The following is a 144,179-nucleotide window of genomic DNA, read 5'->3' as shown; positions in this document are numbered from 1 at the left end:
TATAATTATCGAGAAGTGCTTATTTTTCGCGATGTTAACAGTAAACGTTGTCTTATAGGTTACAATACACTAAATGATCGCTTCATGTAGGGCTGTACTCTCTAAAAAAATATCATAGTTGACAGGAAGGCATGTTTTACACTTTTTACCATTATTCGGGTGTTATCTTGCGGTGATAATGGTAGGGCATGAATAGGTGTTCACTACTGAATCCCTGAAATATGATACACGTGAAGACTATAGTAAACCATTGCACTAGAAAAGGTTACATTCCACTAAGAAACGGCCGAAAAAAAAAGTTGCAAAAACAGTCGATTTTGATTTGTGTCAAGTTCTTTCTTGCATTGTACATGACATATCTTTTTTATTGCATAAATCGATTCCGCTTAGAATGGCCTTTAAGAAAAGGTATGGTTATGGGGGTCTCTATGTGCAAAATGTTGCATTTATTTTCGCTCAAAGTTGTCGCATTTACATTGAATTATATAGGGAAATTATTTAGTGTATTATGACCTAAACGCAAAACCAGGCCTAGTCACAAAGGAAGCTGTATTTACAGAAAATCATCATTTTTTTAGTGGGATATGACGCGTTTTGGCAATTTCACGGAATAAATGCGTTTGTTTCACGAATTTAAGGAGCATCGTGAGTTTCTAAGAAGAAAATACGTTTTCAGAGGAAAATAAGAAAAAAAAACGTACAAAAACTCGTCTTGAGCATCTCAAATCGCAACAATTTGTAGCTGAAAGAGCTCATGAACACGTTTTAATAGTTGTTTACTTCTTTTTCTACATAGCTTGTAACAATATTCCAGTATTTTGAACCGATTGTAATTATTTAGGGTAATCGTGTTTACGCCTGAACGCCCGTTATAAATCAAAGCTCCGAACGCGAAAGCCACATGGCTTATCAGGCGTTATAATAAAATGCATTTTCAAGCATTTCTACGTGAAAGATCGGTCTGAAAATTGGCATGCACATAGAAAATAGGTTTATAATTATCGAGAAGTGCTTATTTTTCGCGATGTTAACAGTAAACGTTGTCTTATAGGTTACAATACACTAAATGATCGCTTCATGTAGGGCTGTACTCTCTAAAAAAATATCATAGTTGACAGGAAGGCATGTTTTACACTTTTTACCATTATTCGGGTGTTATCTTGCGGTGATAATGGTAGGGCATGAATAGGTGTTCACTACTGAATCCCTGAAATATGATACACGTGAAGACTATCGTAAACCATTGCACTAGAAAAGGTTACATTCCACTAAGAAACGGCCGAAAAAAAAAGTTGCAAAAACAGTCGATTTTGATTTGTGTCAAGTTCTTTCTTGCATTGTACATGACATATCTTTTTATTGCATAAATCGATTCCGCTTAGAATGGCCTTTAAGAAAAGGTATGGTTATGGGGGTCTCTATGTGCAAAATGTTGCATTTATTTTCGCTCAAAGTTGTCGCATTTACATTGAATTATATAGGGAAATTATTTAGTGTATTATGACCTAAACGCAAAACCAGGCCTAGTCACAAAGGAGCTGTATTTACAGAAAATCATCATTTTTTTAGTGGGATATGACGCGTTTTGGCAAATTTCACGGAATAAATGCGTTTGTTTCACGAATTTAAGGAGCATCGTGAGTTTCTAAGAAGAAAATACGTTTTCAGAGGAAAATAAGAAAAAAAAACGTACAAAAACTCGTCTTGAGCATCTCAAATCGCAACAATTTGTACTGAAAGAGCTCATGAACACGTTTTAATAGTTGTTTACTTCTTTTTCTACATAGCTTGTAACAATATTCCAGTATTTTGACCGATTGTAATTATTTAGGGTAATCGTTTTACGCCTGAACGCCCGTTATAAATCAAAGCTCCGAACGCGAAAGCCACATGGCTTATCAGGCGTTATAATAAAATGCATTTTCAAGCATTTCTACGTGAAAGATCGGTCTGAAAATTTGCATGCACATAGAAAATAGGTTTATAATTATCGAGAAGTGCTTATTTTTCGCGATGTTAACAGTAAACGTTGTCTTAACGCAAAAACCAGGCCTAGTCACAAAGAAGATGTATTTACAGAAAATCATCATTTTTTTAGTGCGATATGACGCGTTTTGGCAAATTTCACGGAATAAATGCGTTTGTTTCACGAATTTAAGGAGCATCGTGAGTTTTTAAGAAGAAAATACGTTTTCAGAGGAAAATAAGAAAAAAAACGTACAAAAACTCGTCTTGAGCATCTCAAATCGCAACAATTTGTGCTGAAAGAGCTCGTGAACACGTTTTAATAGTTGTTTACTTCTTTTTCTACATAGCTTGTAACAATATTCCAGTATTTTAACCGATTGTAATTATTTAGGGTAATCGTTTTACGCCTGAAACGCCCGTTATAAATCAAAGCTCCGAACGCGAAAGCCACATGGCTTATCAGGCGTTATAATAAAATGCATTTTTCAAGCATTTCTACGTGAAAGATCGGTCTGAAAATTTGCATGCACATAGAAAATAGGTTTATAATTATCGAGAAGTGCTTATTTTTCGCGATGTTAACAGTAAACGTTGTCTTATAGGTTACAATACACTAAATGATCGCTTCATGTAGGGCTGTACTCTCTAAAAAAATATCATAGTTGACAGGAAGGCATGTTTTACACTTTTTACCATTATTCGGGTGTTATCTTGCGGTGATAATGGTAGGGCATGAATAGGTGTTCACTACTGAATCCCTGAAATATGATAAACGTGAAGACTATAGTAAACCATTGCACTAGAAAAGGTTACATTCCACTAAGAAACGGCCGAAAAAAAAAGTTGCAAAAACAAGTCGATTTTGATTTGTGTCAAGTTCTTTCTTGCATTGTACATGACATATCTTTTTTATTGCATAAATCGATTCCGCTTAGAATGGCCTTTAAGAAAAGGTATGGTTATGGGGGTCTCTATGTGCAAAATGTTGCATTTATTTTCGCTCAAAGTTGTCGCATTTACATTGAATTATATAGGGAAATTATTTAGTGTATTATGACCTAAACGCAAAACCAGGCCTAGTCACAAAGAAGATGTATTTACAGAAAATCATCATTTTTTTAGTGCGATATGACGCGTTTTGGCAAATTTCACGGAATAAATGCGTTGTTTCACGAATTTAAGGAGCATCGTGAGTTTTTAAGAAGAAAATACGTTTTCAGAGGAAAATAAGAAAAAAAACGTACAAAAACTCGTCTTGAGCATCTCAAATCGCAACAATTTGTGCTGAAAGAGCTCGTGAACACGTTTTAATAGTTGTTTACTTCTTTTTCTACATAGCTTGTAACAATATTCCAGTATTTTAACCGATTGTAATTATTTAGGGTAATCGTTTTACGCCTGAACGCCCGTTATAAATCAAAGCTCCGAACGCGAAAGCCACATGGCTTATCAGGCGTTATAATAAAATGCATTTTCAAGCATTTCTACGTGAAAGATCGGTCTGAAAATTTGCATGCACATAGAAAATAGGTTTATAATTATCGAGAAGTGCTTATTTTTCGCGATGTTAACAGTAAACGTTGTCTTATACGCAAAACCAGGCCTAGTCACAAGAAGATGTATTTACAGAAAATCATCATTTTTTGTGCGATATGACGCGTTTTGGCAAATTTCACGGAATAAATGCGTTTGTTTCACGATTTAAGGAGCATCGTGAGTTTTTAAGAAGAAAATACGTTTTCAGAGGAAAATAGAAAAAAAAACGTACAAAAACTCGTCTTGAGCATCTCAAATCGCAACAATTTGTGCTGAAAGAGCTCGTGAACACGTTTAAATAGTTGTTTACTTCTTTTTCTACATAGCTTGTAACAATATTCCAGTATTTTAACCGATTTGTAATTATTTAGGGTATCGTTTTACGCCTGAACGCCCGTTATAATCAAAGCTCCGAACGCGAAAGCCACATGGCTTATCAGGCGTTATAATAAATGCATTTTCAAGCATTCTACGTGAAAGATCGGTCTGAAAATTTGCCATGCACATAGAAAATAGGTTTATAATTATCGAGAAGTGCTTATTTTCGCGATGTTACACAGTAAACGTTGTCTTAACGGCAACAACCAGGCCTAGTCACAAAGAAGATGTATTTACAGAAATCATCATTTTTTTAGTGCGATATGACGCGTTTTTGGCAAATTTCACGGAATAAACTGCGTTTGTTTCACGAATTTAAGGAGCATCGTGAGTTTTTAAGAAGAAATACGTTTTCAGAGGAAAATAAGAAAAAAACGTACAAAAACTCGTCTTGAGCATCTCAAATCGCAACAATTTGTGCTGAAAGAGCTCGTGAACACGTTTTAATAGTTGTTTACTTCTTTTTCTACATAGCTTGTAACAATATTCCAGTATTTTTAACCGATTGTAATATTTAGGGTAATCGTTTTACGCCTGAACGCCCGTTATAAATCAAAGCTCCGAACGCGAAAGCCACATGGCTTATCAGGCGTTATAATAAAATGCATTTTCAAGCATTTCTACGTGAAAGATCGGTCTGAAAATTTGCATGCACATAGAAAATAGGTTTATAATTATCGAGAAGTGCTTATTTTTCGCGATGTTAACAGTAAACGTTGTCTTATAGGTTACAATACACTAAATGATCGCTTCATGTAGGGCTGTACTCTCTAAAAAAATATCATAGTTGACAGGAAGGCATGTTTTACACTTTTTACCATTATTCGGGTGTTATCTTGCGGTGATAATGGTAGGGCATGAATAGGTGTTCACTACTGAATCCCTGAAATATGATAAACGTGAAGACTATAGTAAACCATTGCACTAGAAAAGGTTACATTCCACTAAGAAACGGCCGAAAAAAAAAGTTGCAAAAACAATCGATTTTGATTTGTGTCAAGTTCTTTCTTGCATTGTACATGACATATCTTTTTTATTGCATAAATCGATTCCGCTTAGAATGGCCTTTAAGAAAAGGTATGGTTATGGGGGTCTCTATGTGCAAAATGTTGCATTTATTTTCGCTCAAAGTTGTCGCATTTACATTGAATTATATAGGGAAATTATTTAGTGTATTATGACCTAAACGCAAAACCAGGCCTAGTCACAAAGAAGATGTATTTACAGAAAATCATCATTTTTTTAGTGCGATATGACGCGTTTTGGCAAATTTCACGGAATAAATGCGTTTGTTTCACGAATTTAAGGAGCAGCATCGTGAGTTTTAAGAAGAAAATACGTTTTCAGAGGAAAATAAGAAAAAAAACGTACAAAAACTCGTCTTGAGCATCTCAAATCGCAACAATTTGTGCTGAAAGAGCTCGTGAACACGTTTTAATAGTTGTTTACTTCTTTTTCTACATAGCTTGTAACAATATTCCAGTATTTTACCGATTGTAATTATTTAGGGTAATCGTTTTACGCCTGAACGCCCGTTATAAATCAAAGCTCCGAACGCGAAAGCCACATGGCTTATCAGGCGTTATAATAAAATGCATTTTCAAGCATTTCTACGTGAAAGATCGGTCTGAAAATTTGCATGCACATAGAAAATAGGTTTATAATTATCGAGAAGTGCTTATTTTTCGCGATGTTAACAGTAAACGTTGTCTTATACGCAAAACCAGGCCTAGTCACAAAGAAGATGTATTTACAGAAAATCATCATTTTTTTAGTGCGATATGACGCGTTTTGGCAAATTTCACGGAATAAATGCGTTTGTTTCACGAATTTAAGGAGCATCGTGAGTTTTTAAGAAGAAAATACGTTTTCAGAGGAAAATAAGAAAAAAAACGTACAAAAACTCGTCTTGAGCATCTCAAATCGCAACAATTTGTGCTGAAAGAGCTCGTGAACACGTTTTAATAGTTGTTTACTTCTTTTTCTACATAGCTTGTAACAATATTCCAGTATTTTAACCGATTGTAATTATTTAGGGTAATCGTTTTACGCCTGAACGCCCGTTATAAATCAAAGCTCCGAACGCGAAAGCCACATGGCTTATCAGGCGTTATAATAAAATGCATTTTCAAGCATTTCTACGTGAAAGATCGGTCTGAAAATTTGCATGCACATAGAAAATAGGTTTATAATTATCGAGAAGTGCTTATTTTTCGCGATGTTAACAGTAAACGTTGTCTTATAGGTTACAATACACTAAATGATCGCTTCATGTAGGGCTGTACTCTCTAAAAAAATATCATAGTTGACAGGAAGGCATGTTTTACACTTTTTACCATTATTCGGGTGTTATCTTGCGGTGATAATGGTAGGGCATGAATAGGTGTTCACTACTGAATCCCTGAAATATGATAAACGTGAAGACTATAGTAAACCATTGCACTAGAAAAGGTTACATTCCACTAAGAAACGGCCGAAAAAAAAAGTTGCAAAAACAATCGATTTTGATTTGTGTCAAGTTCTTTCTTGCATTGTACATGACATATCTTTTTTATTGCATAAATCGATTCCGCTTAGAATGGCCTTTAAGAAAAGGTATGGTTTATGGGGGTCTCTATGTGCAAAATGTTGCATTTATTTTCGCTCAAAGTTGTCGCATTTACATTGAATTATATAGGGAAATTATTTAGTGTATTATGACCTAAACGCAAAACCAGGCCTAGTCACAAAGAAGATGTATTTACAGAAAATCATCATTTTTTTAGTGCGATATGACGCGTTTTGGGCAAATTTCACGGAATAAATGCGTTTGTTTCACGAATTTAAGGAGCATCGTGAGTTTTTAAGAAGAAAATACGTTTTCAGAGGAAAATAAGAAAAAAAACGTACAAAAACTCGTCTTGAGCATCTCAAATCGCAACAATTTGTGCTGAAAGAGCTCGTGAACACGTTTTAATAGTTGTTTACTTCTTTTTCTACATAGCTTGTAACAATATTCCAGTATTTTAACCGATTGTAATTATTTAGGGTAATCGTTTTACGCCTGAACGCCCGTTATAAATCAAAGCTCCGAACGCGAAAGCCACATGGCTTATCAGGCGTTATAATAAAATGCATTTTCAAGCATTTCTACGTGAAAGATCGGTCTGAAAATTTGCATGCACATAGAAAATAGGTTTATAATTATCGAGAAGTGCTTATTTTTCGCGATGTTAACAGTAAACGTTGTCTTAACGCAAAAACCAGGCCTAGTCACAAAGAAGATGTATTTACAGAAAATCATCATTTTTTTTAGTGCGATATGACGCGTTTTGGCAAATTTCACGGAATAAATGCGTTTGTTTCACGAATTTAAGGAGCATCGTGAGTTTTTAAGAAGAAAATACGTTTTCAGAGGAAAATAAGAAAAAAAACGTACAAAAACTCGTCTTGAGCATCTCAAATCGCAACAATTTGTGCTGAAAGAGCTCGTGAACACGTTTTAATAGTTGTTTACTTCTTTTTCTACATAGCTTGTAACAATATTCCAGTATTTTAACCGATTGTAATTATTTAGGGTAATCGTTTTACGCCTGAACGCCCGTTATAAATCAAAGCTCCGAACGCGAAAGCCACATGGCTTATCAGGCGTTATAATAAAATGCATTTTCAAGCATTTCTACGTGAAAGATCGGTCTGAAAATTTGCATGCACATAGAAAATAGGTTTATAATTATCGAGAAGTGCTTATTTTTCGCGATGTTAACAGTAAACGTTGTCTTATAGGTTACAATACACTAAATGATCGCTTCATGTAGGGCTGTACTCTCTAAAAAAATATCATAGTTGACAGGAAGGCATGTTTTACACTTTTTACCATTATTCGGGTGTTATCTTGCGGTGATAATGGTAGGGCATGAATAGGTGTTCACTACTGAATCCCTGAAATATGATAAACGTGAAGACTATAGTAAACCATTGCACTAGAAAAGGTTACATTCCACTAAGAAACGGCCGAAAAAAAAAGTTGCAAAAACAATCGATTTTGATTTGTGTCAAGTTCTTTCTTGCATTGTACATGACATATCTTTTTTATTGCATAAATCGATTCCGCTTAGAATGGCCTTTAAGAAAAGGTATGGTTATGGGGGTCTCTATGTGCAAAATGTTGCATTTATTTTCGCTCAAAGTTGTCGCATTTACATTGAATTATATAGGGAAATTATTTAGTGTATTATGACCTAAACGCAAAACCAGGCCTAGTCACAAAGAAGATGTATTTACAGAAAATCATCATTTTTTTAGTGCGATATGACGCGTTTTTGGCAAATTTCACGGAATAAATGCGTTTGTTTCACGAATTTAAGGAGCATCGTGAGTTTTTAAGAAGAAAATAACGTTTTCAGAGGAAAATAAGAAAAAAAACGTACAAAAAACTCGTCTTGAGCATCTCAAATCGCAACAATTTGTGCTGAAAGAGCTCGTGAACACGTTTTAATAGTTGTTTACTTCTTTTTCTACATAGCTTGTAACAATTATTCCAGTATTTTAACCGATTGTAATTATTTAGGGTAATCGTTTTACGCCTGAACGCCCGTTATAAATCAAAGCTCCGAACGCGAAAGCCACATGGCTTATCAGGCGTTATAATAAAATGCATTTTCAAGCATTTCTACGTGAAAGATCGGTCTGAAAATTTGCATGCACATAGAAAATAGGTTTATAATTATCGAGAAGTGCTTATTTTTCGCGATGTTAACAGTAAACGTTGTCTTATACGCAAAACCAGGCCTAGTCACAAAGAAGATGTATTTACAGAAAATCATCATTTTTTTAGTGCGATATGACGCGTTTTGGCAAATTTCACGGAATAAATGCGTTTGTTTCACGAATTTAAGGAGCATCGTGAGTTTTTAAGAAGAAAATACGTTTTCAGAGGAAAATAAGAAAAAAAACGTACAAAACTCGTCTTGAGCATCTCAAATCGCAACAATTTGTGCTGAAAGAGCTCGTGAACACGTTTTAATAGTTGTTTACTTCTTTTTCTACATAGCTTGTAACAATATTCCAGTATTTTAACCGATTGTAATTATTTAGGGTAATCGTTTTACGCCTGAACGCCCGTTATAAATCAAAGCTCCGAACGCGAAAGCCACATGGCTTATCAGGCGTTATAATAAAATGCATTTTCAAGCATTTCTACGTGAAAGATCGGTCTGAAAATTTGCATGCACATAGAAAATAGGTTTATAATTATCGAGAAGTGCTTATTTTTCGCGATGTTAACAGTAAACGTTGTCTTATAGGTTACAATACACTAAATGATCGCTTCATGTAGGGCTGTACTCTCTAAAAAAATATCATAGTTGACAGGAAGGCATGTTTTACACTTTTTACCATTATTCGGGTGTTATCTTGCGGTGATAATGGTAGGGCATGAATAGGTGTTCACTACTGAATCCCTGAAATATGATAAACGTGAAGACTATAGTAAACCATTGCACTAGAAAAGGTTACATTCCACTAAGAAACGGCCGAAAAAAAAAGTTGCAAAAACAATCGATTTTGATTTGTGTCAAGTTCTTTCTTGCATTGTACATGACATATCTTTTTATTGCATAAATCGATTCCGCTTAGAATGGCCTTTAAGAAAAGGTATGGTTATGGGGGTCTCTATGTGCAAAATGTTGCATTTATTTTCGCTCAAAGTTGTCGCATTTACATTGAATTATATAGGGAAATTATTTAGTGTATTATGACCTAAACGCAAAACCAGGCCTAGTCACAAAGAAGATGTATTTACAGAAAATCATCATTTTTTTAGTGCGATATGACGCGTTTTGGCAAATTTCACGGAATAAATGCGTTTGTTTCACGAATTTAAGGAGCATCGTGAGTTTTTAAGAAGAAAATACGTTTTCAGAGGAAAATAAGAAAAAAAAACGTACAAAAACTCGTCTTGAGCATCTCAAATCGCAACAATTTGTGCTGAAAGAGCTCGTGAACACGTTTTAATAGTTGTTTACTTCTTTTTCTACATAGCTTGTAACAATATTCCAGTATTTTAACCGATTGTAATTATTTAGGGTAATCGTTTTACGCCTGAACGCCCGTTATAAATCAAAGCTCCGAACGCGAAAGCCACATGGCTTATCAGGCGTTATAATAAAATGCATTTCAAGCATTTCTACGTGAAAGATCGGTCTGAAAATTTGCATGCACATAGAAAATAGGTTTATAATTATCGAGAAGTGCTTATTTTTCGCGATGTTAACAGTAAACGTTGTCTATACGCAAAACCAGGCCTAGTCACAAAGAAGATGTATTTACAGAAAATCATCATTTTTTTAGTGCGATATGACGCGTTTTGGCAAATTTCACGGAATAAATGCGTTTGTTTCACGAATTTAAGGAAGCATCGTGAGTTTTTAAGAAGAAATAATACGTTTTCAGAGGAAAATAAGAAAAAAAACGTACAAAAACTCGTCTTGAGCATCTCAAATCGCAACAATTTGTGCTGAAAGAGCTCGTGAACACGTTTTAATAGTTGTTTACTTCTTTTTTCTACATAGCTTGTAACAATATTCCAGTATTTTAACCGATTGTAATTATTTAGGGTAATCGTTTTACGCCTGAACGCCCGTTATAAATCAAAGCTCCGAACGCGAAAGCCACATGGCTTATCAGGCGTTATAATAAAATGCATTTTCAAGCATTTCTACGTGAAAGATCGGTCTGAAAATTTGCATGCACATAGAAAATAGGTTTATAATTATCGAGAAGTGCTTATTTTTCGCGATGTTAACAGTAAACGTTGTCTTCGCAAAACCAGGCCTAGTCACAAAGAAGATGTATTTACAGAAAATCATCATTTTTTTAGTGCGATATGACGCGTTTTGGCAAATTTCACGGAATAAATGCGTTTGTTTCACGAATTTAAGGAGCATCGTGAGTTTTTAAGAAGAAAATACGTTTTCAGAGGAAAATAAGAAAAAAACGTACAAAAACTCGTCTTGAGCATCTCAAATCGCAACAATTTGTGCTGAAAGAGCTCGTGAACACGTTTTAATAGTTGTTTACTTCTTTTTCTACATAGCTTGTAACAATATGCCAGTATTTTAACCGATTGTAATTATTTAGGGTAATCGTTTTACGCCTGAACGCCCGTTATAAATCAAAGCTCCGAACGCGAAAGCCACATGGCTTATCAGGCGTTATAGTAAAATTGCACTAGAAAAGCATTCTTGAAAAAAAAGTTGCAAAAACAATCGGATTTGTGAAGTTCGCATGTACATGAATATTTATGGGCTTAGAATGGTTTAAGAAAATATGGTTACTATGTGCCATTTATTTTCGCAAAGTTGTTTACATTGAATTAAAGGGTAGTGTCTTAAACGCAAAACCAGGCCTAGTCACAAAGAAGATGTATTTACAGAAAATCATCATTTTTTTAGTGCGATATGACGCGTTTTGGCAAATTTCACGGAATAAATGCGTTTGTTTCACGAATTTAAGGAGCATCGTGAGTTTTTAAGAAGAAAATACGTTTTCAGAGGAAAATAAAAAAAAACGTACAAAAACTCGTCTTGAGCATCTCAAATCGCAACAATTTGTGCTGAAAGAGCTCGTGAACACGTTTTAATAGTTGTTTACTTCTTTTTCTACATAGCTTGTAACAATATTCCAGTATTTTAACCGATTGTAATTATTTAGGGTAATCGTTTTACGCCTGAACGCCCGTTATAAATCAAAGCTCCGAACGCGAAAGCCACATGGCTTATCAGGCGTTATAATAAAATGCATTTTCAAGCATTTCTACGTGAAAGATCGGTCTGAAAATTTGCCATGCACATAGAAAATAGGTTTATAATTATCGAGAAGTGCTTATTTTTCGCGATGTTAACAGGTAAACGTTGTCTATAACGCAAAACCAGGCCTAGTCACAAAGAAGATGTATTTACAGAAAATCATCATTTTTTTAGTGCGATATGACGCGTTTTGGCAAATTTCACGGAATAAATGCGTTTGTTTCACGAATTTAAGGAGCATCGTGAGTTTTTAAGAAGAAAATACGTTTTCAGAGGAAAATAAGAAAAAAACGTACAAAAACTCGTCTTGAGCATCTCAAATCGCAACAATTTGTGCTGAAAGAGCTCGTGAACACGTTTTAATAGTTGTTTACTTCTTTTTCTACATAGCTTTGTAACAATATTCCAGTATTTTAACCGATTGTAATTATTTAGGGTAATCGTTTTACGCCTGAACGCCCGTTATAAATCAAAGCTCCGAACGCGAAAGCCACATGGCTTATCAGGCGTTATAATAAAATGCATTTTCAAGCATTTCTACGTGAAAGATCGGTCTGAAAATTTGCATGCACATAGAAAATAGGTTTATAATTATCGAGAAGTGCTTATTTTTCGCGATGTTAACAGTAAACGTTGTCTTATAAACGCAAAACCAGGCCTAGTCACAAAGAAGATGTATTTACAGAAAATCATCATTTTTTTTAGTGCGATATGACGCGTTTTGGCAAATTTCACGGAATAAATGCGTTTGTTTCACGAATTTAAGGAGCATCGTGAGTTTTTAAGAAGAAAATACGTTTTCAGAGGAAAATAAGAAAAAAAACGTACAAAAACTCGTCTCTTGAGCATCTCAAATCGCAACAATTTGTGCTGTGAAAGAGCTCGTGAACACGTTTTAATAGTTGTTTACTTCTTTTTCTACATAGCTTGTAACAATATTCCAGTATTTTTAACCGATTGTAATATTTAGGGTAATCGTTTTACGCCTGAACGCCCGTTATAAATCAAAGCTCCGAACGCGAAAGCCACATGGCTTATCAGGCGTTATAATAAAATGCATTTTCAAGCATTTCTACGTGAAGATCGGTCTGAAAATTTGCATGCACATAGAAAATAGGTTTATAATTATCGAGAAGTGCTTATTTTTCGCGATGTTAACAGTAAACGTTGTCTTATAGGTTACAATACACTAAATGATCGCTTCATGTAGGGCTCTTGTACTCTCTAAAAAAATATCATAGTTGACAGGAAGGCATGTTTACACTTTTTACCATTATTCGGGTGTTATCTTGCGGTGATAATGGTAGGGCATGGAATAGGTTTTCACTACTGAATCCCTGAAATATGATAAACGTGAGACTATAGTAAACCATGCACTAGAAAAGGTTACATTCCACTAAGAAACGGCCGAAAAAAAGTTGCAAAAACAATCGATTTTGATTTGTTGTCAAGTCTTTCTTGCATTGTACATGACATATCTTTTTATTGCATAAATCGATTCCGCTTAGGAATGGCCTTTAAGAAAAGGTATGGTTATTGGGGGTCTCTAGTGCAAATGTTGCATTTATTTTCGCTCAAGTTGTCGCATTACATTGAATTATATAGGGAAATTATTTAGTGTATTATGACCTAAACGCAAACCAGGCCTAGTCACAAAGAAGATGTATTACAGAAAATCATCATTTTTAGTGCGATATGACGCGTTTGGGCAAATTTCACGGAATAAATGCGTTTGTTCACGAATTAAGGAGGCATCGTGAGTTTTTTAAGAAGAAATACGTTTTCAGAGGAAAATAAGAAAAAAAACGTACAAAAACTCGTCTTGAGCATCTTAAATCGCAACAATTTGTGCTGAAAGAGCTCGTGAACACGTTTTAATAGTTGTTTACTTCTTTTTCTACATAGCTTGTAACAATATTCCAGTATTTTAACCGATTGTAATATTTAGGGTTATCGTTTTACGCCTGAACGCCCGTTATAAATCAAAGCTCCGAACGCGAAAGCACATGGCTTATCAGGCGTTATAATAAAATGCATTTTCAAGCATTTCTACGTGAAAGATCGGTCTGAAAATTTGCATGCACATAGAAAATAGGTTTATAATTAACGAGAAGTGCTTATTTTTCGCGATGGTTAACAGTAAACGTTGTCTTATAGGTTACAATACACTAAATGATCGCTTCATGTAGGGCTGTACTCTCTAAAAAATATCATAGTTGACAGGAAGGCATGTTTTACACTTTTTACCATTATTCGGGTGTTATCTTGCGGTGATAATGGTAGGGCATGAATAGGTGTTCACTACTGAATCCCTGAAATATGATAACGTGAAGACTATAGTAACCATTGCACTAGAAAAAGGTTACATTCCACTAAGAAACGGCCGAAAAAAAAGTTGCAAAAACCAATCGATTTTGATTTGTGTCAAGTTCTTTCTTGCATTGTTACATGACATATCTTTTTTATTGCATAAATCGATTCCGCTTAGAATGGCCTTTAAGAAAAGGTATGGTTATGGGGGTCTCTAGTGCAAAATGTGCATTTATTTTCGCTCAAAGTTGTCGCATTTACATTGAATTATATAGGGAAATTATTTAGTGTATTATGACCTAAACGCAAAACCAGGCCTAGTCACAAAGAAGATGTATTTACAGAAAATCATCATTTTTTTAGTGCGATATGACGCTGTTTGGCAAATTTCACGGAATAAATGCGTTTGTTTCACGAATTTAAGGAGCATCGTGAGTTTTAAGAAGAAAATACGTTTTCAGAGGAAAATAAGAAAAAAAACGTACAAAAACTCGTCTTGAGCATCTCAAATCGCAACAATTTGTGCTGAAAGAGCTCGTGAACACGTTTTAATAGTTGTTTACTTCTTTTTCTACATAGCTTGTAACAATATGCCAGTATTTTAACCGATTGTAATTATTTAGGGTAATCGTTTTACGCCTGAACGCCCGTTATAAATCAAAGCTCCGAACGCGAAAGCCACATGGCTTATCAGGCGTTATAATAAAATGCATTTTCAAGCATTTCTACGTGAAAGATCGGTCTGAAATTTGCATGCACATAGAAAATAGGTTTATAATTATCGAGAAGTGCTTATTTTTCGCGATGTTAACAGTAAACGTTGTCTTAAACGCAAAACCAGGCCTAGTCACAAAGAAGATGTATTTACAGAAAATCATCATTTTTTTTTTGTGCGATATGACGCGTTTTGGCAAATTTCACGGAAATAAATGCGTTTGTTTCACGAATTTTAAGGAGCATCGTGAGTTTTTAAGAAGGAAAATACGTTTTCAGAGGAAAATAAGAAAAAAAACGTACAAAAACTCGTCTTGAGCATCTCAAATCGCAACAATTTGTGCTGAAAGAGCTCGTGAACACGTTTTAATAGTTGTTTACTTCTTTTTCTACATAGCTTGTAACAATATTCCAGTATTTTAACCGATTGTAATTATTTAGGGTAATCGTTTTACGCCTGAACGCCCGTTATAAATCAAAGCTCCGAACGCGAAAGCCACATGGCTTATCAGGCGTTATAATAAAATGCATTTTCAAGCATTTCTTCGTGAAAGATCGGTCTGAAAATTTGCATGCACATAGAAAATAGGTTTATAATTATCGAGAAGTGCTTATTTTTCGCGATGTTAACAGTAAACGTTTGTCTTATAAACGCAAAACCAGGCCTAGTCACAAAGAAGATGTATTTACAGAAAATCATCATTTTTTTTAGTGCGATATGACGCGTTTTGGCAAATTTCACGGAATAAATGCGTTTGTTTCACGAATTTAAGGAGCATCGTGAGTTTTTAAGAAGAAAATACGTTTTCAGAGGAAAATAAGAAAAAAACGTACAAAAACTCGTCTTGAGCATCTCAAATCGCAACAATTTGTGCTGAAAGAGCTCGTGAACACGTTTTAATAGTTGTTTACTTCTTTTTCTACATAGCTTGTAACAATATTCCAGTATTTTAACCGATTGTAATTATTTAGGGTAATCGTTTTACGCCTGAACGCCCGTTATAAATCAAAGCTCCGAACGCGAAAGCCACATGGCTTATCAGGCGTTATAATAAAATGCATTTTCAAGCATTTCTACGTGAAAGATCGGTCTGAAAATTTGCATGCACATAGAAATAGGTTTATAATTATCGAGAAGTGCTTATTTTTCGCGATGTTAACAGTAAACGTTGTCTTAACGCAAACCAGGCCTAGTCACAAAGAAGATGTATTTACAGAAAATCATCATTTTTTTTAGTGCGATATGACGCGTTTTGGCAAATTTCACGGAATAAATGCGTTTGTTTCACGAATTTAGGAGCATCGTGAGTTTTTAAGAAGAAAATACGTTTTCAGAGGAAAATAAGAAAAAAAAACGTACAAAAAACTCGTCTTGAGCATCTCAATCGCAACAATTTGTGCTGAAAGAGCTCGTGAACACGTTTTAATAGTTGTTTACTTCTTTTTCTACCATAGCTTGTAACAATATTCCAGTATTTTAACCGATTGTAATTATTTAGGGTAATCGTTTTACGCCTGAACGCCCGTTATAAATCAAAGCTCCGAACGCGAAAGCCACATGGCTTATCAGGCGTTATAATAAAATGCATTTTCAAGCATTTCTACGTGAAAGATCGGTCTGAAAATTTGCATGCACATAGAAAATAGGTTTATAATTATCGAGAAGTGCTTATTTTTCGCGATGTTAACAGTAAACGTTGTCATATAGGTACAATACACTAAATGATCGCTTCATGTAGGGCTGTACTCTCTAAAAAAATATCATAGTTGACAGGAAGGCATGTTTTACACTTTTTACCATTATTCGGGTGTTATCTTGCGGTGATAATGGTAGGGCATGAATAGGTGTTCACTACTGAATCCCTGAAATATGATAAACGTGAAGACTATAGTAAACCATTGCACTAGAAAAGGTTACATTCCACTAAGAAACGGCCGAAAAAAAAGTTGCAAAAACAATCGATTTTGATTTGTGTCAAGTTCTTTCTTGCATTGTACATGACATATCTTTTTTATTGCATAAATCGATTCCGCTTAGAATGGCCTTTAAGAAAAGGTATGGTTATGGGGGTCTCTATGTGCAAAATGTTGCATTTATTTTCGCTCAAAGTTGTCGCATTTACATTGAATTATATAGGGAAATTATTTAGTGTATTATGACCTAAACGCAAAACCAGGCCTAGTCACAAAGAAGATGTATTTACAGAAAATCATCATTTTTTTAGTGCGATATGACGCGTTTTGGCAAATTTCACGGAATAAATGCGTTTGTTTCACGAATTTAAGGAGCATCGTGAGTTTTTAAGAAGAAAATACGTTTTCAGAGGAAAATAAGAAAAAAAACGTACAAAAACTCGTCTTGAGCATCTCAAATCGCAACAATTTGTGCTGAAAGAGCTCGTGAACACGTTTTAATAGTTGTTTACTTCTTTTTCTACATAGCTTGTAACAATATTCCAGTATTTTAACCGATTGTATTATTTAGGGTAATCGTTTTACGCCTGAACGCCCGTTATAAATCAAAGCTCCGAACGCGAAAGCCACATGGCTTATCAGGCGTTATAATAAATGCATTTTCAAGCATTTCTACGTGAAAGATCGGTCTGAAAATTTGCATGCACATAGAAAATAGGTTTATAATTATCGAGAAGTGCTTATTTTTCGCGATGTTAACAGTAAACGTTGTCTTATACGCAAAACCAGGCCTAGTCACAAAGAAGATGTATTTACAGAAAATCATCATTTTTTTTAGTGCGATATGACGCGTTTTGGCAAATTTCACGGAATAAATGCGTTTGTTTCACGAATTTAAGGAGCATCGTGAGTTTTTAAGAAGAAAAATACGTTTTCAGAGGAAATAAGAAAAAAAAACGTACAAAAACTCGTCTTGAGCATCTCAAATCGCAACAATTTGTGCTGAAAGAGCTCGTGAACACGTTTTAATAGTTGTTTACTTCTTTTTCTACATAGCTTGTAACAATATTCCAGTATTTTAACCGATTGTAATTATTTAGGGTAATCGTTTTACGCCTGAACGCCCGTTATAAATCAAAGCTCCGAACGCGAAGCCACATGGCTTATCAGGGCGTTATAATAAAATGCATTTTCAAGCATTTCTACGTGAAAGATCGGTCTGAAAATTTGCATGCACATAGAAAATAGGTTTTATAATTATCGAGAAGTGCTTATTTTTCGCGATGTAACAGTAAACGTTGTCATATAGGTTACAATACACTAAATGATCGCTTCATGTAGGGCTGTACTCTCTAAAAAAATATCATAGTTGACAGGAAGGCATGTTTTACACTTTTTACCATTATTCGGGTGTTATCTTGCGGTGATAATGGTAGGGCATGAATAGGTGTTCACTACTGAATCCCTGAAATATGATAAACGTGAAGACTATAGTAAACCATTGCACTTGAAAAGGTTACATTCCACTAAGAAACGGCCCCGAAAAAAAAGTTGCAAAAACAATCGATTTTGATTTGTGTCAAGTTCTTTCTTGCATTGTACATGACATATCTTTTTTATTGCATAAATCGATTCCGCTTAGAATGGCCTTTAAGAAAAGGTATGGTTATGGGGGTCTCTATGTGCAAAATGTTGCATTTATTTTCGCTCAAAGTTGTCGCATTTACATTGAATTATATAGGGAAATTATTTAGTGTATTATGACCTAAACGCAAAACCAGGCCTAGTCACAAAGAAGATGTATTTACAGAAAATCATCATTTTTTTAGTGCGATATGACGCGTTTTTGGCAAATTTCACGGAATAAATGCGTTTGTTTCACGAATTTAAGGAGCATCGTGAGTTTTAAGAAGAAAATACGTTTTCAGAGGAAAATAAGAAAAAAAACGTACAAAAACTCGTCTTGAGCATCTCAAATCGCAACAATTTGTGCTGAAAGAGCTCGTGAACACGTTTTAATAGTTGTTTACTTCTTTTTCTACATAGCTTGTAACAATATGCCAGTATTTTAAACCGATTGTAATTATTTAGGGTAATCGTTTTACGCCTGAACGCCCGTTATAAATCAAAGCTCCGAACGCGAAAGCCACATGGCTTATCAGGCGTTATAATAAAATGCATTTTCAAGCATTTCTACGTGAAAGATCGGTCTGAAAATTTGCATGCACATAGAAATAGGTTTATAATTATCGAGAAGTGCTATTTTTCGCGATGTTAACAGTAAACGTTGTCTTAAACGCAAAACCAGGCCTAGTCACAAAGAAGATGTATTTACAGAAAATCATCATTTTTTTTTGTGCGATATGACGCGTTTTGGCAAATTTCACGGAATAAATGCGTTTGTTTCACGAATTTAAGGAGCATCGTGAGTTTTTAAGAAGAAAATACGTTTTCAGAGGAAAATAAGAAAAAAAACGTACAAAAACTCGTCTTGAGCATCTCAAATCGCAACAATTTGTGCTGAAAGAGCTCGTGAACACGTTTTAATAGTTGTTTACTTCTTTTTCTACATAGCTTGTAACAATATTCCAGTATTTTAACCGATTGTAATTATTTAGGGTAATCGTTTTTACGCCTGAACGCCCGTTATAAATCAAAGCTCCGAACGCGGAAAGCCACATGGCTTATCAGGCGTTATAATAAAATGCATTTTCAAGCATTTCTTACGTGAAAGATCGGTCTGAAAATTTGCATGCACATAGAAAATAGGTTTATAATTATCGAGAAGTGCTTATTTTTCGCGATGTTAACAGTAAACGTTGTCTTATAACGCAAAACCAGGCCTAGTCACAAAGAAGATGTATTTACAGAAATCATCATTTTTTTAGTGCGATATGACGCGTTTTGGCAAATTTCACGGAATAAATGCGTTTGTTTCACGAATTTAAGGAGCATCGTGAGTTTTTAAGAAGAAAATACGTTTTCAGAGGAAAATAAGAAAAAAAACGTACAAAAACTCGTCTTGAGCATCTCAAATCGCAACAATTTGTGCTGAAAGAGCTCGTGAACACGTTTTAATAGTTGTTTACTTCTTTTTCTACATAGCTTGTAACAATATTCCAGTATTTTAACCGATTGTAATTATTTAGGGTAATCGTTTTACGCCTGAACGCCCGTTATAAATCAAAGCTCCGAACGCGAAAGCCACATGGCTTATCAGGCGTTATAATAAAATGCATTTTCAAGCATTTCTACGTGAAAGATCGGTCTGAAAATTTGCATGCACATAGAAAATAGGTTTATAATTATCGAGAAGTGCTTATTTTTCGCGATGTTAACAGTAAACGTTGTCTTAAACGCAAAACCAGGCCTAGTCACAAAGAAGATGTATTTACAGAAAATCATCATTTTTTTAGTGCGATATGACGCGTTTGGCAAATTTCACGGAATAAATGCGTTTGTTTCACGAATTTAAGGAGCATCGTGAGTTTTTAAGAAGAAAATACGTTTTCAGAGGAAAATAAGAAAAAAAAAACGTACAAAAACTCGTCTTGAGCATCTTAAATCGCAACAATTTGTGCTGAAAGAGCTCGTGAACACGTTTTAATAGTTGTTTACTTCTTTTTCTACATAGCTTGTAACAATATTCCAGTATTTTAACCGATTGTAATTATTTAGGGTTATCGTTTTACGCCTGAACGCCCGTTATAAATCAAAGCTCCGAACGCGAAAGCCACATGGCTTATCAGGCGTTATAATAAAATGCATTTTCAAGCATTTCTACGTGAAAGATCGGTCTGAAAATTTGCATGCACATAGAAAATAGGTTTATAATTATCGAGAAGTGCTTATTTTTCGCGATGTTAACAGTAAACGTTGTCTTATAGGTTACAATACACTAAATGATCGCTTCATGTAGGGCTGTACTCTCTAAAAAAATATCATAGTTGACAGGAAGGCATGTTTTACACTTTTTTACCATTATTCGGGTGTTATCTTGCGGTGATAATGGTAGGGCATGAATAGGTGTTCACTACTGAATCCCTGAAATATGATAAACGTGAAGACTATAGTAAACCATTGCACTAGAAAAGGTTACATTCCACTAAGAAACGGCCGAAAAAAATAGTTGCAAAAACAATCGATTTTGATTTGTGTCAAGTTCTTTCTTGCATTGTACATGACATATCTGTTTTATTGCATAAATCGATTCCGCTTAGAATGGCCTTTAAGAAAAGGTATGGTTATGGGGGTCTCTATGTGCAAAATGTTGCATTTATTTTCGCTCAAAGTTGTCGCATTTACATTGAATTATATAGGGAAATTATTTAGTGTATTATGACCTAAACGCAAAACCAGGCCTAGTCACAAAGAAGATGTATTTACAGAAAATCATCATTTTTTTAGTGCGATATGACGCGTTTTGGCAAATTTCACGGAATAAATGCGTTTGTTTCACGAATTTAAGGAAGCATCGTGAGTTTTTAAGAAGAAAATACGTTTTCAGAGGAAAATAAGAAAAAAAACGTACAAAAACTCGTCTTGAGCATCTCAAATCGCAACAATTTGTGCTGAAAGAGCTCGTGAACACGTTTTAATAGTTGTTTACTTCTTTTTCTACATAGCTTGTAACAATATGCCAGTATTTTAACCGATTGTAATTATTTAGGGTAATCGTTTTACGCCTGAACGCCCGTTATAAATCAAAGCTCCGAACGCGAAAGCCACATGGCTTATCAGGCGTTATAATTAAAATGCATTTTCAAGCATTTCTACGTGAAAGATCGGTCTGAAAATTTGCATGCACATAGAAAATAGGTTTATAATTATCGAGAAGTGCTTATTTTTCGCGATTGTTAACAGTAAACGTTTGTCTTAAACGCAAAACCAGGCCTAGTCACAAAGAAGATGTATTTACAGAAAATCATCATTTTTTTTTTTGTGCGATATGACGCGTTTTGGCAAATTTCACGGAATAAATGCGTTTGTTTCACGAATTTAAGGAGCATCGTGAGTTTTTTAAGAAGAAAATACGTTTTCAGAGGAAAATAAGAAAAAAAAACGTACAAAAACTCGTCTTGAGCATCTCAAATCGCAACAATTTGTGCTGAAAGAGCTCGTGAACACGTTTTAATAGTTGTTTACTTCTTTTTCTACATAGCTTGTAACAATATTCCAGTATTTTAACCGATTGTAATTATTTAGGGTAATCGTTTTACGCCCTGAACGCCCGTTATAAATCAAAGCTCCGAACGCGAAAGCCACATGGCTTATCAGGCGTTATAATAAAATGCATTTTCAAGCATTTCTACGTGAAAGATCGGTCTGAAAATTTGCATGCACATAGAAAATAGGTTTATAATTATCGAGAAGTGCTTATTTTTCGCGATGTTAACAGTAAACGTTTGTCTTATAAACGCAAAACCAGGCCTAGTCACAAAGAAGATGTATTTACAGAAAATCATCATTTTTTTTAGTGCGATATGACGCGTTTTGGCAAATTTCACGGAATAAATGCGTTTTGTTTCACGAATTTAAGGAGCATCGTGAGTTTTTAAGAAGAAAATACGTTTTTCAGAGGAAATAAGAAAAAAAACGTACAAAAACTCGTCTTGAGCATCTCAAATCGCAACAATTTGTGCTGAAAGAGCTCGTGAACACGTTTTAATAGTTGTTTACTTCTTTTTCTACATAGCTTGTAACAATATTCCAGTATTTTAACCGATTGTAATTATTTAGGGTAATCGTTTTACGCCTGAACGCCCGTTATAAATCAAAGCTCCGAACGCGAAAGCCACATGGCTTATCAGGCGTTATAATAAAATGCATTTTCAAGCATTTCTACGTGAAAGATCGGTCTGAAAATTTGCATGCACATAGAAAATAGGTTTATAATTATCGAGAAGTGCTTATTTTTCGCGATGTTAACAGTAAACGTTGTCTTATACGCAAAACCAGGCCTAGTCACAAAGAAGATGTATTTACAGAAAATCATCATTTTTTTAGTGCGATATGACGCGTTTTGGCAAATTTCACGGAATAAATGCGTTTGTTTCACGAATTTAAGGAGCATCGTGAGTTTTTAAGAAGAAAATACGTTTTCAGAGGAAAATAAGAAAAAAAAAGTACAAAAAACTCGTCTTGAGCATCTCAAATCGCAACAATTTGTGCTGAAAGAGCTCGTGAACACGTTTTAATAGTTGTTTACTTCTTTTTCTACATAGCTTGTAACAATATTCCAGTATTTTAACCGATTGTAATTATTTAGGGTAATCGTTTTACGCCTGAACGCCCGTTATAAATCAAAGCTCCGAACGCGAAAGCCACATGGCTTATCAGGCGTTATAATAAAATGCATTTTCAAGCATTTCTACGTGAAAGATCGGTCTGAAAATTTGCATGCACATAGAAAATAGGTTTATAATTATCGAGAAGTGCTTATTTTTCGCGATGTTAACAGTAAACGTTGTCTTATAGGTTACAATACACTAAATGATCGCTTCATGTAGGGCTGTACTCTCTAAAAAAATATCATAGTTGACAGGAAGGCATGTTTTACACTTTTTACCATTATTCGGGTGTTATTTTGCGGTGATAATGGTAGGGCATGAATAGGTGTTCACTACGGAATCCCTGAAAAATGATAAACGTGAAGACTATAGTAAACCATTGCACTAGAAAAGGTTACATTCCACTAAGAAACGGCCGAAAAAAAAAGTTGCAAAAACAATCGATTTTGATTTTTGTCAAGTTCTTTCTTGCATTGTACATGACATATCTTTTTTATTGCATAAATCGATTCCGCTTAGAATGGCCTTTAAGAAAAGGTATGGTTATGGGGGTCTCTATGTGCAAAATGTTGCATTTATTTTCGCTCAAAGTTGTCGCATTTACATTGAATTATATAGGGAAATTATTTAGTGTATTATGACCTAAACGCAAAACCAGGCCTAGTCACAAAGAAGATGTATTTACAGAAAATCATCATTTTTTTTAGTGCGATATGACGCGTTTTGGCAAATTTCACGGAATAAATGCGTTTGTTTCACGAATTTAAGGAGCATCGTGAGTTTTTAAGAAGAAAATACGTTTTCAGAGGAAAATAAGAAAAAAAACGTACAAAAACTCGTCTTGAGCATCTTAAATCGCAACAATTTGTGCTGAAAGAGCTCGTGAACACGTTTTAATAGTTGTTTACTTCTTTTTCTACATAGCTTGTAACAATATTCCAGTATTTTAACCGATTGTAATTATTTAGGGTTATCGTTTTACGCCTGAACGCCCGTTATAAATCAAAGCTCCGAACGCGAAAGCCACATGGCTTATCAGGCGTTATAATAAAATGCATTTTCAAGCATTTCTACGTGAAAGATCGGTCTGAAAATTTGCATGCACATAGAAAATAGGTTTATAATTAACGAGAAGTGCTTATTTTTCGCGATGTTAACAGTAAACGTTGTCTTATAGGTTACAATACACTAAATGATCGCTTCATGTAGGGCTGTACTCTCTAAAAAAATATCATAGTTGACAGGAAGGCATGTTTTACACTTTTTACCATTATTCGGGTGTTATCTTGCGGTGATAATGGTAGGGCATGAATAGGTGTTCACTACTGAATCCCTGAAATATGATAAACGTGAAGACTATAGTAAACCATTGCACTAGAAAAGGTTACATTCCACTAAGAAACGGCCCGAAAAAAAAAGTTGCAAAAACAATCGATTTTGATTTGTGTCAAGTTCTTTCTTGCATTGTACATGACATATCTTTTTTATTGCATAAATCGATTCCGCTTAGAATGGCCTTTAAGAAAAGGTATGGTTATGGGGGTCTCTATGTGCAAAATGTTGCATTTATTTTCGCTCAAAGTTGTCGCATTTACATTGAATTATATAGGGAAATTATTTAGTGTATTATGACCTAAACGCAAAACCAGGCCTAGTCACAAAGAAGATGTATTTACAGAAAATCATCATTTTTTAGTGCGATATGACGCGTTTTGGCAAATTTCACGGAATAAATGCGTTTGTTTCACGAATTTAAGGAGCATCGTGAGTTTTTTAAGAAGAAAATACGTTTTTCAGAGGAAAATAAGAAAAAAAACGTACAAAAACTCGTCTTGAGCATCTCAAATCGCAACAATTTGTGCTGAAGAGCTCGTGAACACGTTTTAATAGTTGTTTACTTCTTTTTCTACATAGCTTGTAACAATATGCCAGTATTTTAACCGATTGTAATTATTTAGGGTAATCGTTTTACGCCTGAACGCCCCGTTATAAATCAAAGCTCCGAACGCGAAAGCCACATGGCTTATCAGGCGTTATAATAAAATGCATTTTCAAGCATTTCTACGTGAAAGATCGGTCTGAAAATTTGCATGCACATAGAAAATAGGTTTATAATTATCGAGAAGTGCTTATTTTTCGCGATGTTAACAGTAAACGTTTGTCTTAAACGCAAAACCAGGCCTAGTCACAAAGAAGATGTATTTACAGAAAATCATCATTTTTTTTTTGTGCGATATGACGCGTTTTGGCAAATTTCACGGAATAAATGCGTTTGTTCACGAATTTAAGGAGCATCGTGAGTTTTTAAGAAGAAAATACGTTTTCAGAGGAAAATAAGAAAAAAAACGTACAAAAACTCGTCTTGAGCATCTCAAATCGCAACAATTTGTGCTGAAAGAGCTCGTGAACACGTTTTAATAGTTGTTTACTTCTTTTTTCTACATAGCTTGTAACAATATTCCAGTATTTTAACCGATTGTAATTATTTAGGGTAATCGTTTTACGCCTGAACGCCCGTTATAAATCAAAGCTCCGAACGCGAAAGCCACATGGCTTATCAGGCGTTATAATAAAATGCATTTTCAAGCATTTCTTCGTGAAAGATCGGTCTGAAAATTTGCATGCACATAGAAAATAGGTTTATAATTATCGAGAAGTGCTTATTTTTCGCGATGTTAACAGTAAACGTTTGTCTTATAAACGCAAAACCAGGCCTAGTCACAAAGAAGATGTATTTACAGAAAATCATCATTTTTTTAGTGCGATATGACGCGTTTTGGCAAATTTCACGGAATAAATGCGTTTGTTTCACGAATTTAAGGAGCATCGTGAGTTTTTAAGAAGGAAAATACGTTTTTCAGAGGAAAATAAGAAAAAAAACGTACAAAACTCGTCTTGAGCATCTCAAATCGCAACAATTTGTGCTGAAAGAGCTCGTGAACACGTTTTAATAGTTGTTTACTTCTTTTTCTACATAGCTTGTAACAATATTCCAGTATTTTAACCGATTGTAATTATTTAGGGTAATCGTTTTACGCCTGAACGCCCGTTATAAATCAAAGCTCCGAACGCGAAGCCACATGGCTTATCAGGCGTTATAATAAAATGCATTTTCAAGCATTCTACGTGAAAGATCGGTCTGAAAATTTGCATGCACATAGAAAATAGGTTTATAATTATCGAGAAGTGCTTATTTTTCGCGATGTTAACAGTAAACGTTGTCTTATACGCAAACCAGGCCTAGTCACAAAGAAGATGTATTTACAGAAAATCATCATTTTTTTAGTGCGATATGACGCGTTTTGGCAAATTTCACGGAATAAATGCGTTTGTTTCACGAATTTAAGGAGCATCGTGAGTTTTTAAGAAGAAAATACGTTTTCAGAGGAAAATAAGAAAAAAAAAGTACAAAAACTCGTCTTGAGCATCTCAAATCGCAACAATTTGTGCTGAAAGAGCTCGTGAACACGTTTTAATAGTTGTTTACTTCTTTTTCTACATAGCTTGTAACAATATTCCAGTATTTTAACCGATTGTAATTATTTAGGGTAATCGTTTTACGCCTGAACGCCCGTTATAAATCAAGCTCCGAACGCGAAAGCCACATGGCTTATCAGGCGTTATAATAAAATGCATTTTCAAGCATTTCTACGTGAAAGATCGGTCTGAAAATTTGCATGCACATAGAAAATAGGTTTATAATTATCGAGAAGTGCTTTATTTTTCGCGATGTTAACAGTAAACGTTGTCTTATAGGTTACAATACACTAAATGATCGCTTCATGTAGGGCTGTACTCTCTAAAAAAATATCATAGTTGACAGGAAGGCATGTTTTACACTTTTTACCATTATTCGGGTGTTATCTTGCGGTGATAATGGTAGGGCATGAATAGGTGTTCACTACGGAATCCCTGAAAAATGATAAACGTGAAGACTATAGTAAACCATTGCACTAGAAAAGGTTACATTCCACTAAGAAACGGCCGAAAAAAAAAGTTGCAAAAACAATCGATTTTGATTTTTGTCAAGTTCTTTCTTGCATTGTACATGACATATCTTTTTTATTGCATAAATCGATTCCGCTTAGAATGGCCTTTAAGAAAAGGTATGGTTATGGGGGTCTCTATGTGCAAAATGTTGCATTTATTTTCGCTCAAAGTTGTCGCATTTACATTGAATTATATAGGGAAATTATTTAGTGTATTATGACCTAAACGCAAAACCAGGCCTAGTCACAAAGAAGATGTATTTACAGAAATCATCATTTTTTTAGTGCGATATGACGCGTTTTGGCAAATTTCACGGAATAAATGCGTTTGTTTCACGAATTTAAGGAGCATCGTGAGTTTTTAAGAAGAAAATACGTTTTCAGAGGAAAATAAGGAAAAAAAACGTACAAAAACTCGTCTTGAGCATCTTAAATCGCAACAATTTGTGCTGAAAGAGCTCGTGAACACGTTTTAATAGTTGTTTACTTCTTTTTCTACATAGCTTGTAACAATATTCCAGTATTTTAACCGATTGTAATATTTAGGGTTATCGTTTACGCCTGAACGCCCGTTATAAATCAAAGCTCCGAACGCGAAAGCCACATGGCTTATCAGGCGTTATAATAAAATGCATTTTCAAGCATTTCTACGTGAAAGATCGGTCTGAAAATTTGCAATGCACATAGAAAATAGGTTTATAATTAACGAGAAGTGCTTATTTTTCGCGATGTTAACAGTAAACGTTGTCTTATAGGTTACAATACACTAAATGATCGCTTCATGTAGGGCTTTGTACTCTCTAAAAAAATATCATAGTTGACAGGAAGGCATGTTTTACACTTTTTACCATTATTCGGGTGTTATCTTGCGGTGATAATGGTAGGGCATGAATAGGTGTTCACTACTGAATCCCTGAAATATGATAAACGTGAAGACTATAGTAAACCATTGCACTAGAAAAGGTTACATTCCACTAAGAAACGGCCGAAAAAAAAAGTTGCAAAAACAATCGATTTTGATTTGTGTCAAGTTCTTTCTTGCATTGTACATGACATATCTTTTTTATTGCATAAATCGATTCCGCTTAGAATGGCCTTTAAGAAAAGGTATGGTTATGGGGGTCTCTATGTGCAAAATGTTGCATTTATTTTCGCTCAAAGTTGTCGCATTTACATTGAATTATATAGGGAAATTATTTAGTGTATTATGACCTAAACGCAAAACCAGGCCTAGTCACAAAGAAGATGTATTTACAGAAAATCATCATTTTTTTAGTGCGATATGACGCGTTTTGGCAAATTTCACGGAATAAATGCGTTTGTTTCACGAATTTAAGGAAGCATCGTGAGTTTTTTAAGAAGAAGAAAATACGTTTTCAGAGGAAAATAAGAAAAAAACGTACAAAAACTCGTCTTGAGCATCTCAAATCGCAACAATTTGTGCTGAAAGAGCTCGTGAACACGTTTTTAATAGTTGTTTTACTTCTTTTTCTACATAGCTTGTAACAATATGCCAGTATTTTAACCGATTGTAATTATTTAGGGTAATCGTTTTACGCCTGAACGCCCGTTATAAATCAAAGCTCCGAACGCGAAAGCCACATGGCTTATCAGGCGTTATAATAAAATGCATTTTCAAGCATTTCTACGTGAAAGATCGGTCTGAAAATTTGCATGCACATAGAAAATAGGTTTATAATTATCGAGAAGTGCTTATTTTTCGCGATGTTAACAGTAAACGTTGTCTTAAACGCAAAACCAGGCCTAGTCACAAAGAAGATGTATTTACAGAAAATCATCATTTTTTTTTGTGCGATATGACGCGTTTTGGCAAATTTCACGGAATAAATGCGTTTTGTTTCACGAATTTAAGGAGCATCGTGAGTTTTTAAGAAGAAAATACGTTTTCAGAGGAAAATAAGAAAAAAAACGTACAAAAACTCGTCTTGAGCATCTCAAATCGCAACAATTTGTGCTGAAAGAGCTCGTGAACACGTTTTAATAGTTGTTTACTTCTTTTTCTACATAGCTTGTAACAATATTCCAGTATTTTAACCGATTGTAATTATTTAGGGTAATCGTTTTACGCCTGAACGCCCGTTATAAATCAAAGCTCCGAACGCGAAAGCCACATGGCTTATCAGGCGTTATAATAAAATGCATTTTCAAGCATTTCTTCGTGAAAGATCGGTCTGAAATTTGCATGCACATAGAAAATAGGTTTATAATTATCGAGAAGTGCTTATTTTTCGCGATGTTAACAGTAAACGTTGTCTTATAAACGCAAAACCAGGCCTAGTCACAAAGAAGATGTATTTACAGAAAATCATCATTTTTTTAGTGCGATATGACGCGTTTTGGCAAATTTCACGGAATAAATGCGTTTGTTTCACGAATTTAAGGAGCATCGTGAGTTTTTAAGAAGAAAATACGTTTTTCAGAGGAAAATAAGAAAAAAAACGTACAAAAACTCGTCTTGAGCATCTCAAATCGCAACAATTTGTGCTGAAAGAGCTCGTGAACACGTTTTAATAGTTGTTTACTTCTTTTTCTACATAGCTTGTAACAATATTCCAGTATTTTAACCGATTGTAATTATTTAGGGTAATCGTTTTACGCCTGAACGCCCGTTATAAATCAAAGCTCCGAACGCGAAAGCCACATGGCTTATCAGGCGTTATAATCAAATGCATTTTCAAGCATTTCTACGTGAAAGATCGGTCTGAAAATTTGCATGCACATAGAAAATAGGTTTATAATTATCGAGAAGTGCTTATTTTTCGCGATGTTAACAGTAAACGTTGTCTTATACGCAAAACCAGGCCTAGTCACAAAGAAGATGTATTTACAGAAAATCATCATTTTTTTAGTGCGATATGACGCGTTTTGGCAAATTTCACGGAATAAATGCGTTTGTTTCACGAATTTAAGGAGCATCGTGAGTTTTTAAGAAGAAAATACGTTTTCAGAGGAAAATAAGAAAAAAAACGTACAAAAACTCGTCTTGAGCATCTCAAATCGCAACAATTTGTGCTGAAAGAGCTCGTGAACACGTTTTAATAGTTGTTTACTTCTTTTTCTACATAGCTTGTAACAATATTCCAGTATTTTAACCGATTGTAATTATTTAGGGTAATCGTTTTACGCCTGAACGCCCGTTATAAATCAAAGCTCCGAACGCGAAAGCCACATGGCTTATCAGGCGTTATAATAAAATGCATTTTCAAGCATTTCTACGTGAAAGATCGGTCTGAAAATTTGCATGCACATAGAAAATAGGTTTATAATTATCGAGAAGTGCTTATTTTTCGCGATGTTAACAGTAAACGTTGTCATTATAGGTTACAATACACTAAATGATCGCTTCATGTAGGGCTTGTACTCTCTAAAAAAATATCATAGTTGACAGGAAGGCATGTTTTACACTTTTTACCATTATTCGGGTGTTATCTTGCGGTGATAATGGTAGGGCATGAATAGGTGTTCACTACTGAATCCCTGAAATATGATAAACGTGAAGACTATAGTAAACCATTGCACTAGAAAAGGTTACATTCCACTAAGAAACGGCCGAAAAAAAAGTTGCAAAAACAATCGATTTTGATTTGTGTCAAGTTCTTTCTTGCATTGTACATGACATATCTTTTTTATTGCATAAATCGATTCCGCTTAGAATGGCCTTTAAGAAAGGTATGGTTATGGGGGTCTCTATGTGCAAAATGTTGCATTTATTTTCGCTCAAAGTTGTCGCATTACATTGAATTATATAGGGAAATTATTTAGTGTATTATGACCTAAACGCAAAACCAGGCCTAGTCACAAAGAAGATGTATTTACAGAAAATCATCATTTTTTTAGTGCGATATGACGCGTTTTGGCAAATTTCACGGAATAAATGCGTTTGTTTCACGAATTTAAGGAGCATCGTGAGTTTTTAAGAAGAAAATACGTTTTCAGAGGAAAATAAGAAAAAAAACGTACAAAAACTCGTCTTGAGCATCTCAAATCGCAACAATTTGTGCTGAAAGAGCTCGTGAACACGTTTTAATAGTTGTTTACTTCTTTTTCTACATAGCTTGTAACAATATGCCAGTATTTTAACCGATTGTAATTATTTAGGGTAATCGTTTTACGCCTGAACGCCCGTTATAAATCAAAGCTCCGAACGCGAAAGCCACATGGCTTATCAGGCGTTATAATAAAATGCATTTTCAAGCATTTCTACGTGAAAGATCGGTCTGAAAATTTGCATGCACATAGAAAATAGGTTTATAATTATCGAGAAGTGCTTATTTTTCGCGATGTTAACAGTAAACGTTGTCTTAAACGCAAAACCAGGCCTAGTCACAAAGAAGATGTATTTACAGAAAATCATCATTTTTTTTTGTGCGATATGACGCGTTTTGGCAAATTTCACGGAAATAAATGCGTTTGTTTCACGAATTTAAGGAGCATCGTGAGTTTTTAAGAAGAAAAATACGTTTTCAGAGGAAAATAAGAAAAAAAACGTACAAAAACTCGTCTTGAGCATCTCAAATCGCAACAATTTGTGCTGAAAGAGCTCGTGAACACGTTTTAATAGTTGTTTACTTCTTTTTCTACATAGCTTGTAACAATATTCCAGTATTTTAACCGATTGTAATTATTTAGGGTAATCGTTTTACGCCTGAACGCCCGTTATAAATCAAAGCTCCGAACGCGAAAGCCACATGGCTTATCAGGCGTTATAATAAAATGCATTTTCAAGCATTTCTACGTGAAAGATCGGTCTGAAAATTTGCATGCACATAGAAAATAGGTTTATAATTATCGAGAAGTGCTTATTTTTCGCGATGTTAACAGTAAACGTTGTCTTATAAACGCAAAACCAGGCCTAGTCACAAAGAAGATGTATTTACAGAAAATCATCATTTTTTTTAGTGCGATATGACGCGTTTTGGCAAATTTCACGGAATAAATGCGTTTGTTTCACGAATTTAAGGAGCATCGTGAGTTTTTAAGAAGAAAAATACGTTTTCAGAGGAAAATAAGAAAAAAACGTACAAAAACTCGTCTTGAGCATCTCAAATCGCAACAATTTGTGCTGAAAGAGCTCGTGAACACGTTTTAATAGTTGTTTACTTCTTTTTCTACATAGCTTGTAACAATATTCCAGTATTTTAACCGATTGTAATTATTTAGGGTAATCGTTTTACGCCTGAACGCCCGTTATAAATCAAAGCTCCGAACGCGAAAGCCACATGGCTTATCAGGCGTTATAATAAAATGCATTTTCAAGCATTTCTACGTGAAAGATCGGTCTGAAAATTTGCATGCACATAGAAAATAGGTTTATAATTATCGAGAAGTGCTTATTTTTCGCGATGTTAACAGTAAACGTTGTCTTATACGCAAAACCAGGCCTAGTCACAAGAAGATGTATTTACAGAAAATCATCATTTTTTTAGTGCGATATGACGCGTTTTGGCAAATTTCACGGAATAAATGCGTTTGTTTCACGAATTTAAGGAGCATCGTGAGTTTTTAAGAAGAAAATACGTTTTCAGAGGAAAATAAGAAAAAAAACGTACAAAAACTCGTCTTGAGCATCTCAAATCGCAACAATTTGTGCTGAAAGAGCTCGTGAACACGTTTTAATAGTTGTTTACTTCTTTTTCTACATAGCTTGTAACAATATTCCAGTATTTTAACCGATTGTAATTATTTAGGGTAATCGTTTTACGCCTGAACGCCCGTTATAAATCAAAGCTCCGAACGCGAAAGCCACATGGCTTATCAGGCGTTATAATAAAATGCATTTTCAAGCATTTCTACGTGAAAGATCGGTCTGAAAATTTGCATGCACATAGAAAATAGGTTTATAATTATCGAGAAGTGCTTATTTTTCGCGATGTTAACAGTAAACGTTGTCTTATAGGTTACAATACACTAAATGATCGCTTCATGTAGGGCTGTACTCTCTAAAAAAATATCATAGTTGACAGGAAGGCATGTTTTACACTTTTTACCATTATTCGGGTGTTATCTTGCGGTGATAATGGTAGGGCATGAATAGGTGTTCACTACGGAATCCCTGAAATATGATAAACGTGAAGACTATAGTAAACCATTGCACTAGAAAAGGTTACATTCCACTAAGAAACGGCCGAAAAAAAAGTTGCAAAAACAATCGATTTTGATTTTTGTCAAGTTCTTTCTTGCATTGTACATGACATATCTTTTTTATTGCATAAATCGATTCCGCTTAGAATGGCCTTTAAGAAAAGGTATGGTTATGGGGGTCTCTATGTGCAAAATGTTGCATTTATTTTCGCTCAAAGTTGTCGCATTTACATTGAATTATATAGGGAAATTATTTAGTGTATTATGACCTAAACGCAAAACCAGGCCTAGTCACAAAGAAGATGTATTTACAGAAAATCATCATTTTTTTAGTGCGATATGACGCGTTTTGGCAAATTTCACGGAATAAATGCGTTTGTTTCACGAATTTAAGGAGCATCGTGAGTTTTTAAGAAGAAAATACGTTTTCAGAGGAAAATAAGAAAAAAAACGTACAAAAACTCGTCTTGAGCATCTTAAATCGCAACAATTTGTGCTGAAAGAGCTCGTGAACACGTTTTAATAGTTGTTTACTTCTTTTTCTACATAGCTTGTAACAATATTCCAGTATTTTAACCGATTGTAATTATTTAGGGTTATCGTTTTACGCCTGAACGCCCGTTATAAATCAAAGCTCCGAACGCGAAAGCCACATGGCTTATCAGGCGTTATAATAAAATGCATTTTCAAGCATTTCTACGTGAAAGATCGGTCTGAAAATTTGCATGCACATAGAAAATAGGTTTATAATTAATCGAGAAGTGCTTATTTTTCGCGATGTTAACAGTAAACGTTGTCCTTATAGGTTACAATACACTAAATGATCGCTTCATGTAGGGCTGTACTCTCTAAAAAAATATCATAGTTGACAGGAAGGCATGTTTTACACTTTTTACCATTATTCGGGTGTTATCTTGCGGTGATAATGGTAGGGCATGAATAGGTGTTCACTACTGAATCCCTGAAATATGATAAACGTGAAGACTATAGTAAACCATTGCACTAGAAAAGGTTACATTCCACTAAGAAACGGCCGAAAAAAAAAGTTGCAAAAACAATCGATTTTGATTTGTGTCAAGTTCTTTCTTGCATTGTACATGACATATCTTTTTTATTGCATAAATCGATTCCGCTTAGAATGGCCTTTAAGAAAAGGTATGGTTATGGGGGTCTCTATGTGCAAAATGTTGCATTTATTTTCGCTCAAAGTTGTCGCATTTACATTGAATTATATAGGGAAATTATTTAGTGTATTATGACCTAAACGCAAAACCAGGCCTAGTCACAAAGAAGATGTATTTACAGAAAATCATCATTTTTTTAGTGCGATATGACGCGTTTTGGCAAATTTCACGGAATAAATGCGTTTGTTTCACGAATTTAAGGAGCATCGTGAGTTTTTAAGAAGAAAATACGTTTTCAGAGGAAAATAAGAAAAAAAACGTACAAAAACTCGTCTTGAGCATCTCAAATCGCAACAATTTGTGCTGAAAGAGCTCGTGAACACGTTTTAATAGTTGTTTACTTCTTTTTCTACATAGCTTGTAACAATATGCCAGTATTTTAACCGATTGTAATTATTTAGGGTAATCGTTTTACGCCTGAACGCCCGTTATAAATCAAAGCTCCGAACGCGAAAGCCACATGGCTTATCAGGCGTTATAATAAAATGCATTTTCAAGCATTTCTACGTGAAAGATCGGTCTGAAAATTTGCATGCACATAGAAAATAGGTTTATAATTATCGAGAAGTGCTTATTTTTCGCGATGTTAACAGTAAACGTTGTCTTAAACGCAAAACCAGGCCTAGTCACAAAGAAGATGTATTTACAGAAAATCATCATTTTTTTTTGTGCGATATGACGCGTTTTGGCAAATTTCACGGAATAAATGCGTTTGTTTCACGAATTTAAGGAGCATCGTGAGTTTTTAAGAAGAAAATACGTTTTCAGAGGAAAATAAGAAAAAAAACGTACAAAAACTCGTCTTGAGCATCTCAAATCGCAACAATTTGTGCTGAAAGAGCTCGTGAACACGTTTTAATAGTTGTTTACTTCTTTTTCTACATAGCTTGTAACAATATTCCAGTATTTTAACCGATTGTAATTATTTAGGGTAATCGTTTTACGCCTGAACGCCCGTTATAAATCAAAGCTCCGAACGCGAAAGCCACATGGCTTATCAGGCGTTATAATAAAATGCATTTTCAAGCATTTCTTACGTGAAAGATCGGTCTGAAAATTTGCATGCACATAGAAAATAGGTTTATAATTATCGAGAAGTGCTTATTTTTCGCGATGTTAACAGTAAACGTTGTCTTATAAACGCAAAACCAGGCCTAGTCACAAAGAAGATGTATTTACAGAAAATCATCATTTTTTTAGTGCGATATGACGCGTTTTGGCAAATTTCACGGAATAAATGCGTTTGTTTCACGAATTTAAGGAGCATCGTGAGTTTTTAAGAAGAAAATACGTTTTCAGAGGAAAATAAGAAAAAAAACGTACAAAAACTCGTCTTGAGCATCTCAAATCGCAACAATTTGTGCTGAAAGAGCTCGTGAACACGTTTTAATAGTTGTTTACTTCTTTTTCTACATAGCTTGTAACAATATTCCAGTATTTTAACCGATTGTAATTATTTAGGGTAATCGTTTTACGCCTGAACGCCCGTTATAAATCAAAGCTCCGAACGCGAAAGCCACATGGCTTATCAGGCGTTATAATAAAATGCATTTTCAAGCATTTCTACGTGAAAGATCGGTCTGAAAATTTGCATGCACATAGAAAATAGGTTTATAATTATCGAGAAGTGCTTATTTTTCGCGATGTTAACAGTAAACGTTGTCTTATACGCAAAACCAGGCCTAGTCACAAAGAAGATGTATTTACAGAAAATCATCATTTTGTTAGTGCGATATGACGCGTTTTGGCAAATTTCACGGAATAAATGCGTTTGTTTCACGAATTTAAGGAGCATCGTGAGTTTTTAAGAAGAAAATACGTTTTCAGAGGAAAATAAGAAAAAAAACGTACAAAAACTCGTCTTGAGCATCTCAAATCGCAACAATTTGTGCTGAAAGAGCTCGTGAACACGTTTTAATAGTTGTTTACTTCTTTTTCTACATAGCTTGTAACAATATTCCAGTATTTTAACCGATTGTAATTATTTAGGGTAATCGTTTTACGCCTGAACGCCCGTTATAAATCAAAGCTCCGAACGCGAAAGCCACATGGCTTATCAGGCGTTATAATAAAATGCATTTTCAAGCATTTCTACGTGAAAGATCGGTCTGAAAATTTGCATGCACATAGAAAATAGGTTTATAATTATCGAGAAGTGCTTATTTTTCGCGATGTTAACAGTAAACGTTGTCATATAGGTTACAATACACTAAATGATCGCTTCATGTAGGGCTGTACTCTCTAAAAAAATATCATAGTTGACAGGAAGGCATGTTTTACACTTTTTACCATTATTCGGGTGTTATCTTGCGGTGATAATGGTAGGGCATGAATAGGTGTTCACTACTGAATCCCTGAAATATGATAAACGTGAAGACTATAGTAAACCATTGCACTAGAAAAGGTTACATTCCACTAAGAAACGGCCGAAAAAAAAGTTGCAAAAACAATCGATTTTGATTTTGTGTCAAGTTCTTTCTTGCATTGTACATGACATATCTTTTTTATTGCATAAATCGATTCCGCTTAGAATGGCCTTTAAGAAAAGGTATGGTTATGGGGGTCTCTATGTGCAAAATGTTGCATTTATTTTCGCTCAAAGTTTGTCGCATTTACATTGAATTATATAGGGAAATTATTTAGTGTATTATGACCTAAACGCAAAACCAGGCCTAGTCACAAAGAAGATGTATTTACAGAAAATCATCATTTTTTTAGTGCGATATGACGCGTTTTGGCAAATTTCACGGAATAAATGCGTTTGTTTCACGAATTTAAGGAGCATCGTGAGTTTTTAAGAAGAAAATACGTTTTCAGAGGAAAATAAGAAAAAAAACGTACAAAAACTCGTCTTGAGCATCTCAAATCGCAACAATTTGTGCTGAAAGAGCTCGTGAACACGTTTTAATAGTTGTTTACTTCTTTTTCTACATAGCTTGTAACAATATGCCAGTATTTTAACCGATTGTAATTATTTAGGGTAATCGTTTTACGCCTGAACGCCCGTTATAAATCAAAGCTCCGAACGCGAAAGCCACATGGCTTATCAGGCGTTATAATAAAATGCATTTTCAAGCATTTCTACGTGAAAGATCGGTCTGAAAATTTGCATGCACATAGAAAATAGGTTTATAATTATCGAGAAGTGCTTATTTTTCGCGATGTTAACAGTAAACGTTGTCTTAAACGCAAAACCAGGCCTAGTCACAAAGAAGATGTATTTACAGAAAATCATCATTTTTTTTTGTGCGATATGACGCGTTTTGGCAAATTTCACGGAATAAATGCGTTTGTTTCACGAATTTAAGGAGCATCGTGAGTTTTTAAGAAGAAAATACGTTTTCAGAGGAAAATAAGAAAAAAAACGTACAAAAACTCGTCTTGAGCATCTCAAATCGCAACAATTTGTGCTGAAAGAGCTCGTGAACACGTTTTAATAGTTGTTTACTTCTTTTTCTACATAGCTTGTAACAATATTCCAGTATTTTAACCGATTGTAATTATTTAGGGTAATCGTTTTACGCCTGAACGCCCGTTATAAATCAAAGCTCCGAACGCGAAAGCCACATGGCTTATCAGGCGTTATAATAAAATGCATTTTCAAGCATTTCTACGTGAAAGATCGGTCTGAAAATTTGCATGCACATAGAAAATAGGTTTATAATTATCGAGAAGTGCTTATTTTTCGCGATGTTAACAGTAAACGTTGTCTTAAACGCAAAACCAGGCCTAGTCACAAAGAAGATGTATTTACAGAAAATCATCATTTTTTTAGTGCGATATGACGCGTTTTGGCAAATTTCACGGAATAAATGCGTTTGTTTCACGAATTTAAGGAGCATCGTGAGTTTTTAAGAAGAAAATACGTTTTCAGAGGAAAATAAGAAAAAAAACGTACAAAAACTCGTCTTGAGCATCTCAAATCGCAACAATTTGTGCTGAAAGAGCTCGTGAACACGTTTTAATAGTTGTTTACTTCTTTTTCTACATAGCTTGTAACAATATTCCAGTATTTTAACCGATTGTAATTATTTAGGGTATCGTTTTACGCCTGAACGCCCGTTATAAATCAAAGCTCCGAACGCGAAAGCCACATGGCTTATCAGGCGTTATAATAAAATGCATTTTCAAGCATTTCTACGTGAAAGATCGGTCTGAAAATTTGCATGCACATAGAAAATAGGTTTATAATTATCGAGAAGTGCTTATTTTTCGCGATGTTAACAGTAAACGTTGTCTTATAGGTTACAATACACTAAATGATCGCTTCATGTAGGGCTGTACTCTCTAAAAAAATATCATAGTTGACAGGAAGGCATGTTTTACACTTTTTACCATTATTCGGGTGTTATCTTGCGGTGATAATGGTAGGGCATGAATAGGTGTTCACTACTGAATCCCTGAAATATGATAAACGTGAAGACTATAGTAAACCATTGCACTAGAAAAGGTTACATTCCACTAAGAAACGGCCGAAAAAAAAGTTGCAAAAACAATCGATTTTGATTTGTGTCAAGTTCTTTCTTGCATTGTACATGACATATCTTTTTTATTGCATAAATCGATTCCGCTTAGAATGGCCTTTAAGAAAAGGTATGGTTATGGGGGTCTCTATGTGCAAAATGTTGCATTTATTTTCGCTCAAAGTTGTCGCATTTACATTGAATTATATAGGGAAATTATTTAGTGTATTATGACCTAAACGCAAAACCAGGCCTAGTCACAAAGAAGATGTATTTACAGAAAATCATCATTTTTTTAGTGCGATATGACGCGTTTTGGCAAATTTCACGGAATAAATGCGTTTGTTTCACGAATTTAAGGAGCATCGTGAGTTTTTAAGAAGAAGAAATACGTTTTTGAGAGGAAAATAAGAAAAAAAACGTACAAAAACTCGTCTTGAGCATCTCAAATCGCAACAATTTGTGCTGAAAGAGCTCGTGAACACGTTTTAATAGTTGTTTACTTCTTTTTCTACATAGCTTGTAACAATATGCCAGTATTTTAACCGATTGTAATTATTTAGGGTAATCGTTTTACGCCTGAACGCCCGTTATAAATCAAAGCTCCGAACGCGAAAGCCACATGGCTTATCAGGCGTTATAATAAAATGCATTTTCAAGCATTTCTACGTGAAAGATCGGTCTGAAAATTTGCATGCACATAGAAAATAGGTTTATAATTATCGAGAAGTGCTTATTTTTCGCGATGTTAACAGTAAACGTTGTCTTAAACGCAAAACCAGGCCTAGTCACAAAGAAGATGTATTTACAGAAAATCATCATTTTTTTTTGTGCGATATGACGCGTTTTGGCAAATTTCACGGAATAAATGCGTTTGTTTCACGAATTTAAGGAGCATCGTGAGTTTTTAAGAAGAAAATACGTTTTCAGAGGAAAATAAGAAAAAAAACGTACAAAAACTCGTCTTGAGCATCTCAAATCGCAACAATTTGTGCTGAAAGAGCTCGTGAACACGTTTTTAATAGTTGTTTACTTCTTTTTCTACATAGCTTGTAACAATATTCCAGTATTTTAACCGATTGTAATTATTTAGGGTAATCGTTTTACGCCTGAACGCCCGTTATAAATCAAAGCTCCGAACGCGAAAGCCACATGGCTTATCAGGCGTTATAATAAAATGCATTTTCAAGCATTTCTTCGTGAAAGATCGGTCTGAAAATTTGCATGCACATAGAAAATAGGTTTATAATTATCGAGAAGTGCTTATTTTTCGCGATGTTAACAGTAAACGTTGTCTTATAAACGCAAAACCAGGCCTAGTCACAAAGAAGATGTATTTACAGAAAATCATCATTTTTTTAGTGCGATATGACGCGTTTTGGCAAATTTCACGGAATAAATGCGTTTGTTTCACGAATTTAAGGAGCATCGTGAGTTTTTTAAGAAGAAAATACGTTTTCAGAGGAAAATAAGAAAAAAAACGTACAAAAACTCGTCTTGAGCATCTCAAATCGCAACAATTTGTGCTGAAAGAGCTCGTGAACACGTTTTAATAGTTGTTTACTTCTTTTTCTACATAGCTTGTAACAATATTCCAGTATTTTAACCGATTGTAATTATTTAGGGTAATCGTTTTTACGCCTGAACGCCCGTTATAAATCAAAGCTCCGAACGCGAAAGCCACATGGCTTATCAGGCGTTATAATAAAATGCATTTTCAAGCATTTCTACGTGAAAGATCGGTCTGAAAATTTGCATGCACATAGAAAATAGGTTTATAATTATCGAGAAGTGCTTATTTTTCGCGATGTTAACAGTAAACGTTGTCTTATACGCAAAACCAGGCCTAGTCACAAAGAAGATGTATTTACAGAAAATCATCATTTTTTTAGTGCGATATGACGCGTTTTGGCAAATTTCACGGAATAAATGCGTTTGTTTCACGAATTTAAGGAGCATCGTGAGTTTTTAAGAAGAAAATACGTTTTCAGAGGAAAATAAGAAAAAAAACGTACAAAAACTCGTCTTGAGCATCTCAAATCGCAACAATTTGTGCTGAAAGAGCTCGTGAACACGTTTTAATAGTTGTTTACTTCTTTTTCTACATAGCTTGTAACAATATTCCAGTATTTTAACCGATTGTAATTATTTAGGGTAATCGTTTTACGCCTGAACGCCCGTTATAAATCAAAGCTCCGAACGCGAAAGCCACATGGCTTATCAGGCGTTATAATAAAATGCATTTTCAAGCATTTCTACGTGAAAGATCGGTCTGAAAATTTGCATGCACATAGAAAATAGGTTTATAATTATCGAGAAGTGCTTATTTTTCGCGATGTTAACAGTAAACGTTGTCATATAGGTTACAATACACTAAATGATCGCTTCATGTAGGGCTGTACTCTCTAAAAAAATATCATAGTTGACAGGAAGGCATGTTTTACACTTTTTACCATTATTCGGGTGTTATCTTGCGGTGATAATGGTAGGGCATGAATAGGTGTTCACTACTGAATCCCTGAAATATGATAAACGTGAAGACTATAGTAAACCATTGCACTTGAAAAGGTTACATTCCACTAAGAAACGGCCGAAAAAAAAAGTTGCAAAAACAATCGATTTTGATTTGTGTCAAGTTCTTTCTTGCATTGTACATGACATATCTTTTTTATTGCATAAATCGATTCCGCTTAGAATGGCCTTTAAGAAAAGGTATGGTTATGGGGGTCTCTATGTGCAAAATGTTGCATTTATTTTCGCTCAAAGTTGTCGCATTTACATTGAATTATATAGGGAAATTATTTAGTGTATTATGACCTAAACGCAAAACCAGGCCTAGTCACAAAGAAGATGTATTTACAGAAAATCATCATTTTTTTAGTGCGATATGACGCGTTTTGGCAAATTTCACGGAATAAATGCGTTTGTTTCACGAATTTAAGGAGCATCGTGAGTTTTTTAAGAAGAAAATACGTTTTCAGAGGAAAATAAGAAAAAAAACGTACAAAAACTCGTCTTGAGCATCTCAAATCGCAACAATTTGTGCTGAAAGAGCTCGTGAACACGTTTTAATAGTTGTTTACTTCTTTTTCTACATAGCTTGTAACAATATGCCAGTATTTTAACCGATTGTAATTATTTAGGGTAATCGTTTTACGCCTGAACGCCCGTTATAAATCAAAGCTCCGAACGCGAAAGCCACATGGCTTATCAGGCGTTATAATAAAATGCATTTTCAAGCATTTCTACGTGAAAGATCGGTCTGAAAATTTGCATGCACATAGGAAATAGGTTTATAATTATCGAGAAGTGCTTATTTTTCGCGATGTTAACAGTAAACGTTGTCTTAAACGCAAAACCAGGCCTAGTCACAAAGAAGATGTATTTACAGAAAATCATCATTTTTTTTTGTGCGATATGACGCCGTTTTGGCAAATTTCACGGAATAAATGCGTTTGTTTCACGAATTTAAGGAGCATCGTGAGTTTTTAAGAAGAAAATACGTTTTCAGAGGAAAATAAGAAAAAAAACGTACAAAAACTCGTCTTGAGCATCTCAAATCGCAACAATTTGTGCTGAAAGAGCTCGTGAACACGTTTTAATAGTTGTTTACTTCTTTTTCTACATAGCTTGTAACAATATTCCAGTATTTTAACCGATTGTAATTATTTAGGGTAATCGTTTTACGCCTGAACGCCCGTTATAAATCAAAGCTCCGAACGCGAAAGCCACATGGCTTATCAGGCGTTATAATAAAATGCATTTTCAAGCATTTCTACGTGAAAGATCGGTCTGAAAATTTGCATGCACATAGAAAATAGGTTTATAATTATCGAGAAGTGCTTATTTTTCGCGATGTTAACAGTAAACGTTGTCTTATAAACGCAAAACCAGGCCTAGTCACAAAGAAGATGTATTTACAGAAAATCATCATTTTTTTAGTGCGATATGACGCGTTTTGGCAAATTTCACGGAATAAATGCGTTTGTTTCACGAATTTAAGGAGCATCGTGAGTTTTTAAGAAGAAAATACGTTTTTCAGAGGAAAATAAGAAAAAAAACGTACAAAAACTCGTCTTGAGCATCTCAAATCGCAACAATTTGTGCTGAAAGAGCTCGTGAACACGTTTTAATAGTTGTTTACTTCTTTTTCTACATAGCTTGTAACAATATTCCAGTATTTTAACCGATTGTAATTATTTAGGGTAATCGTTTTACGCCTGAACGCCCGTTATAAATCAAAGCTCCGAACGCGAAAGCCACATGGCTTTTCAGGCGTTATAATAAAATGCATTTTCAAGCATTTCTACGTGAAAGATCGGTCTGAAAATTTGCATGCACATAGAAAATAGGTTTATAATTATCGAGAAGTGCTTATTTTTCGCGATGTTAACAGTAAACGTTGTCTTATAGGTTACAATACACTAAATGATCGCTTCATGTAGGGCTGTACTCTCTAAAAAAATATCATAGTTGACAGGAAGGCATGTTTTACACTTTTTACCATTATTCGGGTGTTATCTTGCGGTGATAATGGTAGGGCATGGATAGGTGTTCACTACTGAATCCCTGAAATATGATAAACGTGAAGACTATAGTAAACCATTGCACTAGAAAAGGTTACATTCCACTAAGAAACGGCCGAAAAAAAAAAGTTGCAAAAACAATCGATTTTGATTTGTGTCAAGTTCTTTCTTGCATTGTACATGACATATCTTTTTTATTGCATAAATCGATTCCGCTTAGAATGGCCTTTAAGAAAAGGTATGGTTATGGGGGTCTCTATGTGCAAAATGTTGCATTTATTTTCGCTCAAAGTTGTCGCATTTACATTGAATTATATAGGGAAATTATTTAGTGTATTATGACCTAAACAAAGGGGCAATTAAACACTGGGTTAAAAATGCTGAAACAAAGAGTGTCAAAATTGGTGTGAACAATTAAATAAATAAAAACATTTACATTTATCAAGAGGATTTAGTTAATCTGTAACAAGGTAAGTTTTTACAGACAAATAGGTTCAAATCAGTTTTTATATGTTGATTACATAAAATCAATCAATTTGTTGTTTGTTTTCGTCCTTATTTGTGTTCGTTCATTGGATTTAATTTAATCTGAAAGAATTTAAATATCTGAGTATTTTTTGTTCTTCAAAAGGGTCGCGAATATGATTGTAACCGTATCACGATGCGGTTCATCAAATGCAAACAATAGCAGAATGGCCGCAGTTTTGACGGCCAAAATTCGAGCATGCGCAAACGTGACGTCATTATCGGAATCCCCAAAACCTCCTATTAAATGTGCTGTAATTGGTGTTTGAAATGTCTTTTGACTGTTATAAATGGTTAGATTGCAATTCGAACGCCCAATATGACCAGAAAATTAAAATATTTTGACTAAATAAAATACCCGTATAAATAACATACGTGATGTTGGAAAAATGATCCAACCAAATGGCCAATGTTCGAGTACGGCGACATTCATATCTTTCTCATTGAGACACTAGGTAAATAAGTTTATTCTCTAATAATGGGAGTATCATTGTAGATTTTGATGTAATTAATATTGTCGTTCTTTTAGAATTCATTCATATTCGTACATTGTATATTTTTTCTATGTCAATTCATAATAATAACGTGAAGCTGGAAAATTAGTAGGAAATTCTGGTACACCTACTGAAAGCCTAAGTTGTGTTAGGCCTAAATTAAAATTAAGTTTGTGTGCTCTTTACCGACCGACCCACTTTTTACCCCCCGACCAAAAACATTTATTGCGATTTCTGAAAAAGTATTTTTTTATTTTTGTTTTTTCGCCGATCATAAAAGAGCCGACTTCAATATTTATTCGTGCACGTTATCCCTGTCCATTCTTATCGCCCCTGACCGATCTATGTCGCTGCGATGGTTGGAATTTCATATGCCCCTATAGGCGCAATTAATTTCCTTCTATATTACATATAAAATAGTTGATGTTCGATATCAATTTTTACCATGATCAAGCAATGACCCACTATATCAGCATACATCATTGGAAAGATAATTGCATAATCTTTTGAAAAAAATGCATGCCATCAAATTCTATGAGTTGTAACTCAAAATATTCACCTTAGAATAGGCACAACAGTTTTGACACATGTGGAGGCGACCATTTTTACTCAAATAGTATGACCTACTTTCAAAGCCGGGAACCATCAACAGAAAAAGTAGAGCACAAAAATGGCTCTTTTTCTTATTGATTACAAATATACCTTCAAATTAATACCAAAACGTACCATTTGCATTCTATTTTACAAATCCTAGGCAGCATTCACTGAACGATGTGTGCTATATATCAAATTGACTGCATGTAACCCTGTAAACAGGAGTTCCGGTTTGGGGTTATGTGACCTATAGACAATCCCAGAATCGATAAATTTACCGCCGCCATATTGGCTATTACGTCACCCGCTACTAAAAACGGTACTGATGAATTAGGCAGATTACAACGTTATCATAGTGTACACCCGCTTTATTCCAATAAACTGTACTTAAAGACCGAGGATGGCTTTTTTATTGAATAGTACATAGCTTTGTTTGTCAAAACAGTTACCATTTCGTTATTAATATTTCCCTTGTGTCATTTTAAAGGTAATATACACATCTATAGCCGAAATGAAGTTTGTGTTTCTAAAATTGGTCCGGAAATATTTATTAGCGGAACTCTGTAAGATTTCAGTTATAGTTTTGTTTTTTAATTAAAATTATGTATCTAGTTTAGTCTAAAACTAAAGTGGTTTTTAGCAATCTTTTATTTAAAAATCGCTCTCAAGCTAATACAAAAATATCTAGCCGGAAATGAATTTTGTGATTTTAAATGAACAAGTACTGGAGTTATTCGTTTGCAAAACTGTGTAAGATGTCAGGACATGTCACACTTTTTTAATTGAAAAGGACATATCAGCTTTTGTCTATAACTTTCTTATATTATTATTAAATTAACGTTTTACATGTAAAATCAAAGTTTATTGCCTGAAATAAACGTTGTTTGTGCTGTTCTCAATATTTATTTAACTGATTTCATTATTTATTAAATTTTCTTAATAACATCTTAATTCACGATTGAAATGTTCAACATGAAAAATAATGAGCCTTAAATAAACTTAAATAGTTCCAATTTTGTTCTCTAGATGTCTGTTAACGTATGTCTTTATTAAATTTTCGTAATACGGTCTTAATTTACGATTAAAAAATAAAAACACGAAAAAAATAAGTGATTTATTTCTTCGTTAATTACGGATTATTAATGACAGCAACATAAATCTCTTGTAAAACCCTATCAGCGATAAAGGCGCGAACGAATTCGCCAAATGGAAGGCGATGTTCCAAGTGTGGATTAAAAGCGTTTATGGGTTTGCCCGTGAAACCACATGTCTGCACATGTGTAGATACCGTAATTGACCAGTCGCCAAATTATCGATCGCTCCGCCCACATAGTCACGTGGTCTAGTGATTAGAAAACTCCGACAAGCAGATCGCAATTATAGCGGATTACGTGAGGGAAATTCTATATTTGTTATGATGTATTATGCTCTTTTCTATAATATAAATTATTAAAGCCGCACACTAAACTAAACTGCTTGGTAAAACGTTAATACAATCATAAATACTTTAGAGAGAAATGGCGTAATCAAATTAAATGAGATAACGGCAGACTGACTATCAGAAACGTTTCTTATACATATTATATAGGGAGTTGATGAAAAATCCGTTGTAAAAATGAGCATTTATTTCATATTGATTTTGAACTTGTATTCAACCGTCTGACAGTGAACCCGGTGGCTATTCATATATAATTTTGAAAATATTTTTATTAAATGCAAATGACGTATCCATTTCATGATGGTTTTTTTGTTTATTAAAAATGTTTGGATCTTTGTTTTATTGTGTTATTTTTAAAAAGACACCGATTTTTTTATTTAGATATAAATTAAATTTTGATTGTAACCATAATTTAAAGGGGCCTTTTCACAGATTTTGGCATTTTTTAACTTATTCATTAAATGCTTTATATCGATAAATGTAAACATTGGATCGTAAAAGCTCCAGTAAAAAATCAAGAATAAAATTAAAAAAAGAAAAAGAACATTGCCCGGACCAGGTTTCGAACCAGTGACCCCTGGAGTCCTGCCCAGAGTCCTGAAGTAAAAACGCTGTAGCCTACTGAGCTATTCCGCCGAGTACATATACTTGAAGTATTTTATACCTTATATAAGCAATCTTCGTAGTTCCACAAAATTTAACGACAAAAACAGAACTCTCCAAATTATTCAATCGTTTCGCGTTGCAACGCTTTATAATTTTCAGGTTTTAAAATCGTCAAAAGATGCATATAAAGGCTATATTAGACCATGGTAAATGTTCAGTATTACTGTTTTCTCACAAATATCATAACTAAAACGAAAATTTGCGAATCTGAAACAACTTTTTTCAATTTTGTCAATTTACCAAAGCGTGAAAAGATCCCTTTAATACAGGCCTAATTTCGTGGTTTCATTAACAGATAGTCTAATATGCATTTTATTTCATTTATGTTTAATGCGAACCTGTTACATTTCACTATCAAAAAAATGAAATGTTGGTATTACGGTGCTGTTCACGAACATTCGAATTGAATACATTTTGCATATTATGCATTTGCTTATTTATAACAATATTGCCCTTATATGTTAATTGCAATTTTCACATTTCTTCTTGTAGCAATATATGTTGTATTAGAAATGTTGTTGTTGTATTATAAGCCGTACATTTTAAACTTGATATCGCTTTAAGCTGGCTAAGCCGCGTTGAAATCACCTTTTTGTTGTTTTTACATTAGTTAAAACAATATTTAAGTTAACAATTTATAATGATTTCCCTTGTTTATGATCCACAGAAAATAAATATATAATTGGAAATCATTTAAGTAATTAAATAGTTTTCTTTTCTTGTGTACAGTACCTAACAATGCCTAAATGTTCCTTCATTCTGAGATCCACGCAACATACTGTTATTTATTAATCATCGACAATTACGCTGAGATTAATAAGCACGTGTGGCAATTATTATGTTGCCCAAACTGCTTAATAATATTGTGCATCAAACGGTATAGTTCACGTTTTATAGAACACACACCTGGTGTGGTTAAACTATTTATTGTGTTTGTTTTCTCATAACTCGTTGATATGTTCAAGAAATAAGGATAAAATAATAACCTTTTATAAAGTATGTATAGCACCTACAATTTTGAATAATGATCGAACAGTAATGATCATGCATTTGATATAAAATCTGTGTAAACTCTTAAAAATTACGTCCATTCCATATGTACAACACGCTTTGTTTGTCGGACAAAATGGCGGCCAGATAAGCGTTGCTGAGGGGTGTGTGAAAAATCAATATCTGATTGACTGATCGAAAAATGTGGGCGGAGCGATCGATACTTTGGCGACTGGTCAATTACTTGCGCATTTTAAAATAGGTACATTAAATTCGGAAGACTTAAACCGAAATAAATAAACATGCTTTATTCTATGTGATATTATTGAAAATTATAACTGATTGTATATATTATTACGCATTTTATAAGCATTAAAAATATATTTAGCAAAGTTTATAATGTCTTTTTTATTAGCCGACTGCATTAGAATGTCAAATCTATTTAACGTTGGCCACCTTTAAAAATATGGTTTTAAATGTTCCTTTCTAATTTTTCTATATATAGGACAAACAAGTTAAAGTTGTTTTCTATGGCGTGTCCGTTGCAAAACTTACATTTTCTATTTTCGCATAGTATCTTATGATAACGACCGCTTTCGATTTCTAATTTATGTGACAAGTATGAGGCGAAACAATGCACCACCTCCGAGTTCCTGGCCAAGGTCGGTCAAGTGTACGGTGTTGTGCTGGAGTAATGCACATCTATATTTTATTATGTAGTTTAAATTATGTTGTATTTTGTCACGTTGACTGTGTATTCTATGTAATTTTTGTTGTAAATGTATTTTTTTGTAATTAAGAAAATAACAAAAGTTCTTACAGGTTTTACTCCATTTTGATTTAATAGAAAATAGAATTCATATGTTGAACAATATTATTATGTAATTGAAATTAATAGAAATTATGTATATTTTGTAAAAAAGAAAATAAAAAACTTCATTCATGTTTAATGTCGTTCTCCATTTTCAATTAATTGAAATTATGTATATTTTCTAATAAAGAAAATAAACAACTTCATACATGTTTTATGTCGTACTCAATTTTGATTTAATAAAAAAATAGCATTCACATGTTTAACAATATTATTATGTTATTATGTTTTATTTTGTCAGTGTGACTGTATATCGTCTGTAAATGTTTACTTGTAACTGTATATTTTGTTATATAAATTGTGTGACTGTGCCTGTACACTGACTGTATATGTCGTAAAAGTATATTTAAACATAAACAACAAATAAAGAAAATAATAAACTTCATACCTGTTTTATGACTTATTCCATATTGATTTGTGTGTATTTGTTTGTAAACACAATTTGAAACCTAAAATAACAATAATTGCTTTAAGGCCTTTTTGGTTCATTTTTTGGCCTTTTTGGTACGCTTTGGGGCCTTTTTGGTAAGGCCTTTTTGGTATTCGGCCTTTTTGGTATGCGGCCTTTTTGGTTTTCGGCCTTTCTGGACCTAAACCTTGTTTAGGTTACAATATACCAAAAGATTTCCTACACAAATTCAATGTAAAAGCAATAACTTCAACACAAAATAAAGTCAAACTTTTGCGCATAGAGACCCCCATAACCACACCTTTTCTTAAAGAGCATTCCAAGCCGCAATGATTTAGACAATAAAGGGGGGTCATGTGATTTGCAAGAAAGAACTCGATGCGAATCAGCGGTCACTGTTTTACAGCCATCAATTTACCGGGTTCGTACCAGTGGATTAGGGTTTCCCGCCATCTGTCAAAGTCTCATGTAGTCTTTAACCTTCAAGCAAATGAGTTAATTTCTGTTAAACATCAATGTTTTCCCTACCACATGCACAAAGAAACATTTTAAAATAAAGTCATGGCAAGTGCTCACACAGAAAATTGTGTCTTCTTATAAATGATGTTCAGGTTTTTAAAGAGTATAGCATTGCACTCCCAAAAGATTTAGTATATTGTAACCTTAGGTATACTGTAACCAAAATAACGGAATTTGCCGAGTAGATACGATTGCTAATATTCCAGAATGATCACGTGATCAATATGAAAAAAGTATTGACTATTGTTACATTCAGCACGGATTCTAGATTACAATAAACAAGATTATTGAGATATCTTTTTTTGAACACCGCGATAAAAATGCTCAAACCATGGACTCTAGAATACACGGATAAGAAACATGGCAACATTCTCAGAATCATCACTGCTATATGTGTAATCACCTAACAATTCGTCTAAAAATAATTTATATATTTGAGTTGAAGACGATGTACTGTTGTTTAAGTCTGAATAAACTATCTGTCTGCCTGTCTAAATCCAAGCCGTCATCGTCCCGGTGAAAAAATCTGATTTTCAATAGTTGGACATGATGCCCTGATGTCAAAATACGAAATGACCCGCGTAACACGGACCGTGATTTTCAAGAATCTTTAATAAATTGATAATTTAAGGTAAATAACATTTCAAATAATTATACATAATTACCTTGTTGATAATAAACAGCAAACGATGAATGTTTTTGACACCCATTTTATTTCAAGTATGCATGCAAAGCCGAATAATATCGAGAGGGTCCGCTATATACGCTGTTTCATCATAAATTTTACAACCTTTCTGTGTTATAAACAAGAGCTGAAATCGTTAATTTATTAAGATTCATTTATAATAAGCTTTATTGATATGTTTCGTGAACAAAATACTACAATATATTCCATAAAAAATATAATAAGATGGCAAAAGAAATTCAATGGCCGATTTCTAAACAAAAGCATAATCGCCAAGACCGTAGCATCAGTTCAGTGCGTTAGGAACGCGCGCTACATTTTCCCGCCTTCATTCCTTAATTACTTTGGTTTTTAAACAAAATTTTTTTCTATCGTATACAGAATTCTTTTCTCCTAAGCAAGATGTAATTTTTAAAACTGAACTCCAAATATAAACGCTACAAATTGGTATTAAGTACGAACATGTCAACCGTAAATCTAGATTCTAAAACTCCAAAACGGTATGATATTTGCAAAAGTTAAAGTTATAACTCGCCGGGCTGTCGAAATCAGAAGAAAAACTTAATATATATTGATATATCTGTTTACTGCGTAACGTAAGCTTTCTAATGATATATAATTTGTCAAAATCGGCCGAGAAATGAAACTATAATTTAACAAAAGACGTGAGTGGGTACATCAAAATGTATAACCTCGGCGCTTCGCTGTACGCTAATCGTAAAAGATCGATAGCCACGACACGTTAAAACGCGCGGTGGTAAAACATAAAATTTGTATTTCTTGTGTTTAACTCGCTATAAATCCATTAATAACAACAGGAATATACTAAAAGTTATATTTTTTTGAAAGAGGAATTAATAAGCAACAAGATAACGTATAAACCAATAAAATCGGATGAATAGTTTTTGCATAAGATTGAATTTACTAAAGTAAGGGTCAAATACTCGATTCATCTCCTGTCAATATACACTCCGTGCATTCAGGATATGAAAGGTATGTTCTGATTTTAAATCACTGGTAACACCATATTTGAAAACAACTGGTAAAATAGCTTGTTAATCATGTTGTTGACGTTTTTGTATAATATTTCATAGTTTATTTCGCAAATTTCATGACATAGCGTATAATTGTTTTTCTACTTTCGATTTAGGTTTGATTGTAATTTGTAATGACGAACTTCCCGAAGCGTATGCCGATGTTTTGATCGTGGAACTTAACATTTATTTATGATAATAGTTTGCCAGATGGTGTTGGTAACCTTGCTTGATTCAATTACCAACAGCGAAAGTCTTATAGTTCAGGAACTATTGCCTAAGAAAATAAATTTGTTTAAGCTAGCGCAAATGTAAGGTCATAACGGTCCAATTTCATAACGGCCCCTGTCGACTCAAGAAGTTGTTATGAAGGACCATGCTGTCCAAACATGCACTGATTTACACAAATCTATGAAGTAGTTGCCTTATTCTGATATACTTAACTAAGATGTTTTAAATATGTTAATAAACATAGCAATGTATGAAATGGAAAATAGCCCTTTTTACATTTATTAACTATGTACCAGTTTGGAGTGCTACGAGTTATAGCAAATTTTATTTAAAGTAGCCATTATATTTTTTATTTATGCCAATAGTCGTTCAAATTGATAATTTTGCTTACTTTTATGCTATAAATCTGTTTATTATTTTCAACTTTTTGTCCTTTATATGTAGTGTGATATGTTTTACAACATTATAATCTGTGTTTTTTTTTCCAGCATAATGCAGGGTTAACAATAATACAAACATGGCAGAGCATCTGCAAACCAAATTGCGTAAGTATAAGATTTTTTCACACATTCTTTTGAATTTAATTAAATAATAAACAATCCACGTTATACCGTATTAAGGATACATATTATTTAGCTCTTACATATAGCATGTGAATCCTTATTATCTGCCATATTGATGTATACACCGAATTTTTGTAAGTGAAAAGATTTCAAAAGATTTCAAAACACACATGCTTTATATGCCAATCTATAGTTAAATGTGTACTCTTTGACATAACAACAAACAATGCGTTTAAATCGGCAATGTTTTGACCCAATACTTACTAGAATTACATGTAGCTCCCCGAAGTAAGCTGTATCATGTACAATGCCTCTAATAGTACCAGTACTTTATTTGCTACTACGCGCATGAGCTTGTTTTGTTATAAATATTTTAACATTATTTCTTAAGTGAGATACGTTTGACACATTTGTTGATTATATTGATAAAACCTAAACACACACAAGTGTTTTTGGATTTAAATAATCAGAACATCAGTCTGGAGTAAACATGATCTACCGGTATTTTCCAATGGAAATACAGGGATTTCAATTGAAGCAGAATCTGATGCTTTTTTATGTTAGCCTTTTGCAATATTGTATCTTTTGACTACTCCAAATTATCGACCTTGCATTATTTCGATGCAAATATTACAATGAAACTAACACAAAATGTTTTTTTTTAAACACAAAGTGTTGTTTGGATGTGTACATTATTGTAATCACATGCACACAAATCAACATTCGTTTAGAGATTTACAAACACTCTTAAACAAAAGATCTACACTTAATTATTATGACCCTTGAAAATATATTCGACCCATGCAAATTTCTAGCATGGGATCATTTGACTTTTGGTTTCACTTCTTTATATTCAAAAGCTTTTGAAAACCCTGAATCCGGAAAATATAATAATGATCGTCGTAACGTTAATTTAGAAACAGCAAGTACATTACAACTTCTAAAAAAGTAACCATCCAACACTTCTTCATGGCTGTTTAAGTGGACTCGTTAAACTAACAATACAATGTGGAGGACCTGTACGATGAGGATAAGGATTACTGTCAGGGTTGTGTTGTGGATTATTTGATGTATAAACATATATTGAAACGCTTCATGAGTTGGGGTAGAACCAGTAAATGGATAGTCTGAATCAGAATTGAATCTTAAGTGCACCATTAAATTTAAAACTAAACAACCTGCAAGTATGGTTCTTACATGCATATCAATAAAAATGAATATACATATAGAAATGATCAGAGAATATTTTAATTTCATAGCTTTATGTGTTCATATTGGTATGACAGGTCCGTACTATAATCACCCATAACCACAGCCATAACCATCGTAAATACGGATTTTCGGTAGTTAATACAAAAAAATAAGAAGACGATCAAACATATTTGCAAATGTAGAACAAATATTTCATTCAAGTGGGACTGCATTATTTTGCCTTATTATGTAAATATTTGACAATAACCGCCATAGTGGTAAGCCTTATTAAGAAGACATAAACCAGGCAAGCTGATAAAAATGTATTAATATAGTGGCTGATTTCTGCTATATTGATCTGGTATACTTATTTTTCTTTCGTGTTGGGATGTGTCTGCCGACCGTCATCAAATCGGCCTACACACTGGGATTATATGACAGAGATTAGACACCGTGTTACAAAAACAACCACATTTTTGCTTACTCTATATTGTAGGTTGTTGGTTTCATTTCATACATTTAGCATTTGCACTGCTGCATAAAACTTTGTAACTAATGTTATATTGCATTCCGAGGCATTAATTAATTTCATAAATAAACACTATTTTACAGAATAGTTATAAAGCATCTAATGCCACAGATTAACTATTTGCATTTTTTAAAGGGGCCTATTCACGTTTGAATAAATTGACAAAATTGAAAAAAGTTAGTTCAGATTCGCGAATTTTCGTTTTAGTTATGATATTTGTGAGGAAACTGTAATACTGAACATTTACCATGCTCTAAAATAGCCATTATATGCATCTTTTGACGATTTAAAAACCCAAAAATTATAAAGCGTTGCAACGCGAAATGAATTAATTATTTGGAGAGTTCTGTTGTTGTCGCTATGTTTTGTGAAACTACGAGGATTGCTTATATGAAGTATAAAATACGCCTGACCTTGTATACGGAATGATGGCCGAGTGGTCTAAGTGGGAGACTTTACTCCAGGACTCAAGGGGTCAGTGGTTCGAGCCCTGCTGAGGGTTACCTTTTTTTCTTTTTTAAATTTTATTCTTCATTTTTTACTGGAGCTTTTTATATCCAATGTTAACATTTAACAACATAAAGCATTTAATGATTAACTTAATGATAAAATCTGTGAAAAGGCCCCTTTAAAAAAGATCAGACAATTTAAAGCACAACTGAAAAACCCTATATACCTAAATAAAGTTTTTCTTTGAATATTTAGAACTTTTGATATTATTGGACTGAAGCATGTCAAAATTGAGCCCCTTCAAAATCCTTGTAAAAACTGAATGGCTTTGTTGTTTCCATTTTCCTTCGTATGTTGTTTATTAAACTGAATCCCCGTCCAACCCTATTATCAAAATAATTCATTTGTGTGTGTGTGTGTGTGTGCGGTTTTGTACCAATTAACATCTAGTTGCATTGCTTTTATTTACTCAAAAAGAGATTTATTACAAAGTCAGTTACCTTATATATGTGTAACACACCAAGGTTATGTAGCCTTACACTTTCTCACTTTGTTCTCTTGTACTCACCACGGCGTCGGCATTAGCGTTAGCGTCGGCATTAGCGTCTGCGTCTGCGTGCAAATGTTAAAGTTTTCGCACTACCCCAAATATTTTCTTTGTCCCTTGACATATTGCTTTAATATTTTGCATACTTGTTCACCATCATGACCCCAACCTATAAACAAGAGCAGACAACTGTATCAACCATTTTGTTATGATTATGGCCCCTTTTCCACTTATAATATGCAGCAAATGTTAAAGTTTTCGTACTACCCCAAATATTTTCTTTGTCCCTTGCCATATTGCTTTCATATTTTGCATACTTGTTTACCATCATGACCCCAACCTATAAACAAGAGCAGACAACTGCATCGAGCATTTTGTCATAATTATGGCCCCTTTTACACTTATAGTATGCAGCAAATGTTAAAGTTTGCGTACTACCCCATCTATTTTCAATGTCCCTTGACATATTGCTTTCATGTTTTGCATACTTGTTAACCATCATGACCCCAACCTATAAACAAGAGCAGACAACTGTATCAAGCATTTTGACAGAATTATGGCCCCTTTTATACTTAGATAATTGAACATTTTGCTTAAATTGCCATAACTTCTTTATTTATGATCACATTTTATTATTACTTTGACAAAACAACCATTACCTGAATACCACAATGGATTCCACCCAAACAATACCCCACACCCCAACCCAGAATCCCTGCCCCCCCCAACCCCCCCAATTTTTTTTTTTAAACATCATCTATTAAATTACCACACCCCACATTATACTCCCCCCTCACCCCCCCTACCCCCCATACCCCCCCAACCTCCCCCCCCCCAATTTTTTTTTAAAACATCATCTTATAAATTACCACACCCCACATTATACCCCCCTCTCAACCCCTCTACCCCCAACCCCCCCCCCCCCCCAATTTTTTTTCTTTTCTTATTTTTGAAAGATCGTCTAATAAATTATTGAATATGAACAATTTCCCCATGATGGCTTACGTTATACTGTCAAGCACTCGAATAGTCGAGCGCGTTGTCCTCTGACAGCTCTTGTTAATGTTGAGTAGTCACATTGATTCCAATTATAAATTCCATGTTTTTGTGTGTGCCCTTTAGATGAGGAACAGTGTCGTCGTGCCCTTAACAGGGCGCACAAGAAGATTGCTTCAGAGATGGATCCGAATGTGGTTCTGGTTGCACTGAAGAAGTGTGGATTTCTCAAACAAGAGGAATATGATGAATTGATGGTATAAACCTAAAAAATTTCCTTATGAGCTTTTGTATTTAATATTTATAGCTCACCTTAGCAAGAAGTTCTCGACAAGCTTTTTGTATTGTGTACCTTCTTGCAGCGTAAGTCGTCCGCTGTTATTAGGCCATCCGAAATTATTTAGCTCATGCTAGAGTACCAGTAAATTAGTTTTAACCAATCTTATCCAAACCTGCTTAGGCCAAAAAAAAAAATAGTCTTGGTTCAGGGAACCCGACCGACCCTATTTTTTGCCCCCGACCCTAACGATTTTTTTGGTCCATGGAAAAAAATCTGATGGCGAAAATGCTAAAATCTCGTAAAATTTCATTGAAAACAGCCACCATTTAAATCTGGATTGGGTTTCTATATTTTTCTCTTTGTTTCAATGAAAGTGTTCGCAATTTGAACAGTGAACAAAAACCGGTCTGCACCTGTATACGAGACATCGCTTGACCTTATTGTTATTGAAGTGCGCATGCTAGCTGGCCAATCAACATTGAGCTCTCTTACACATCAAATGACGTTGTTGAATGAAATGTAAAAATGGGTGGAGCTATGGAGTAATATTCGGTCATTCATGCGCAGATACTGTGCACTTTGAATACACAGTTAATATTGTCGTCTGCAAACAAAATAGCGGCCGGTCGCAAATGTCGTATTATTAAAGATTAAAAATGAAAAGAAGCGTGACAATAATTTAATTATTTCCAAGCTGTCTATTGATCTGAATTTAAAAGTGATAATTAAATAATTAGTTCTATGTCGATGATGTTACAACTTTCTGCCAATTTCCGATCGAAATGAAAAGATGATAATTAATTAGTTTGTTTGTTTTACTCGCACACTATGCTAACTGACAGCAGCGTATTTTAATCAAATGAAAATGTGAAAAACACGCGCGGTTTAATTGTAATTAAAGTTTTGAATTTTTAACACATAGGAAGAGTCATTCATCTAGTCTACTATAAAAATGGAAGTAACCACTTTGTCTCTACAGTCGCTAACATGGCGTCTTTAACCTTAAAGAGTCATAACAAAAACAAAAAAAAATTAAAACACAAAACACTAGAGCATTCCAAGAGTCATGGAAACTTGACAACAATTGGCTTCGCTTTGATAATGAATCAAAATCAATGTACTGTGAGGCCCTTAGCCTGTACAAACCAATAGCAACATTCAAATTTATGTACACTGCTCACTTCCTGTGTGATGCGCTCAAACCCATTGCCATTTTATCAAAAAATGTACCAGAAGAAAGACTTGTGCTATTCTGAGGTTGCCCTTCTTTTGACAGCCACTATTCAGACTCTTGAGCACCTGTCGGAGACTAGGTCAGGTCTCATGATGAAAAAAATTCTGAAGGTCACACCCCAAACACCAGAGACTGATAAAGATGGCGTGTTCACTTTTGAATATGAAGGTCACACTATCACAGACAGACAAACAAAAAATGGTTGGCTCAAAGAAATTTTGGGCCAGCGCTAGCCCTGAAGAAGTGCATAAAGAGCTAGGAATATTGAATAATATACAACGACTAAATACCACATGTGCAATGTTAATCATTTGGTCAATGTTTAAACAATCATGGGTGCATTAACTGACCCTTTTTCACCCTGAAATCAGTCGACTGGTAAAAAAAAAAAAAAAAAAAAAAAAGAAAAAACCTACCTACCCTCCTACATTTTTCTGGCCATGTTCCCTGAACCAAGACTATTTTTTTTTTTGGCCTTAGTTTGTATATGATAATAACAATGTTGATTTTGTTATTGGGCCATTCAGATCAAAGAAGTAGAATAAGAATTATTTCTCATTTTCATTCAAATGAGGCAAACATATCCGTTTATGCTCACTGGAGCGCAAAGTTCTCATGTTGTGTTCAACCGTTGTCTTGCGTCCGTTGTCGTGCGGTTTGCGTAAAATTTTATCTCGTTTAAAGAGGTCATATTTTTCATCCAATCTTGATGGAACTGAATCAGAAAGTTTATCTAGACATTATCTATACCTTGTTCGGGGTCATGTGCATTCAAAAATAGGGTGAACAGGTCAAATATTTGAAAAACCTTGTAACCACTGCAGAGGCCACATGGGTTGCTGAATCTTGATGAAACTTTGTTAAAATGCTTTTTGGACAATATCTAGCCCCAATTTGAATATTGGTAACTTGCGTTTAAAGATTCATAACCACTCAAAATTAACGAATATTTCGTAAAATAAAGTTATCTCATAAACAGATCAGTGTTCCTTATAGCAGTAGCCAACATTTCAACGCTAGATGTGGTCTGGTAACATTGATTGAACGAGACACAAAATGCTAGAATTTATTTCTTGTGGGACAATATATTCCATTTGAATTTCCCGCGACGATATCCGAATATTTACGAGCACACGGACCTAATAGAAAGCGCAGGCGAGTGCGCTCCAAACTAAAGATAAAGATTGAAGATTTATAAACAGAGTTATGTTTTGCTTCATATACACTTTCATTTTTTGCACGACGATATCCGAATATTTACGAGCGAACCGACCTTATAGAAAGCACAGGCGAGTGCGCTCCAAACTAAAGATACAGATTGAAGAGCCATAAACAGAGTTATGTATTGCCCCACATACACTTTCATTTTTTCACGCTCCCTTTCATTTTTATGCCACCCTATATAGCAGTTGAACTGTCAGTCCGTCTGTCTGTCTGTCTGTCAGTCTGTGCGTCCGTCCAAAAACTTTTACATTGGCCATAACTTTTGCAATATTGAAGATAGCAACTTGATATTTGGCATGCATGTGTATCTCATGGAGATGCACATTTTGAGTGGTGAAAGGTTAAGGTCATTCTTCAAGGTTAAAGGTCATCAAACAAAATCCAAGGAAAGTAACAAGCTTTAAAGGGATATAATTTCTATTTTATATCATTTGGCAGGTACAGATCATTTTCACAAGGGAAGTAATATTTTATAATGGGATATAATAAATTTTTTTTTTAATTTAAAGCGGCGCAGTAGGGGGCATTATGTTTCTGACAAACACATCTCTTGTTTCTTGCTGAATCGCTAAGAGCAGGACGTCCACCCTTGAGCTTCACTGATTAATAACATACTGATTATTCATGAGAACTACGTCATGCTTCCGACGAAAACCTCAGAAAAACCTGTTTACCGCTATAGAGGCCACATTAATTAATAAATCTAAAACTTGGTCAAATTTCATACCTTGACAATATCTAGGTCAAGATTAAATCTGGACAATGTTGGTTAAAATCTAGGTCACTAGGTCACATCTTAGAAAAAATCTTGTTCCCTCGATTGAGGCCACATTTACGAATTAGTCTTGGTGAAAATTTGTCAGAATGTTTATCTTGATAATATGAAGGCCATCTTTGAATTCCAAAGCGTGAAAATAATTCCACACCCCAGCAGAAGTCTGTACAATGCTAGGCAATCAAATCATTTACCCAGATCTTTGCTTTGATCACTTTACCGGATCAACACTGAATAAGACTTAAATTATTTAGTGGAGGTGCAAATAAGAAAATAATTATTATTAGCTTGATAAAAACAAATATTTTATAAGGTAAAAACATGTGCAAACATCAAAGTGTAATGGATTGATTAATAATGGTTGTGGGTATTATTAATTATTTTTTAGGTGTAAACTATGACTGGTTGCGAAATTCTACAAGTGTTAGTTGAAAAATATTTGCAAAACATATTTGAATCAAATCAGTTCATCGTTTGAGTTACTTCTATAGAAACATTATTAAATCTTATTACATTCAAATGTTAGTTTGTTAACTTTTCTAAACACTGATTGTTGCATGATACTACAGCTATGCAAACTTTTTGTATGTCGTTCACATCCCTCATTTCCACTTAACGGTACATTTGTTAAATGGTTTATCTTTTTAGAACCTTCTTACCATACCAATGAAATGTCGCCTTCTAATCAGTAAGATCAGTCAGAGTGGTGTCAAGGCGTACTATGTTTTCAAGAAATGTCTCAGTGATACTAAACATGACAGCTTGGTTAAAGAGCTGGAGGAAAAAGAGAAAGAGCTGATATTCGAGAGTTCCAGATATGAATCATTGACAGATAAGCGACCGCGAGTGCAGAAGATTGAGGAGAATAAGCGTGCCAGTTCCCAAGGTAAGTTGCAGAGGAAATAATTGTACAAATACATGTATTCAATATTTTTCATACACTATTATGGATTTCAAATACAGTTGGCGCATGCAGTTGAAAGAAACTTGTTTATGCCCCCTTTTTAAAAAAAGGGGGTACATTGTTTTTGTCCTGTCTGTCTGTCATTCTGTCCAAAACTTTAACCTTACAGTAAAGTTTTGCAATAACTTTTGAAATATTGAACATAGCAACTTGATATTTGGAATGCATGTGTATCTGATGGAGCTGCACATTTGGAGTGGTGAAAGGTCAAGGTCAAGGTCATCCTTCAATGTCAAAGGTCCAAAAAAAATCAAAGCGGCGCATTAGGGGGCATTGTGTTTCTGACAAACACATCTCTTGTTCAGATCATGAGGCCGAGTGGGATGTTAAACCAAAGTCATCAAAGTTTTTTATTTCGTTCATCTATATAAGGCATGACATATAGGACATGTGTGAAATCATTTAATTTAACTCATTGCTTGGCAATCTCTTGTTAATCTTTTTGAAGACACATTAGATACATGCGAAAACTGTCCGAACCTGGATACTAATTTAAATTGATATTTGCTTTTTACCCATATTATTATAGAATCATGTGGTTTGCGTATTGTAATCTGTGTCCTCTTAATGAGTTTTCTAATATGAAAGGTAAAAACGCCTCATAATATTACAAAATCATACCTATGTCGTAAATATAGCTGGTTTTATTCATTAATTACAACTAGAACTTTGTCATTAGAATCTACAACTATACTTCAAAATTTAAACTACAGCCGTTTAACTGTGCCACTCCATGTTGTTTACTAACGGTGGCGGACATGTCAGAGCAATTTGATATTAACAGGAACAAAATAATTGCAAATTTAATGGTTTCAGCCGGCTTATTGTCAACATTGTCTTTCTTCAACAATCAGTATACATGTATTTTTCGATAATTGGTATTAATAATTTGAAAAGCTTGGCAAATATATATTGTATACATGTAGATAGAACACAATTAGCTCAGGTCTTTTATCTTTTATTGAACGGTTACAAAAAAGGAAAACAATATTTAGACAGCAACTGACCTGTTATAGGATAATGATACTGATTATCTAAGTATAATTGATCTTAATTAAATAAGGGCCGATTGGTTTAGGGGCAAAGGGTTAAGGGAACGAGTTTTTAAATTACTGTTAAGTCAAGTGTATGTGATGTATTTTGCGATAAATAGTTGTTTTTTGGTTCCCCAATGACTTCTAAGTGTGTGTAGCATTTTGCTACTGGCCACCAAGATCAAGAATTTCGGAATTGTTTAAATAATATAAATAAATTTGATTTAAAAAAAAAGAGTCAAATTATTTAATATGTCAAAGTCAAAATGTCTGTAAATTTGTTGTATTTCACTTTAAGGTCACCTGAAACAGGTTCAGTGTATAAATGCAAAAGGCTTGAGTTCGTAATACTAGTATTATGAAACATGAGAGTTTCGAGATGAACAGCAAAAAGCTACCGCCATCTAATTTCCTGACTGTAAAGTACTGTATTTGAGAATTTTGGAGTAAATATTTCTAATGCACCTGGACCAGTTCCAATGTGTAACCACTTCATAAAAGCTGCTTATTTTGCGTTTTGACTTTAACATGTTTTTTTTTTCTTCTCCATTCACAGAAGTGATTGATGCCTTAAATGACGGTGCACTAAACAGGTATTGGAACATTTATATTAAACTTTAATATAGCGTTTATATTGAAAATAGCCTAAAATAAATACAAATAAATGAATACTTTATAAATATAAACATGTCAAACCATTTTTATGGAGAAAGATGCTTGTGAGAATAAAGTTGATTGCTTTTTGTTTAAGTTGTTAAGTCCGTCATTTTGTGTCAATGTACGAATTTCTGTTTTTGTAATCAGCACTGAATTAACTGATATGAAGTGTGTTGTTTAACTTTTCTAAAATTAGATTTAGATATATTGTACTGTTTATTTATCAGCTACTATTATTCAGGAACTTGTTGAACATTTTTTAAAACTATGGAAACGTTCTTATTAAGAAATAGAAAACCTCTTTGAAGGCCCTATGGCAAAATAGTGACCAGCCAGGCAGCCCCAAAAAGTATATGGACCGAAGCGGAAGGCTGAGGTCCATATACTATTTGGGGCTGCCTGAGGGGTCACTATTCTGCCATTGGGCCTGAAGTGAGGTTTTCTATTTCTTATATTATACCGAACATTTTTGTGCAGTTAAATGTCAATAGAAATAAAAAATAAATAACACAATATAAATTCCATCAATATTTATCAGTTATTATTAATAATATGTACCGTATTATTGTTTGTGCGCGAGTTGTCTCCCTGCATAAGTTTGACATAGAGAAAATTCGCTTCTTTATACAAAATTCATATTTATTGTAAAGCATTTCATATATTGAGATACATTTTATATAGAGATAACTTCTTATATCACAGACAACATGTTGCATAACAATGATATCAAATATAGCTATTTTTTTTTTTTTAACATGTGATTAATAAAAAAAAACTCACACTCGTGACCTTGCAAACGAATCGTGACTATTAATAATAAGTACGGTATTATTGTTGTACGTGAGTTGTTTCCCTGCGAAATTTGGACACGGAAAAAATCGCTTCTTTATACGAAACTCATTTTTATTGTAAAAAATTTCACATATTGAGATCCATTTTAAATAAAAATATCTGTTTTTATTATAGACAACATGCTGCAAAACATTGATTACAAATATTGCATTTAATTTTTGTATTTTTTAATATGTGATTAATAATAAAGAACACACACACTTGTGACCTGCCAAACGAATCCTGCGTTTACCCTACGTATATAAAGCGAAAATCTCAGCGTTCGAAAACTTGCACAAATGTTACAATTAACCATTCTAGCGGGCACTATTACATGCGCGTGCATGTAATATTCCTTATATGGCTATATATAGCTATAGTAAAATCTTGTTAACACTCTAGAGTCCACATTTATAGTCCGATCTTCATGAAACTCGGTCAGAAGATTCATCCCAATAATATCTTGGACGAGTTAAAAAATGATGCCCGTTGGTTGAAAAACATGGCCACCATGGGGGCGGGGCATTTTTCCTTATTATAGTAAAACCTTGTTAACACTCTAGAGGTCTCATTCATTTTCCGATCAACATGAAACTTGGTCAGAAGATTTGTCCCAATGATATCTTGGATGAGTTCGAAAATGGTTTTGGTTGCTTTAATAACATGGCCAACAGGGGTGGGGCATTTTTCCTTATATGGATATATATGTCTTTAGTAAAACCTTGTTAACACTATAGAGAACACATTTATTTTCCAATCTTCATGAAATTTGGTCAGAAGATTGGTGTCAATGATATCTTGGTTGAGTTTAAAAATAATTATGTTTGCTTGAAAAAAATGGCTTCCAAGGGGCGGGGCATTTTTCCTTATATAGCTATTGTAAAATCTTGTTAACACTCTAGAGGCCACATTTACTGTCTGATCTTCATGAAACTTAGTCGGAAGATTCATCCCGATAATATCTTGGAAGAGTTAAACAATAATGCTGGTTGGTTGAAAAACATAGCTGCCAAGGGGGGGGGGGGCATTTTTCCTTATATGGCTTTAGTAAAATCTTGTTAACACTCTAGACTAGAGGCCACATTTATTTTCTGATCTTCATGAAAGTTGGTCAGAAGGTTTGTCCCAATAATATCTTGTTATCTCAGGTGAGTGACTTTGGGCCTTTCAGGCCCTCTTGTTTAAATCTTCATACAGTATATTGATGCAAAATCACACACATTTGTCAGATTTAGTCCTTTTGTTACAGTGATTGTTATATAGTACAAACAGTTATGTCAATGTCCTTGCATTTATATTGCTTGGTATCGAATATTGGGAAGCATGAATTAGTTAACTGATATTTATGTTTGAATCTTGTTCAAATCTCCAGTGCACAACCGCAACCAGCTTTGGGGAAAAGTGTGCTTCATAGATTATGTCGCGATGAAACAATTACCAAAATAATTAAGAAGGACCTTCACGACGGGCGACTCATCGAGCTGGACAAGGAGATAGTCGATGAGTTGAGACATCCGGATTACAGTGTTCTAAATACGGAACAGAGAGGAGCGTTTGGTACGGTATACATCTGTAAGTAAAATTTTATTAAGTAATCATTATAAGGGTTAGAATTTGCTTTTCAAGTATATATCTTTAAGAGTGGTTATATTATGGTTTTTATATCGTTCTTCAAGGATATTAATCAACTTGAAAATTTTACGCAGTTTAAGATCTTGCATTATTTATCATGTTTGAATTAAAATAAATACTCCATAAATTTTATTATCAGCCCATGTGAAAGGGATTGCATTTTCCCTTGCGTACCCGTATTATAATTATTATTTAATATACTTATAGTAAATATACTACGAGATTGGGATATTTTGCTAAAACATATGGTACGTCTTTCCATGTGTATGTATACCTGCTAGTAGGTCGAAGACATTCTAAACTTTTCAACGTGCATTAACAGACTTATTTCCTATGTCATCCATACTTGGCATAAAACTGCAAATTTAACCTTTGATTATTTAATAGACAAGATAAATATAATAAGAAATGGTAGGTAAAATGTTTATCTTTGTTTGGTAGTTACTGTAAATAACTTTTAACTTGTAAGAACAAAATAAACTTGCATCATGCAACAAACACAAATTAGGTCTTATATACACTCATGTTTGTCAATTAAAGTTTCAGTATAAAATTATTGATTCATTTAAATGTTTAAACTGGTTATCTCCTTAGCCAAAAAAAATGTTCCGGCATTTAACGTGAGAGTTGTCCTCAAGGAAATCAATCTGGAGAAGCAAGCTGGGAATCTAACGCAAAAATTGGGATCAATTACTAACGTAAATATTTTTAGCTCACCTGAGCACAACGTGCTCATGGTGAGCTTTTGTGATTGCCTTTTGTCCGTCGTCTGTTGTGGGGTGTCAACATTTGCCTTGTTAATTCTCTAGATTCCACATTCTTTTCTAATCTTCATGAAATTTGGTCAGTAGATTGGTCTCAATAATATCTAAGATGAGGTCAAAAATGGTTACGTTTGCTTGAAAAACATGGCTGCCAAAGGGCGGGGCTTTTTTCCTTATATGGCTATATATGGCTATAGAAAAATCTTGTTAACACTCTAGAGGCCACATTTATTGTCTGCTTTTCATGAAACTTGGTCAAAAGATGCATCCCAATAATATCTTGGACGAGTTCTAAAATGATTCCGGTTGGTTGAAAAGAATGGCCGCCAGGGGGCGGGGCATTTTTTCTAATATGGCTATAGTAAAACCTTGTTTACACTCTAGAGGCCACATTTATTTTCCAATCTTCATGAAACTTGCTCAGAAGATTTGTCCCACTGATATCTTGGATGATTTAAAAAAATGGTAACATTTGCTTGAAAAACATGGCTGCCAAGGGGTGGGGCATTTTTCCTTATATGGCTATATATGGCTATAGTAAAATCTTGTTAACACTCTAGAGGCCACATTTATTGTCCAATCTTCATGAAACTTGGTCAGAAGATTCATCCCAATAATATCAATATATGTGGACAATATCTATGCCAAATTGTAGTAAAATTAATATCAACACGTGAAAGCGTTTTCGCCACGTGAAATCGTAGAATAAATAACATTTAAACCACTGAACAAACACAATGTATGACCCAATTTTGATGAACCTTGTTCAGAATGTTAATACCGACAACATCTTAAGTTGGAATATGGTAAAAACTGGTCTCATTAATAAATAAGATCATGTGAAAAAGTAGAAAAATATTGTCACGCCGATAGAAAACTAGTTTGCCAGTTCCTATCTAAGACTTTACCAACTGTAGGAGTCATGTTTATTATTCCATGTTCATTTCGCTTGGCAGAATATGTTTAAATTTTTGTTAGTGTGTCTTTTTAGCTCATCTATTTTTTGAAAAAAAATTATGAGCTATTGTCATCACCTTGGCGTCGGCGTTGGCGTTGGCGTTGGCGTTGGCGTTGGCGTCGGCGTCCGGTTAAGTTTTGCGTTTAGGTCCACTTTTCTCAGAAAGTATCAATGCTATTGCATTCAAACTTGGTACACTTACTTACTATCATGAGGGGACTAGGCAGGCAAAGTTAGATAACTCTGGCGTGCATTTTGACAGAATTATGTGCCCTTTTTGTACTTAAAAAATTGCAAATTTTGGTTAAGTTTTGCGTTTAGTTCCACTTTTCTCAGTAAGTATCAATGCTATTGCATTCAAACTTGGTACACTTACTTACTATCATGAGGGGACTGGGCAGGCAAAGTTAGATAACTCTGGCATGCATTTTGACAGAATTATGTGCCCTTTTTATACTTAGAAAATTGACAATTTTGGTTAAGTTTTGTGTTTAGGTCCATTTTATTCCTTAAGCATCAAAGCTATTGCTTTCATACTTGCAACACTTACTAACTATCATAAGGGGACTGTGCAGGCAAAGTAATGTAACTCTGACTGGCATTTTGACAGAATTATGTGCCCTTTTTATACTTAGAAAATTGAAAATTTGATTAAGTTTTGTGTTTAGGTCCACTTTATTCCTACAGTATCAAAGCTATTGCTTTCATACTTGCAAGATTTATGAACTATCATAAGGGGACGGTGCAGGCAAAGTTATGTAACTCTGACTGGCATTTGGACGGAATTATGGGCCCTTTATACTTAGAAAATTGAAAATTTGGTTAAGATTTATGTTTTGGTCACTTTACCCCTAAAGTATCATAGATATTGCTTTCATACTTGGAACACTCACAAACTATCATAAGGGTACAGTAAAAGGACAAGTTGCATAACTCTGGTTGTCATTGTTACGGAATTATGGCCCTTTTTTGACTTAGTAACTTTTAATATATGGTTAAATTTTGTGTTTCGATCCACTCGAAGTATCAAGGCTATTGCTTTCAAACTTCAAATACTTACATGCTATCATGAGGTTACTGTACCTGGCAACTTGAATTTTACTTTGACCTTTGAATGACCTTGACTCTCAAGGTCAAATTATTAAATTTTGCTAAAATTGCCATAACTTCTTTATTTATGATTAGATTTGATTGATACTTTGATGAAACTACTCTTACCTGACATACCACAATAGACTTCACCCAAACCATCCCCCGTGCCCTCCCCCCCCCTCCCCCCCTCCCCCCCCCCCCCCTAATTTTTTTTTTTTTTTTTTTTTTTTATAAGATCATCTCACAAATGACCACCACACCCTCACACTATACCCCCACCCCACCCCCCCACCCCCCCCCCCAAATTTTTTTTTGATTTTTTTTTTTTTTTTTTTTTTTTTTTTAAGATCATCTCACAAATTATCACCACACCCTCACACTATACCCCCCCCCCCCCCGATTTTTTTTTTTTTTTTTTTTTTTTTCGCTTTTTTGGAAGATAATGTAATAAATGTCCACAACCCCACACTATACACCCCTCTTCACTCCACTCCTCCCTCCTTTGTGATTGAAAATGAGAGTCCCTTCACCTTTAAAAAGAAAATAGATGAGCGGTCTGCACCCGCAAGGCGGTGCTCTTGTTTAACATATTGTTATGACGCTAGTAAGAAAAGTTTGAATATTGGACAAATTTGATTTGAAATTTTATAAGGCCAACACGCTTGTGAACACTCTGTTTTCACTCTAAATTTTTTTTTTTACAAATATCAAAATATTTTGTTTTGCGTTTAAGCAAATCAAGATAAAAAACTTTGTACGGTGATCATCAAAGTGTTTTCCAAATACTAAACATTTATTTATAAATGTCGAGAGCGCATTGACCTCTCTATTATCTTCAATTAATTGTATATAAAGTGGATCACTATATATAACTTTTTGGCAAATAACGTGTTATGTTTTTTTTCAGGAAAAGATTGCGTCCCGTTTGATGCATTTTGGAATTGTACCTCTGCTAGCATATTACGATGACCACATGAATAAGTAAATTTCTTTTTTTAGAGAACAGTTATTAATGTAACTTATATGTTTTCCTCATGTACTTTTATAAATAAACATTTCTAGATTGTTAATGTATGACATAGAGGACACTTTTTTCGTTTAATCATTAATTGATAAAGTTCTGTCAGAATCTGGCCAATATCAAGGCCAAGCTCGACTCTGGGTCACATGCATACAAAAACTATATGACTTGGTCAATCTTAGAAACACCTTGTTACCACTATTGGGTGCACATGTATGACTCATCTTAATGACATTGGTAAGAATGTTTAGTTAGACAATATCTAGGCCACGATCAACTCTAGGTCATGTACCTCTAAAAACCGCTCACCAGTTGCAATTTATGAAAAACATTGTTACCTTTCTAGAGGCGACATTTATGACTCAATCTCAATGAAACTTGGTTTGAATATTTATTTTGACCAAGTTCAAATGTGATCATGAGCGTTCAAAAACTAGGACCTCCATTCAAATGTAATGTTTTTACCACTATAGAGTCCTTATTAATGACTTAATCTCGATATGTCCAATCTTTCTAACGTATGTCCAAAAACGAGGGCACCAAAACAACTCTGGTCTATGTAAGACAAAAAACTTAATTCCATTCTAGGCTAAGTTCGAATCTGGGCTAAATACGTCTTAACACATTATTAAGGCAATGTTTGAATTCGGGTCAAGTTAGGTCAAAAGCTAGAGCAGGTGAACAAGTCTTCAGCGCTAGATCTCCGGAAACTTAGGTTAGCGCTTGTGGGTCATCCCAGCTCTTATGTTACTTATTTCATTTAATTGTAAGTGTTACGTATTTTATGTTTTTTTTGTAGGAAGTACTATTTTGTATCACCATATTTCGAAAATGGCGACTTGTTTTATGCCATAAAAGATGACAATGAAAGATTATTAGAAAAGAGTGATATAAAAATGAATTGGGAAAAAAGATTGAAAATCATGTACCAGATCGCTTGCGCAGTTGACTATATGCACTCGGGTAATAAATTCAGGTAAGTGTTATATTTTGTATCTTGCAGCAAAAAGCGTATGTATAATTTTTCTCAAAAGTTTTGTATTATATTATTCACAGTAAACTGTGATACGTATCAACGTGTTATGCCGAGTACACTCAGTAAGCGTTTCTTAGAATAGCTGAAAATAATTGCAAAATGCGTTTGCAAACGCTCGTCCGAGTATTGCCTTGTAATCGTAAATGTAATATATGACGAAACCCCGAAATATATGTCATGTTTGGACATGTGTGGCTATTTGCCTAAAATCAAGGACCATTTAGAGATGATTTGAATGATCTGCTGATGGTACTGAAATTATTCGTTGTTAATATTTGAATGATGTATTTCAACATTGATTTTAATACGTTCAAGGAAGACAACAATAATGAGCCGAGTGTTTGGCCTTATTATGTTGTATAATTTTAACGATTGCCATAATGATTTTTTTACTAGAGGTGCAATATTACACATGGACATTAAATCCAACAACATTGTTCTGGATGCCAAGTTCAATGCGAGGTTGATAGACTTTGGACTGGCGAGAGAGTTGAAAGATGGGAATGAGAACTTAAAGACCGTCACTCCTGTAGGGACTCCTGGATACTATCCATTTTCTCAACACAATCTTCTCACGAAGCAGCACGATTATCACGCCTTCGGAGTTGGTAAATATTATATTGTCAACAAAATATATTGATTGCTTATACATATAATAACTTGTTAACAATACATATAGGTAAATTTGAAGCGTTGTGGGCTTTTGCCAGAATAGATAAGCTATTTATCCATAAGTTTTGATTGCTAAATAGCTATAATTATTTGTGGTACATAATGTTTTATGAAAAAACAAACGCCATTAACAAGTCATTTATGTTTAAACGACATATTTTCCTGAACGACATAATCGTTGATTGCACCTCTGCATTTTTTTCAGATTGTTCTTTAGTCTACTATATGTAGGTTTGCAGAGCTAAAATATATCACAAAAATCCTCTCTGTAACCGGAAGGATCAGTTGTTTACATTTGGTATACATATGTTACTACACTATATGTGTTCAAATCATGTCCATTGCTCAAATCTGCTTTCTCCTGAGGAATAACATGGGTGATAAAACGGTAGCCTTGTTTCATGAAAAAACTTTAAAAATCGTCTCTAAACCACACAGCTCAGGCGTTGACTATTTGGTGTAACATCGTATATGGTTCTTCTCTACGAAGTTTGTTCAAATATTCTATGCAATCACTAGTTGCAAGTTTGTTGTATTTAGCATGAAAGTTTAAACTTATAAAACTTATAAACTTATAAATAAATAAATAAATTATATATATTTGAAATGACAACATCCAGATTCGACCTGTGTGATATAATGTGATTAAAGACAGTTTAATAAACATGCCCACTTTTGAAACCATCACGCATACTTTCCAATTTGAATGATCTTAAGTCATGCCCACGTGGTAGGAACTATTTTTGCATTTTATCCCGTAAAAATAAAAAAACATCGATCTGGTTCAGAGGTTTGATAAATGAGGGACATTATTCTTAGATTAGTTCTTAGGACAAAATTTATCAAATACTATAAATATTTTCACATGCAAAATAGTACATTAAATAATAAGAAAATGTCATTTAAAAAACTGATGTGAATACAAGGTAAAAGTTCAGCAATCGACATCTTAACAGTTTGCTGTAATCAACATACAAATATGCATGTAAAAACGCATAATTGTTAGTCTTACGTTGGAATTCATTGGTTCATGAAAATCAATTGTGATAGTTAAAGATCAATCATTTTTGAGCTTGCAGTTTTGTTGTGTTGGCAATTTAAAAACAAATCTTGTACAGCACAAGTGTGATTACGATGTTGCTCGTGGAAATTAATTTCCAACAAGTTTTCAATATGTCTTTGTCATAGTTTGTGAATATTTTATGTAAAGGATAGATTTCGTCAATGCTTCTCAATGCCATAGTTATGTTTTAAGCTCACCTGAGCTCAACGTGCTACTGGAGAGCTATTGTGATCGCCTCTTTATGGTCATGCGTCGTGTGTAGTCCGTCGTCAGAATTAAGCTTGTTATCATACTACAGGCAACATTATATGTCCAATCTTCATGAAGTCACAGGTTTTTGCCAAATCTTCTCAAAACTTACTCAAAACGGGTATTCTTACGATATCAAAATGAGTTCAAAATAGGTCTGGTCTGAGGCAAAATATGGATACCACAAGATGTATTAGTTAAGCTTGTAAATTGGGGATAAGTTAAACCTTTTTATGTCCCCCACTATAGTAGTGGGGGACATATTGTTTTTGCCCTGTCTGTCTGTTGGTCTGTTGGTCCATTGGTCTGTCTGTCTGTTTGCGCCAACTTTAACATTTTGCAATAATTTTTGCTACATTGAAGATAGCAACTTCATATTTGGCATGCATGTGTATCTCATGAAGCTGCACATTTTGAGTGGTGAAAGGTCAAGGTCATCCTTCAAGGTCAGAGGTCAAATATATGTGGCCAAAATCGCTCATTTTATGAATACTTTTGCAATATTGAAGATAGCAACTTCATATTTGGCATGCATATGTATCTCATGAAGCTACACATTTTGAGTGGTGAAAGGTCAAGGTCAGAGGTCAAATATATGTGGCCAAAATCGCTTATTTTATGAATACTTTTGCAATATTAAAGATAGCAACTTGATATTTGGCATGCATGTGCATCTCATGGAGCTCCACATTTTGAGTGGTGAAAGGTCAAGGTCATCCTTCAAGGTCAGAGGTCAAATATATGTGGCCGAAATCGCTTATTTTATGTATACTTTTGCAATATTGAAGATAGCAACTTGATATTTAGCATGCATGTGTATCTCATGGAGCTGCACATTTTGAGTGGTGAAAGGTCAAGGTCAAGGTCATCCTTCACAAGGTCAAGGTCATCCTACAAGGTCAAACGTCATATAGGGGGACATTGTGTTTCACAAACACATCTTGTTTCACAGGTTGAATTTTCTTCTTCTGAAGTTAATTACAATAATCACAGAAATTATATGATAGAGTGATGTGAAAAATATTTGTGTGATGATGATGATGATGATTATGATCATGATGATCATGATGATGACCATGATTACATGTATTATTATTGGAATTTAATAATTTTTCACAATATGTTTTTCAAAGGGGTAAAGTGCATCCATAATTTAATGGAATATTTGTGTGATGATGATGATAATGATGATGATCATGATCATGATGATCATTATTATTATTCGAATTTGAGAATTTTTAACAATATGATTTTCAAAGGGGTAAAGTGCATCCATAATCAAATGGAAAACACACCACATGTCATGTTTCAATTTAATTTATATGTACCGGTTTATTATACTATCTATATGATATTCTATTGATTGTGAAAGTTTATTGATCTTTTCTGTAAATATTATTTTCAGTTCTACTCGAATTGATTACCGGTGTAGATCCTTCACAGGAACACGAAAACGAATGCTGGTTACCGTTAAGAAAATGGGACAAAGAGCTTGTTTTGGAAAAAAAGCTGGTTGAGTATTTGCATTTTTAGCTCATTGGAGTACGAAGTGTTAAAAGTGAGCTGAAGTGGTCAGTCACTGTCCAGCATCTGTGGTTGTTTCTCCAAATTTTCTTTTGTTGCAATTTGTGAGGCCATTTTTTACCTATTTTGATGAATCTGGATCAGAAAGTTAAAATTGACTATATTTCGGTCAAGTTCGAATGTTGATTAAGTGGAGTAAAATCTAGGTCATCGTTAAAAACCTTTCATAATTACTGAACCACTTGATTTCAGGTTAGTGCTTTAAGCTATAATGACCGCATTGTTGTTATCATTTTGCCGCCATAAAAATGTACTTATGTTTTATACTTGAACTGGTTAGCTTAATATATTCTGCGCCTTGACATGTGGTCCTGGCATTAACGCAGATACAAAGACCATATAAGTCCATTTACAAATAGGATATATTCTTCACATGGACTCTTAAGTTTAATTATGACCCGTATAATATAAACAAATGGCCACATAGTTAGACTGCTCTCTGCCTCCAATAGATAAAATCGGATCATTATTAGATGTGGTGATTATGCTTGGGACATTATATCACAACCTCGTTCGATGACCAGCCATATCGATTGAAGCACTTCTGAAGTATGGCTCTTGAATTGTAAAAAATGGACAAATACATGTAATACATTGCATGCATTCATACCCAAATACTTTAAATAATATCATTATGAAACTTTTTGACAATATATGCAGGCAAAACAATATAACAAATTTCTTTACCAACCTAAAGCACTTCTGACATATGGCCATGGAATAAAAAAAGGTAAAATTAACCATGTCCGCCCTTTTACTCAAACATTTGTATTTTAATCAGCATTTAACTTTGTCAATTTTGCTTAGCTTAAAATCTCGGCAAATAGCAATTAATAGTCTGATTTCCTTAAACACTGCTGAATTATAGCCTTTGAATATTCTCAAATGTGCCAAATTATTGTAGTTTCTGGGAAAAAGTTTAAATCGTAGTATAATAGAACTAAGTAAGATTTGTGAGCATGTAATCTCGACAAAGATCGATCACCACATCGCTTTAAACGCTTGCCGCTAAAAATGTGGCTAATTAGTGTTTTCCGCTCTATTACAAAAAAGGTATACCGGTAATCAATATATGATCAAACTTTGTTTGCAAACACATAAATATTCTCCAGCACCTCTGAACAATGGCCCTCGAATTAACCAAGTTGGCAAATTTAACATTGTTTGCTTGGTTATAGCTTTAATCATATTTTAATCACTTTTATGTTCTGTGCCAAATTTTTTTACAATAGACCATCACGTTCTTCACCACAAATCAACGAACCCATACCTTTAGCCATGCGTATTTTATAAAAAAAAACTACATCGTGTTCCAACATTGTTTTAATGTCAACCATCTGTAATTGTTCGTAGTGGGAAAAATATTGTTAAATGCATTAAAATCCTGTAAACAAGGTAGACTATGCAAAATTTGAAAAAGTTCACTGCCTAAATGGAAACAAACAAACGTTTCAGTATTTTTTTCAGGATTTTAACATTTTGCCTCTGGATTTGTTGTGGGCTCCTTTTGTTAGATGTACCAAATTTTATGATAGTTATTTCAAACTTTGTACACAAAGCATATTTTTTGTTGCATGTATACGTCCTTTGATTTCCGTCAATGTCAAGTCCATTCGGATCTAATAATTACTTTTAATAGTTACATCTTTTGTCCTAAATGGCAATGTAAGTAAGTATTTGCGGTATTTATTGATATAAACAATGTAATTTAATTGTATCGTTTAATACAGTTTCTCTTTTTGTACCCTGCCGAAGGTGAAGGGATAAATTTTACGGGTTGTCCGTCATTTCGTATGTCGCAAACTGTTTAGGACTTTGTCTCAAAATACAGATTTAGACATAAATTTTCATGGATGTAAAGCTATATATGAGGAGAAATACCTTACCAAAGAACCATAACCCTACACTTTGTTCGAGTTACTTCCCTTTGTTGCTTTTCAATGATGTCTGTCTGTCTTAAACTTTTCAGGGTAATATCTCAGAAACTATGAAAAATTTCAACAAACTTCTTAATGGGCTCATAGGTATAAATAAGGACAAGTGCCATGCACCAGAAACATACTCCTGCATTTTCTAAAATAAGAGTTATTGGCCTTTGCTGTGTTAGTATCATGTAACTTTTAAGGGCTATATAACATAATTATGCAATACACGATTTCAACGTGAAACTTTATTGGTGTATAACCATAACTTCACACTTTCTAAAATAAGAGTTATTGCCATTTGTTACAAAATTATGTACATTTATAGGACTCCCATCTCAAATACAATACAAGATTTCAACATGCAACTCCATGGGGGTAAAGATATCAATGAGGAGCATTGCAATGCATAAAACCAACAAAGCTACACTTATTCGGCGGGGGATATAAATACAACAAATTTGCTTGTTCTTGTAGGAAACAGTTTGGAATGTCCATGATGTTTTAGAAAAAGCTGTTGATATAGCGATCGAATGTATTAAGAGCATTGATACCTACAAATCTTCCGGGCTAACATCAACACAAATAGCAGAAAAACTAAAGGTATGATGTGCTGTTTTACTATTTATTGTCTTTTGTTCAATATAGCTCAGCATTGTAATATTTTTATATCACATTTATAATGCATGTCATTCGCTGGTCTTCTAGGGGCTACATTTATTGCATTATCCCTGTTAAACTAGGTCAGAACATTTTAATGCCCCCCTTTGAAGAAGAGGGGGTATATTGTTTTGCACGTCGGCCCGTCCGTCGGTCTGTCAGTATGTCCATCCACCAGATGGTTTCCGGATGATAACTCAAGAACGCTTAGGTCTAGGATCACGAAACTTCATAGGTACATTGATCATGGCTGGCAGATGACCCCTATTGATTTTCAGGTCACTAGGTCAATGGTCAAGGTCACAGTGACTCAAATAGTAAATGGTTTCCGGATGATAACTCAAGAATGCTTACGCTTAGGATCATGAAACTTCATAGGTAAATTGATCATGACTGGCAAATGACCCCTATTGATTTTCAGGTCACTAGGTCAAAGGTCAAGGTCACAGTGACTCGAAACAGTAAAATGGTTTCCGGATGATGACTCAAGAATGCTTACGCCTAGGATCATGAAACTTCATAGGTTCATTGATCATGACTGGCAGATGACCCCTATTGATTTTCAGGTCACTAGGTCAAAGGTCAAGGTCAAAGTGAATGAAAACAGTAAAATGGTTTCAGGATGATTACTCAAGAATGCTTACGCCTAGTATCATGAAACTTCATAGGTCCATTGATAATGACTGGCAGATGACCCCTATTGATTTTCAGGTCACTAGGTCAAAGGTCAAGGTCTCAGTGACTCAAAATTGTAAAATGGTTTCCGGATGATAACTCAAAAATGCGTACACCTAGGATCATGAAACTTCATAGGTATATTGATCATGATTGGCAGATGACCCCTATTGATTTTCAGGTCACTAGGTCAAAGGTCAAGGTCACAGTGACAAAAAACATATTCATACAATGGCTGCCTCTACAACTGACAGCCTATATGGGGGGCATGCATGTTTTACAAACAGCCCTTGTTAGCTCATCTATTTTTTGAAAAACAATTCTGAGCTATTGTCATGAACTGAGCGTCGGCGTCAATTTAAGTATTGTGTTTAGGTTCACTTTTCTCATAAAGTATCAAAGGTATTGCATTCAAACTTGGTACACTTACTAACTATCATGAGGGGACTGGCAGGCAAAGTTAGATAACTCTGGCTGGCATTTTGACAGAATTATGTACTTCCTAACTATCATGAGGGGACTGGCAGGCAAAGTAAGATAACACTGGCTGGCATTTTGACAGAATTATGTGCCCTTTTTATACTTAGAAAATTGAAAATTTGGTTAAGTTTTGTTGTGTTTAGGTATACTTTATTCCTAAAGTATCAAAGCTATTGCTTTCATACTTGCAACACTTACTATCATAAGGGGACTGTGCAGGCAAAGTTATGTAACTCTAACTGGCATTTTGACAGAATTATGGCCTCTTTTATACTTAGAATATTGAAAATTTGGTTAAGTTTTGTGTTTAGGCCACTTTATTCCAAAAGTATCAAAGTTATTGCTTTCATACTTGCAACACTTACTAACTATCATATTCAAAAGTATCAAAGCTATTGCTTTCATACTTGCAACACTTACTAACTATTATAAGGAGACTGTGCAGGCAAAGTTATGTAACTCTGACTGGCATTTTGACAGAATTATGGCCCCTTTTATACTTAGAAAATTGAAAATTTAGTTAAGTTTTGTGTTTAGGTCCACTTTATTCCTAAAGTGTCAAAGCTATTGCATTCACACTTGCAAAACATACTAACTATCATAAGGGGACTGTGCAGGCAAAGTCATGTAACTCTGACTGGCATTTTGACATAATTATGGCCCCTTTTATACTTAGATAATTGAACATTTGGTTAAGTTTTGTGTTTTGATCCATTTTACTCCTAAAGAATCATCACTATTGCTTTCAGACTTGGAAAACTCGCTAAGTATCGTAAGGGGACTGTACAGGGCAAGTTGCATAACTCTGTTTGGCATTTTAACAGAATTATGGCCCTTATTTGTCTTCAAAACTTGAATTTTTAATTAAATTTTGTGTTTAGATCCACTTTTCTTCTAAATTATCAATGCTATTGCTTTCAAACTTCAAATACTTTTTTACTATCATGAGAGAACTGTACTTTGCAAGTTGAATTTGACCTTGGCCTTTGAATGACCTTGACTCTCAAGGTCCAAATAAATTTTGCTTAAATTGCCACAACTTCTTCATTTATGATCAGATTTGATTCATACTTTGACAAAACAACACTTACCTTACATACCACAATGGACTCCACCCAAACCATCCCCCCCCCCCCAATTTTTGTTTTCCTTTTTTCCCTTTTTTTGAAATATAATCTAATAAATGACCAAACCCCACATTATATCCCCCTCTCCACCCCACTCCAACCCCCCACCCAAAAAGATTTTTTTTGAAACATGGTCAAATAAACCCACAAATATTTATTTTTGAAGGACGGTCCAACCATCCCACCCAAGCTATTGCTATCAAACTTGAAATAAAATCTTATTAGTTTTTGTTATGTCTTTACAAATGTTCAATAGATTGTGGAAAATATACCTGCACTCAGAATCGTCTATAAAGTACAACTTCTTTAAAACATAAGCGATCAATATGTTGCAAATATGGTCCTCTTCCACTTAGAATAAGACTATTTCACCTTGACCTTATTGAATATGAACAATTTCCCCATGATGGCTTACGTTATACTGTCAAGCACTCGAATAGCCGAGCGCGCTGTCTTCTGACAGCTCTTGTTTTGTTATCCGCTTATCATGCAACTTACTTATCATAACAAAAATATATAGAAATAGTTAAGTCCAGAAACATTATTGTAGTCTTTGATCTAAGACATATCGCCTATACAATACAAAACATTAAATTAAACATAAAATCATGTGGTCACCGATGTGAAACCTTCAATAAAAAGCATTTTGGGTTCATATCGGTTTAGGGATTCACAACTTTACCAAGCCCAGAATTAATCATATTAAAACATATATAATTCAAAGCATCGTAATTCAAATAAAAAACAATAATAGAGAATAATAATTCGATCTGATTTGTGTTTGAGAATCAATGAAATAATATTATTAAACCAAAATGTACATTTATATTGAAATCAATATTATAAAAAAAGTATCTGCAGCTGAATCACTGTTATGTAACAAGATTTCTGAAATCTGTGTACTCTATTGCAAATTCCGGAGCATCATAAAGCAACTCGGGTGGAAGAAGTAATAAAGGGTTAAAATGTCAGATTACGTAGCTAGAATGTGTATGCAAAATAATAATAGACCATATAATCCATATAATTTTCAGAACTGTTTCTTTGAGTCTCTGATAAGTTCCTTTAGGCCTTTGTTTGGTAGTGTCAAAGACAGGTGAAGCACAATATGCTGAATGTGAGTTATTGTGATCAACCTATGTCCGGCGTCAGTGCCCGTGCGTTGTGCGTGTTAACTTTTATCTCTTTACTTACACTGTATGAAACCTTGTGAGAATATTTATCTGGACGAAATATAGGTGGAGTTGGAATATGGATCACTTTCATACGAAAACGTCACCATGTTAAAAACCAGTTCACAAGTTAAAATCTTAGAAAACCATTGTAAACAAGGTGCCATATTTATGTCTCAATGTTGATGCAACATGGTGAAATGATTATCTTGACATTTTCTAGGCAGAATTCAATTCTGGGTCATGTTCGTTTAAAATTAAGTTACCATTCAAACTTATTTAGACCGTCTTACTAATCTTGTCATAAGCTTGAGTGTAAGATTGACGCAAAAGAAAGTTCAGACAACGTCGGTGAACACATTGTGCTACGTTAAAATTTAAACAATAATTAGTATTATAGAAATATAATTAATTTTATGTAATATTTATTTAAGCATTAACATATCTTTAATGTGTTATTTAAAACGGCATAACATAAAGAAGATAAACGCTCTGAACTGATTGTTCGTTTAGCATTCAGCAAAGTTGGCCCACAAATAGTATTATTATGTACTTTTTATTTTTAGCGCAAGTGCATAAAGAACTCGGCTTTGATATGGGAGGCCATACCGGGGGACAATTGTGAAATCTGTTTGGTTAACAATGCAATGGAAGGTATGTGAAATTAGAGTTATAAATGGAAAATTTAGAAAAGCATAGTTGTTTTTTAAGTGTCTGAATTATACTGGATTTGACTGTATTAATGTATTCCTTCGATTTTTTTAGCTCGTGCGTCGAAAAGCTAGATCTTCACTTCAAATCTTAAAAACATTTTTTACCAATAGTAAAGGCACACGTACTACTCATTTTTGAGGAAAGTTTATCAGCTTATTCATCTTCACAATATTAAGGCCATGTTCGAATCTGTGTTTCATTTGTCCTTAAACTGGGTCACCAGACCTCATCTAAGGAAACCCTTCATTCTTTTCAAGAAGCTACATTAGGACTCAATATTTATAAAACTTGGGCATAATGTTAAGCGTGACAATGTCTACGCCAACTTAAAATCTATGCCGTGTGTGTTAAAACACTAGGTCACTAGGTAAAACCTTGTATCCACACTAGAAGCATTATGTATGAATCAGTCTTGATAAAACTAGGTCATCAATTCAAATTTGAGAAAAAGAAACTATTTGTTTTACTTTAAAAGCCACATTTAGTACCCAAGATTGAGGAACTAGGTTAGAATTGTTACCTTCATACTATCAGTGTCTTGTTTGAATAAAGGTCGAATGGGCTCCAAATTCTTGGTAACCAGGTCAATTCATTAATAATTGATGTGCTTTTACCCCGAGTGATCGCTTTAGGGCCATCATAGCTGGCCCTTTTGTTTTAAATGTCTTGTCAATCTAGATGGAGCAAAATCATCTATGGAAATTTATCTATTAGATTAAGTGAATATGGTTCTTCTCTCATCAGAAGATGTCCTCCATAATATTTCATACACTTGTTTATTGAGTCATGTATCAGGTGTTTTGGAATTTTTGGGCTTTGCTTAAAAAAATACACAAATAGCTTAAATACTATTTGCGTTTTAGTTCTTTACTCATATCATATTTGAAAATTAAGATCTAAGTAAACGTGTATGTTAGTTTGCATTAGATGTTTTTCAGGTGGCCTTCTTTCAAATCATGTGACAATGCTCAAAAACAAAATCGTCTTTGTTTTCAAAATTTTAGTTAAGAAATATTATAGAAGTTTTAACCCTCTTGATTGTTTTATACATTTTTCTCAATCAAATTTGATCAAGTGATTGTGCTCTATTGCCCAAATTTGTAGAAACTCGGGTTAGCGACAAGTTTTTATTATATAGCTGTTTCAAATTATAAAAACATGCATGTTTTATCGATCCCTAAAATACAAGTTGACAGACATAAGTTATGTATTGTGCTATTTGCTATTTTTCCGATTCTAAGTTAATATTTAAGTCATAAGCATTTTAAAGACGGCATAATAGTAAGGTAAGACTTACCAAGCTCAAAGAGATTATTATTCTTATAAATTAATTTGTATAAGTACCTCTGTAGTCGTTTGATTATATAAGGCTTATTAAGCTAAATCCTTTATATTGGAAATGACATTTCATTTTCAGTTGGATTTGGCCCTGATTCAGGATGTAAACCTGAATGTACTAGAAGAATCCGTACGTGTTGTTCATGTATGAGGAACTCGTATATCAATCCAGTCCAGTGTCAATCATGTCGAAGTACAATCGAACCCTACTTCAGTATGTGCTGGTTTTTTAGTGTGCCTCCTGTAGGTGGTATTTTAGTAGTCGCACTGTCCGTCTATTTCGGGAGTTTTTTTCCATAAACTCTTTCAGATATGTACCTGAATACCAAGTTCGAGTTTCGTCCCCGTCCATTGATTTTAGGCAAAGTTACGGACCTTGCAGTTCTGACATGTTTTGCGTGTGTGTTTGTGGGGTAGGATGTACCTACTTGACTTACAGATGAAGTTAAAATTTCTTTCCGGTTGACTTTTTACGAAGTTACGAGCCTTGGCATTTAAAAAAAAATATACTTCTCCGAAACGCTGTCAGATACTGACGTTTGTTTTGGTGTCTGAGTCTACCTTCATGCCTTACAGATCAATTTGATTTCTGTTCCGATAAATTGATTTTTGAAGAAGGATTTCTTTCGGAAACTCTTTCAGATACTTACATCATGTTTGGTTTGTGTGTTTGTCTACATGACTTTCAGATCAATGCTGAGTTTTGTTCAAGTCCATTGATATTTGACAAATTATGAGCACTGGAATTGTGCACTAAAATAACGATTTCCCGGACTCTTTTCCTAAACACTTTAAAGTATTGATCTGATTTTGGAAGAATAGACAATATTTGAATTTGCTTCCGTGTTACCGATTTCAACAAAATCACAGAAAGTTTTGGGTTTTCGACTTACCCTGAACTTGGCAAAGTTTTTGTGTAAGTCATGTAAGTAGGCGTACACACCAATAATCAGGTCAATATCTGAAAGCATTGAGAGAAAAAAGGCCATGACAATTAAAATTTTAATTATTTATGCCCATGGCCCATTACTTAGTCAAATATCAGTGGACCGTAACTTTCTTATGATGTTTTCAATTGGGTAATAGTTGATGTTCGGTTTCACAGTGCAGTAGGGAAAATTTTGTATCACAAACACCGCTCTTGTTGACGGGTTTTTTTCTCCATTTTTCCCGAATTTTAAATCTCATTAAACCTTCACTAAATAAAATATTGTCATTACGTTTTAAGTAAATATAGAAAATTAACAGAAAAATCCTTGCCCTTGCATACATACTCAATTTTCCCTTCTCAAAAGATTGTGTTGGTGTAAAATAAAATCTATATTAGCTCACCTGAAAGTGATGTGCTCATGTTATATTATTATCCCCTGCCATAGGTGGAGGGATATTGTTTTGGCGTTGTCAGTCCGTTCGTCCGTCCGTCTTTCTGTCCGTCCAGAGCCATATCTTGGAAGTGCTTTGGCGGATTTCATTGAAATTTGGTATGAGTATATATATTGATAAGAGGATGATGTCCGCCAAATAGCATTGTACACGATCTGTTTATAACGGAGTTATGGCTTTTTGTTTCTTTAAAAAAATGCTATTTAATATAAGATTAGAGCTTTATCTCCATTAACATATGAGCCAGAGCCATGAAACGTGCCATAGTTGTTCTCAATCATCTGGGGGTGCTTCACATTCAACACCTATAATATAGTGGCTTAAGTCAAGGTCACACATTGAGGTCAAAGGTCACAAATTTGATGAACTATTGATTATTTAGTCATTCCTTTACTATGCATCAAAAAATTTTGTAATAACTGTCCACAATTGCTCTCCGTTATCTAGCTGAGTGTCAAATATAAGATCCAAGTTGCTAGGGTCATGGTCAAAGTCACACACAAATGTCAAAATCACACGTTTTAAATATGCCTTATTTGGTAAGGATTCTACCATACTAAAATGGATTCTCAAAATGTCCTGATGTAATTGTTCTCAATTATCAGGCAGTGCAAGACCTATGTGTTTTTTACTATAGTCAAGGTCACACATCAAAGGTCACACATTTGTAGATTTTTTAAATTTAGCCATTATTTTACTATTCATCAGTGGATTCTGTAATAATTCTTTTCCATCTTCTTCCTTGCTGTAAGTCATATGTAAGATTCATGCCTAGGGTTAAGGTCACGGTTCATGTCTAGGGTTAAGGTCAACGTCACACAATATACTTAATGTAAGGTCATACGATTCACATCAATCGTCAAGGTTACACAAATGCTTCATGTAAGGTTGTACTCAATGATTGATAATTAACCTAAAAAACTTATTCATGTTATTTCCACTTATGTCATGGCGGATTTTGTGTTTACTCTGCAACTTTAGTGTATATTAAGATTGAATGTTTTCGTGGAAAAGGCAAGACTTTTTAATTCACATAAATACATATTAAACGCTCTTTTGTCATGATACTATCAATGTTAATTGATTCATGAAAAATATACTATCTGCATTTTATTGTCTGCAAACCCATCACAGGTACAAATGAGTTTAATTGATAAAAGGTTCACAACCCTTCACTTATACCTTTTGTTTTAGTTCAACACCCATCCATAAACAAAATTTATTTGGTAGCAGGGTTTTTTACCTTATATAACTGACGCCAAATATCAGCGTCATCCCCCAGCAATCTAGGCTGTTTTTTTAGCTCACCTGAGCACAACGTGCTCATGGTGAGCTTTTGTGATCGCTTTTTGTCCATCGTGCGACGTGCGTCGTGCATTGTGCGGCGTCAACATTTGCCTTGTTAACTCTCTAGAGGCCACATTTATTGTCCAATCTTCATGAAAATTGGTCAGAAGATTGGTCTCAATGTTATCTTGGATGAGTTAGAAAATGTTAACGATTGCTTCAAAAACATGGCTGTTAAGGGGCGGGGCATTTTTCCTTATATGGCTATATATGGCTATAGTAAAATCTTGTTTACTCTCTAGAGGCCACATTTATTGTCCAATCTTCATGAAACTTGGTCAGAAGATTTATCCCAATAATATCTTGGAAGAGTTCGAAAATGATGCCAGTTGGTTGAAAAACATGGCCGCCAGGGGGCGGGGCATTTTTCCTTATATGGCTTTAGTAAAACCTTGTTAACACTCTAGAGGCCACTTTTATTGTCCAATCTTAATGAAATTTAGTCAGAAGATTGGTTTTAATGATATCTTGGATGAGTTCGAAAATGGTAACGTTGGCTTAAAAAACATGGCTGCCAAGGGGCGGGGCATTTTTCCTTATATGGCTATATATGGCTATAGTAAAATCTTGTTAACTCTCTAGAGGCCACATTTATTGTCCGATCTTCATGAAACTTGGTCAGAAGATTCATCCCAATAATATCTTGGACGAGTTCGAAAATGATGCTGGTTGGTTGAAAAACATGGCCGCCAGGGAGCGGGGCATTTTTTCTTATATGGCTATATTTGGCTTTGGTTAAATCTTGTTAACTCTCTAGAGGCCACATTAATTGTCCGATCTTCATGAAACTTGGTCAGAAGATTCATCCCAATAATATCTTGGACGAGTTCGAAAATGATGCCAGTTGGTTGAAAAACATGGCTGCCAGGGGCGGGGCATTTATCCTAATATGGGTATAGTAAAACCTTGTTAACACTCTAGAGGCCACATTTATTTTCCAATCTTCATGAAATTTGCTCAGAAGATTTGTCTCAATGATATCTTCGATGATTTAAAAAATGGTAACCTTTGCTTGAAAAACATGGCTGCCATGGGGCGGGGCATTTTTCCTAAAATGGCTATATATGGCTATAGTCAAATCTTTTTAACACTCTAGAGGCCACATTTATTGGTCAGAAGATTCATCCCAATAATATCTTGGAAGAGTTCGAAAATGATGCCATTTGCTTGAAAAACATGGCTGCCAGGGGGCAGGGCATTTTTCCTTATTCGGCTATAGTAAAACCTTGTCAACACTCTAGTTTGCTTGATTTTTATGAAACATGGTTAGAAGATTCATCCCAGTAATATCTTGAACGAGTTCGAAAATGATGCTGGTTGGTTGACAAACATGGCCGCCAGGGGCGGGGCATTTTTCCTTATATGGATATCGTAAAATCTTGTTAACATTCTATATGTCACATTTATTTTCCCATCTAAATGAAACTTGCTCAGATGATTTGTCCCAATGATATCTTGGATGAGTTCAAAATGGTAACCTTGGCTTGAAAAACATGGATCAAGGGGCAGGGCGTTTTTCCTTATATGGCTATATATGGCTGTAGTAAAACCTTGTTAACACTCTAGAGGGCACATTTATCGTTTGATGTTAATGAAACTTGGTTACCACATTCATCCCAATGCTATCTTGGATGAGTTCGAAAATGATGGTGGTTGGTTGAAAACATGGCCGCCAGGGGGTGTAGCATTTTTCCTTATATGGCTACAGTAAAACCTTGAAAACACTGTAGAGGCCATATTAACTTTCCGATCTTCATGAAACTTGCTCAGATGATTTGTCCCATTGATATTTTTGATGAGTTTGAAAATGATAACCTTTGCTTGTAAAACATGGCTGCCAAGGAGCGGGGCATTTTTCCTTATATGGCTATATTTATGGCTATACTAAAATCTTGTTAACACTCTTGAGGCCACATTTATTTTCTGTTCTTCATGAAACTTGGTCAGAAGATTTTTCCAAATGAAATCTTGAATGAGTTTAAAAATGGTAACCTTTGCTTGAAAAACATGGGTGCCAAGGGGCGGTGCATTTTCCTTATATGGCTATATTAAAATCTTGTTAACACTCTAGAGGCAACATTTATTGTCCAATCTTCATGAAACTTGGTCAGAAGATTCATCCCAATAATATCTTGGATGAGTTAAAAAATGGTGCCCTTTGGTTGAAGAACATGGCCGCCAGGGGGCGGGGCATTTTTCCTTATATGGCTGTATAAAAATCTTGTTAACACACTAGAGGGCACAACACTCTAGAGGTCACATTTTTAGCTCACCTGAGCACAACGTGCTCATGGTGAGCTTTTGTGATCGCCTTTTGTCCGTCGTCCGTCGTGCTACATGCGACATGCTATGGTTAGAAGATTCATCCCAATAATATCTTGGATGAGTTCGAAAATGATGCCGGTTGGTTGAAAAACATGGCCATGCGTTCATGGATGGCGTATTCTACATAATCCGGTTAATGCCATACTGAGTACGCCTGTTGATCTTTGAAGCCGACACGCGACAGTCAAAGCAACGCACAACGCACAATATGATGCTTGTTGTCATTAAATAATATCGCGAATCTTGTCGTGCGTCACTTTGATTGTCGTGTGTCGAATTCAAAAGGCTACAGGCAAAAATTTCTAATTTCAAGAGACATTAAATCGCACATATGTGTTGGTAAAATTGTCTTATGAAATGTAAATTAACCAGAAACATTGATCTATCAAGAAAATAACAGTCTTTGTTTAGCCCATTTAACTGTTTATGTAAGACTCTTAACATTTTCCCCCATTAAGGAAAAAACGCGCACAATTTTTTCCCCAAAGTGGAAAATCGCGCTTAAAATTTCCCCCACGTAAGGGCCAAAGGCCCCTTCCCCCACAATACCCCCCAAAAAATCAGGGTGGGGGATATCAATTCAATGAATTTGCTTGTTTTTATATATTCTTACATTTTACCTCACCATAGCTGAACGTGATCATAGGGATATTTTGTGATCACAATGTGTCTGCCTTTTCTCCCGTAATTAGATTTAAACATTTGAGGCCATATCGATTGCTTAATCATCAGAAAAATGTGTGGCATTTTTAGCTCACCTGATTGCTCAGGTGAGCTTTTGTGCTCAGGTGAACTTTGTAAAATGGTTGTCTTAATGATATCTTGGTTGAGTTCAAAAGTGGTTCCGATCTGTTGAAAAACATGGCCACTAGTGGGCGGGGCAGGTTTCCTTATTTGGCTATAGTGATACCTTGTAAACACTCTAGAAGTCACAATTTTTGCCCAATCATCATGAAAATTGGTCAAAACATTGGTTCAATTGATGTCTAGGGCAAGTTCGAAAATGGTTGAGATCGGTGAAAAAACATGGCCGCCAGTGGGCGGGGCATTTTTCTCTATATGTATATAGTGGCAGTTTTCCCTATTTGGCTATTGAGAAACCTTGTAAACACTCTAGAAGTCACAATTTATGCCCAATCATTATGAAAGTTGGTCAAAACATTGGTTTTATTGATATCTCGGACGAGTTTGAAAATGGTCGGGATCGGTGAAAAAACATGGCCGCCAGTGGGCGGGGCATTTTTCTCTATATGTATATAGTGAAAACATGTGAACACAGTAGAAGTCACATTTTTGGCCCAATTTTCATGAAATTTGCTCAGAACATTTGGTTCCTTGATACGAGAGTTGAGTTCAAAAATGGTTCCGGTCAGTTGAATATCATGGCTGCTGGGAGAGGGGCAGTTTTCTCATTATGCCCACCCTCCCCTTTCTAAGAAGAGGCGGTATATATTGTTTTGCTCATGTCGGTCCGTCCGTCCACCAGATGGTTTCTGGATGTTAACTCAAGAGCGCTTATGCCAAGGATCATGAAACTTCATAGGTACATTGATCATGACTCGCAGATGACCCCTATTGATTTTCAGGTCACTAGGTCAAAGGTCAAGGTCACCATGACCCAAAATAGTAAAATGGTTTCCGGATGATAACTAAAGAACTCTTATGCCTAGGATCATGAAACTTTATAGATACATTGATCATGACTAGCAGATGACCCCTATTGATTTTCAGGTCACTAGGTCAGAGGTCAAGGTCACAATGACCCAAAGCAGTAAAATGGTTTCTGGATGATAACTCAAGAATGCTTATGCCTAGGATCATGAAACTTCATAGATACATTGATAATGACTCGCAGATAACCCCTATTGATTTTCAGGTCACTAGGTCAAAGGTCAAGGTCATAATGGCCTGAAATAGTACAATGGTTTCCAGATGATAACTCAACAACGCTTAGGCTTAGGATCATGAAACTTCATAGGTACATTGATCATGACTCGCACATGACCCCTATTGATTTTCAGGTCACAATGTCAAAGGTCCAGGTCACGGTGACCCAAAATAGTAAAATGGTTTCCAGATGTTAACTCAAGAACGCTTATGCCTGGGATCATGAATCTTCATAGGTACATTGATCATGACTCGAAGATGACCCCTATTGATTTTCAGGTCACTATGTCAAAGGTCCAGGTCACGGTGACCCGAAATAGTAAAATGGTTTCCAGATGTTAACTCAAGAAAGCTTATGCCTGGGATCATGAAACTTCATTTGTACATTGATCATGACTTGAAGATGACCCCTATTGATTTTCAGGTCACTAGGTCTAAGGTCAAGGTCACGGTGACCTGAAATAGTAAAATGGTTTCTGGATGATAACTCAAGAATGCTTATGCCTAGGATCATGAAACTTCATAGGTACAATGATCATGACTCGCAGATGACCCCTATTGATTTTCAGGTCACTAGGTCAAAGGTCAAGGTCAGGGTGACCTGAAATAGTAAAATGGTTTCTGGATGATAACTCAAGAACGCTTATGCCTAGGTTCATGTAACTTCATAGGTATATTGATCATGACTCGCAGATGAACCCTATTGATTATCAGGTCACTAGGTCAAAGGTCCGGGTCACAGTGCCAAAAAACGTATTCGCACAATGGCTGTCAAGGTCACGGTGACTCAACTTAGAAAAATGGTTTCCGGATGATAACTCAAGAATGCTTACGCCTAGGATCATGAAACTTCATAATTACATTGATCATGACTCGCAGATGAAATAATGATGAAACTTGACCAGGATGTTTGTCTGGACAATATCTAGGTCAAGTTTGACATTAGGTAAAGATTGAATGAACCGACTCCTCTCAGGTGAGCGAACTAGGGCCATCTGGGCCCTCTTGTATAAAATTTATCCTAATGACATCTACGTCAGGTCTGAATCTGTGTCATGTGTGAAAACCCTAAGCCTCTTTTTCGATTTGAAGTAAAACCTTGACAAAGTAGAAGACACTATAATCACAATAAAATTTAGTTAGTTCCGTTTAGTTCAATTTCTGAACATAATTTGCAAATGATTTAGCTCCATTAAAAATATTCCTGTAAAGATGAGAAAGTTTCCGTTTTATAGATTTAGAAAAAGCTTTTAAATACTGCAGGTCAAGTCTCCCATTGTTCTGCATGCATAACGGTTGCTTTTGTTTCGTTAGGAAACTTGTGCACCAAAACGTGTTTTTATTTTTCTAAAGACAATGTCTGTAGTATAACGGGGTGAGAATATCCCCGTGTATGAAATATTGAGCAAGAATGTTCTGGAGCCATTTCACCTGGGAATTTTACGCTACAACAGAAACATGTTCATATATACAGGATAAACATACTTTATTTAATTTTTTATGAAAATTGTATAAATATGTATATATGTTTAGCAAACTTGAAAACACAATCCTAAACAGTATTTTTTCCTCAACCAAATGTCCAATTTAAAATAGTATTACTTAAAGAACCCTTCAGTTGTTGTCCCCATAAACAATAAATTGCTTTAAAAAAATAGATGCATAGAAAATCTAACCGGTATTTATATCATATTGGAAATGTGATGATTTAATTGGCTGGGCTGATTTTGTCCATTTTATGTTATTATATTTTATAATCATTCAACGTTTAAAATAATGCACTTCCTATAATATTTAAACATCTGATGTTGCATTTAATTCTGGGGAGCAACTAAGTGCTGTGCTGATCCTTTTAGAACTTGTTTTTATTTCTAGATTCCAAATGGGGTGCTGTTTTAGTAGCTGGGTATGATGAAAAGAATGGTGAAATTTTTGAAAAAGATATCATCAAATTTCGAGAAGTAATAACATCGAAGTTTCTGCCGGCAATGTGTTTGAAGTAAGTGTTATATATTGAAATAATTTTTACACCCACATAGAAGATTACCATTTTGATAATTCGGTCTGTCGGTAGGTTATATAGCATCCTAGTTACTTCCTCCGAAATCCTCTTTTTAATCCCACCAGTGCCACTTACCATCCCATATTTATATTCATTGGTGTAAGACCTTGGTAAAATATGATAATTAACAAAAATATATCAGTGATTGTTGACATTGGTAGTCTTCAAAATCGTTTGTTAGAATACAAAAACATTTGAATATTTCTTGCTACTTACCCGGTCTGTTTTCAGTTCAGAAAATGTGATAGATATTCTGGGAAAACAAGAGAGTCAATCCTTTGAAGAGCAATTGAATGAATCGTTTGAAAAGCTGCGCCAAAAGGATATTAAGACACTGCTTTTTGTTTATTCGGGACACCACAGCGAAGAGAGAGGTCTTGAGGTTAGAGGAAATGAGTGTTATACAATTGATAAACTTAGCAAGAAATTAGAAATTTGGAAAAAAAACAGCACATCCTTCGAAAAGCTGATAGTTATATTGGACTGTTGTTATGCGAAGAAACTGGATGCTATCAAATCTTTAAAGATGATTCAACTGAATGCAACTGGACAATATGCCGAAGCAGTTGCGAGCCGTGAAGAAGGAAGCAACTTCATACAGTATATTATACAGGTATTCACAGCAAGTGCTAATGGAGGAAAATGCAAGAATAATAAATGCGACTGTATGAGCAACCTCAATGAAGATTTTATTACTCTTGTCGATTTTCTCAGCTGTTTGGAGAAACATGTTAGAAATAAACATTTGAATGAAAAAGATGAATATGAAGAACCACATACAAATATGCAAGATATTGACACGAAGAATACTATATTAGCATATAACTACAACTTTACAGTCGAGATAAAGTTTTCTTTAGAGTGGTCTGGATTACCAAAGACAATATCGATGTTTCCAAAAGACTTGGAAAAATTTGAAGATCTGAAAAAACATTTAGCAGCTGAAGTTATAAGTGAGTTTGACCGCTTTTGTACCGCTTATGATTTAAAGGCGCGTTTTCTGTTTTCACATTAGCCACACACAAACTCACGCGTGCACGCACGCACTCACGCATGCAAACACACACACACACATATATATATAATATATCATATAAAATACAATGATGCTACTGTTTAATGTGTTAAAAGAAGTATAGATGGAAACGAATCCTGTAATCACATTCAAAAATAGTTGTTCTTTATTCAATTGTATTCCACTATTGCAATGATCCAATGACCGAACTTTAGAAGTTCGATAAATAGTTATAATCTTGTCGTCACACAATTCAAAAGACAATGAATTGCTATGCATTTTGAAATGCATTTAGAAGGATAAAACCACCATTATTCCAAAAATAAAATTTTGTTTCCATTAGGATTTTGATAATCATTTTAATTTTCGATAAAATTAGTTTTTAAATACAAAATACAAGCATGTCAGGTTTTTTTTCAGGACAAAACGGGACATTTAAACGTGAAATTTGACATTAAAGTCGGACACTTTGTTATTAAGGCATTTATATACATTTATAAACTAACCAGTCAAGTTTTGATTTAGAATTTACATAAAACTGCAAAAGGACTTCGTTTAAACCGTTTGTTTTGAAAAATAAACACGCAAATTTTATGCAAACACCTGCAGTCATGTCATCGCCGCATAAAGCATTGGCATAGTTATTGCTCAATAAAAGTAAATTACATATCAATGAGGCATTTACTATAGTATAAACGTTTTGCACTGCATATTTAAATATTATGTATCCATTACGCTAATTTTGAATCAATATTACCTATATTGCCGTTATTCCAATATTTGAATGATCCAATAACCGAACTTTACAATATCCGAAAAATAGTAATAATCTTGGTATTCACAAAATTCACAAGCGAGTGGATTTCTGTGCATTTTGTAATTCATTGATGAGTATATGGCAACCATTCTTCCAAATCAATAATTTTGTTTATATTTATGCCCCCCTTCGAAGAAGAGGGGGTATATTATTTTGCACATGTGGGTCCGTCGGTCGGTTGGTCAGTCCGTCCACCAGATGGTTTCTGGATGATAACTCAAGAACGCTTAGGCCTAGGATCATGAAACTTCATAGGTACATTGATAATGACTGGCAGATGACCCCTATTGATTTTCAGGTCAAAGGTCAAGGCCACAGTGACTCGAAATAGTAAAATGGTTTCCAGATGATAACTCAAGAATGCTTACGCCTAGGATCATGAAACTTCATAGGTACATTGATCATGACTGGCAGATGACCCCTATTGATTTTCAGGTCACTAGGTCAAAGGTCAAGGTCACAGTGACTCGAAACAGTAAAATGGTTTCAGGATGATAACTCAAGAACGCTTAGGCCTAGGATCATGAATCTTCATAGATACATTGATCATGACTGGCAGATGACCCCTATTGATTTGCAGGTCACTAGGTCAAAGGTCAAGGTCACAGTGACTCGAAATAGTAAAATGCTTTCCGGATGATAACTCAAGAATGCTTACGCCTAGGATCATGAAACTTCATAGGTACATTGATCATGACTGGCAGATGACCCCTATTGATTTTCTGGTCACTAGGTCGAAGGTCAAGGTCACAGTGACTTGAAACAGTAAAATGGTTTTCGGATGATTACTCAAGAATGCTTATGCAAACTTCATAGGTACATTGATCATGACTGGCAGATGACCCCTATTGATTTTCAGGTCACTAGGTCAAAGGTCAAGGTTACAGGGACTGTTAACAGTTAAATGGGTTCCGGATGATAACTCAAAAATGCTTATGCCTAGGAACATGGAACTTCATAGGAACATTGATCATGACTGGCAGATGACCCCCATAGATTTTCAGGTCACTATGTCAAAGGTCAAGGTCACAGTGACTCGAAACAGTAAAATGGTTTCCGGATGATAACTCAAGAATGCTTAGGCCTAGGATCATGAAACTTCATCGGAACATTGATCATTACTGGCAGATGACCCCTATTGATTTTCAGGTCACTAGGTCAAAGGTCAAGGTCACAGTGACTCGAAACAGTAAAATGGTTTCCAGATGATAACTCAAGAATGCTTATGCCTAGGATCATGAAACTTCATAGGTACATTGATCATGACTGGCTGATGACCCCTATTGATTTTCAGGTCACTAGGTCAAAGGTCAAGGTATAGTGACTCGAAATAGTAAAATGGTTTCCGGATTATAACTCAAGAATGCTTATGCCTAGGATCATGAAACTTCATAGGTACATTGATCATGACTGGCAGATGACCCCTATTAATTTTCAGGTCACTAGGTCAAAGGTCAAGGTCACAGTGACTTAAAACAGTCAAATGGTTTCCTGATGATAACTCAAGAATAATTTGGCCTAAAACCATGAAACTTCATAGGTACATAGATCATGACAGGCAGATAACCCCTATTTATTTTCAGGTAACTAGGTCAAAGGTCAAGGTTACAGTGTCAAAAAATGTATTCACACAATGGCTGCCATCTGACAGCCCATATAGTGGGCATGCATGTTTTACAAACAGCCCTTGTTGTTGGATAAAATCTGTTTCAATAACGCGAATTTTAAAATCGAAATTACCTCCGTACCACAGAAAAATGTTACACATAAAATGATAATGTTATCGTTCAGATCGGTCAGGATTTAAAGGATGACAAACTGCAAAGACCCTGCCAGTCGACAACATGCTTATTTAAGAGACCTATTATAATGAAAAGGTTATAGTGAGTGGGAGCGAGATGTAGTTGATGCCTTGACAAAAATTAGTGACTGCAGATAAGTGTGTTCCATTTACCGATTTGACACTTGGCTTGCGGGTGTTGTCATAACAATCAACCAAGGGATTAAAACGTTTAAGTTAAATGCTGTATCTTTGTAAATGCCATCGATTGTTGTCATTGATAGGGACAATCTGCATCTCGGCGGTACGCAAACTGACACTTGACTCGCCGAAAACACAGATATTTGTTCGTTCATTTTTGACAGTTGTTATCAAATTATTAACTAATACATTATATTCTTCTATACAAAACTTGAATGCGATTTCAAAGTTGTATCAACATCTTTTTTATGCAGAATATAGTTGCTTTTCTACAAATCATTTTGAACATTCGAATCGGAATTTCGGATTCGAATATTTGTTCCCATCCCAAGTTCACTGACTTAACAACCAATAAAGTGAACCAAGAGAAAAACACGATTTAAGCAAGTTAACATTCACTTTAACCATTCCATCATTTTGGAAGTAAAATGAACTATAACAAGTAGAGAAAAACACACCATGTGCACAATTTAATGTATAGCTTAAATGATCATGAAGTGCTCTGGGTTAGCTTATTTGGTCAGTCTTTGCCCGGCGTCGTGTGTCGTCGGATTTGCACGTGGTGTTAACTTTAATAAATCTTTTTTAAGGCATATTTCAAATGATTTTTAGCTCATCTATTTTTTGAAAAAAAATTATGAGCTATTGTCATCACCTTGGCGTCGGCGTCCGATTAAGTTTTGCATTTAGGTCCACTTTTTTCAGGAAGTATCAATGCTATTGCATTCAAACTTGGTACACTTACTAACTATCATGAGGGGACTGGGCAGGCAAAGTTAGATAACTCTGGCGTGCATTTTGACAGAATTATGTGCCCTTTTTATACTTAGAAAATTGAAAAATTTGGTTAAGTTTTGTGTTTAGGTCCATTTTATTCCTTAAGTATCAAAGCTATTGCTTTCATACTTGCAACACTTACTAACTATCATAAGGGGACTGTGCAGGCAAAGTAATGTAACTCTGACTGGCATTTTGACAGAATTATGTGCCCTTTTTATACTTAGAAAATTGAAAATTTGGTTAAGTTTTGTGTTTAGGTCCACTTTATTCCTACAGTATCAAAGCTATTGCTTTCATATTTGCAACACTTATTAACTATCATAAGGGGACTGTGCAGGCAAAGTAATGTAACTCTGACTGGCATTTGGACGGAATTATGGGCCCTTTATACTTAGAAAATTGAAAATTTGGTTAAGTTTTGTGTTTTGGTCCACTTTACCCCTAAATTATCATAGATATTGCTTTCATACTTAGAACACTCGCAAACTATCATAAGGGTACAGTAAAAGGACAAGTTGCATAACTCTGGATGTCATTTTTATGGAATTATGGCCCTTTTTTGACTTAGTAACTTTTAATATATGGTTAAATTTTGTGTTTCGATCCACTTTATTTCTTAAGTATCAAGGCTATTGCTTTCAAACTTCAAATACTTTTATGCTATCATGAGGTTACTGTACCTGGCAAGTTGAATTTTACCTTGACCTTTGAATGACCTTGACTCTCAAGGTCAAATTAATAAATTTTGCTAAAATTGCCATAACTTCTTTATTTATGATTAGATTTGATTGATACTTTGACAAAACTACTCTTACCTGTCATACCACAATTGACTCCACCCAAACCATCCCCCGTGCCCCCACCTCCCCCCCCCCCCCGCCAAAATGCCCCCCCCCCCCTAAGCGGGGCTTATGTCATGGTCCTGTGTCCGTCGTGTGTGCGTGCGTCCGTGTGTGCGTGTGTTAACTTTTTCTTTAAGCATCTTCTTCTCCTAAACTACTGGTCCATTTCTGATGAAATTTCTCAGGAATGTTCATGTGGTGAACCTCTTTCAAATTTGTTCAAATTTTGCCCCTGGGGTCAAATTTGATCCTGCCCCAGGGGGTCAAAAAATTGAAAATTTGCTTATATAAGGCCTATTTTGTGAAAACTTTAAAAATCTTCTTGTCCATAACCATTGGGCCTAGGGCTACCAAATTTAGTATGTAGTGACATCTTATAGTCCTCTAACAAGTTTGTTCAAATTATGCCCCTGGGGTCAAATTTTACACTGCCCCGGGGGGTAAAAAAATTGAAAATTTGCTTATATAAGGCTTATTTTGTGCAAACTTTAAAAATCTTCTTGTCCATAACCATCGTGCCTAGGGCTACCAAATTTGCTATGTAGTGACATCTTATAGTCCTCTACCAAGTTTGTTCAAATTATGCCCCTGGGGTCAAATTCGACCCTGCCCCAGGGGGTCAAAAAATTGAAAATTTGCTTATATAAGGCCTATTTTGTGCAAACTTTAAAAATCTTCTCGTTCATAACCATTGGGCCTAGGGCTACCAAATTTAGTATGTAGTGACATCTTATAGTCCTCAAACAAGTTTGTTCAAATGATGCCCCTGGGGTCAAATTTTACCCTGCCCCGGGGGGTAAAAAAATTGAAAATTTGCTTATATAAGGCTTATTTTGTGCAAACTTTAAAAATCTTCTTGTCCATAACCATCGTGCCTAGGGCTACCAAATTTGCTATGTAGTGACATCTTATAGTCCTCTATCAAGTTTGTTCAAATTGTGCCCCTGGGGTCAAATTTGACCCTGCCCCAGGGGGTCAAAAAATTGAAAATTTGCTTATATAAGGCCTATTTTGTGCAAACTTTAAAAATCTTCTTGTCCATAACCATTGGGCCTAGGGCTACCAAATTTAGTATGTAGTGACATCTTATAGTCCTCTAACAAGTTTGTTCAAATTATGCCCCTGGGGTCAAATTTGACCCTGCCCCGGGGGGTAAAAAAATTGAAAATTTGCTTATATAAGGCTTATTTTGTGCAAACTTTAAAAATCTTCTTGTCCATAACCATTGTGCCTAGGGCTACCAAATTTGCTATGTAGTGACATCTTACAGTCCTCTACCAAGTTTGTTCAAATTATGCCCCTGGGGTCAAATTTGACCCTGCCCCGGGGGGTCAAAAAATTGAAAATTTGCTTATATAAGGCTTATTTTGTGCAAACTTTAAAAATCTTCTTGTCCATAACCATTGGGCGTAGGGCTACCAAATTTAGTAAGTAGTGACATCTTATAGTCCTCTACCAAGTTTGTTCAAATTATGCCCCTGGGGTCAAATTTGACCCTGCCCAGGGGGTTAAAAAATTGAAAATTTGCTTATATAAGGCCTATTTTGTGCAAACTTTAAAAATCTTCTTGTCCATAACCATTGGGCCTAGGGCTACCAAATTTGCTATGTAGTGACTTCTTATAGTCCTCTACAAAGTTTGTTCAAATTATGCCCCTGGGGTCAAATTCGACCCTGCCCCGGGGGGTTAAAAAATTGAAAATTTGCTTATATAAGGCCTATTTTGTGCAAACTTTAAAAATCTTCTTGTCCATAACCATTGGGCCTAGGGCTACCAAATTTGCTATGTAGTGACTTCTGATAGTCCTCTACCAAGTTTGTTCAAATTATGCCCCTGGGGTCAAATTTGACCCTGCCCCGGGGGGGGGGGGTAAAAAAATTGAACATTTGCTTATATAAGGCCTATTTTGTGAAAACTTTAAAAATTAACTGTCCATAACCATCGGGCCAAGGGCTACCAAATTTGGTATGTAGTGACATCTTATAGTCCTCTTCCAAGTTTGTTTCAAATTATGCCCCTGGGGTCAAATTTGACCCTGCCTCGGGGGGTCAAAACATTGAAAATTTGCTTATATAAGGCCTATTTTGTGAAAACTTTAAAAATCTTCTTGTCCATAACCATTGGGCCTAGGGCTACCAAATTTGGTATATAGTGACATCTAATAGTCCTCTACCAAGTTTGTTCAAATTATGCACCTGTGGTCAAATTTGACCCTGCCCTGGGGGGTCAAAAAATCGAAAATTTGCTTGTATAAGGCCTATTTTGTGCAAACTTTAAAAATCTTCTTGTCCATAATCTTATGGCATAGGGCTACCAAATTTGGTATGTAATGACATCTTATAGTCCTCTACCAAGTTTGTTCAAATTAAGCCCCTGGAATCAAATTTGACCGTTCCCCAGGGGTCACAAAATTGAACATATGCTTATATTGGGCCCATTTTGTGCAAACTAAAAAAATTCTCTTGTCCATAACAATTAGGCCTATTTCTACCAAATTCGGTAGGTAGTGACATATAATAGTTCTCTACTTAGTTTGTTCAAATTATGCCCCTGGGAACAAATTTGACCTTGCCCCAGGGGTCACAAAAATGAACATATGCTTAAATAAGGCCTATTGTGTGCAAACTTTAAAAATCTTCTTGTTCTTAATTATAGAGCCTAGGGCTACTAAATTTGGTATGTAGTGATATCTAATAGTCCTCTACTAAATTTGTTCAAATTATTCCCCTGGGCTCAAATTTGACCCGGCCCCGGGGCTCACAAAACTGAACATATGACGTTTACCAGTGGAGATTACTGCGGCCGTTTGGCTGTGACCAACAACAACATCTTGAAAACATGAGATAAAACCCTGTCATTTAGTGCCATTTTAGGTCAGATGGTGACTGCTTACAAAGGCATTGAAGTAAGAACATGTGTTATGAATGTTTTTCTTACAAACTGAAAAAAGTCGGGTTTTATTTTTATATGTCGAAAGTGACCATATATCCGGATAAAAATATTTTGGATGACATGTTAATTTCATGTCTTTTTTGTAGTGTTTAAACCAGTTTAATAATATGTTATTGATTTTAAAAACACAACTTCCATGAACATAATTATTTCAAGAAAAGTCAATATATGATACTGCACGGTAAACTCAAACTTTGTATCCAAGAGGTGTTGAAATTAATGAAGTGCAATGTTCTTAACTATCGTATATGCTGCTTTTTAATCACTAATGATTCATTGTTCCATTTGTGAATCGTGACTCATGAATTGTGGATATGATTGTCAATTGCTCAACAATCCATATATATTTCTGACCATTTTATAATTTTCTTAATATAAGTTATGAATTGATCTTAGAAGTCAAATGTATTACTTAATTAAATACATTTATAAATATAAAGAAATAATCTTTAGATTATCATAATATTCTCAGGCCTGTTGGTCTTAGGGATGTGTGGGTTGATGAGCAATTTCTCCTTTTATCACAATGATTTCTACCCTATCTGATCATTTTCTTCATATTCCATTTTAATTTAATTGACGTCTGCAACCTCTTTCAAATTGGGAAGGTCCAAAATGTGTCGTTTGGTAAAGGGTTAAGGCATTTTGATTTTCATATGGGTCTTGTGAATCTGTTTCAAATCAAATGCGTAGATTTGATCTTCAGCATCTAAAAATATGTGACATAGAAAGAACGACAATATCTTTTGGAGAGATACCTACGTTATAAGCAAAGGACCTGTGCAACAATTCCCGGGCTTTTAAGTCTGTTAGTTAACACGGTAGTAACTTTTTCCATATATAAAATTGCTCACCCTTCCAACTTTAAACCCCCAGTGGGACTAGGGATAGAAAGAGAAAGTCACATACTTGAGTACATTTCAACCCATGCGCATTGCACGTTTTCTTCGCAAAGAAAAAACAGTGGAGCGATACAGGGCCATCATGGCCCTCTTGTTTTAAGATCATCTCACAAATGACCACCACACCCTCACACTATAACCCCCCACCCCCCCTAATTTTTTTTAAACGGTTAAAAAACACAACTATTTATTTTTATTATTTTATGTTTGTAATACCCTCCAACCATCGAAACCAAGAATCCCCCCCCGCCCCCCCCTCCCCCAACCCGAATCCCCCCCCTAATTTTTTTTTTTCTTTTTTTTTTTTTTTAAAGATCATCTCACAAATTACCAACACACCCTCACACTATACCCCCCCCCCACCTCACTCCCCCCCCACATTTTTTTTTTTTTTTTTTTTTTTAAGATCATCTCACAAATTACCACCACACCCTCACACTATTACCCCCCCCCCACCTCACCCCCCCCCCCAAATTTATTTTTTTTGAAACGGTTAAAAAACACAAATATTTATTTTTATTATTTTATGTTTGAAATACCGTCCAACCATCACACCAAAGAATCCCCCCCCCACCCCCCCCCTACCATACCCCCCCCCCCTCCCCGATTTTTTAGCATTTTTTTCGCATTTTTGGAACATAATGTAATAAATGTCCACACCCCCACACTATACACCCCTCTTCACTCCACCCCTCCCTCCTTTGTGATAAAAAATGAGAGTCCCTTCACCTTTAAAAAGAAAATAGATGAGCGGTCTGCACCCGCAAGGCGGTGCTCTTGTTTTAAGACACTTAGTCACACTGTTTACTTTGACAATTTCTCGCCTGAAATTGAGTCGTATCCATCCGAAAGTAGGTCGCCAGTTCAAATCTTTTTGAGGCATTATTTTCATGACTCAATCTTGATTGATCTTGGTGTGAATGTAAATCTTGACAACATCTACGGATGAGTACAAATCTAGATCCCATGCGTCTTTAAACTAGGTCACCATGTCGTATAGTTGAACAAAAATCGCATTAACACTTTAGAGGCCATATGTATATCTTAATCTTGATGAAATTTAGTCAGAATGTTCATAAGGACAAATATCTAAGCCAATTTAGAATCTTGATCATGTGCGTCTAAAAACTTAGTCACTAGGTCTGATTAAACTAACTGTGTTACCACTCTAAGGCAACATTTATGGCTGATGCTTCATAAAACCTGGTCAGAATGTTAATTCTAACAATATCTAGGTCGAGTTTGAATTTGTGTCACATCCATCGTAAAACTAGGTAACCAGGTAAAAAATTAGAAAAACCTTGCAACCACTTTAGGAGCCCACTTGAGAACTCAATCTAAATGCAACTTTGTCAGAATTGAGATGATCAGTGCCATGTTTAAATCTAGGTTAAGCTGGTTAAAACCTTTATCACTACGTTAATTGTGTCAATACTTAGAGTTCCGTAAACTTAGCTGAGTGCATAAGGGCCATCATAACCTGTTTTGTGTACCTAGTTTTGTTACGGTCTGCGTGCATCATGATATATAAGTTAATGTTTACGGGTTTATGCAACATAATATTTATCTTAATAGTCAGTACATTTCAATCGCGTTTATCAGGTCATGTTACATTCAAATACATGCGATATTGTATGTTGTCCTATTTTACAGAGCATGCTTTGAATATCAAAGCACAAGATGAACACCGAGATGAAATCCTAGATAGGATTGTCAAATTAATGGTACTTGAAATTGACACCGGACCAAAGGCCAAACATAGAGAAGAGATGAGCTTGAAGGAACAGATATTATCAGCATGGATTTCAAAGCGCCTTTTACGATGTACGGCCCGTCGTCTCACCAACATTGGACAAGGCAAACCTGCTGGCGAATTTTTTCAAGATGCTGGGTATCTTTTGTCTGCAGATCAAAAATGCAATCCAAAGGTTGGCTTTTCTTTATGACAGTGCATTAAACATAAATCAGTACTTATAAAATAAGTGCAACGTTTTATCATAATAAAATTGTCGTTTGATATTGTTTATCATATGTTGCAGAAACCGATGAGTAAACAAGAACTTAAAGATTACACAAAATTGCTACAATCGGAACGACACAAAAGAAACGAGTTGTGCACACAGTTTGTCAAAAATTTGGACAATTGGATAATATTCCAAACACATCAGGTAAATCTTTGTTGTCCTTTACATCTAGTTAGAAAATGTATCGAAGTTCAATAACTGCAAGTTACTGATTGCTTAAGCACCATCCAAGCACAATAGACACACAATCGGGCCAAGTGTTGTCAGGGTCATTTTAAATCACTAAAAGTTGATCGAGTGAATGACCCCAAACATTACACTTGATAAAGGTATTTACTTTTTATACATATAAACATTCATCACCGACCAGCCAAAAGTGGCCACATTATATAGGCTTCAAAAGCAAAATAACTTTAATCTCTCTAAAAAGAAACATGCCCGAGGGGATAACATCTAGTTATTCTTAATTAACATAATTATTATATTATATATATAATAAAAAATAATTAAATAAAAATTAACACCGTTATAATGCGTTTCACAATAAACCATCATGTGCATATAATCATAGTATGAACATACTTTTTAATGAGATATTTCATGGTCAGGTGGTATATTTATTACCTTAGTATCTCAAATGGCCTAAATTTAGTTCATTTAGGGAAACTATAAGTGACATATGACATATTTGCCTTCTAGATAATAATGCATGGTGAAATTTGAATGTTTAAAGAGACATACAACTTGGAAAAAAATTCATTTTGTTCTGGGTGTATTTTTAGCTCACCTGATTGCGGTGAGCTTTTGTGATCGGTCTATGTTCGTTGTCTGTCCGTCCGTCCACATTTGTTCGTAAACACTCTAGAAGCCACACTTTTGGTCCGATCTTCATGAAACTTGGTCAGAAGATTTGTCCCATTGAAACATCGATCGAGTTCCAAACTTGGTCATGCTGGGTTAAAAACTAGGTCACTAGGTCAAAAAAAGAAAAACCGTGTAAACAATAGAAGTCACGTTTAATGCCCAATTTTCATGTAGCTTTGTCAAAATGTTTGTCTTATTGATATGTTGGTTGAGTTCAAAAGTGGTTCCAGTCCGTTGAAAAACATGACCGCCAATGGGCAGGGCAGTTTTCCTTATTTGGCTATAGAGAAACAATGTAAACACTCTAGAGGCAACATTTCTTGTCCGATCTTTATGAAACTTGGTCAGAAGATTTGTCCCAATGATACCTTGATCGAGTTTGAAACTGGGTCATGCTGGGTCAAAAACTAGGTCACTAGGTCAAAAAAAGAAAAATCTTTTTAACACTGTAGAAGTAACATTTCATGCCCAATCTATAGGTAACTTTGTCAAAATGTTTGTCTTAATGATATGTTGGTTAAGTTAAAAAGTGATTCCAGTCCGTTGAAAAACATTGCCGCCAGTGGGCTGTTAAGATTTCCTTATTTGGCTATAGCGAAACCTTGTAAACACTCAAGATGTTACATTTCTTGTCCGATCTTCATGAAACTTGATCAGAAGATTTGTCCCAATGATACCTTGATCAAGTCCGAAACTGGGTTATGCTGGGTCAAAAACTAGGTCACTAGGTCAATAAAAGAAGAACCTTGTAAACACTGTAGAAGTCACATTTCATGCACAATCTTCATGTAACTTTGTTAAAATGTTTGTCTTAATGATATGTTGGTTGAGTTCAAAAGTGGTTCCGGTCCGTTGAAAAACATGGCCGCCAGTGGGTGGGGCAGTTTTCCTTATTTGGCTATAGAGAAAACTTGTTAACACTTTAGAAGTCACAATTTTTGCCCAATCGTCATGAAACTTGGTAAAAACATTGCTTTTATTGATGTCTCGGACGTGTTCGAAAATGGTCCAGATCGATGAAAAAACATGGCCGCCAGTGGACGGGGCAGTTTTCTCTATATGTATATCGTGAAAACATGTGAACACTCTAAAAGTCACATGTTTGGCCCAATTTTCATGAAATTTCACGGGTGTACTTTGTCCAGGGTTTTCCATGGAAATCCATGGAAAATATGAGGCTGGAGTATTCGGACTAAGTTTCCAGCCTTTTCCAGCGTCAATATTTAAAAAAAAAGGGTGGAAAATTGTCCATGGTATGTGGAAATAGCCTGGAATAGTTTCCATGGTTTTCCAGGCTCCCTGGAATAATTACCATGGAACAATTTCCAGGGTTTCCAGCCAGCATGGAATAAATACCGTCCGAATACTCCATGTATTCTGGAAAACCATGGATTTATTTCCAGGGTTTTCCAGATTACATGGAGTATTCGGACGGTATTTTTTCCATGCTGGCTGGAAAACCCTGGAAAATGTTCCAGGGTTTTTCTATGTTTAATATTCTATGGATGCCTGGTATAACATGGAAAATTGTCCAGCGTTTACCATGGTCACTAAATAGAAAAAGAAATTTCTGGTCTAAAAACAATATTCATGTATTAAATGAATACAATACTCACAGCTTAAGTCAATCATAATTTAAGGTTAGATTAAAACAAAACAAAAAATCAACATAATGCCTTAGTTTCTTCGATGTATTATTTTGTTCACAATTCATCAAAATATAAGATCAGATTACAAATTGTGTTACATTTATTTAACAAATTATTCAGATCAAACAAGTGTTGTTTAATACATGCTTACAAAGCCTCTAGGTCCATTATCATAAATCAGGCCCTTACATAACAGAACAGGCGCTACTTTAAAAGTTAAAAAGTATAAAGCAACCTTCACAACATGTATTCAAAGTAACAAAATACAAGCAAGTCAGGTAATATACAGTAACAATTCACGAACCCTGTACAAACGATATACAAGAAACAAAATGAAAAATTTAAGTTATTTTAGCTGCTTCATGTATGTCACAATATATGTAGCTGCCCATGAGCACAAGGATACTATTTTTATGTCCCCCACTATAGTAGTGGGGGACATATTGTTTTTGCCCTGTCTGTTGGCTGGTCTGTTGGTTGGTTGGTTGGTTTGCGCCAACTTTAATATTTTGCAATAACTTTTGCTATATTGAATATAGCAACTTGATATATGGCATGCATGTGTATCTCATGGAGCTGCACATTTTGAGTGGTGAAAGAACAAGGTCAAGGTCATCCTTCAAGTTCAGAGGTCAAATATATGTGGCCCAAATCGCTTATTTTATGAATTCTTTTGCAATATTGAAGATAGCAACTTGATATTTGGCATGCATGTGTAACTTATGGAGCTGCACATTTTGAGTGGTGAAAGGTCAAGGTCATCCTTCAAGGTCAGAGGTCAAATATATGTGGCCCAAATCGCTTATTTTATAGGTGAAAGGTCAAGGTCAAGGTCATCCTAGGTCAAATATATGGGTCAAAATTGCTCATGTAATGTAACTTCTGCAATATTGAAGCTAGCAATTTTATATTTGACATGCATGTGTATCTCATGGAGCTGCACATTTTGAGTGGTGAAGGGTCAAGGTTATCCTTCAAGGTCAAACGTCATATAGGGGTACATTGTGTTTCACAAACACATCTTGTTCTCAGCTACTTTCACTTTAATGCAATTTAGGTGCTTAATTTCATTAAAATACTTTTATATAATTTTATTGTTCAAAGAAATTCAGAACATAATGCATGTACATGTATTACTTTCCAAGTGACAATTTAAAATATAATTGCAAGTCTAAAACTTGTGTAGGCAGCTTAGTAAATTATAAGTACCCAGGTGGGATAAAATTACAGTTTTTAAAAACTTTTTTGTTAATTAGCTGGGCTTCAGTAGGTCGTGGATCTTTTATAGAACTTGTACTGATGTTAAACTGTACGGCTCCTGCATGATCTCTGAAAGAAAAACAAAGCAAACAATATTACAAGAAAGTCATAAGTTTTTTACATTCATCTGTAAAAGTAAATGTGCAGCAATCATATGATTGAATATCTATACTTCAATGCTCATTCATATTTTAATCTATTTTACATATTTCATATCACTGCTCAATTCGGTACATCTGGCTTTTTTGTATTTGAGCGAACATTTACGATCCTAAGTAGTTAGCAATTATTTCTTTTCCATTTACTGAAATTTATTCTCTTAAAGTTTGCAAGCGGGCTTTAATCTACTTGCAAACAGGCAACCACACAGGAAAACTGAGACTTTCAAGTGAATAAATTGTTGATTTAACTTATATTTTTATATGACTCTCTTTTATTTTGAAATTTATATTGTTGTTTTCTTAAATGCCCCAAAACGGGGTACACTAGCATGTATCTGGAAACTCAAACATATATAGGAATTTTATATTCAGATATTGCTATATGAAAGTTATGCTAATTTGCTAGTTCATATAAAAATAACCTGTAATTGAAACTAGACCAAAATATTGGATACCAAAAAGACAAAATACTTTCAGGTGGTTAACACTAAATTACTTATATGAGCCCGGGGCATAACAATATTTACCATGAATTTGTGGCCATGTTAGTCCTCTTGGTAAATGCGCCAAAAGAGCCGCTTTGCTGTCTTGGGTTATTTCCCTGCCAAACTCTGCAGTATCTTCCATCAACTGGTCAGCTACAGTTAAAGCACATATTGAAAATGTATATAGAAAATAATTCAAGTATTGTTTTAAATATTTAGTAAAATGGTCTTTAAATAATAACTTACAATGAAGTTAATACATCACAAAGCATAGCATAACACAATTTGTTGGTATGATTAGTACAAATTTATTATTGCTATAATTAGAATGATGTGTAATTCTATTGGTATGAAAATGCACAGTGAAACCTAAAAAACAATGCTATTGGTTTAATTAATTTATTTATAAACATTAACAGCATTAATGAGCATTGAGTTCTCATCATTCACAGCACATAACTCCCTTAGCCTCAGTTCCCTAGCCATGCATTATAAACTTTCGATACTACATTCAAGCTTATTAATATCTCCACATAGGACTTCCTTTATCAAGCTGCAAACTGCACTTAGTGAAAATGTGTGTGACAGCTGCTTTTAAACTTCTATATTTGCCATACTTTTACCTAAAATGTCACATAAAAAAGGTCGACAATGATGACATAAGAAGAATAAATTTAAAGGAATATTAAGAAATAATGAAAAGCACAAACCTTCAGTTGTTGTTCTATTCCTAGACAGACTTCTGAAACACTTGTATGCATCACTTTTTAACAACATTTCATGTCACTTTCCAAATGATATCCATACATTATTATTTTAAGAAATTCTTGTTAATGGAAAAACTCATTAACTCTACTGTTTGTGAAATTACATTAACTTCATTTTAACAACAAGTTTAACCTGCATATTTTCTACAATACGGCTTCTCCAGAATTTCAATCTAACAGGTAAACTTTCTGTATTTGAACTCAGCCAATCAGAAAAGGCTGTGATATTTTATAACCAATAGATTAGCCGCAGACATATCTGACTCACACACAGATAGTTTGTTAATTGCAAACCTGGACTGTAGTTAAATATTGAGTGTGTATACACCTTGAACAGGGTTAAGGAATTTAAACTTGTAGACATTGCTTTGAAAGTTACTACTATTACTTCTACTACTAGTACTACTACTACTACTTCTGCAAAACTACTACTACTATTACAACAGCCACAACAACAACAACAACTACTACTACTACTACTACTACTACTACTGCTACTACTACTACTACTACTGCTACTTCTACTACTACTACTACTTCTACTACTACTACTACTACTACTACTACTTCTACTACTACTACTACTACTACTACTACTGCTACTACTGCTACTACTACTACTACTGCTTCAACTACTACTACTGCTTCAACTACTACTATTACTACTGCTACTGCTGCTGCTACTGTTGCTGCTGCTACTACTCCTGCTGCTGCTGCTGCTGCTACTACTACTACTGCTGCTGCTACTACTACAACTCCTGCTGCAGCGACTACTACCACTACTGCTGCTGCTGCTACTGTTACTACTACTACTACTACTACCACTACTACTACTACTACTACTACTACTACTACTACTACTACTACTACTACTACTACTACTACTACTAGTACTTCAACTACTACTGCTACTACTACTGCTACTGATGCTGCTGATGCTGCTACTGCTACAACTGCTGCTGCTGCTACTTCTACTACTACTACTTCTACTACTACTACTTCTACTACTATAACTGCTGCTGCTGCTAATGCTACTTCCTTAATTACTACTACTACTGCTGCTACTAGTATTGTTATTATTATTTATACTACTATTGCTACCATTACTGCTACTATTCCTGTAAATGCTAAAACAACAACACAATAATAACTGCTACTACTGCTACTGTCACTTAAATTTGCACCAATAGTATAATTATCAGTAGTTTAACTGCTTGTACAACTTATACAACAACCACTTTTACTTCTACTCCTACAACATATTCTACTGCCAGCACCAGCATTACTACTTCTACTACTACTACTACTACTACTACTATTTCTGCCCAAACTATGCACATTGTTTTATGTTTTATTCATATGTTGTGTAAATTGTTGAACTCTGATTTACTTTGAAAAAATGTGTTGCATTTTTATAAGTTATTTTCTCCTCTTATAAAGTCTAAGTTTTTTCCAGGGTCAGCTAAAAATGTTAAGAGTCTTTTCCATGCTTAAACAATTCTATGTTCCACTTTCCATGCTATCTGGAAATATTTTCCATGGTTATCCAGCCTAAATCCAGCGTTTTCCATTCCTTTTCCATGCTTTTCCATCCAAGGCTGGAAAATGCTTGGAAAAAAAGTCCACGTTTCATGGACATTTCTAGAACAAAACCCTGGAAAACCCTGGAAACTGTTTCAAATTCCAGGGATTTCCATGGAATTCCATGTTATACCATGGATTTCCAGCCTAAGTTCCATGATTACCCTGGACAATGTACACCCGGGTTGGTCGTCGTTAAAAAACATAGTTGCCAGGGGTTGACGCCTTTTCCTTATATTTATCAAGTAAAAAAAGCTTGTGAACATTCTAGAAATCACAGGTTTTGCCCAATCATCATGAAACTTTGTGAAAACATTTGTTTTATTTATATCTTATATGAGTTCGAAAATGGTCTGGATCGGTTTAAAAACATGGCCGCCAGGGGTGGGGTGGGGCAGTTTTCCTTAGATGACTATAGAGAAACCTTGTGAACACTCTAGAAGTTACCTTTTGTGCCTAATGATCGTGAAAAGTAGTCAAGATATTGGTTTTATTGATATATCGGACAAGTTGGAAAATGGCTCAGACCAGTGAAAAATAACGCACTGTTTAGCTCACCTAATTGCTCAGGTGAGGTTTTAGGATCGGTCATCGTCCGTCCGTCCACATTTGGTTTGTAAACACTCTAGCATTCACATTTCTCAAGCATTTTATATCAAAGTTGCTTAGAAGCTAGATATATGATCACATGATCTCAGTCAAGTTTGATAATGAGCTTAATCGCATAATAAATGCCAGAATTATTGACACTAGAGGCCATAGTTTTGGTCCAATAATGATACTTGACCAGGATGTTTTTCTTGATGATATCTAGGCAAAGTTTGACATCGGGTCATGTGGAGTCAAAATCTTGGTCATGAGGTCCAAATCTTAGAAAAAACTTGTAAACACATGTATAGTTAGCATTACTTGCAAATGTTTGCATTGCAAAATACCTATGCAAATGGACAGTACTCAATCAGAATTAATGATATGCTCACACTGCAAAAGTAAACAGACGAGAACCAATGCTTTAGAGTACTGAATTTTCAACTAAGCAATGAACAAGGCCTTTTACAAAAAGGTGAGCGAACTATGTCCAACTTGGCCCTCTTGTTAAAATACTCTGCCTATTTTTTAGCATAATAATCACTTGCCATTACCTTTTCATTACTTGTGAAGGTATTGTTATCATGTTGACCTCTTTAACTATGTTCATGCATTACTTGAAAAAGTTTTATTTTTGACGATTGTTTAAATATCTAACGAAGTAAAAGTAAAATCCATGTCTATTATGCAAATATATTTTAGAAAAAATCAGTATAACTGCATATCGTGCATTCTCAGAAAACACACAGCTGATTGTCATTCTGCATGGAAGATTGTTATCTATATGACTAGAGCATATAGTTGTGTTCAATTTCTTGGTATCGACTCTTTATTATTCAAGGAAGACACAATTGAAGGATTTGTTGCCACTTGATTAATAATAATTTTGATGTGATACATCAACAACACCCGTTGATCAATACAAATTCAAGAGCAATATTAGCTGGTTAAACATTACCTTTTTTATTATGCCCCCCTTTGATTAAGAGGGGGTATATTGTTTTGCATATGTCGGTGTGTCCGTCGGTCCGTCCACCAGATGGTTTCCGGACGATAACTCAAGAACGCTTACGTCTAGGATCATGAAACTTCATAGGTACATTGATTATGACTGGCAGATGACCCCTATTGGTTTTCAGGTCACTAGGTAACAGTGACAGGTCAAGGTCACAGTGACTCGAAAGAGTAAAATGATTTCCGGATGATAACTCAAGAACGCTTACACCTGAGATCATGAAACTTAATAGGTACATTGAACATGACTTGCAGATGACCCCTATTGATTTTCAGGTCACTAGGCCAAAGGTCAAGGTCACAGTGAGTAGAAACAGTAAAATGGTTTCCGGATGATAACTCAAGAATGCTTACAAATAGGATCATGAAACTTCATAGGTACATTGATCATGACTGGCAGATGACCCTTATAATAATTGATTTTCAGGTCACTAGGTCAAAGGTCAAGGTCACAGTGACTCGAAACAGTAAAATGGTTTCCGGTTGATAACTTAAGAATGCTTACGCCTAGGATCATGAAACTTCTTAGGAACATTGATCATGACTGTCAGATGACCCCTATCGATTTTCAGGTCACTTGGTCAAAGGTCAAGGTCACAGTGACTCGCATAGTAAAATGGTTTCTGGATGATAACTCAAGAATGCTTAGGCCTAGGATCATGAAACTTCATAGGTACATTGATCATGAATGGCAGATGACCCCTATTGATTTTCAGGTCACTAGGTCAAAGGTCAAGGTCACAGTGACTCGAACATTAAAATGGTTTCCTGATGATAACTCAAGAATGCTTATGCCTAGGATCATGAAACTTCATAGGTACATTGATCATGACTGGCAGATGACCCATATTGATTTTCAGGTCACTAGGTCAAAGGTCAAGGTCAAAGTGACTCAAAATAGTAAAATGGTTTCCGGATGATAACTCAAGAATGCTTAGGCCTAGGATCATGAAACTTCATAGGTACATTGATCATGACTCGCAGATGACCCCTATTGATTTTCAGGTTACTGGTTCAAAGGTCAAGGTCACAGTGACTCAAAACAGTAAAATGGTTTCCTGATGATAACTCAAGAATGCTTAAGCCTAGAATCATTAAACTTCATACGTACATTTATCATGACTGGCAAATGACCCCTATTGATTTTCAGGTCACTAGGTCAAAGGTCAAGGTCAGTGACAAAAACCTTATTTACACAATGGCTGCCACTACAACTGACAGCCCATATGGGGGCATGCATGTTTTACAAACAGCCCTTGTTCGCCCTTTGTTGGCGGGCTATGTTTTGGTGTTTTTTCTGCAAGCTAGCATTTCAGAAAAGGTACAGTCGTGTTGATTTAAAAGAAAATAATATATTCATTTTCGTAATATTTGTGTGAAGCTCGAAAAAGTGAGTTTTTTTTTAGCTAGACTATTATATATGAAATATATATATAGTAGAGGTATCCTACTCACCCCGGCGTTAGCGTTCCAGTGAGCGTTAGATTGTTAAAGTTTACGTACCACCTCAAATATTTTCTATGTCCATTGACATATTGCTTTTATATTGTGCATACTTCTTTACCAACATAACCTTAACCTATAAACAAGAGCAGACAACTGTATCAAGCATTTTGGAAGAATTATGGCCCTTTTTCACTTAGAATATGCATATTATTTATAAATTTATGTTAAAGTTTGCATACCACCTCAAATATTTCCTATGTTCCTTGACATATTGCTGTCATATTTTGCATACTTGTTTACCAACATGACCCCAATCTATTAACAGGAGCAGTCAACATTAACTAGCATTTTGTAAGAATTATGGCCCTTTTTCCACTTAGAATATGCATACTATTGATAGATCTATGTTTAAGTTTGCTTACCACCTCAAATATTTTCTATGTACCTTGTCATATTGCTTTTATATTTTGCATACTTTTTTACCAACATGACCCCAATCTATAAACATGGGGAGACAACTGTATCAAGCATTTTGTAAGAATTATGTTGCCTTTTTATACTTAGAAATTTGAAAATTTGGTTAAGTTTTGTGTTTAGGTTTACTTTATTCCTAAAGTATCAAAGCTTTGATACTTGCAATACTTACTAACTATCATAAGGGGACTGTGCAGGCAAAGTTATGTAACTCTGACTGTCAATTTTGACAGAATTATGGCCCCTTTCATACTTAGATTATTTAACATTTGGTTAAGTTTTGTGTTTTGGTTCATTTTACTCCTAAAGTATCATAGCTATTGCTTTCAGACTTGGAAAACTCGCTAGCTATTGTAAGGGGACTGTACAGGGCAAATTGCATAATTCTGGTTGGCATTTTAATGGAATGATGGTCCTTTTTTGTCTTAGTAACTTTGAATATTTTGTTAAATTTTGTGTTTAGATTTACTTCTGAAGTAATAAGGCTATTGCTTTCAAACTTCAAATACTTTCTTACTATCATGAGGGTACTGTACCTGGCAAGTTGAATTTGACCTTGACCTTTGAATGACATTGACTCTCTATGTCAAATTAATATATTTTGTTTAAATTGCCATAACTTCTTTATTTATGATCAGATTTGATTCACACTTTGACAAAACAACACTTACCTAACATACCACAATGGACTCCACCCAGATCCACCCCCTCCCAATTTTTTTTTTTTTTTCCTTTTTTTATTTTTGAAAGATCATCTAATAAATGACCACACCCCCACATAATACCCCCATCTCCACCCCCAACCCACCCTCCCCACCCAAAAAGATTTTTTTGAAACATGGTTAAAAAAACACAAATATTTATTTATTTTATTTTTGAAGGATCGTCCAACCATCCCACCCAAGCTATTGCTATCAAACTTGAAATTAAATCTTATTAGTTTGTTTTATGTCTTTACAAATGTTCAATAGATTGTGGAAAACATACCTGAACTCAGAATCATCTATAAAGTACAACTTATTTAAAACATAAGCGATCAATATGATTCAATTATGGTCCTCTTCAACTTACAATATGACTATATTACCTTTACCTTATTGAATATGACCAATTTCCCCATGATGGCTTACGTTAAACTGTCAAGCACTCGAATAGTCAAGCGCGCTGTCTTCTGACATCTCTTGTTACACTAACTATTGACATATATAAATAGACAGGTTACAATAATAGTAAAGCGAATTTCTCGGGAATTATTATTAAGATGTCCCATTCAAACTTTATACATGTTTTAACCATATTGAAATGTGTTAGTCTCTTGGTCAAGCTGTTTGTTCTTGTCGGAAAATTTAGGTATGTATTTACATTTTGAACTGGTCAATTTTGCAGAGAAGCTAGAGATAAATGTCGAATATTTTTCAAAAATGGAATTCTACGTTATTTATCGATAACGAATCGATGTTCTTTGGATGACACTTAATTGGTAGTATTTTCAAAACCGTACTTGAACTTGTGTATGGGATGGCATAGTTCAAGGTAACTTTAACTAAAATAGCTTAATGTTTTCTGTTTAATAGTTCTAGAATTGAGTTTTATCACACATCATATAACAGTACCTGATATCCAAACCTTGATTGGGATTGTATAATCGGACCTCCAGATAGGAGCGATATTAGGGTTGAACTGCAATGCAACAAATATATAATATTTTTTTAATTAAAACATAATTCCAGCACACAACTGGATTTCACACGGGATCGATGAACTCAAAATCAAGTTCAACAATTCGAGGGTCAATTACTTGAGTTATTGTCATTAAACGCTAACATTAACACCTGTTTTCAAGGAATTGTTTTTGTTTGCTCATGAATCATCTGAATATAAGGTCACCATAATTAATATATGGATATAGAAAAATGCTGTCCTCCGCCTAAACGAATCCAATGGTGTTATTGCAATGAAACTTAACTACACAGACATTCTTATATGAAACCATATCTTGAAATTACATATGGAGTGGGTAAGTTTAGTGACCGATACTAAATAAATGGTACCGTTAATTTAACAATGATAATGACACAACCGACATCGAAACCTTACATCAAATCCTTGCTAGGGAATGCGTATTGAGTGATTGAGGTAAATGTGATTGATATTGTATATATACAACTGTTCTTCTTCATATTTAAATACATGAAATAACTTTTGTAACAAAATGTTGTACATTATACGTTATATCAAGATGAGGTGAAGATTAATGTATGCTTAATGTCAAGTTGATTGTAGAGCGTCCTTTTTGAAAATTGAGAAAATATTCAATACATTGAAGCCAACATTAACTTAAGTTGATAATCTACAAAATTGGTTAAATTATAAATAAAAAAATACGAGCGCACTGTCGTCCTAATGGATCTCCCTTTATGTTGTGTATAGCAGCGTTTTTATGATATCTGGTTTTTATGTAAGTCGTCTTCATATTTATGATTGACATAGTAAAATAAAAAAATAAATTAAAAAATGTTTCAAAAATGATGAATTATTACTTAATTTTAAGTAACTTACTTGACATGTGATATTAGTTTCAAAACCAATCTATCAAAGTGTTTTTATGTATAATATAATTTATTGTAACTTATATGGTATCAATATGTATGTTTCAGTTGAAAGACAATTGTTTGGACATTAAGATCTTCGACATGCAGAATGGTCTCACACTTGTCTACATGGAACTTGTTCAGATGACCGGTGTACAGGAAACTACGTCAAATGGATAACACTGACGTTAGTATTTGCCCCTACTGCTGCTTGTGCAGGCAAGGGCTTCATGAATGAAATACTTGTTCATATAATTTATCAATGATAAACCGAAATTTAGCTGACCTGAGCTCGTAGTGAACCATTATATGGACATCATCCGAAATCGTGCGGTGTGGTGTGTGACGTTTAGCTCATTATCAGTTGATAGGCCACATCCAATCTTGATGGACCATGCTCATAACGATCTTTCTAGGCAATATATATAGTTATTCAAATTTTATTCACATGCGCCCAAAATACGGTCATTAGGTAAAATCTTAGAATAAACGTGTTACCACTATAGAAACTACAATTAGTACTCAATCTTGATGAAGCTAATTTGAATGAAAAATAAAGTATTTACGCAGTTACATCCCTCTCTTTGTATACAATATTATTCATGCTAGTTTTCATTGTGTGGGTCGTTTGTGTGTTATTGGTGATTGCTGTTTGATTGTTTTGATGCCCCTTTCGAAGAAGGCAGCATATTGCAGACTATCCTTCTGTACGTCTTTACGTCTGTCTATCTGTATGTAATTTAGAATTTTTCATATATTGGTGGATTTTGCAATATCTTTGCACAAATGTCCACCATTAAAAGATGACGTGTTGCGTGTAGTACCCATCTCCTTAGCATTTGTTTGGGTCATAAAGTCAGTGACTAAGTTCCAACATTAACCTGCAATTTAGGAGCATTATTTCGCTTTTTTTATGTACATAATCAGTTAATGAACGTGCAACATCTCTATATAACAGTTTTTATGCCCCCTTCGAAGAAGAGGGGGTATATTGTTTTGCTCATGTGGGTCCGTCGGTCCGTTCACCAGATGGTTTTCGGATAATAACTCAAGAATGCTTAGTCCTAGGATCATGAAACTTCATAGGTACATTGATCGTGACTGGCACATGACCCCTATTGCTTTTCAGGTCACTAGGTCAAAGGTCAAGGTCACAGTGACTCGAAATAGTAAAATGGTTTCCGGATGATAACTCAATAATGCTTAGACCTAGGATCATGAAACTTCATAGGAACATTGATCCTGACTGGCAGATGACCCCTATTGATTTTCAGGTCACTAGGTCAAAGGTCAATTTTCTGGATGATAAATCAAGAATGCTTACGCCTAGGATCATGAAACTTCATAGGTACATTGATCGTGACTGGCAGATGACCCCTATTGATTTTCAGGTCACTAGGTTATGGGTCAAGGTCACAGTGACAAAAACGTATTCACAAAATGGCTGCCACTACAACTGACAGCCCATATGGGGGGCATGCATGTTTTACAAACAGCCATTGTTATTACTAGTATTGCAAATAGACCAATTCCCATCACTCTGACATAAAATAAAGAATAATTATCCCCCGCCATTGGCGGAGGGATATTGTTTTGGCGTTGTCCGTCCGTCCGTCTTCCCGTCCGTCCAGAGCCATATCTTGGAAGTGCTTTGGCGGATTTCATTGAAACTTGGTATAAGTATATATATGGATAACAGGTTGGTGCACGCCAAATGGCATCGTACACCATCTGTTAATAACGGTGTTATGGCCCTTTGTATCTTGAAAAATGCAGTTTTGAGTGTCAAATATAACACTTATATACATATAACAAGTTTGTGTCCAGAAGCATATTGGCGGGGATATCAATTCAACGAATTTGCTTGTTATTCTCATTTTTGCACAGGAAATCTAGGTAAACTTTCGTAATATCACTCCTATTCCTAGCTGGCAGACCTAGCATGTGATTGCCTCTGGGGCATTGTGGTTAAGGTCAAGGCGACTGTTGCTAAAAATATTAAACTATTGCATTCAGTGACTTAAGTTAGGGTGGCGATAGGTCACTGTTACCAATGTAATGTCATTTTATTTGTATGAAGCTTACATTCAGAGCTAGGGTGGGCTTGCAATTGGAGCAAGTAGGATCAACTGACAGTAACTACTTTAACTGGGTATAGAACAATGGTTCCTGTTGATGACTCCAGTTGTAAGTGAAGTGTTGTGCTGTAATTTTCTCAGCAGGAAGCTTAAATGCAGATCTTGTTTGCAAAAATTATTAAATTCACCTAAATTATAAGTGAAAATAAAAATGTTATTTCTGTGCATTGTCACGTTTCGAACAAGTCTTAGTGGTCATTACAATAGGTAAATGACAGAATACGTACATGCAAAGCGGGAGAATAGTCAAGCGCGCTGTCTTTTTAAATTAATAATAACTGACTTAACATTGATGTGCATGTGGATTGCATTTGAGTTATTTTTGTTCCCACTACAGAGCTAAAAGGAATGTAAGATTAGATTGCTTTATACCCAGCGTTTATGCCGTATTAAGCAGATTCGAATATTTGACTGTAAAATGTATTTGTAAATAAGAACCGTGTTGGGCTACATAATGCCACATGGTTCGATTAGAGTATGCTATGGCTATATTTATATGTACTCATGGTGTACTTAAATATTTATATTTTATGTATTTTCCAAAAATAGATTGTTGTAATGTAAGTTTATTTCCTTTTGCTTTTGTGATAACAAATATTTCACCTTAACAAATACACGTTTATAGTGGACTTTTAGGTTAACGTTTCATATTTTGGTATATAAAAGCGGTGCCTTATGTTCGATACATAATCAAATTGATTGATGTTACAGATTGAGATCTGTTTAATGTATTTGAATATATCTCATGCCATACAATTGTAATCATATGTTTCGTTCGCGGGTTTGCTAGCCAATATTTTAACATGGAATCATTAGTAATGAATATTTGAAATGTCAAAGTTGGCATTTGTTTGCAAAATAAAATGATGTTTGTACTTGTAAATTGTTTCCGCTTTAATTGGTGATATTCAACGCTACTACTGAGCATTTTATTTTAATGTTTTCTTAGTCGTATAGAAGATTGTATTACTGTTAATATCTTGTTAAGGCGTCAAAATGATAACGTCATTTTACTGTTTTTTAATAAGACGTTATTGAAGGTCCGTTGATTTAGGGTATTTAACCAAACACTGAAGTGTACATTTTATTCCACCGATATATTTTTAAAAAGCAAACAATAACAAGCTATTCTGAACCATCATCCAGCATTATGTGGTTATTTTCTCTTTTTTTTCACGTAGACAACTTTTTGTCTCTAAATATTGTGCAATTTTTTTTTGACATCACATTCCTGTAATTTTAATTATTTTATATATTTTGCATTTGATGTGCACATTGATTGCATTTGAATTTTTTCTGTGCCCACTAGTGAGCTGAAAGGAGTGTAAGCGATAAACAAAAGATTGCTTTATACCCAGCGTATATGTTGTATTAAGCAGATTCGAATTTATAAATGTTAAATGTATTTTTAAATAGGGAACCGTTTTTGGCTAAATACACTTTATTTACGTTTGCAAGATCATTTCCTTGATAAATATCGTAAGTTATATTTATGGGCTAGGGTTTTATTCAATGCATTGAACAAAGTGCCATGAGAGTATGCTATGTCTATGTTTATATGTACATAATTATGGTGTATTTAAATATTTATATTAAATGTATTTTACAAAATATAGATTGGCATAATGCAATTTGTTTTATTTTGTTTCCCATACAATAATATACGTGTACAGTTGACTTTATGGTTATAGTTTAATTTTTGGAATATAAAAGTGATGCCTGGATGTGTTCTGTGTTTTCGAATATATCTCATGCCATAAATCGTGTGTTTTGGTCTGCGGTCTTATTAACCAGTATCTAGACCTTGAATCATTAGTCATTCATATTTGATATCATTTTTGCTTGCGGTAATTTTGGGTTTTGGTAGTAATAAGGTGTTGTTTCATGAACGTCAAAGTTGACATTTGTTTGCAAAAGAAAATGATGCTTGTACTTGTAAATTGGTTGCGCTTTAATTAGTGATATTCTACATTATTACTGATTAGAACAGATTATTTTAATGTTTTATAAGTTGTTAAGATACTTGTATTTCTTGAAATATCGTGTTAGGGTGGTAAAAAGATCATGTCATGCGGTGTTATGCCGTGCTCTTGTTCTGACATATTCTTGTTATTGTAATTATTTTATATATTACGGATTTACATTTGTTGTGCATGTGGATTGCATTTGAGTTATTTCTGTCCCCACTACAGAGATGCTGGGACTGTACGCAATTCACAAAAGATTGCTATACACCCAGCGTATATGTCGTATTAAGCAGATTCCAATTTATATATGTAAAATTTATTTGTAAGTAAGGAACCGTTTTCAGCTAAATTCAATTAATTTACGTTCGCAAGATCATTTCCAGATAAATATCGTTAATTTGTATATATATTTTCTGGGGTATTATTCAATTCATTGCACAAAGTGCGAGAAGAGTACGATATGTCTATATTTATATCTACACATGGTGTATTTAAATATTTATATTTAATGTATTTTCCAAAATATATATTGGCATTATGTAGTTTTCGGATGTGTTTAATGTATTCGACTATATCTCATGTTATACATCATGTGTTTTGTCAGTTTCCTTGTCAACAAATATTTGATTCTGGAATAATTAGTCATGCATATTTAATATCATTAATGCTTGAGGTCATTTTGTGTTTTGAAAGTGACAAGGTGCTGTTTCATTAAAGTCAAAATTGACATTTGTTTGCAAATGAACATAATGTTTGTATCGGTTAATTGATTCCGTTCCAATTGGTGATATTTAACATAATTTAACGTACTTACTGATAAGAGCAGTTTCTTTTAATGTTTTCTAAGTCATTTAGTAGATTGTATTTCTGGAAATATCGCGTAAGGGCGTCAAAGTGATTACGTCATTTCACATCTTGTAATAACGCGTTATTGAAAGTCCGTTGGTTCTGTGTATTAAACCGAAATTGAAGTATACATTTCATGCTACTGATATTTAATTACAAAGCATACACAAACAGGTTTTTCTGAACCATCATCCAACATTCTGTGGCTGGCTTCTTTTTTCTCACATAGAAAGCTTTTTATCCCTTAATATTGTGACATATTTTCTGACAGCATATATTATCTTATATATTAGTGTGAATTTGGCTTGTTTTGGGATGTTCATATGTTCATTAACTCCAATCAAGTTCACTTGGCGTCAATAGCCAAGTTATAATCTTACAAAGGAAACTGCTTGATTTTACATTAGAATACATTAATTGGTTGTTAAAAATACAGACTCCATTTTAGAATAAAAAGGAAAATTACTGATGAGTCAGTATGTTCATTTTGCAAACAGAGTTAGTACAAATTAGAACATTTATTCTGGTTATGCCCGATATCTAAAGCAATTTTTGAAGAAATGTTACAAGAACAGTGTTTTCCTTTCATTAATATGACAATTGTTCTACTTGTTTACTCAACAACACCTGTTAGAGCTATAAATAATGTTATTTTGCTTATTAAACTTTCCTTCTACAAAATTAAAATAAATTAATGCATTATAAGCATAACAGGAGCCGATCATTACACAAAGTAGGATTATGAAAGCTTGAAAAAGCTTGTAAAAATAGTTTGGGAATCATTTCATGGTTAATTGGAATCGTCCATTGCTATTGTCATGCAAACTTTGAGTTAAAATTTGATGAGTGTTGTACTTATGTCATTTTCAACTTTGTATTAACATTTATAATGTACCGTTACTTAAATAAAATTACATGTAGGACCAATGTGTCAACATATAATTATATTCACCTATTATTGTATCTCTATGCCTTGTTCGTCCGTTAGTACAGTTGATAATACTTGCTTTGTCTATAGGAACTGGAAAATGTCTTTTTTTTTAGCTCACCTGAGTACAACGTGCTCATGGTGAGCTTTTGTGATCGCCTTTTATCTGTCGTGCATCGTCCGTCGTGCGCGGTTAACATTTGCCTTTGTTAACACTCTAGAGGCCACATTTATTGTCCAATCTTCATGAAATTTGGTCAGAAGATTGGTCTCTTTGATATCTTGGATGAGTTCGAAAATGGTTACGTTTGCTTAAAAAAAAGGCTGCCAAGGTGCGGGGCATTTTTATACGCCCGTTTTTAAAAACGGTACATATTATAGTTTCACCCTTGGCGGGAGGTGGGCGGCGGGAGGGCGGCGTCCACAGCAGTGTCCGCTCTCTAATTCAAATTTTCATCCCATCTTCACCAAACTTGGTCAGAAGTTGTATCTAGACAATATCTAGGCCAAGTTTGAATATGGGTCATGTCGGGTCAAAAACTAGGTCGAAGGGTCACTTAGTGGATTTCAAGGATTAAGCATGGTGTCCGCTCTCTCATTGAAGTAGTTTTCATCTGATCTTCACCTAATTTGGTCAGAAGTTGTGTCTAGATGATATGTAGGTCAAGTTCAAATATGGGCCATGTCAGATCAAAAACTAGGTCACGAGGTCACTTAGTGCATTTCAAGCATTTAGCATGGTGTCCGCTCTCTAATTGAAGTAGTTTTCATCTGATTTTCACCTTATTTGGTCAGAAGTTGTGTCTAGATGATATGTAGGTCAAGTTCGAATATAGGTCATGCCTGGTCAAAAACGAGGTAACAAGGTCATATGTTGCATTTCAAGCATTTAGCATGGTGTCCGCTCTCTAATTGAAGTAGTTTTCATTTGATCTTCACCAAATTTGGTCAGATGTTACATCTAAATGATATCTAGGTTAAGTTCAAATATGGGTCATGCCGGGTCGATAACTAGGTCTCGAGGTCACTTAGTGCATTTTAAGCATTGAGCATGGTGTCCAAAACCTTCGAACGGGTGTATCTTTTGACAGTTTGGCACTGTTATTCCTTATATTGCTATATATGACTATAGTAAAACGTTATTATCACTCTAGAGGCCACATTTATTTCCAATCTTCATGAAACTTGGTAAGAAGATTAATCCCAATAATATGTTTGACGAGCTCAAAAATGATGCTGGTTGGTTGAAAAACATGGCCGCCAGGGGGAGAGCCATTTTTCTTTATTTGGCTATAGTAAAACCTTGTTAACACTCTAGAGGCCACATTTAATTTCCGATCTTCATGAAACTTGGTCAGAAGATTTGTCCCAATCATATCTTGGATGAGTAAAAAATGGTTTCGGTTGCTTTAAAAACATGGCCACCATGGGGCTGGGCATTTTTCCTTATGTAGATTTAGTTAAACTTTGTTAAAACTCAAGAGGCCACATTTATTGTCCAATCTTCATGGAAATGTGGTCAGATGATTGGTCTCAATTATATCTTGGATGAGTTTGAAAATGGTAATGTTCGCTTGAAAAACATGGCTGCCAAGGGACGGGTCATTTTTCCTTATAAGGCTATATATGGCTATAGTAAATCTTCTTAACACTCTAGAGGCCACATTTATTGTCCGATCTTCATAAAACTTGGTCAGAAGATTCATCCCAATAATATCTTTGACGAGTTCAAAAATGATGCGGGTTGATGAAAAACATGGGGGAGGGGCATTTTTAGCTGGACTATTATATATATGTATTCTACTCACCCCGGCGTCGGCGTTGGCGTTTCCTTAAGCGCCCCAACCCCCCCCCCCCCAATTTTTATGCCCCCCTTCGAAGAAGAGGGGGTATATTGCTTTGCTCATGTCGGTCGGTCGGTCGGTCGGTAGGTCGGTCCGTCCACCAGGTGGTTTTCGGATGATTACTCAAGAACGCTTGGGGCTAGGATCATGAAACTTCATGGGTAGATTGATCATGACTCGCAGATGAACCCTATTGATTTTGAGGTCACTAGGTCAAAGGTCAAGGTCACGGTGACCCGAAATAGTAAAATGGTTTCCGGATGATAACTCAAGAACGCATACGCCTAGGATCATGAAACTTCATGTGTAGATTGCTCATGACTCGCAGATGACCCCTATTGATTTTGAGGTCAAAGGTCAAGGTCACGGTGACCCGAAATAGTAAAATGATTTTCGGATGATAATTCAAGAACGCATATGCCTAGGATCATGAAACTTTATAGGTAGATTGATCATGACTTGCAGATGACCCCTATTGATTTTCAGGTCACTAGGTCAAAGGTCAAGGTCACGGTGACCCAAAATAGTAAAATGATTTTCGGATGATAACTCAAGAACGCATATGCCTAGGATCATAAAACTTCATAGGTAGGTTGATCATGACTCGCAGATGACCCCTATTGATTTTGAGGTCACAAGGTCAAGGTCACGGTGACCCGAAATAGTAAAATGATTTTCGGATGATAACTCAAGAACGCTTTTGCCTAGGATCATGACACTTCATAGGTACATTGATCGTGACTTGCAGATGACCCCTATTGATTTCCCGGTCACTAGGTCAAAGGTCAAGATCACAGTGACAAAAGTCGCATTCACACAATGGCTGCCAGTACAACGGACAGCCCATATGGGGGGCATGCATGTTTTACAAACAGCCCTTGTATTTTGTTATTTTTTTTAAATTATGAAACATCATCTAATAAATGACCGCACCGCACATTATACCCCATTACCCCCCAAAAATTGTTCTTTTCCTTTTTTTATTTTGAAAGATCGTGTAATAAATGACCACACCCCAAATTATACCCCCTCTTAACCCCCCTACCCCGCCCTAAAAAAAAATAGTAAAAATTTTCCTTTGTTTATTTTTGAAAGATCATATTATAAATTATTGAATATGAACAATTTCCCCATGATGGCTTACGTTATACTGTCAAGCACTCAAATAGTCGAGCGCGCTGTCCTCTGACAGCTCTTGTTCCTTATATGGCTATAGTTAAACCTTGTTAACACTCTAGAGGTCACGTTTATTTTCTGATCTTCATGAACTTTGGTCAGAAGATGTGTCCCAAAGATAGCTTGTGTGAGTTCGAAAATGGTTTTGGTTGCTTTAAAAGCATGGCTACCAAGGGGTGGGGCATTTTTCCTAATATGGCTATATATTGGTTTAGTTGAACCTTATTAACACTCTAGAGGCCACATTTATTGTCCAATCATCATTTAACTTGGTCAGACGATTTTTCAAAATGATATCTTGGATGAGTTCGAAAATGGTTCCGGTTGGTGGAAAAACATGGCCGCCAAGAGGGCGTGACATTTTTCCTTATATAGCTATAGTAAAACCTTTTTAACACTGTCATATTTATATTCCGATCATCATGAAACTTGGGCAGAAGATTGGTCCCAATGATATCTTGGACAAGTTGAAAATGGTTCCAGTTTCTTGAAAAACATGGCCACCAGGGGGCGGGGCATTTTTCCTTATATGGACTTATGAATCTTCATGAAACTTTGTCAGAATATTTGTTTGAATGGTATTTTGGATGTGTATGAAAATGGTTCTGGTCTGTTGAAAAACGAGGCTGCCAGGATGTTCACTAGTCATGAAAGTTGGTAAGAACATTTTGTTCTAATGACATCTTGGGCTGCACAGAACAGATCAGTTCCTTTGAATCTCAGGTGAGCGACTTTGGGCCTTTCAGGCCCTCTTGTCTAGATTTAGTATGTTTTTACAGCACAAAATAACATGCAATTGTATTATACTATAAGTTTTAATGTGATTCAATGAGCCTTCATTTCTCTTTACATTACTTACATAAACTTTAAAGGTCTGTTGACATTAAGCATCTCTTTTCTTGTTATGGTATATGATATCCTCTAAAGTTATACTCTTGCTTGTAACTGGTATATATTTACAAAAGTAATAGTTTCACCTTTAAGAGTATATTATATACTGGATACTTAACACGCATATGCTTTTGTAGAATATTAAAATAAACAACTAAGAAACTAAACCATATGCAGTAGCTTCAATTAACTGTATTAATTAACTGTATTTAAAGCTTTTCATAAATCCGTATATTAAAGGTAGTGCAAATTAACTAAATTGCATTCTTTGAATGTCATTGACTTCTTTATTATATAAATATCTTTAGAAGTTAAGCTGTATTGCATACATTTTTGTTATAAAATCTGAGTTTGTTACATTATTGTGTTATTTCTCATACTATATATTTTTTGTTGCAATATTCAAATAACAAATGTGGCTAAAAAAACAGATGACTCACAATACATAATTTAAGTCATATACTCTTATCAATTTTATTTAATTGAATTATGATATATGACTGGAGCATACTACGGGTGAGCGTTGCAAGTAAAAGTGTTCCAAAGCTGTGGAGATCCAATTTAACTGTTTTGCTGCTCATCAGATGGGTGTTAAATGTGTTGACAAGCTGTGTTAATAACGTTTCTAGCTTGAGCATATTTATGGAATATCGAAGTGGTTTTCATGAGCGAGGAGGTTATTGGCCTTTATCCAGTATTTGTTAAGTGCTCAGCAAAATATTAACATGTATATGCTTTTTTATGCTCCCCCAAAGATTTTGGGGAACCATATAGTCGCCGCTTCGTCTGTCGGTGTGTGTGACCGTCCGTCCGTGCACAATTTTTGTCCGGGCTATTTCTCAGCAATTAATGACCAGAATTTAATTAAACTTTATTGGATGCTTCACTACCAAGAGGAGATGTGCATATTGTCAGCCGGTTCTGGTCGGATGATTTTTCACAGAGTTATGGATCTTTGATTTCTATTAACTGAACATATAGTGCAATTCATGTCCGGGCGATTTCTCAGCAACTAATGACTGGAATTCAATGAAACTATATGGGAAGTTTCACTACCAAGAGGAGATATGCATATTATCAGCCGGTTCTCGTCGGTTGTTTTTTTACAGAGTTATGGTCCTCGAAATTTTCTATTGTTCATAAAGTGCAATTCTTGTACGAGCTATTTCTCAGTAACTTATCATGGGAATTCAATGAAACTTTATGGGAAGCTTTACTACCAACAGGAGATGTGCATATTATTAGCCGGTTATGGTCGGATGATTTTTCACAGAGTTATGGCCCTTTGAAATTTTTTATAAACTGTACATATAGTGCAATTCTTGTCCGGGCTATTTCTCCCAAACTACTGACTGGAATACAATGAAGCTGTATGGGAAGCTTAACTACCTTGAGGGGATGCGCATGTTATTTTTGGGTTCTGGTGAGATGATTAATTTAGAGAGTTATGGCCCTTTGACATTTTTAAGTTGCTAAACCATCCATCGTATTATTTTGTCCAAAGTTATGCCCCTCAAGACGTTTCCTTTTATCTGAATATATAGTGCAATATTGTGACAAAACAAACCTTTAGGGAGCATCACCCGTCTCCGACGGTGTCTTGTTTATGAGATTTGACCTGTATATACAGTTTGAAAGACTGCTATGATTTAAATACTGGTGTTGTTTGTTTTTCAGAATATAAATTCAATGCTCAATTAAAGTTATATTATATTTCATGTATGCCTGTCATCTTTAAAATATATAATTAGTCATCTTTCTTGTCGATGTGGGCATCAGTGTTCGTTCACATGTTCACACAATGGACATCTGCAGCTACTGTATCAATTCTTTTAAAACTGTAAAAATGTCTTGCGATCGATATTAAGTCACAACATGATGCCCATACCCCTTACAAAGAGCATGCTTTAGTCGAGCACAACGTGCTTATGGTGAACTTTTAAGATCAGCTTTTGTCTGTCGTTCGTCGTCAACATTTTGCCTTGTTAACACTCTAGAGGCCACATTAATTTTCTAATCTTTATGAAACTTGGTCAGAAGATTTGTCCCAATGATATCATGGTCGAGTTTGAAACTGGGTCGCGTGAGGTTAAAAACTAGGTCATTTGGCCAAATTAAAGAAAAGGCTTGATAAAACTTGTGGTCAAATTTATTGTCTAATCTTCATCAGCTTTGTCAGTCCCAATAATACCTCAGCTGAGTTTGAAAATGGTTCTGGTCAGTTGAAAAAAATCAGGGGGGGGGGGCAGTTAAGCTGATGTGGCTATAGTAAAACCTTGTTAACACTCTAGGAGTCACATTTATAGTCCAATCTTCATGAAACTTGATAAGATTTGTTTTTATGACAGCTAGGCTGAGGTTGACATTGGTTCCGGTATGATGAGAAACATGGCCGCCAGGGGGCGGTGCAGTTTTCCTTATATGGCTATAGTAAAACCTTGTTAAGACTCTAAAAGTCACATTTATAGTTCAATCTTCATGAAACTTGGTCATACAAATTTTCTCAATTCAAGGATAGGTCAGTTGAGTTTGAAAATGGTTCCGATCCGTTGAAAAATATGGCCGCCAGGGGGCAAGGTATTTTTCCAATTATGGCTATAGTAACACCTTGTTAACCATCTGGAAGTCTCATTTATAGTCCAATCTTCATTTAAATTGGTCAGAACATTTCTTCTTATGATAGCTCGGCCGAGTTCTAAAATGGTTACAGTTAGTTGAAAAATATTGCCAACAGGGGGCGAGGCAGTTTTTACTTATGTGGCTATATTAAAACCATGGTAACACTCTTGTTGTATTGAGGATGTTGGTTCACAATGAAGAAGATGATGATAATGTAAGATGGTCACCACTGATAAGATAGACTGCTCATAGTATACAGTTTGCAGTCATTCAGTAGTTTGTGTGTGATTATCAAAGATTTGTGATTTTAACAGGTTTTATTGTTGTTCCAATTCGAATTATCATTGCAAGGCGAGTCTAAAAATTGTTCTTGTAGTTAAAAAACAGACTTTGTCCAAAATGTGAACGATTGGGTTATAAAAAACAACAACAATTAATCAAATTTTTAAGAAGCACAAAACTGTTCGTTTAAATAGTTGTTTTGAAAGTTGTTTTTGCAAAAGTAATGTATTTATGCTGCTTTTTGTGCATTCAAATTCCAAATAGTTCGACATTTGTTTGGATATGATGCATTTTTAAATTTTGTGTGTGTTTACTTCTAGATTTTGACTATGAGAAAGATTAAGTGTCAAATGTTTGGTACCTAAAAAGAAAATCAAGGTCGAATTTCTAGTAGATATTATCATACTTATTTACTTCCTTATAATATACTTTGATATATGATAGCAATTCAACATATTGTATTTAATTATCCAAAAACTCTTATATGAACACTCAATCTATTGAACAAATACAGTTGTTTACTGTATCTACAGCTGTTCTTGCAAAAACAAGTCATTCAGTATAACATCCTCAGCTGCAGAGATGCTTATATAATGATCTCAAAGATTGACTACAATTTGTGAAAACTATGAATTTCCATTATCTTTTGCTGATTATGCACATTATTAAATTACTGTCCTCATATCACATTTATCAAAAATAAACATGTGTTGCAATGGGAAGCAATGTCTATTGTAAAAAGCATTAAAAAAACACAAAATCCACCTAATAACGCATATATTTATATATCGGCCAAAACAACAAACTCTTTCTTTTCACAAAAAAACGTCAACAATCCATGCTTAATATTACTCCTACTCAGGTGAGCGACCCAGGGAAACCATGGCCCTCTTGTTTTTGTGGATTTATTGATTTGAACTTTTTAAAAAATTTGTGTTTGGCATTTGTATTATAACTCATGTAAGCTCAATATGAACAAATTTAGGCTTAATTGAAAAGATGTACAAAAACGTATTTGCCAACAATGTGGTAATCAATACGGAAAACCAAAGTATATGCCATTGTCCAAACCAAAGCTTTTCTTATTGTTGCAACGGCATGTTTATACTAACGATACATTACTGTGACACATGACGTTAATACAGAAAATTTATATGACTCTTGCATTATAATAAATGTACTATTTGAACAATAAACACTATGTATATCTGTTTGAACTGGGTTGCACTTTATGACATAACCTTATATGAGAAATAAGTGCCCACGGTGAATTCCTGTTGTTGGAGCTTAACCGATGGCCTTCGTCGAGTGTCTTTCACCGTTTGTCGTCAACATTGTGCCTTTAATTACATCTCAATAATCACTTGGCAGATTGTAATCAGATTTCCCAATGATCCTTTTAAAAAGTTGTACACATCGTTAAGAGCCGCTGCCTATGTAGGTCTCAATGGCTTAATTAGAAGTTTAAAATGGGCACGACAGATGTAAAATAATTGGCAGGTGACATTGAACAATTGGTTTGGTACCTAAATTTGACAATAGTTACTCGTCAAAGATCTGATGATTTAAATAGTCTTATATTGCAAAATATATTGTTATTCTCTTAAGCACCTAAACGAAGAAATATTTGTAACACTGGTGGTATTTATATATTAATTATACCTAATTATATTGTTCCACAAGTGCGGTTTCGTTAATGTTCAGGAAGATTTAAGACATGTAAACCTTTTATAAGGTTGGTTTATACTTTATTATAGTGCTACATATTCAATATTCAATGTTGAATTCCAGATATGAAGACAACCTGAAATTAATAATAACACAAATTATAGTAAAATAACATACATAATAACATGATGGTCATCTAGTGGCTTTTATACAAAGTTGCATAGAAAACCATATAATGATCAATATAAAACATACATATCCGCTTTTATAATACATTCATGACTTTAACAATATTTCAATATTCTTACCATTTATGGAATGGCTGCTTTACCCTCACACACTTACACACAGGATTCTCCGTGAAGATGTTAAGCTCTGCAAGTTAAATTCATGTGCTAATAAAGCATACAGAAATAGTGACTAAGATAGGAAAGAGCAATTCTGAGAAGTGCTGCCATTTTGCCAAGTCGCGGAAACACATTACAAATTAATAAAAATGCACAATATATTAGATAATTACTTGTACAACACAAATTAATTAGCCACAATCTTTATAAAAACACTATTGCAACAAAGAGACTTATACTAACCTCAAAGAAGCACGGCTCTTAAATTACATTTGAAAAAAAATAATTTGTCCTTCCAGTTCAATCCATGAAATACTACTGCCAGAGCGGGAAAGAAAACTTGCCCAACAGATTCAATGTACAGGAAAGAAAATAGGCTAAAAACCACTATGCACACAAGGGAGACAACTTTTAAATAGAATTTGTGACTGGTTACACACTTCCCCCAGCTCAGAAATGATGTCCTCATCATAACATGTGTATGTCCATAATATTTGTCAAATGTCACAAGAATTGTCCCTGTCACATAACACAGTCTGTCTTACATAAGAAAATACAAACTTACTATGATACAGTACTATACCAATACAATAAAGTAAGCATTACACCAACTTACAATACATTACCACTACAATTGTACAGTAACTAACTATACAAGTACAAATATACAACTCATACTTACAACTAGATCTGTACAGACTACAGATACAGACTACTAATACTTACCATGTAGCCAGCACATTTAGCTCTCCTCTGTTTTTAATATGTGTCCTCACATAGACTAACACATATTTAGAACAAAATAAAACACACAAAATAGCATATAAAATAAAATTGTGTATCAAACTTCTGGCTATTTGATGCAACACAATGCATACCGATTGTAAAAAAAACACAATATAATACACACATGAAAAGCAACAACACAATTTCACATACAATATCATTATTACACAGTGAATTTGCAAATCTATTGCATAATACTATTTATAATTCGTTTTACCATATCTGGGCTCATTGTTTCAATCAATTCACTGTTCATAAACTCTTCGAGAATAGTGAACCATGAATTTTCTCGCATATTTACACATGCATACATTTTAAAATCTTTATACCTATCTGGGACATTTCTTACTCTGTCTGACCTTCTTGGTGCAGGTTTTGGTATCTCTCTTCCATCATGATCTTCAACACGCTCTCTAACCTTATTCGCTGACTCGCTTACATCATTCACTTGCACACTCTCCCTTTCTTCAGTACTTGGTTCTAATACCTCATCAACATTTTCAGTAAGAACAGGGCTTTCTTCTACATTTACACCATCTTGGTCTTCACTTTCAACTCCTACATGTTCAACATTTTCAAATGTACTGTCATCTTGAATGACAGTATTTGGACATTCAGTGTGTCCATTATCTGATACATGAACTACAACTTGATCATCCGTAACAACGGCTTTCGTTTGGGCGTCCCCAAATACAAGTTGCACTAGTTCATCTTCTGACTCAGTGACGTCACTTTCTTCCCCATCAAGTTTCTCTTTTACAGAAACATTTTCTTTATACTCGTCCGGTACCGGTTCTTTCTGTCCTGCAGAATCATTTATCCTAATGATTTCTTCATCTTGATTTGCAACCAAATGCAAATGATTTCGATGTAGAGTTTTTATACTTTTTGTTTCTAAGCCCTGAACTTTATAAACTGGCACATTATCATTAATTTGTTCAATTACAGTATAAAGTTCTTCTTCAAATTTGTCTGATATCTTATGTTTTCCTTTGAAAGCAAGTATCTTGACCAAAACTCTGTCTCCTACTTCAAGTTTAGCTGCTTTAGCTTTCCTGTCATACACTGACTTTTGTTTAAATTTTGCTTTATCAATGTGTTTTTCAACAATATCCCTGGTTTTCTGTATTCTACATTGCAAATCCGCAATATATTCTGATTTTTTTTATTATTTGAATCAGGGTTTGCTTTCTCAAAAACAGCATCAATAAACAATTTTGGTTTACGACCAAACATCACTTCAAAGGGAGACAATTTAGTGGACTCATGAGGTATGCAATTATAGCTATATACTAAAGAGTTTACAAATTTCTTCCAATTTTGTTTTTCTGAATTTTCCAATGTTCCAAGCATGTCTAAAAGTGTACGGTTGAATCGCTCTGGACCAGAGATTCCTTGTGGATGATAAACAGAAGTATGTGATTTTTTATGTTTCCAATTGTACACAACTCTTTGATGATTTCAGATTCAAAGTTGGCACCCTGGTCACTATGTAACCTTGTAGGTATACGATAGTGCACAATGAAATTATTATAGAATATTTCTGCAGTAGTTTTTGCAGTTTGGTTTTTTGTTGGTATAGCCATGGCAAACTTAGTAAAATGATCAGTAATAAACAAAATATTTGAATATCCACCCTTACAAGGTTCAACACTCAGAAAATCAAAGCAAACTAACTCCAAAGGATATGTGGTATTAACATTTATCAATGGAGCTCTGATGTTTGTTGAGGTTTTTCTTCTCAAACATCTGTCACAATTTAAAATCCAGTTTTCAACATCAGTTAACATAAATGGCCAGTAAAAACGCTCTCGCAGCAAACGTGCTGTTCTGTCTTTTCCGGGATGACCAACATCCTTGTGTAGACCACAAAGAACTTGTTGCCTATAAACTATAGGTAAAACTAATTGTTCAACAGTTTCATCATTTTCCCTAATCTGTCTAAATAAGATTCCTCTTTTGATGACAAAATTACTAAATTTCATTATTTGGTCTTCTCTGGAAAAACATTGTGGAGTTATTTTATCGATGGTGGCTATTCTCCATTTGTCAATTAAAGGATCCATTCTTTGTTGTTTTCTAATTTATCTTTGTTCAATTTGAGTCATTGGCTTTCCAGGATTTTCAGTAATTTCAACAATATTGACATTCATTGATGGCAGTAGTTCTACAAATGGTGGTGAAATACAACCACATATTGCATTCACTACATCAGTGTCCATTGAATACTTACCTGACTCCAGTTGAGAATATGGATAACGGCTCATAGCATCCGCATCTTTGTTATTTATACCTCTACGGTATTGAATGTCAAAAGAAAAAGAACTTAATGCTGATACCCAACGTTGGCCAGTAGCATCTAATTTAGCAGTTGTTAAAATATATGTTAACGGATTATTATCTGTTAACACACGAAAGTGATTGTTGGTCAAGTAATCAGAAAACTTTTCTGTTACTGCCCATTTTAGAGCTAAAAACTCTAATTTAAAAGCTGAGTAGTTTTTTTCAGATGGGGACAAAGATCTACTAGCGTATGAAATTACGCGTTTGAGCCCATCTTGTTCTTGATATAAAATTGCACCAAGTCCTTTGGAAGAAGCATCAGTATGCAATTCAAAAGGAAGTTTAAAATTGGGATATGCCAATACCGACGAAAAAGTTATAATACCTTTCAAAAGTTCAAAACTTTTCTGGTGATCTGCACCCCATTGCCATTCTTTTTTAGACTTCAATTTCCTTTTTTTTTTCATTAGTGGGTGGAAGTAAATCCGCCAAACAACGTGTAATGGTGCTGAAATCTTTTACAAAACGACGATAATATCCTGCAAAAGCAAGGAAACTTCGAAGTTCATCTAGATTTGTAGGTGTTGGCCACTTACTAACTTTTATCAATTTTTTCAGGGTCAGTTTTTACTCCATCACTGCCCACAACATGACCCAGAAAAGATACATTATTTCTTAAAAATTTACACTTTTCAGGTGCAAGCTTCAAATTCCAAGATTTTAAACGTTCAAATACTTGTTCTATATTATCCAAATGTTCTTTGTAAGTTTTGCTATAAATAATAATATCGTCAATAAAAACGACACAAATTTTCATGTTTAAATCACCAAGACATTCAGTCATTGCTATCTGGTATGTGGCGGGCGAATTCGTCAAACCAAAAGCCAATTTATTAAACTCCCAAAGTCCAAATGGTCCTAAAGTAAATGCGGTTCTTTGTTTATGTGATTCTTCTATTTCAATTTGGTGATATCCTGACTTCATGGCCAAAGTAGTAAAGTTTTGAGCACCATTTAAACAATCAAATATTTCTTCAAGTCTTGGCAAAGCATAAGAGTCTTTTATTGTTCTTTAATTCAAAGTTCTGTAATCGACACACATTCTTAATTTCCCATTGCGTTTCCTAACCAAAACAATTGGTGAAGCAAATGGTGACTTTGATGGTCTAATTACACCACATGAGTGTAATTGTTCTAAGTTCTCACGCACTTCGTCAACCATGCCAGGCGGTATACGCCTATGACGCAATTTAAAAGGTGTGTCATTCGTCAAGTCAATTCGGTGTGTAGTTTCTGAACACTGACCGATATCTGTATCACTTGTTGAAAAAATATCTTTATGTTTTAACAACAAAGTTTTTATTTCAACAATTTGTTCAGCAGTAAGTAGATCATTATTTTCGATCACAATATTGTGAACAATTTCTGATCTTTTGTAATCTAAATCACTTTCTTTCATATTTGTAATTTCCGTTGCTATGGTTACAGGTTGTAACTCCCCTAAAATTGCTTTAGGTTGAATAGCAACTGTGTTTGTTGTCAAATTTGACAATGTGACAAATATTTCATTGTATTTACCAAATTCAAACACATTCACAGAAGGTGCAACATCAATGAAATCTGGAATGTGTGCATCAGTACAAGCTACAGTTATAACACTTGAAGATGGATAAGCAATGTGTTTATCTGTATAACATTTAAAATTTCTTACTTCATTTGGCTTCAACAAAATAGTCTCTCTGTTCAAACTTCTTACAATTGCAACTCTGCCATTGTTTCTTTTCAAAGACTTTTCTCTCAATGAAATAGCTCTAAAGCTCAACTACCATGGTGTATGTAACTTAGCTTTCTGTAAAAACTGTTCACCACATGTATCATGACATTCTTCCAACAATCTGTTCAAAATATTGGTTCCCAGAATAACTGGTACTTTTGAAGAATATTTTGTGACGGGTGACACTAAAAATAAACAATAACTGGGTTTCGAACTCTCAAGTCCTTCACAAATGTGTACTTCAAGTTCAACAAAACCAAGATATGGCAACTGATTACCATCAGCACATTCAATGTTAAGTAAATCATTTAATGGCTCCAAGCTGATGTTTTTAAAATTATTGTTGTAAAAACTTTCTGAAATGATACTTACACAAGATCCAGTGTCTAACAATGCTCTGGTATTGATGTTACTTAACACTATACTTACCTCGCTGACCTCCCCTACTAATGTGGGATCTTACATAGATTTTGTGCTCAGGTTCGATCCCCTAACTGGAGCACAGTCTAGTTTGGGCACTGAGCTTGAAAATGTCCAGTCTGTCCACATTTATGACAGGATCTGGCAAACGTAAAACTGGAGGTTGGCTTAGAGGGACGAAAATTTCTACCTACCTGACTTCGGAAACCACGCCCCCTCTATTGGGATAAAACTGTCCTCGCCTTTCACCTCTACTGGTATAGGGTCTGTACTGAACATGATCATACTTACCTGATTTTTCATTTTCAATTTAATCTATGCGTTCATTTAATTTTTTTAAAAGATTCTTGATTTCATTTATCTCAGAAGTTTCAGGTGTTACTACTGGTTTACAAGGTTTTGTTTCACTATTCTTTTCACCAATCAAATCCAACTCTAATTTTCGCAGCTCAATTTTAAAGGTATCATAATTGTTCACAGTATCATGTTTGTATGCTGCCATGTGTTTTAACTCTTCTCAAACCTTGGTATAAAACACCTTTCAAAATTTCAAAATCATTCTTTTTAACACCACCTACACCCACAGCTTTATCAAAAAAATCTTCCACTCTCGATGCAAAAGATGACACCGATTCATTGGGTTTTTGTGTACAATTATACAAACTTCTTAGAATAACTTCCTTACTTTCAATGTCACCATATACACTTTCTAATTTAATCAACAATTGTTGAAGATTCACTCCAACACCTAGCCTCCTAAGACTTTCTGCTGCGTTTCCTTTGGCAGCCTTTCGTATACCATGTAATATTTGTTCTTGACTGAACAATCCTTCAGCCAATAGAGAATCAACTTCAAATTTAAAACATGGCCAAGAAACTTCTCCTTTATTTTGTTCCCCACTAAAATTTTGTATTTTAGGGAAATTAAAGGATGCAAACTGTCCACCATGAACATTACTTTCGTTATCAGTATGTACAGGGTCTTGTTTTATAATCACATTAGACTTTGTTTTTGGCTTTACTACACTAAAATTGTGCATAAAAGTAGCTAAGTCGGCAGCTGTCTCAAACTCTGTATCAATATGAAGCTCTTAAAAAGCTTTCAATAATTTTAATTGAGCAGCGGTAACTTCAGTACCACCAGATGCTTCATTTGACTTCAAATCCTCGCTAGACATGTTTCTACTATTACTAGACTTTAATAAAAAAAATTGAATATCACTTCACTACCTCCTCAAGTCACCACATACAGCAAACTCATACATATTACACATCATAAACTAAATAAATGTTCACATAACATTTATTGATTATTGGTATAACATATACTCAATAAACACCATAAAATTGTCACTTGAGGTTGAAATCCAGTTACACATGTACTACAAATTAAAAAAATTCAATCTCAAAACACATAACGCCAGTGCCATTTGAGCTGTTCACATTAAAACACAACTTCACGATTCAACACTTTTCAAGAACATGATTCGCTTTGAATGTTCACGCAAAACAATTGTCAATTTCACACTATATTGTTCATACACAGGCACATATTTATTACCACACAACAATATCCAAATATGCTACTTCAAGACACTTTATTTCACTGTACACACACAAGTTGTTTGCATAATACAATGTGTAATTTATTTGTGTTGAATGTGTGTAATGTCAATAACACATCACAATAAATAATAATTGAACACAGTATTCAACTTGAAATTATTTCCACTCCAATTCCCTTATTCCAGTTTGTACCCACTTAAATGCTTCAAATACAAACATCACACTTCAACTCAAATGCAAAATAACTATTTCCCTTCCACATGCAAGTTCAATTCCAATCAATGGTAATGAATGTCACAATAAACATCCAAGTACAAACTATATCAAATATTTTTCAAATTCAGATTTAAATAAACCACTTTAAATGCCATAATAAAAAAACAAATTGCGAATAATTATTTAATATTTGACGTAGTGTTGTTACTGTTGTTTATTATTGTTGACGACTATTGTTGTTGTTGTTGTTGATTTCTATTGTTGTTGTTGTTGATGATCATTGTTGTTGTTGTTGATGACTACTGTTGTTGTTGTTGTTGACTACGGTTGTTGTTGTTGTTGTTGTTGATGATGACTATTGTTGTTGTTATTGATGACTACTGTTGTTGTTGATGACTAATGTTGTTGTTGATGAATACTGTTGTTGTTGTGCATATAGCAACACCTACATTCATGCCTTATGCCACAACAATTATTATTTATTATTATTATAATTTTTTTTTTCGGTCACTGATTTAATTATTCAACCAATATTTCAATTTAATTTTTTCTGTTCCACTTACCTTGTAATCCACACAGCAATTCTACAATAACCTATGCATCATGTCTACACTACACAAAACTACTACCATTCATGTACATTGTACAACCAAAACACAGTTTTACTATCTGTGTATTCCCTAAAAGGAATTACTACTACAAAAGACTGGTCAGTGAATGTCATTCATAAAGTCAACCAATGAAATGCAAGAAATTATGTGATGTCACTTAACACCAAAATTATCAAGCAATCACACACTTTGGAAAAGTATAACACAAGATTAAATCACTGTCAAACAGGATTGATCCAGTTTTAAGACTTTGTATACAAAAGGTGAGCAATTTCCATGAAAAAAAAACAGACCCCAACACTGGAAGGTTGCCAATAGTTTTACTTTCTCAATACACCGTGAATAAAAAAAATTAACTTATTTTAAAGACAAAAGCAGCATTTCTACAGAATTAAATGCAATATTAGTTAATTAACTAGGTTTTATATTAAAATAGAGATATTCCATCACCAAATATTAATATATCATGCAAGTGAACCTTTCATACAAAAATTCTACTCACGCTCAGTTGACCTGGATACTGTACACAATTTGTTTCAGCCACTAGATGCACAATTGTTCAATAGTTCAATGTTCACATTAATGGAAATTTGAAATGTTAATTGTTCTAATCTTCCGTGAAGATCTAACGAGCAGGATGACGGTCTCGAAGATTTGCGTTATGAGGGCAAAATACCCACAAAATAGTCCAACTAGTATAACTGGAAACTTGAAACAAAAGCAGCAGCACAATGGCCACTTAAAACTGCACCAAAACGTCCAGGTGAAGTACAATTATCTGCAGATGGAACAGCAACGAACAGCAACCCCATGTACAGTACATGTACATACGATATCTGGTCTGCCAACCCGAGCGGCTCCTGCTCCTCCCGAAGCCGAAACTCGATGTCCTCGTCGATCACATTTTGCAATATGTCGACAATAGTTGAAAAAATAGTTTAGCACAAAGTAGCACTTAAAATGTCTTAAAATTTAAATTCTGTTAAAAACACACGTTGGGCGCCATTTTGTAACACGTGTTTTGTAACATGTACAGCAAAGAAAATAGGCTAAAAACAACTATGCACACAAGGGAGACAACTTTTAAATAGAATGTGTGACTGGTTACACATTTAACATGTAAGACCCTTTGGCTATAATGCAGCATGTTTGTTCAAATTAAATTGTTTATATAGACTTGGATAGAAACATGGCATTATAAATCCCTAATACATAAGGCCCAGATGTTTGGTATTCGGTTTGGAACATCACATACCTGTAGTGGACATTAAAAAGGAAATCGATTCAAATCTTGACTATCTGTTCCGGATATAACGTGTTCTTCTGGTTGCTCATAATGAACACTGAAACAAAGATGTTTGGGGTTGTAAGTTCGTGTGCCCTAGGTAATAAATGATCGGTATTTTCCTTATTTTGCATATTCAATGTGACGGAAATACAGCACAACATTGACTGACTTGCGAAATATCATTTATATTTATTTGCATAAGAAAACTTGTTTACATAATGTTACTTAGTTATTCCACATACAAGTAAAATTAACTGCCCATTTATTTCGGCGAGGAAAATTGAGTTGTTCAGATCATTTATACGGCACTTCGGAAGGCTTACTAATGATATTAATATGCATTCAAATATATCAATACAGTTTGCAAATTAAGTTTAGTTAGGGTTATCAGTGTGTTCATGCGAAATGACAAAGTATAAATGTTTGCAATAGTATTACTCGGATGACTGATCACTGGGATTTGAACAATACTACAAGAATGGCTGTTGAAGTTTTGATGATCTAAAAATACAATGTTTGTATTCATCAATCAATTTACTGTTTTGCTAAATTGTAATTCTTAGCCATTACAGAAAAAAGTAATTTAAATCCGGTTTAGGCGCTACAGTCGCCCAATGTCGCCACGTGCAGTTCCCTGTTCGAGCACCTTGCCTTGTGTCGAGAGTAGTGGACATCGAACATATAGTTGTGTTTCTATTCATGTATACATATAGATGCTCACAGTGTGTACATTTACAAATGCATGCAATAAAAAAGGCATAAGGGAAAGTCGTGCATTTATTTTATTTATGATGTTTATAAACCGGCTTCTTGGTTTTTAAATGTTGGGTATGTGCTGAATATACTAATACAATTCATGTTCATGCATAAGGTATGGGTGCTTACGACACCATCTAATGATGGCTGTATAGACGAACATATTTACGTACAAGTTCTGGTCAGATGAACAGATTCACTCACAAGTTCAGGTCATATGAACATATTCTCTTACAAGTTCTGGTATGTGATTAATGTTAGCGCCATGCACAAAGAATGGTAACCACAATTATACGATCGACGTACACATGTGAATATTCAATCACAAGTCCTGGAATGTGATCCCGTACGTGCCCAAGATCTTTTCGTTCATAGCTGGCTCACATCCTCTGTGACCCAACACAATATAATACACCCATATTGCAAATAGACGTTTATAAATAAATTCTATTTGAAGAACAATCTATATGCTTCGCTCGATAAATAGTATGTTTGTTATGGTATGCATCGTTTAATAACGCGTGTCGATTCGCCGAAATGAGAGCAGGTAAATGTCAAGCTATCATGATAAAATATCGAAATAATTGTGTGTGATCAGCCCATGTATAAAATTTATAACACGAAAGCTTACAACGCGCTTATAAAAAGCAACCTTATTGATATATTTGTATCCCTTTGTTTTGAAATGCACACATTACTACCGTTTACTACTACATGCTATGCGCACATCGCTGCCATGAATTACTTTCAATGTGCACATCGCTACCGTTCACTACGTGCTATGCGCACCTCGCTACCGTTAACTATGTGCTATCACTGCTATGACCATCTCGCTATTGTAAACTTCGTGATATGCGCACATCGCTGCCATGACTTACTTTCAATTTGCATATCGCTACCGTTAACTACGTGCTATGCGCACCTCGCTACTGTAAACTAAGTGCTATGACCATCTCGCTATTGTGAACTTCGTGCTATGCGCACATTGCTACCCTGAACAACGTGATAGGCGCAACTAGCTGAAATGAATTGTTTGGAATTTGATCCTCACAACCGTTCACTACATGTTATGCGCACCTCGCTGCCGTTAACTTCGCTGTATTCGCACCTCGATACCATGAAATACGTCTTGTGTGCAGATTGCTTCCATAAAATACTTGCTATGCACACATTGCTTCAATTAACTACGTGCTATGCGCACATTAAAAATATGAATTGTTTGGAATATGCAAGTCGCTACCATTAACTACGTGCTATGCGCTCTCCCTACTTTTAATTATTTGCTAAGCGCATCTCGCTTACGTAAACTACGAAATATGCGCACCTCGCTTCTGTTAACTAAGTGCTATGCGCTCCTCGCTACCTTTAACAACATGCAATGCACAACTCACTACCTTTAACAACGTATTATGAGCACCAAACCACCTTTAACTACTAAAAATGAGCACCTCGCTACCTTTAACTGCATGCTTTGAGCACCTCACTATCATGAACTACGTATCATGCGCACCAAACTACCTTTAACTACGTGCTACGAGCACCTCACTGCCATGAACTACGTATTATGCGCACCAAACTACCTTTAGCTACATCAAAGACCTATAGATAACAGATATAATAGATATCTATAGGTCTTTGGCTACATGCTATGTGTACCTCAGTACTAAGAAGAACTGTGAAATAATATAGAAATAATGAAATGTTTATGAAATTATTTATTCTGCCTATATAGATTCTATGTTGTTTTCATCATGCAGTTTTTATTATAATATTGTTATATTTTAAAGTGGTTATTTGCTTTATTTATCTCAAATGTAAGAGTTATTATACCCCCACAAACGAAGTTTAGGGGGGTATATAGGAGTCAGCTTGTCGGTCTGTCGGTCGGTCTGTCTGACGGTCCGTATTAAGTGTTCGCTCTCTATTTCAAGTTGTTTTCATTATATTTTCCCTGATCTGATTAATGTTTTGGAATGTGCAAAAATTATAATGGCATAAGAAGTGTATTGAAATCTGTTAATTTTGTTATACGAGGGGTGTTCCAGAAGTTCGTGGATTTTCGCTATAACTTATTAGTTTGCTGGTAAAAGTCAATGAAATTTACATATTATACAAACCAATTATCACGGACTTTATATATAAGCTAAAAATGCATGAATTCCATAAAGCGCGTTTGAAACGCGTTGCCATAGAGACCTCAGTAACGACATGCGGCGCACGCGTGTATTTTATTATAAGTTTGAGCGTTACGCGAATTTAAATTTGGTTTAAATGTCGTTAATAAACAGAATTTACGGCAAATTTCACGTTACAGCGCCTAAGTCCTCCTTACAGCCCGGGTTTGGCCCCTATGGACTTCCGCGTCTTCCCGGAAGTTAAATCACAGTTGCGCGGTATTCGCTTTGCAAGTAAACAGGAACTTACAGTTGCAGCAAAGCGAATCGTGTCGTCTTTTGACGCTGACTGGTATAGAGACACTTTTGACAAGTGGATTTCCCGACACATAAAGTGCATTCGCGTTGGAGGTGATTATGTGGAAAAGATTTGACAGTTGTTAACTTCATAACGTCATTGACGTTGAACAGAAACGTTACACGTGCGTCGGTGTGCGCATGGTGCACATGTATGAATCTCTGATATATATTTATTGTTTTATGTATTTCCATGATATTTGGAGAGTATATTTGGAAAGGACGAAATATTCTTAACATGCTATTTGTTTGTCCATTTATGTTACCAAATGAAAGTTATTGCGAAAATCCACGAACTTCTGGAACACCCCTCGTATATATATGAACTCGATTTAAAAAGATGAATAATTTCGTTTTTATAACGCGAATACCCAAATCCATTGAGCTTTTTCAACGATTTGCCCCCGTTCTATAACAGAACAGAACAGAATAGTTTATTTTGACTTAAAAATATGAAGCTCATTGTCATTAACGTATGTTCCTGATCAATAACAACTTTGATCAGACCATAATTGCACCATTCGTTGATTATCAAATTGGTTAACGCATTTTTTATGAATGTTCAATGTTCTTAATTATGCTTCATTAATTAAAAGTACGGTGACTGACCTTGTAGTTGTTTTTGATAATTCTGTCGCGTATTTCGACCCTTTAAATTTAATATGGGCTTTTTATTTGTTAATTACAGCTGACACATATTTAACTTGTTAAGTTTTTGTTTTTGTGCAAGTAGGCGGGCCATTTGACAAATCGATATTTGCTGATTTCATTGATTGATACGTAAGAAACAAAGCAGACTGATCTAAGGTAGTTTATGTAAGAAAGCACATTTCTAATGACTAAAATTGTTTGAAGTAAAATTAACGTGTTTAATTCTTACAACAATTTTTGTAAATGTATGCTTTATCCGTAACATTGTCATATGTGTGTGGGTTCAATAGGTGTGGATACAAGCACTTTCTGTTAACATGCATGCGTTCTACTGCATTACACGATGCAATTACTGCTGCATTCCCTGCGCCTTAAGGAGGCCGTTTGTCCGGTTTAGTGTGTAGTTTGTTGAAAGTAGCGATTTGATTGGTCGTTGTAGTGTTCGTGTGTTGTAAGCAGTGAATTAAACACCGCTGTAACATGAACACGAATGCACTTCCGGTTTACGCGCTGCAGTTGCCCAGTTTCGCCACGTGCAGTTCCCTGTGCATGCTACTCGCTTTCTCGTACTCGCAGCTGTCGAGAGAAGTGGACATAAAGCATTTACATTTTTGTGTTGTATTGGTTAAATGTAAAGAAATACACTATTTATTGTGCGTATTTAGTTCTCTTCAAATTCATATCGTTGGAATAGTCAATTTATGGGATTATTTCTTTACGTTGTAAATTAATTATCTATAAATATTATGAAGCTTTTGAATCCCGCTTGTATTTAATTAACGGCAAGTGGCGAATAGCCTATTTAATACAGAACAATATATTCCATAAATCATTTTAAATAATAAGGTTAGCGTGATGCGAAATTAGTTCTAACGACCATGATTTAATCGACCTACAAATGCGAATACTCACTAAAAAGTTCTGGTGTGTTATCCCTTATATATGAACAGATTCACTCATAAGTTATGTTATGTTCACACTTATATATGAACAGATTTACTCACAACTTCTGGTATGTGATCCCGTCCGTGCCATAGATCTTTTCGTTTTTCGTCGATATTTGTTTGGTCAGGACGGTGAACTTGTTTTGCGTCTAAATCTATGTCTATGAACACGTTACAACTGCTCAGTTCCGCTTGACTATAATGCAAATGGTGGTCAATGGCCAATCTCCACGCAGAGTTGTCGTTCCTGAATGAGACGCTTTCATAAAAATAGTCCGTTCTGAGCCCATCATAGATGTGAATGTAATGTAACCGTCGTACAAGAGATTGGTCAATGGCCTGAACAAAAAGTGCAATTGCTATTGAACAGCTCGACAGATCACATACAGGGTAACAGAAAAGAAATAATCCGGTCTCCTGTTCACCATTCCAACTCCACCAAGCCTCCGTTTATGGTGCCCACTACCGACAAACACCAGGGAGGCATCGATGATTAACTTACATCTGAGCCGTTCATAAGCTAAATAGACATTTCGGACTGAAGGATACCTAGTCGCGTAGGTCCCTGTAATATATGCATGCAGGTCGTTGCATGAAGTTATACACCGCGAGAAGATGGAGTTCCTATAATAGACCATGGATGGAGATATAAGAATTTAATTCAGAGAATGGATGGTCTGAGTGGTTTTGGATCTGGTCATGTTTTCGTCTTTAAAAAGGTTAACAAGGTCGTGGACAGCATTGAGAACCATGGTCAGTTGTTCTTTTGGTTCTCAGCGCTACCATTGCTTCCCATTCAAGTTGATCGAGAATTGTCATTACATTGCAGGTATTGTGTTCGTGGGTGGTTGCGTACCTAAATGCTCTTCTTTGCATCATTTGAACTTCTGTGATAAGTTATGTGTGGTTCGGCGCCAGATTATTTTTGTTAAGGGCTTTGGCATAAAAGAGCAAGAGCGGATCCGTCGTTTTATTTGTGGTAAAACCCTGGTGCCAGAACAAAGGGGTCGCAGGTTCAATTTCCCGCTCAGCCATAACTGGTTATCGGTAGATGAAATGTACCACATTAGATAAAATTTAAAATGACCACTGATGTTGCGTAAATCACAATAAGACCTTTCATCATGTACATGTATGTACAAGATGTGAATTGATGGAATGATTATTAGAACATAATTTATTTTAACAGCCACACTTCGGGCGGTTACCTATCCGTTATGGCGTCCCGGTTATGGGACTTCTATAGATTATATATACCCAATATATATATATATATATATATAGATATATATATAGATATATAGATATTAGAGTATATATATATAATATATATAATATATGAGATATATATATATATATATATATAGATATAGATATATATATATATATATATATATATATATATATATATATATATATATATATATATATATATATATATATATATATATGGGACGTC

The 144,179-nt window shown here is 34.7% G+C and overlaps 1 protein-coding gene across 1 annotated transcript; it reads left to right on the top strand.

Moving 5' to 3' along the window:
- Positions 1-50,912: 50,912 nt before the first annotated feature.
- Positions 50,913-114,781, top strand: LOC127832151 (uncharacterized). The gene is made up of 19 exons (XM_052357457.1): positions 50,913-51,345; positions 52,106-52,162; positions 56,020-56,150; positions 60,055-60,292; positions 61,961-61,997; positions 64,265-64,464; positions 65,119-65,222; positions 68,246-68,319; positions 69,159-69,335; positions 69,792-70,003; positions 72,785-72,891; positions 75,363-75,488; positions 79,566-79,653; positions 81,131-81,265; positions 89,869-89,992; positions 90,287-91,008; positions 100,998-101,272; positions 101,384-101,512; positions 114,315-114,781. Exons 2-19 carry the CDS (start codon positions 52,135-52,137, stop codon positions 114,426-114,428), a joined length of 3,021 nt encoding a protein of 1,006 aa, XP_052213417.1. The 5' UTR covers positions 50,913-51,345; positions 52,106-52,134; the 3' UTR covers positions 114,429-114,781.
- Positions 114,782-144,179: the final 29,398 nt, after the last annotated feature.

Source organism: Dreissena polymorpha, chromosome 5, assembly GCF_020536995.1.
Source record: "Dreissena polymorpha isolate Duluth1 chromosome 5, UMN_Dpol_1.0, whole genome shotgun sequence".
Taxonomy (NCBI): domain Eukaryota; kingdom Metazoa; phylum Mollusca; class Bivalvia; order Myida; family Dreissenidae; genus Dreissena; species Dreissena polymorpha.
This window is presented reverse-complemented; position numbering and strand designations above follow the sequence as displayed.

Coding starts and splice junctions, on each gene's coding strand:
- LOC127832151 (XM_052357457.1), top strand. CDS start 52,135: ATGGCAGAGCATCTGCAAACCAAATTGC. Junction 65,223..68,245: donor AATTGGGATCAATTACTAAC/GTAAATATTTTT, acceptor GTTTTTTTTCAG/GAAAAGATTGCGTCCCGTTT. Junction 91,009..100,997: donor TTTAGCAGCTGAAGTTATAA/GTGAGTTTGACC, acceptor CCTATTTTACAG/AGCATGCTTTGAATATCAAA.